This window comes from Peromyscus maniculatus, chromosome 8 (genome assembly GCF_049852395.1).
Source record: "Peromyscus maniculatus bairdii isolate BWxNUB_F1_BW_parent chromosome 8, HU_Pman_BW_mat_3.1, whole genome shotgun sequence".
Classification (NCBI taxonomy): domain Eukaryota; kingdom Metazoa; phylum Chordata; class Mammalia; order Rodentia; family Cricetidae; genus Peromyscus; species Peromyscus maniculatus.
Genome location: NC_134859.1, coordinates 39,380,296 through 39,521,636, shown reverse-complemented (window position 1 = coordinate 39,521,636; position 141,341 = coordinate 39,380,296). Strand labels below are relative to the sequence as shown.

At 49.3% G+C, this 141,341-nt stretch overlaps 1 protein-coding gene and 1 long non-coding RNA gene across 3 annotated transcripts; one reads left to right on the top strand and one right to left on the bottom strand.

Annotated features, from left to right (window-relative positions):
• Window positions 1–54,604: 54,604 nt before the first annotated feature.
• Fat2 (FAT atypical cadherin 2) lies at window positions 54,605–141,072 on the top strand. 2 transcript variants are annotated; one of them, XM_006984879.4, is made up of 24 exons: window positions 54,605–54,723; window positions 78,758–82,028; window positions 86,555–86,869; window positions 91,964–92,022; window positions 94,089–94,400; window positions 97,935–98,145; window positions 100,703–100,842; window positions 102,078–102,359; window positions 103,922–104,132; window positions 107,146–111,204; window positions 113,130–113,326; window positions 115,790–115,943; window positions 118,491–118,724; window positions 121,324–121,707; window positions 122,354–122,568; window positions 123,478–123,615; window positions 124,053–124,196; window positions 125,044–125,241; window positions 127,733–128,543; window positions 131,325–131,470; window positions 134,255–134,696; window positions 134,930–135,083; window positions 137,709–138,166; window positions 139,164–141,072. In XM_006984879.4, exons 2-24 carry the CDS (start codon window positions 78,770–78,772, stop codon window positions 139,694–139,696), a joined length of 13,056 nt encoding a protein of 4,351 aa, XP_006984941.1. In that variant the 5' UTR covers window positions 54,605–54,723; window positions 78,758–78,769; the 3' UTR covers window positions 139,697–141,072. The 2 variants fall into 2 exon arrangements, with proteins under 2 accessions (XP_006984941.1, XP_076398492.1); XM_076542377.1 differs by lacking the exon at window positions 54,605–54,723 and adding an exon at window positions 76,257–76,487.
• Window positions 62,536–63,658, bottom strand: LOC143274459 (uncharacterized). Its single transcript, XR_013053104.1, has 2 exons — window positions 63,451–63,658; window positions 62,536–62,701 (listed from the first exon to the last, which is right to left on the bottom strand). It is a non-coding gene; the product is annotated as an uncharacterized LOC143274459 (long non-coding RNA).
• Window positions 141,073–141,341: the final 269 nt, after the last annotated feature.

Genomic DNA, 141,341 nt, shown 5'->3' with positions numbered 1-141,341 from the left:
AGGGGCATCTCAGTCCTGCTAGGCTGTACCAGGCTACCCAGTGTCTGCTTTAGTTCTTGCTTTAGTTCTGCAGGACTCTGAGGGTCAAATATGTCCAAATTGAAACAGAAGAATAGGAGTACTCAAAGGAGACAGAAGGGCCCTGGACAGGACTGGAAATGGAACATCCATCCGGCTGTGGGTGGGGGCCTCTTTTCTTCTACAGAACGGTCAGTGGGCAGCTGGACAACTGAGTAATATCTTAAGGACTCTGTGATTGCTCTTTCTCTACTTAGATAGATGGCTTCAGGCACATCCAGACCCCGGCTGCCCTTACAACCTGATCTCCAGCGGTGCTCCCAGATCCAGCGGGACCCAGAATCCAGCCAGTCACCAAGCTAGGAGGCAGCAAGGGGAGTCCAGTGCCCCCTGGTGGTGCTAGAGAGAAAGGTTCCCAGGGATGCAGGATGTGATATTTAAAGTCATAGGGTGGTCCAGTCAGGCCCCTCATTTTCCTCATTCAGAATATGAATTTCAGAGAAGCTGAACCCCTTAAGTAGGATCACCAGATAAAACACAAGACTCATGGCTTGATTCAATTTTTGGGATATATATAATTTTTTTTTTTTTACAAGTTTAACTACATCTCATACGCTAGAATGTCCACTAAAAATAGCTTGTTGGGTCCTAAGGTTCACATTTACTGTGTGTTTCTATGGTAAGTCTAGCAACATTCCAAGTTTGGCCACTGAATTCATGTTGGAGCTGGGAGTGTAAACCAGACTTGACCGACCCTTTCTCCCCATCACTCTGGCCCACTGTCTTAGGACAGTGTCTCATACAACTCAGGCTGGCTGCAAACTCCCCCATGTAGCCTAGGATGACCTTGATCTCCCGATTCTCCAACTTCCACCTCCCAATGCTGGGATCACAGGTGCGCCATCACTGTGTCTCCTGCTTGTGGCTCTACCCAGTCCTCATCAGGGGCACAGAAAACGTTGGTGTCATTCTGGCAGAGAATGATTGGAGTCCCAGTTGTGCCAGCCACCAGGAGTGGTTCACGTGGGAGGGAGATGAGTCTTCTCTTGAACTCTTGTCACCATCGCGAAACCTTGCAAGGTCCCATAGCAGACCCGTGCCCAACATTCCTGCTCCAGGCTGGGAGTGAGAGCAGCATTTCTGAGGATGCCCCCCCCCCCCGGATGATTCTGAATGCATGCCAACAATGAGGACTCCCCCCCCCCCCCCGACCATTACCGCAGAAAAGAACAAGGGGCTTATGACAAGTTTAACAATCTGTCCTTGTCAGTCTTGCATGGTGGGATGGGTACAGTGTTCTTGATGAAACAGCACAAAGTGAAGTCCAAGCATCCTTTGACTACAAGGTTGCTGCAACCCAATGCATCTTCAGTGCAAAGTAAAAATTCACAGCAAACTAAGCCCCAGGGACTTGGTTAATATTCTTAAAAGAGAGTTGGATATAAAGTTTCCACCACTTGTTTGTAGAGAGATCATTTAGAGAATGGCCTTGGGTTTGCTAGTACCATCAAAATGAAACATCCCTGCCTGCCAGTAGAGGGCACCAGATCTAATTGTAGATGGTTGCAGACCACCATGTGGCTGCTGGGAATTGAACTCAGGACCTCTAGCAGAGTAGCAGTGCTCTTAACCTCTGAGCCATCTCTCTAGCCTGGTATATTACTCTTTGAGGGGCATAGCACTGCACACTGTAGTCTCAGCGCTCAGGAAGCTGAAGTAGGAGGATTGTGAGTTCAAAGCCAGCCAGGGCTACATAGGAGACCCATTGGTTAAGCTCAGTTGTCACCTTAATGAGGTCTAACATCACCTGGGAGACAGGTCTCTGGGCACATCTGTGGGACTCTCTTGATTAGATTAATGAGACAGGAAGACTAGTTTTATGTCAACTTGATACAAGCTAAGGGTTTTCTGAAAGGGGGGAGCCTCAGTTGAGAAAATGCCTCCATAAGATCCAATTGTAGGGCATTTTCCTATTTAGTGACTGATGGGAAAGGGCCCAACCCACTGTGGGTGGTGCCATCTCTGGTCTGGTGGTCCTGGGTTCTATAAAAAAGCAGGCTGAGCAAGCATGATGAGCAAACCAGTAAGCAGCACCCCTCCATGGCCTCTGCATCAGCTCCTGCCTCCAGGTTTCTGCTCTTCTGAGTTCCTGTCCTGACTTCCTTCATTGATGAACAGTGAGTGATGCGGAAGTGTAAGCTAAATAGATCCTTTCCTCCCCAAGCTGCTTTGGTCATGGTGTTTCATCACAGGGATAGTAACCCAAACTAAGATATTTACCCACTGTGGGTGGCACCATTCCCTGGGCTAGGACCCTGGACTGTATGAAAAGGAGAGTGTTGAGATGAACAGCAAGTATTCTTTCCTCTCTTCTTTCTGACTGGGGATGAAATGTGACCAGCCACTTCAGACCCCTGCAGCCTTGACTTCCCTGCCCCCGTGGACTGTCACTGTGAGCCAAGGCAAACCTTTCCTTAATTAAGTTGGTCTTATCAGTGTATTTTGTCACAGCAACAGGAGAAGAGACTGAGACATTCAGCCTGAAAAAGTAAGTGCTGGGTCTTGTGGCTATTTCCCCTGAACAGAAACATTCCCCTTGGGAAGCCAACGAAACTCGTAACACCCAGGAAACTCTGAAAACCACAGGACTCAGAGGCCCTCCCTCAGGGTTACACCAGCAGGGAACAGCTGCTAAAGGAGAGGAGACTCGTGGGAAAACTGCCCGCAAGTTAGGCACGAAGCCTAGGATGCAGCTGTTGTGAGCTGTCACTCACAGTGGCGTGAGCTCTCCAGTGATGCAGCTGTTTTTAAGTCACCCATGCTCCTGTAAGCGACCCCAATAAACTTGCTTGTTCACTAAGCTGGACTTGGGTGGAGCCCTTTCTTTTGTCTATTGTTGGCACCCCGTCTAGAGTCCATAGACATTTTTCTTCATGTCTTCCCAAGAAAAGTCATACAGCAGCTGGGCATATAGAAGTGCTCACCTCACAAGTGCAAGGACCTGGGTTCTATCTCTAGCATAGCAAAGAAAAAAACAAAACGATAACCCAAGCTATGCAGGAGGTGAGGCCCTCGTAGTGCTGCACTGACTAGCTCATTGAAGATCTTCCGGCTTTTCCAGCCTCTGCCATCGCAGAACATCACCATCGTGTCCCAAAGGGTCCCAGGGAAGGGAAACTTCCACTACTGGGAGTCTTTATGGCAAGATAACTGAGCACTACCACCATAGACCAGCAGGGGGCAGCCTGCCCTCAGGAATGGACTCTTCCCAGCCCCTCGGCTCAGGCAGTGAGTTAACAGCCTGAACTATGGGTTTTTAAGACTTTGGGGAATTATTCACTCTGGGGCACCACTCGGCACACTGTTACACAGGTGGAGAAACTGAGTCTCAGAAAGAAGATGCGTGACACAGCTCGGTACCTGCTCTTCATGGCACTGTCAGGATCCCCGGGACAGAACCCCAGAGGTCCCAGGACTCTGGGGAACAGTCCTCACCTCCAGCTCTCAGCCAAAGGATAGCTGAAGAGGGGCAGAGGTCTCAGAGCTGGAGCCTGGCTGCCGACCTCAGAAGAGACCGAAACTTGCTGAATGCAAGGGGAGAAGCTGGGATCTGCGTCTCTGACGCAAATGCGGGCATGAAGTAGAAGATCGCATGATGGCCGCCAAGCCACCTCCTACTTCCAGCCTCGGGTTTTCTTTCAGCATGGAAAATACTTCACAAAGTGAGAACTGCTGGACAGAGAACCCCACACTGTGCAGAAGGCTATGAAATGAGACAAACTAACATTCACTCTTCTTTGTATATATTTCAGGAAACGCCTAAATATTAGATGATAATAATAAAATAGCATAAGCAATCCACCCATTCATCTGACCTTATTTGCATTGTGCATTTGTGTTATACAGTAGAATGGGGCACCTTCAGGAAAGGGAACAAAGAGAAGCTGCTGTTGGGGAAAAGCTCTGGTGTGTAAATGTGTACTCAGGAGTGCCACAGAGTATGTCCAGGTCAGAGAGAAACCTGGGGGAGTCAGTTTTCTCCTCGTACCATATAGGTTCTGCAGATCAAATTCAGGATTTGGTGGCAAGTGCCTTAATCCAGTGACCCCCCCCCCCTCTTTTTGAGACAGAATTTGTAACCCAGGCTGGCCTTGGACTCTGTGTTGATGACCCTGAACTTCTGATCCTCCTGCCTCCACCTCCCAAGCGCTGGGATTAGTCATGTACCACCATGCTTGATTGATGTGGTTCTGGGGATCAAACTCCAAGCTCTGTTACATGCTGGACAAGCACTCTACCAATCGAGCCACACCCAAGCCTTTGTTTATTTATTTATTTTATTTTTTATTTATTTATTTATTTATTTATTTATTTATTTATTTATTTATTTTTTTTTGGTTTTTCGAGACAGGGTTTCTCTGCGTAGCTTTGCGCCTTTCCTGGAACTCACTTGGTAGCCCAGGCTGGCCTCGAACTCGCAGAGATCCGCCTGGCTCTGCCTCCCGAGTGCTGGGATTAAAGGCGTGCGCCACCACCGCCCGGCTATTTATTTATTTTTTGAGCAAAGTCTTATTCTATAGCCCAGGCTGGCTTCAAACTTGCTGACATCCTCCTGCTTCAGCCTCCTGAGTTCGGCGATCACAGCTGTGAAACATCACACCTGGGTCATGTGTTTGTTTTAAAATTTGAACTGTCAATCATAATCTCGTTGAAGTGGTGGCTTCTGGGTGTCCCCTTCCTTGTGGGGACCCTACTGTGAGACACAAATGCACCTGTGGCCACAAACGCCACGTGCTGTGGAGAGCAGGCTGCAGAGAGCAGCTGTGCGCACACCTCCACACACAGAGCAGGCTTTCTTCGGGATGGATCCCTGCAAACGGAGTTGCTGGTCAAAGAACATTCGCACACCCATTCTCGGCAGACAATGCCAAGTTGACTTCCAAATGCACCAATTTCTCCTTCTTCAAGTGTCTCAGATGCCATCTTCCTCCCGGTGGGAAGTAATCACCCAGGCACCTCTGCCACCTCATTTCTTTCTTCGTGTGTATCATGTGTGATAGGCACGCATGTTCACATGTGTGTGGGTACATGTGCATGTATGTGGTGCATGTGTGGAGGCCTGAGATTGACGCCAAGGATCTTTCTTGATCCCTCTTCCACCTTATTCTTCATGGCAGAGAGTCTTCAAGTCAAACCCACAGTAGGAGGCTATGGTGAGTCTCAGTAGCCAGCTTGCTCTGGGGATGCCCCATCTCGGACGTGTGGGCCTCCACGTCTGGCTGGCATTTGTGTGGATTCTGGGGATCTGAACTCTGGGGCTTTTGCTTGGGCAGCAGACATGCTAACCACTGATCGACCTTGTTTTTATCCATGGACACAGATACCAGGCCGGCTGGTGCCCAAGTGTCTTTGTAACCCTAACTCTGCATATTTGTGCTCGCCCTGGGAAGTGGGAGGGGCCTTCACACATACACATGGGCTTTCTTCTCCCCCTTCCCTTTACGGCCCTCTCATTCTGAAGGTTGGGAAGGCAGGAGGCTGCTGTAGAGCAGCCCTCCACCTGAACCTGCCTCAGTCCTGCCTCCAAGGCCCCCAGCCATCTTCCCACACGTTGAACAAGTCCTGGCCTCCCTCCCAGGGTGCCCATGTGGTGTCTGAGATAACATCTTATCAAGCCCTTTGCCAAAAAGCCTGCCTTTTTCTGCCCCTGGAAGGAATTATTTTCACTTGTTCCGAAGGAGTCTCTGCATGCTCTCTCTCCTTCTGCCAAGAAACCCGAGAGGCCCTGAATTCCTCTGCACCTGGATGCAGACTCTCTTGGTTTAATCTGCCCAGCGCTTTCCACGGGGCTTGGGAGGATGGGGCTACAAGCTGCTTAAAGGCTTAGAGAGGAGAATGAGGGAGCGTCTGCTGCACTTGGCGGGGCCTCTTGGATGAAAGACCCAGTGGAGAAGGGAGTGTTTACTGGGCTCAGCCTTTACTGGAGGGGCCAGAGATTCCCTGGGGCTGCTCAGGGGTGACCTGCCAGCCAGATCACCAAAACTGCTGAGCAAGACGGTTTCCACCCCAAGGTTCTCAGAGCTGGAAGGCACGCAGTGTTTGGGGGAGGAGATCAGAGTTACTGCACCTCCTACAAGTCCAGAGGACACTGAACTGAGTGGTGACTCAGTGTCGCCTCCTGGTGGCTATCGTGACAACAACACAGAGCCAGTGGGAGGAGTCTAAACACGCTTTCTGGGGGGAGATTTATTAATTTTGAATGTTTGCTTCATGTGTACGGGCGTTTTGCCTGCATGTTTGTCTGTGCACCACCTGAGTGCCTGGTGCCCACAGAGGCCAGAAGAAGGCACTGGATTGCTGGAGCTGGAGGTATGGACAGTTGTGAGTCAACCAATTTGGGTGCTGAGAACTGAACTCAGGTTCTCTGGAAGAGCGACAAGCACTCTTCACCATTGAGACATCTCTCTGGCCTCTTAAATGTCTTTTTGATATTTAATTAATCTCTCTCTGTGCATGTGTGTATGTACACATATGTGTGAGTGTGCACATCTCTGCTTGAGAAGGCAAGAAGGGAGTGTGTGGTCCCTAGGAGCTGCAATTACAGATGGTTTCGGGCCAAGAGGCAACCTCCAGAAGAAGAAATCCATAATAGACCAGTGAGGTACAAACCTGGCCATGTTCAAAATCTCTGCCCATGACTCTTAGGGTCTCAGAGGACCCCTAGTAAGACAAAGAACTTGATGGCGGCAAATGGCTGGCATCTCTGCTCTGGGGAGGTGGAGACAGACTAATCAGGAGTTCCAGATCCAGGCTGGGGATGTAGCTCAGTTGATAAAACACCTGCCTTGCATGCAGGACGCTCTGGGGTCACTCTCTCTCACTACCTAAACCAGGTGTGGTGGTGCACACTCGCAATCCCAGCACTCGGGAGGTGGAGGCAGGAGGATCAAAAGTTCTAAGTCATCCTTTGCTACCAAGTGAGTTCAAGGACAGTCTGGGATACATGAGCCTGCTGAAAACAAAGGCCAAAGAACACCCCTCATCCACCCCCCACCCCTTGGAGAGATTGTTTGTTTGTTTGTTTTGATTTTTCGAGACAGGGTCTCTCTGTGTAGCTTTGTGCCTTTCCTGGATCTCACTCTGTAGACCAGGCTGGCCTCGAACTCACAAAGATCCACCTGGCTCTGCCTCCCAAGTGCTGGGATTAAAGGCATGCGCCACCACCGCCCGGCGTCGAGATTGGTTTCTTATAGCGGTAGCTGAAGGGGTGGGAAATTCCTGGAGGGGATGGCTGGTGGGGTTGTAATCGGGATCTTGGGGGTCCCTGCCTGGTTGGTGGAGTGGGAGGGCGGCACAGCATTGCTGCCCCCCTCTTCTCAACCTCTGCCCATCTCAGTTTGCCTTGGGCTGATCTCCAACCTCAACTCCAAGACCTGTTTGCACACTAGCAAACAAATAAGATAGCAAACAAAGAGTTGTGTGTGAGGCTGTAACCAGTCCCGCAGGTGGCCAGGGTGTATCCGACAGCAGCGCTGGGCTTTGGTACAGACAGCATTTGGGGAGCAAGCAGAGAGGTGAGGGCTACTCTCCTGGCTGTCCAGGCCACCCTGCCCGCCACCCCTGCAGAGGTCACAGTGTGCATCCGAGGCAGGCTGGGGATGGGTCACACAGGCTGAGCACCTGTCCACTCCCCTTGTCTTCCTGAAGACCTGTGTGGTGACCCCAGGCTACCTAAAGTGTGTGGCCAGCTGGAACGGGCTGGAATGCACTGGTGAGAGCAGCTGGCCTCCGAGATTCAAATGCAAGCACGGAGCTGGTCACACCCTGCTCCCTGGAGTCAGGGCTGGAAACCACTTCAAGGAACTCAGTAGGTGACCAGCACTGCAGGAGCAGACACCCTGACTTGCTCAGCTCTTCCTCTGCAATCACAGGGAAGGAGAGGAGGCCAGGAGCCGCCTGCAGAGCCTAGCAGCTGGCCTCCTGCAGGGTACCTCCATAGTGCACAGTTTTTTCCCCTTCCTGCCTTCCTGTTTAGACCCTAGAAGCTTCTCAAAGCTCAAGACAGGTACTTTCTAGCTCTTACTGGTCCCCTTCCACTCCCAGCCATTTCTGCATCTGCTGCCTTGACATAGGCTACGTCACCACCGCCGTGGGGTGCCTGACAGCATTCACCAACTCCTCCTTACACTCCATGAGGGCCAAGATCACTGTTTCTCTCTCTCTCTCTCTCTCTCTCTCTCTCTCTCTCTCTCTCTCTCTCTCTCTCTCTCTCTCTCTCTCTCTCTCTCGTTCTCTCTCTCTCTCTCCTTCTCCCTCCCTCCCTCCCTCCCTCCCTCTCTTCTCCCCACCTCATCTCTCTATCTCCTTCTGTCTCTGTCTCTGTTCTCTCTTAAATTTTATTTATTTGTGTGTGTTCACGCATGTGTGTACCTGTGCCTTGGCATGCATATGATTAGAGGACAGCTCTGTGGAGGCTGTTCTCTCCTTCTGCCATCGTGTGGATCCCAGGTCTCAAACTCGGGTCTCCAGGCTTAGCCAGCGAGTGTCTTTACCTGCTGAGCCGTCTCACTGATCCAAGGTGCAGTTTTTATTTCTCTTCTAGTAGTTCTGCATGAGCCTTACTGGGTTCTTCCTTGTCTATCAGATAATTGAGTTTGAAAAGAGAGGGGTGACGTCTCCATATCCTTTCTCCCCACGCTCACTCCCATACAACAGCATCTTAGGTCTAGAGGCTCTCTCTCTCTCTCTCTCTCTCTCTCTCTCTCTCTCTCTCTCTCTCTCTCTCTCCTCCCCCTCCCTCCCCACCCCCCATACTCAATAACTTCTTTCACTCTCCTGCTTACCTGCTGTTTTTGGACATCACTCATTGGACTTGAGATAAGAACTCTGAACTGGTTCTGGTGTTGGGAGTTTTGCTGGGCTGATTGTCCAGCACCTTTGTACCAACGCCAAGTCCTTGTGAGTCCATTGGTCAGTCTCTTTCTACTTCTTCTTCTTTTTTTTTTTAAGATTTATTTATTTATTTTTTTTATGTATACAATGTTCTGTCTGCCTGTATGCCTGCAGGCCAGAAGAGGGCACCAGATCTCATTACGGATGGTTGTGAGCCACCATGTGGTTGCTGGGAATTGAACTCAGGACCTCTGGAAGAACAGTCAGTGCTCTTAACCTCTGAGCCATCTCTCCAGCCCCTCTTTCTACTTCTTGATCTACTGAAATGTGAGAAAGGGTCCACTACCATAGCCACGGGCAGCCGCCTCCACCACGCCTTCTCCACCCTAATGGATGGCATCCCTTAAACTATGGGCCAAACACAGCTCTCCTTCCTTAGGTGGAGCTAGTTGCTTACCTCATAGTGTCTAGGAGGCAATGAGAGGAAGAGGAGGGGCTTAGGTCCAGTACCCCCTTTGAGTGTAGCCTCCATGTTCCTGGGAGACTTTCAGTGAGGCCCCACCTCTTCTAGGTTCCCTGACCTCCCAAGAGGACTTGCAGGCTGGGGATCAATGCACACAGACCTTGAAGGGATATTTTATCCTGACTGTTGTGTCTGTAGAGTGCCTTGGGTTTAGAATATCTGACCTTGGAAAATATAGAATAATAAGTTTATGGGCCCCCATTTTCGGCTGTATGTGTGTGATGTACATAGGTGTTTATATGCATGTGTGTAAAAGCATGTATGTGTGTGTAAGACAGAGATTGACTTCCGGTGTCTTCCTAGTTCTCACCATGTATGCTGAAGCAGGGTCTTTCACTTGAACCCGTAGCTTGCTGGTTTGGCTAGCCAAGCTAGGTAGCTTGCTCTAGGTTGCCTGTCTCCACGCCATGTACACTTGGACTACAGATGGGCTACCACAGCCACCTGGCATTTGCATGGGTGCTGGGAATCCCTGGGTCATGGCACTGTTGTGAAGAGTAAATGAAATCGGGCATGCAGGATGCCCACATCTAGTCGCCGCCTCTTCAGTGGTTGCCATTATCACTGTAGAGAAGGATGAAGACCTGCTCAGGAGAGACTCAGGGGGTGTGTCCGTCAGCTTTCCACCACAAAAATAGTAGAGGAGGAAAAGTTTATTCGGGTTGAAGTTTTCATCCCTAGGTCACTTGGGTCCATCCACTGCATCTGTAACCAGGGGTGAGACAGAGCATTACTGTGGAATCATGTGATGGAAGGAGGTTGCCAGGAAGCGGGGTGAGTGAAGACAAGCCCCCAAGAGCATGGACCCACTCTACCAACCAGGCCCCTCTTCTAAGTTTCCAGCACTTTCCTACAGGCCATCAGAGGCTGAAGTAGCCTATAAGTGGGTGGGTCATGAGGACTTGTAGAGCTCAGTGCCTTCCAGATCCCCCAACCACCTCCCCAAAGCACAAGAGCTGGGGAGGTGGAGAGATTTCATTCTAAACCACAACAGGGGGTGCCTTTCCTTTACTTTGTTTTGGGTTTTTGCTTTTGAGACAGGGTCTCAAGTAGCCCAGACTGGCCCCAAACCTGGTGAGTAGCCAGACTTCCAATCCTCCTGCTTCTGCCTCGAGAATCCTGAGATTATAGCCTTTTGCACCACTACGCCTGGTCCAAAGAGTGACTTTCTCAGTGTTGGCCCTAGAGGGCAGATCAGGATCTGTGGTGAGAAGATGTGATTAGACACAAGGCAGCGCTCCTCTAGAGCCTTTAGAAGAGGAATGGGATTGGGGGGCATTCAGGGGGAGACTGGGGAGCCACCTGGAGAGATGTCATGGAAGGGACTATGTCTTCAGATGGATCTGAAAACATAGAGACGTTGTGTTGAGCCTGGGGTTTCACTCCTGGCGGGAGCCTTGGGGGTGGGGTGGTTCGAGCAGCTGCGGGTCCAGTAGCTCACAGGGAGCCATCAAGTCTTTAAGCGTTTGAGTTCTGACATGCCTGCCTAGCCTGGGATCTCTTCCAGGCACTCAGCCTCCAGCTCCACAGCCTAGCTGGCTGTCAGTCACTCAGCTGGAGCTGTGAGAGCAGAGGAATTGGTCTGGGGCCCAGGGTGGCTCTGTGGGGGAAGCCCTTGGAAGTGACTTCTCTGGGCCTGAAATCCCAGCATGCATCAGATAACAGCAGTTGACAGTCTTTGCATCTGCTGCCCGGCTGGGCACACACACACACACACACACACACACACACACACACACACACACACACGAGAGAGAGAGAGAGAGAGAGAGAGAGAGAGAGAGAGAGAGAGAGAGAGAGAGAGAGCGCCCTATGCTGTTACCTGCAGCGCATAATCTTTTAGAAAGCTTGACTCGGAGAACTAGATCCTAAGTGAAGCAGGGTTATAGGTGATTATAGTTTAGTGGGGATTTTTAAACACAAAGGTTAAGGGAAAGAGATGCTTAGAGAATAAAACACATCCAAGTGTGGATGTGGGGCCATGTCAATAAAGTGTCTTAATAATTCAAAAAGAGGAAATCTCAATTGAGAAAATGCTCCCATGAGAATGGCCTATAGGCAAGTCTATGGGGCATTTCTTTTTTTTTTATTTTATAATTAATTTAATTTTACATATCAGCTGGGGGGCATTTCTTGATAAATAATAGATGTGGGAGAGCCCAGTCCACTGTGGGTGGTGCTACTCCTGAGCAAGTAGTCCCAAGTGGTATAAGAAAGCAGGCTGAGCAAGCCGTGGAGAGTAAGCCAGCAAGCAGCATTCCTCCATGGCCTCTGTTTCCGTTCCTGCCTCCAGGTTTCTGCCCTGATTTCACTCAGCGATGGATTGTGATTGGGATCTGTAAGCCAAACAAACTCTTTCCTCCCCAAGTTGCCTCTGGTCACGGTGTTTTATCACAGCAATAGAAAGAAAATGAAGACCCCTACCTCAAGACCCAGCCATACCACTCTTGGGCATATACCCAAGGAATGCTCAGTCATACCACAAAGATACATGCTCAACTATGTTCATAGCAGCACTATTTGTAATAGCCAGAGCCTGGAAACAACCTAGACGCCCGTCAACTGAAGAATGGATGAAAAAAAATGTGGTGCATATACACAATGGAGTACTACTCAGTGGAGAAAAACAATGACAGCATGAAATTTGTAGGCAAATGGATGGAACTAGAAAAAAATCATCCTGAGTGAGGTAACCCAAACCCAGAAGGACAAACATGGTATGCACTTACTCATAAGTGGATTCTAGATATAAAGCAAAGAACAATCAGACTGCAACCCACAGAACCAGGGAGGCTACATAGCAGGGGGGACCCTAGGACGACTGTGACTTATAATAAGTTTTGGTTTTACTCAATTACTCGGCAAGCCTCAATGAAACATTTCACTATTAAGATAAGAATTTATACTGTATCAAGCTGAAAATAGAAAAATAAATTAATTTAAAAAAACTTCCAAAAAAAAAAAAAGAATAAAAACGAAGACCCCTTTGGTCCTGAGACTACCTTGCAGGGAGGTGACTAGACACAAGGGGTCTTTGTGAGGCCTGCTTAGCTCTGTTTTGAGACTCCCAAAGCTTACAGAATCACAGAATTACAGTGTGACCCACTGGCTGACTGCTTATAGGTAGGGTCCTTCTGTCCCGTCTCCTCAATTGAACCACCTGAGTAGCAGGTTTCCTTCCTGTGGTGGAGCTGAGATGGTCAGATGTAGATGTAACCAACCGTCTTATTAAATAAGAAACACAGAAACAATGTAAAAGAGAAAGCCAAGAGGTCAGAGCTCAGAGCTAAAATCTCACCCTTCCTCCTGCGGTGGTCCCAGCTTCCCGAAAGAGAGCTATTTCCCTGTGTGTAAGTCGTTTCATAGTCATTCTGTCTTCTCATTGGTTGTAAACCCAAACACGTGACTGCCTCGTCACTGTATGTATGTACAGCCCCCTAGGTCTTAAAGGCATATGTCTCCAATGCTGGCTGTATCCCTGAACACACAGAGATCTATGGGGTTAAAGGCGTGCACCACCACTGCCACGCTCTATCTATGGCTCTAATAGCTCTGACCCCCGAGCAACTTTATTTATTAACATACAATCAAAATCATATTTCAGTACAATTAGAATACCACCACAGTCACTCCAATGACTGCTTTTCTCCCAAGGAGAAAAAGCTCATCAGTAGGATTGTGGCTGCTGTTCGGTGGTGGTGCACACCTTAAACCCAGCACTCGGGAGGCAGAGGCAGGTGGATCTCTGTGAGTTCGAGGCCAGCCTGATCTATAGAGCGAGTTCCAGGACAGCCAGGGCCACACAGGGAAACCCTGTCTTGGGGAAAACAAAAAACAAAAAAAAGCTTGTGGCCACATCACTGTGGTAGCTGCATTAACTGCTTTTGTTGTCCCCAAATACCCGACAGGAAACAACTTAAGGAGGGAGGGGCTTATTTTAGTGCAGAACTTGAATGGTAATTCATCATGGTGGGATAATTCATCATGGTGGGAAAGCCATGGCAACATTAGTGTGAGGCAGCCAGGAGAGACAGAGATGAATGTTGGTCCTCAGTTTACCTTTTCCTTCTGATTCAGTGCAGGACCCCAGCCCATGGGCTGGTGCTGCTCACATTCAAGGAGCATTTTCCTTCCTCAGTTAAATCTTCCTAGACATACCGAAATACCCTCTCAGATGTGTCCGGAGACTGTTTCCATGGCAATTTTTTTTTTTTAAGATTTTGTTTATTATGCATATAGTGTTCTGCCTACATTTGTCCCTGCCCGCCAGAAGAGGAGGACACCAGATCTCATTACAGATGGTTGTGAGTCACCATGTGGTTGCTGGGAATTGAATTCAAGACCTCTGGAAGAGCAGCCAGTGCTCTTAACCTCTGAGCCATCTCTCCAGCCCTCCATGGCAACTCTTAATCCAGTGAAGTTGACAATCAAGATGAACTATCATAGCACCCAGAATTTAGAACAGTCTAGAAAAAGTTTATGAAGTATGGAAAATTGAGAAATGACAAACAGCAAAGGTACCCATAACCCAATTCTCCCTAACCATGGCATCATTTGACAGGTGCTGACTTCAGAATGGGAAGGAAGCTCTGCCATCTAAACAGCTGTAGAGACTGAGACCCACAGAGGCCGAGTGGCTTATTCAATATCAGTGGGTTGGATTTAAGGACTATGTATTTTGAGTTTCAGACCAATATTCGTTTGTGATATAGAATGCTGGTGTTTTCTAATGATGTAAGAAAACGTGGACAGGTGGGAAGCCATGTTTGGTGGTACTGCTTGCTGATTTTCATATTTCCTTCTGAGAGCAGAGGGAACGTTCCCCTCTGCTTCAGAGTACCCACCTGGCCCTTCCTTCTCTCCCACACCCTGGGCAGGGCAGGATGAGGCAGAACTCAGCTCTGTTCCTCAGGGAGGTCTGCTTGGCTTTGGGCTGCCAGTCAACAACACATGACCAATCCAGGCCCGAAGTCTTCCTTTCCGACTCCTCCTCAGCCTCCCATAGGAAACCGGGCTGGAGCTAGCCCAGGAACCAGATGCCACAGTGCCACCCACAGGGCCTGTCTTGTGCAGCCAGGAAAACAAACCACCTGTGTATTTTCCTATTTCGAATTCCAGGATCCCAGCCTGTTCCTTTAACCTAAGTGTTGGCCCGACTCCATGGCTTGTCGCATTCACCTCTAGAGAGACGAGTTAGTTCACCAGGAGCCTGGCATCCTGCTGCTGACGGGGTGCGCTTCTTTCCTGTCTTTCCTTACCCCCCACTTTTGGCTCACATGTCAAGTAGACAGCCAAGGTTGGCCCTTGGTCTAGAGCTGGGAATCAAATCCAGGGTCTGGCACATGCTAGGCAAGTGCTTTGCCCTGAACCACACCCCAAGGCCCTCACTACTATCTTGAGGGAGCTTGTCGTCACTGAAGATGTCTTACCCAGTGACGTGAGAAGAGTGATGAATCTAGCTTCATGAGCGGCCCGTGTGGGGCAGGCACTGGGTCAGGCATGAAACACATTTTACTTTTTACAGTTGTTACAAAAGCCTCGAGGCTCAGACATCTTTCTTTTTGCCTTGTTCATGAGGGGGAACCCTGCTGCTCAGGTTAGGTCGAACACAGTGGGGAGAGACGGGAATGGTGGGTTGGAGATTCCGAGAGCAGGAAGTCCCGTGGCTTTGAGGTGTGCATGTGGGCATCCTCTGGTCCCAGGCATTTCCCCAGTGCTGTCTGCCGCCTTCCTCCTCCACAGCTAGGTGAGCCTTGGAATGAGCCTCAGAGATGAACCCCACCTTTTGAGGCACTCGAGGACACAGCCTAAGGTTGGACAACCCTGGACATTGTTGTTTTATGGTATACCTCAGGATGGGAGCTTCTTGGAGGGATGTGATGTAAGGTCTGTGAGAAAGGCAGGGACTAGCCTGAGCCTCATGGTCTCTGGAAGAGCCTGGACTTGAACTCTGAGCTACTGAGTGTGCTTTGGAGCGCTGTAGGAGAGGGTTGCTGGGTGAGACACAGGCCTGGGCTGTGGTGTCCATCTTGATTTCTCCACATCCAGAAGCCTCCCCTGCCAGTGCACTCAGCCTCGGCCATCTGACCAGCCCCTGAGCAACTTTGGGAGAGCCCAGCAGCAAGTGGGGTGGCCTCCAACTAGGAAGAGCTCAGGCATATAGCATCCTAGCACAAGTTCAAGGTTTATCTGGGCTACAAAGTAAGCCTCCCCCCTCCAAAACAAAACAAAACAAAAAAGTAAAACAAAGGAATGATGGCCACCCTCCCAAATAAAACCAAATAAAAAACAAACAGATAAACAAAGAAATAAGGAGAAACCTGTGGGATTGCATATTCTGTTTCTAGCTTTTAGAAGATTCTCTTCTGGGGGAAATCAAAACTCCAGATTTCAACCTCGTACCTTCTCTCCAGGGATTCTCCTCTTGGCCGGATATGCTCTGGCTGTGTAACCTTGGACAAACAGCGACCCTTCTGGGACTCCAGTCCTTACTCATGGGGAGAAGTCATTTTTTTTCTGAGTTTAGTGTGGTGGGTCAGGCCTGTAATCCCAGCACTTGGGAGGCAGAGATGGGAGGACTGAAAATTCCAGGCCAGCCTGGGCTACATAGTGAAGTTGTACTTTTAATAAAATGGCTCCTGAGTATCCTCAACCATGTGACCTACTGTCAGTCTTGTGGCCTGCTGTAATCCGTACCATCACTTAGCTCCAAACAAATTATCTTGTCTATTTTGGGGGAAAAAAGCGCTGTAGAGATGCCTCGTTGGTTAAGAATACATACTGTTCTTACAGAGGACCCAGGTTCGGTTCCCGGCACCCACATCAGGAGGCTCACAACTACCTGTAACTCTAGCTCCAGGGGATCCGACATCCTTTTCTGGCTTCCATGGGAGCTGCACCCACTGCACACATACCCCACCTCCACACACTTAAAAAACAACTCCTTCACTAAAGGGAGTTAAGAGTATTAAATGAACTATGTGTATCACATGCATGTATAACGTGTATAAACATGCTTACAAAGTAATACAGTGGCGCTGGGCATGACGGTTCACGTCAGTGAGTCTGTCCCTTAGAGGTCGAAGCAGGAAGATCAGAACATGAAGGTCATCCTCGGCTTTAGACTGAGTTAGAGGTCAGCCTGGGCTATACGAGGCCCCACCCCCACCTCCAATATAACATGGTGGTTTAGTACTGGGGTTCTGGAATTACACAAACTCAGCTCTGCCGCTCACTAGCTGTCTGACTCAGAGAAAGCCACCTAAACTTTGGGGGCTCAGTTTCTCTGTCAACAAAATGGGTTTCATACTAGTTACACCTCAAAGGGGTGTGGAGGAGATTAAAGGTGCTGATGTGGGGGGGGGGCTCACTCCAGCTTGAGCACCCCACAAACCCTCGTGCTTCCTGCCTGCAACAGCTCTTTTCTCCTGGGCCCCATGTTCCCCTCTGCCATACGCGCTCCACTGTTCTCCTCTCTGGCCTTTTCTTCTAAGTGTCCGTGTCATCCACACAAAGGTCCAAAAACGTATATGAGATGTTGCCTCCTGTCCCTGTCCCCAGTCATCTCCAAGAAGGCTCTGTGTGGCAGATCGATTCTTCATGTTTAGAGGTGTGTGTGTGTGTGTGTGTGTGTGTGTGTGTGTGTGTGTGGTCTCCCCTCGTTAAAGAAACGGTAGCTTTCTTTTATTCCTTTTTTAAGCATGTAGTTATCGGTTTGTGTGTTTATTTGTGGGAGGTGTATGCGTGTCACAGCTCAGATATGGAGGAACGAGGACAAGCTGCAGGAGTGAATTCTCTCCTTCCACCACGTGGGTCCCAGGGTTAGAACTCAGGTCAGAGTCGGCAGCCAGTGCCTTTACCTAATGAGCCTCTTTCTTTCTTTCTCCCCCTTTCTACTCCCTCTTTCTCTTCCTCTCCCCTCCCCTCCTCTTTTTCTCCTCTCCCTCCCTCCCACTCTCTCCTTCCTTTCCTCCCTCCTTCCTCCTTTCTTCTCTTCTCTCCTTTCTTTCTTTCTTTCTCTTTTTGAGACAGGGCCTCACTTAGCTCAGGCTAGCCCCAAACACATCATCTAGCTGAGGCTGACCTTAAACTGACCCTTCCGCCTCCACCTCATGAGTGCTGGGATTGCAGACATGTACTACCATGCCCTGTCTTGGACCCGCTCTTTCTATAATCCCTGGGTTGCGCTCCTCCGTTAACCAGTTCTTTACCAGTGCGCTGTTAGGCTGTTTCCGCCGTCTCCAGTCAGTGTGGCAGTGAATGTGCCACCTTTCTGGACTCCTTTCTGTCCCTATCAGCCTGTGGCCACTTGCTGGGTCATACATGGAAGGGTCCTGGGTACAGTAAACACAGCTATAAATGTCCTAGAGCAACCTGGGCTTTGACTGGGAACTTGTATTTCTCACTCATAGCCAGGTGCTGCCCCACAATTGTATTCTAGACACTGTTCTTTTTTTAAAGAGATCTCTTTCTTTATTTTGTACACAGTGTTCTGTCTGCACGCCAGAAGAGGGCACCAGATCACATTACAGATGGTTGTGAGCCACCATGTGGTTGCTGGGAATTAAACTCAGGACCTCTGGAACAGCAGCCAGGGCTCTTAACCTCTGAGCCATCTCTCCAGCCCCTAAACACTAAAAGAGCCTTGGTGGTCCCTAGCCCCAGGATGCACCATGAGGCCTGAGTTCTGCCACTCTACCTCACTCATAGCACTAGACTGGACATTAACCCACCTCTGTGATTCTCACTCTATCTGACCATCGCTCTCTGCTGCCAGGAGTAGACAAAGCAAGGATGTCGGACAGAGAGGACAGAGGTTAGGGGTGTGCTGGAGCCCCGAGGACCCTTCAAGCCCCAAGTGTTGGAGTGGCTGGCGAGCAGGTGGGGGAAGGGAGCTGGGTCAGAGCCCCAGCGGGGATCACACAATGATGGATGCTTCCCTCAGCTTCATCCTGTGCCAGCTTGTTCCTGATGGATGGGGTTGCACAAGAGGACAGAGCGCAGGGCAATACCAAGTCCCATCCAGCCCTCACCCTGCGGCCATCAAAGAGACCTTCCATGCTCAGAGCCCTTGTAATTTGCTCTCATTTACCCTGCTTTGTTCTGGAATGGGGTGCCAGGGGGAACCCCCAGGCAGAGGCTGCAGGTCTGATCATGTCGCCTCATCTCCCTTCTTCCTGCCCCGGGAGGGCAGTCTCGGAAGGATGGCTGCCTTTCCACACCACTCTCTCTGCAGGGGTCTGCTCTGTGGAAGCGGTGAGTCTGTTAGTTCCAGAGGGGGCACTTTCAGCGCGGTGTGCCTGGCTTGGGAACAAGTCCCTAAATGCTGTGTGACTCTGAGCCAGGCCTTCACATATCGGAGCCAGCAGGTTCTCTTCTGTCAAGTGAGGTCTGCAGCTGGCACGGCCAGTCAGCGTCAGGTCTCAGAAGGAAGACGTCCTCAGAGTCTCTTTTGTTACCACTGAATTGTCTCTGCACGTAGGCCTCCTGACCCACCTGCTGCCTCAGCCTGCTGCTGTTTCCTCTCAGCTTCCGCTTACCTCTCCCAGTCTGCAGCTTCTTCGCAGGCCTTCAAGATGAAGACACGCTATGGTGAACATGCCTGAGCCACTGTGGGCCCAGGATGTGGAGGATTTCGTCAGGTCACACTGCAGGCCGCTTAAGCTCCCAGCCATTCATTCAGCTCCATTGTTGTCATTTTAAAAGCTAAGCAGAACCAGGGCTCTGGGTAGACAAGCACCCCTAACTCCTCAGATTGTGTTGATGTTAACGTTTGCTGTTTAGTCCTCCACCGCCCACTCTCCACATCTCCTCCTATACTTTCCCCCTTTTCTTCCCTTTTTCTCTTTTTCCTTTAACATTTATTTACTGAGCATATGTGTGGTGAGATTGTGCACGTGGAGGTCAGAGGACACCTGTCTGTCTGTCTTGGCAAAGCCTTCTGCATCCTAGGCTGGCTTTGGATTTGCCATGTAGCTAAAGGATGACATCGAACCCGATTCTCATACCTCTACCTCCCAGTGCAGAGATTACAAGTACTGTACCCCCATGCCTTTCTGTGGTGCCGGGGATCACACCCAGGGCTTTGGGCATGCCAGGCAGCAGAGCTGTGTGGCAGCCTTTGTTTGTTTTTGTTTTGTTTATTTGTTTTGAGATAAGGTCTCACTCTGTAGCCCAGCCTGCCTGACACTCTAAGTCCTCATCCTCAGACTCCCAAGTGCTGGGGTTCCAGCTCCAGCCCTGTCCTCTTCTTATATTAGCTTAATTAAAAAAAAAAAAGAAAGATTTACTTTATTTTGTGTTTATGAATGTTTTGCCTGCAAAAAAAAAAAAAAAGGGAGAAAAGTTTTATTTTTATTTTGGCTAAATTTCAGAGGAAGCAGTCCCAAATTCCTGGGGCCCTGTTGCTTGTGACCTGTGGTAAGACAGAGCCTCATGGTAGAAGCATGGTGGAAGGAAAGCATGAGAGAGAGAGAGAGAGAGAGAGAGAGAGAGAGAGAGAGAGAGAGAGGAACAAAACATCCCCTTCAAGCGATCATCCCCAATGACCTACTTCCTTCAAGTAGGCCCTGCCTCCTGAAGGTTTCTCCACCACCCAATAGCCCCGTAAGCTATGACTTAAGCTATGATATGGACTAGTAAATTCTTTTTTTTTTTTTTTTTTTGAGGGGGGACTAGTAAATTCTTGAGGTCAGAGCCCTTGTGATCCAACCACCTCCAGCCTCCCAAGGCCCCGCCTCTGAACACCGCTGCACTGGCGGCCAAGCCTTAAACATAAGCACTTTTGAAGACACTTAAGATCCACGCCTTAACAGGTTCTGAGATCAAGAAGGCTGGGAAAGTGCTATGCAAGCCCAAAGTGGTTCCAGTCCTGTACCACACTGGCTGTGCTCCAAGAGAGGCCTGTGTGAGGCGTGGCCCTGGCTCTAACGCTAGGTCACCGAGCCTGGCTTGTGCCTCACGGATGGGTCCGCAGGAGAAGCTCCGTCACAGACCGTGGCCTGTGACTCAGCACATCTGCACTTGAGATTGACACATGGGACTCAATCCTAAATCCTTCTCCAGGTTCTTTCTAAGTCTTCCTGCGAGTGAAGGCGTGTCTCCTTTGATCTGTTGATTCTGAGAGCACTTACAATGACTTCCTCACATTCTGAGACGCCACCTACCAAGGGCTGCCCTAGATATATGTTATTGCCTATACAGCCTCTGCGTGCGTGCGTGCGTGCGTGCGTGTGTGTTCAACTGTGCACGTGGAGGCCAGGGTTTGACATTGAGTATTTCCTTTTACAGAACAAGCTCAGGGCTGGGGTCCTGCCTAGCAGACATGAGGCCCCGGTTCCAGCTCTGGTGTTAGTATCCAATAGTATGGTGGTTCCTGCTTGTGGTCTTTGAGGGTGGAGGTAGAAGAACGAGATATTTAAGGTTATCTTCAGCTGCATAGGGACCAGCCTGGGCTATAGAAGAGGAGTCTCAAAAAATACAAGTTCACAAACATTCCTCCCAACTTGGTGACAATCCATCCGGTGACTTCCGTTTGCTGGGGTGACGATTAGAAGCTGAATAGTGAAGGCAGTGGGTGACCACAACAGGAGGAATCCTGTAAGCATGCATGACTTGGAGTCCAATGACCACTTCAGCAGATCTGGAGAAAACTTTATGAAATGTTTTGCAGAATGTTCTAGAAGTATAGGGGAATCTGGTCTTTTGACGGCATTCCCAATCTAATCTTTCGCATGAGCTTGTCAATTGCTCTCCTTGTTTTGGAGCCCTTTGGGAAAGAATCCCGGAGATGTGTACTTTAGAGGGATTTTATCCTAAACTATTAAGTTACAGCGTGACTCTGCCTTTCAATGTTTCTTGCTTGCTTGTTTGCCTGAGACAGGGTCTTATGTAGCCCAGGCTAGCCTTACACTTACTGTGTCGCTGAGTATGGTCTTGAACATCTGCTCCTCCTACTTCCATTTCTGAAGCACTGGGATGCACCCCACTGTACCTGGATGTTTTGTTTTGCTTTGCTTTGCTTTATTTTGAGGCAGGGTCTCGCTATGTAGCCCTGGCTGGCCTGAACTCACATAGATATGCCTGCCTCTGCTGGCTTTAAAGACTTGCACCATTATGCTCAGCCAGCTGTTTGGTTTTGAGGCAGGGTCTCACTATGTAGCCAAGCTGACCAGGAACTCACAAGCCCCTGACTCAGCCTCTCCTGCGCTGGGTTTACAGGTGTCTGCCATACGCCTGCCTCCTTTTAATGCTCTGATAAATGGTCCCCGCCGAGTCGGTTAAATGACTACCGCCCTCAGGGGCTGTGTTAATTCAATTTAAGGACTCATCAAGAGCATTCCAGATCCCACTTGGCAGCTTGACTGTACTTGGCTTGGCTTTGAACTATGTCACCCATCCAGAGACTCGCCTGAGAGCGGATCTTGTTCTCGAAGCTGGCAGAGGCGCAGTGTCAGGGGGATCAGGCCTCTCATCTGACCCGAAAGGAGACTGCAGGCTACGGACTTCTGCCCCCAATCAGGACATTCCTGCGTGATCCTGGCTGAACTGTGGGACATTCTAGAACTTTAGATCCTCATCTGACAAGCGGAAAAAGAAATCTAACTTCTTGCCCTTTCAGGACCTGCTCGGAGGGAGGATCAAATAAGGTAAAAGACTTCGTCGAAAAACAGAGAGCACTTGTCTCTCTCCTGAAGCCACTGATGTCCTCTCCTCCACGCGCTCTCCTGTAGCTTTGTAACCCTCACTAGTCCTAAAGCATGGGTAGCTCTCCTCTCCACAGTGGCCTACCCATCCTCCTTCCCCGCCCCTGAAAGCCTGCCTCAGGGACTTTACTCCTGATGTCCTTTGCTTGGCAAGCTGATCCCCAGGTATCCACATGGGCTCTGCAGCCTTCAGAGAGTCTCTGTTCCCCATCGCCTTGTCTGAAATGCCTCCTTTACTCTCTGGACCCTGGTCAGTGTCCCCAGTACTTACATGATTGCCGGTGCATTGAGGAGTTAGGGGTCTACCTGCTGACTTTTTAAAATGTCAGTCCCATGAGGGAACTGAGACTTACTTTTTCTACTACAATCCTGGTGCTTGGAACCTGGCATACATATACTTTTCTACCATTAAACAGCAAAACAAAACAAAACAAACAAACAAACAGTTTAAAAGACTGAGCTGGAGAGGAGTGGAGAAATCGTGAGACCTAGCAGAGAGTGATCTAAAAATATGGGACAGGATGGGCTGAGCAGAAGGCGCTCCAGTGGGGCCAACCCCACGGAGCAAAGGCCAGGAGACCCCATGCTTATTCTTGCCCCAACCTCACCTCCTGGCTTAGGTGTGTTAGCACAGGGCCTCAGAGTAATTACCAGGGGCCTTTGGATTGTTTACTCCTCATTAACCACCCTCTTTGCTCACTTAATTGGTCCAAAGCCCCGTGGCGTGGGGAACTAACTGTGCCGCAATTTGGCTCCCAGTCAGCAGCAGGGGCAGCTGTACCGCGCTGCTCTTGGGCTCTGGGTCCAGTTCATACTGGATGGTAGCGCTCAGGCAGGCCGCGGCTGCAGACTGAAGCACCTTTGATGTCCTGGCAGTGTGTTCTGTGAGACTTGCTCAACCTCAGGATCCTCCCCCTTGACTGGGCATGCATGCCCCGTGGGGCTCTCACAACCCTTGCTCTCTGAGAACCCCACACAAATGGACAGAATAAATCTCCGGTCCTGATTCAGAGCAATCAGATCCAGTGCATATGCTGGGCCACCCCACCGCAGACCCTCTCAGCTTCCAGTTGCTGGCTGGTCCCTCTTGCCTACTGCCTGCTGCCTTCCTGGAGAGAAGCTGCCTCAGACCCTTGGCAGAGGCTGTTCCACTGAGTCTCCCAATGTGTCTGCTTCTGTCATGCACAGAACAAATGACTTCCAGAAGTTTCTAATCCCTCTGTAGTTCTCTGTTTAGTTATAAATAAATGAACAAATTAATCCAAACTCCATCCCCCTCTCCCAGGGAACATGCCATCACCTGAGTATTCTGAAGAGTCATATGATGAAGCTTCAGAGGTTGCTAGAGACCTCTCTGAGTTCAGAGTTCCAAGGCTATGGAGAGAGTGGGAAAGGGGGCTTGGGGACGAGCGTGCACGAGGCTCTGGCTTCAATCCCCAGCACCCACACAAACCAGACATGATGGTTCCTGCCTGTAATCTCAGCACTGAGGCGGTAGAGGCAGGAGGATGAGAGATTCAAGGTCATCCTCTGCTCCTTAGTGAGGTCAAAGCCAGCAAGGGCTTTGAGATGGACAGGAAAAAAAACCGCACTGTGTAAGTTTCCACCACTGAGAAGTGCTACAAAGTTACACACTTAAGGGACTGTGACGAGGGGTGGGGGCTGTGGTGGGGTGGTCGAATGAATGCTGGCTCTGGAGTGAGGGAAGCTAAGAACAAGCTGTTCAACAGGGAGCTGCCGCTCAGAGGCGGAGAGAACAGAAGGCCGGTGTTGGACAGAGGGGTGAGACTCGGTGGGGGTGGGATGTTGGTGGAGAGCCTGTTGCTGGAGGCAGGGAGAGATGATGGAGGTGTCGGGGCAGAGCTCTGTAGAGAGTATGTAATTCTCATGCAGAGTCAGGAATAGAGGGGGAGCTTTAGGCAGCTCTCATCCTTCTGCAGTTTCTCAGGAGAGCAGACAGCAGGGAGGGACCATGGTCCCCCAGGCAGGGGCAGGCAGCTGCTCGCAGGAAGAGGGGCTGGAAGTGCAGTTTGGAGGAAAAGTCTGGAGAATCCAGATTGGTCGATCCCATGATCTCATATGGGGAGCCTATGGCACCTGTCTGATGGATAGCAGACTTGGCTTCATGATGTGACCCCTGACCCTTGCAGGAGGGAGGGCTCATTTGTCCGAGCTCAGCTCTGGAGTCTAGGCAGCTCCTGAAACAGAACAGGGCAGTCTCTGTTTCTCACCTGCTGTCTTCTCAGGGAAAGAAACAGGTGACTTTCTCCTTCTCCAGACTCCCTGGGCCAAGAACAACGTCAGACACAGAGTGGCCCTGTCTGACACAGAATGGCCCATCCCTGGAGCCCTAGTCTCCCTCAGGGACCTCGCAGGCTCAGGGCTGTGTCAAGGGGCATCTGTAAGTTCCTGTGCTCAAAAGGGCACTACCAGTTCTACAAGTAACCAACCCAGGAGGGAGACAGCCTTCCTGCCTCACCCACTGCTGTCCTCAGGTTTCCGGGCGATCGGCTCCGACAATACCTCTGCACCCTTCCCGGCTGCGGGAGCTCAGCCTCCCGACTACAGCGCTGTGTAGCTGCTTTTCCAGATCAGTGATGTGCGTGCTGTTGGTGATGTTTGAACCTCGCTAACAGTGTTCAGCAGGGGCTGGGTAGCGTGCCTGCCGTGAACACATGCGGGTTTGAGTTCCAGTTCCCCAACACTTACATCAAAAGCTTGGGATGGTGGCCAACACCTGTAATCCTAGAGATGGAGAGGTAGAGAGGCAGGAGGCTCCCTGGGGTGGTTGTCCAGCCAGTCCAACCCAATTGGTAAGCTAGATTTGGTGGGAGACCCTGTCTCAAAAAGTAACATGCAAAGCAATAAAGACACCTGGTATTGACCACACACACACACACACACACACACACACACACACACACACACACACACACACACACACACGGTGCTTTGGGAAATGCCAAAGGATGAGATACTTCAGGGCGGAGACTTAATTCCGTAATTCAGGCTACCCTTGGTTGGGGACCCCCTCCTTTTTTTTTTCCCCTGTGATTCAGATTGGCTCAGAAAAGAGATATTCCTGCCTCACTGGGTCCCCCAACACTCTCCAGAAGAGAAGTGCCACAGCAGAAACTTCTCAGGGAAGGGACTTAATTCCTGCACTCTTTGGCCCAGCCTGGCCCATGACACAAGCTGCTCCCAGTGCCATCGTTAATAAGAAAGTCAGCCCCCGGGGGGAACGGGGGCCTCGTAGTAAAGTTTTAGTGGCCATGGTGGGTTTGATCCCATACTTCTGAGAAAATGAGTCACTCCAGGTTCAAGTGAGGAATCCGTGGGCAAGCCTCAACAGCCTGCTTCTAATTTGGGGATGGAAAGGTGTTTACAACTCCCCAGAGGCAATAAAGACTAGAGGATGGAGAACTAGGCAAGGGGCCTGTCTCCCGCCATCCTAAAAATCTGTTCCACTGTGTGTCTGGCATCATATTAATCAAGGCTTCTTCAACAGAGCTAAAGATGTGACCCCTCCCATCTCGTGGCCTCAGCTTCCTAACCGGCCAATGCTGCAGTCGGGGCTCCTGCTTCTGATGCTCAGAGCCTGGATCTATGAAAGAGAAACAGAGTCTGCAGCTGATGCTGCTCCCTGGGGCTCCCATGTGAGAAGGCCGCTGCGGAATCGGGGCAGTTCAGGAGGGCTGTAATGGTTGGTGCAGCTGGGTCATCTTCTGCCCTTACAGCTTGGGGTTAGTGCAGAATGGGTTAAAGTCACGGAGGGAGGAAGGACCAGTCACCCAGTGCCCTCCCTCTGGAGCTGTTTCCTCCTTTTGTTCTCAGGGATCTGCTCAGTTTACTGGGGTTAGGCAAGCCTGGCACTGGGCTGGGAGCCATACCTCTCTGGCACAGAGATTCAGTACTGTAGTAACTTGCCCTCGCTCTGCCCCAGGCAGAAATCTGAAGCGAATGTGGTGGAGGAAGCCTGGACTCTGAGACCACAGGCTTGCTGGGGCTCGAGGTGACTCTGGAGAGCAGAGTCCAAGACACTCATTTGAAAGATGAGGAAACTGAGCCTCACCAGTGGAAACATTTCTCAGTTTCCCCCAGCAAGTCACAGACTCAAATGCAGATTTCACAATGCCAACAGGGTCTGTCTTTTCTCCTGGCCTGAGCTGCAGGCTTTGGGGGCAGTTCTTGGGTTGAAGTTGCCATGGACAGGTAATATTTGAGCAAGGAGCCATGGTGCCAGGTACCAGCAAAGCAGAAAAAGGGGGCTGGCCCCATGGGGCTGCCATCCTGGCCTTCGTCTGGTGAGTCCAGGCACGCTAGAAGAGTGGTCTGTAGGTCCATTCTCACTGAGAGACCAGGCCTGATAGAGATCCCCTTAGTTCAGGGCTCAGTCTTTGAAGCAGACTTGACTTCAAGTCTAGTTCTTCTCCACAGAAGCTGTGAGGCCCTGGACAAGTCCCTTAAGCTTTCTGAAGCTAAGCACAGTCTGCAACATGGTAGCGTGACGAGCCCTTTCCCCTATGGTGTGTTGTGGGAGGGTGGAGCACAGAGAAATCCTTCTGCCTGGCACTTCCTCAGCGGCCATCCATCAGTCTCTTTGTGGCTTCCTCCTCTTCCTTCTCAAGGCAGTAGCTGTTTCTGGGACCCCCTCCTTGTGGGATACTAAGCTCTCAAAGACAGCAGAGGCAAAGGTGCTTCCTTTATAAAACACATTGGGGAGCCATGATGCTTTGGACAATTTTGTGGTTTCTGGACTGTTTGTGGGTGGAGCAGCTGTCTGTGGGCTTTGGTGTAGGTAGTTTAGGGGAAACAAACAACATGATTCCAGAGTGGCAGGTGCCCATGAGCAGTACGGCTCTGGGGTCACCCTTCCCCTCTCTGTAATAGGTTATCTGTGGCACTGCAGGACCAGAATCCTCGCGTTCCCTACCTCACAGGTGTCTGCATGCAGCAAAGTTCTCAGAAATGCAGAGCGTCGTGCCGGGAGCGAGTTCAGCCCATAGCATAGAGCGCTTGCTGTACAAGTGTGAGGACCTGAATTCAGAACCCACATGAAAAGGAAGGCATAATTACGTCTGTAATCCTAATACTGGAGAGACAGAGACAGGGAGTCCCCAGAGCTTGATGAATCAGTGAGCTCCAGGTTCAGTGGGAGACCTTGTCTAAACTGACCAACTAGCTAACTAACTAAGGTAGAAAGAAATAGAGAAAGGCACTCAGCATTGCTCAGCATTGTCCACTAGCCTCTACATGCACACACATAGTTGTGTACACACATGCATGCACACACATAGGAAAATTCAAAGTTTTTTACTTGTCTCTGTTTCCAGCCCCTCTTGTCTACCCTAGCCTTCAAGGGAAATTAGTGGCTTGGGGGATGGTTGACCCCATCCCTGTCCCAGAGTTGGATTTGAGATCTGGGTTAGCCAACCAGAGCACTGGATTCTGTGGTGTCACTGAATTGGCTGGAAATGGCCTGGGATCCAATCACAGCCAATCAGTGTCTATCCTGGGACTTTTGTTCCCCGGAAGTTCTCCCAGAGTGGGAGAAACTAGCTACTCTCTTGGTACAGACAAAAGCTTGGAGGAAGGGGCACACAGAGCTGCCAGGGATCATCAGGAGAGGTAGTCTAGATGCACACAGAAGGGCAGAGAGTAGAGAGAGAAGTCTCCCGCGGGCACTGTCTGCCCATCTGGCCCCATACCAAGACCAAAGCCAAACTGCTTCTGGGCTTTTCAGGGATATTCATTTCTTTCTGTCTTTCTTTGGTTTGTTGGTTTGTTTGTTTTTTCTGTGTAGCCTTGGCTGTCCTGGAACTGACTCTGTAGACCAGGCTGGCCTCAAACTCACAGAGATCCTCCTGCCTCTGCCTCCCATTGTTTTTTTTTCTACCAGTTGTTGAATCCGTTTGTTTATTTAGGTACATGCCACTGTGATTTGGGTTTATGTCACTTGCAATCAAAATTTAATTAGAACAAAAGAGAGACAGAAGAAGGGATACGGGGCACAACTTTAATCCCAGCACTCATGAGACAGAGGCAGGTAGATTGCTGTGAGTTCAAGGCCATCCAGGTCTACATGGCAAATTCCAGGCTAGTCAGGGCCACTTAGCAAGACCCTGTTTTAAAACAAACAAACAAAAACAACTGACTTGAGATAAACAACTTTTTAGGGAATTCAGATTTGTTTTGGCTCCTGGTCTTAGAGATTCGTTAGCCCACTGCCTCTGAGCCTGTAGTGACATAGCATGGTGGGGACAGGTCGGGGATAAAGCAGAGACAGAGAGGGGGGTGGGTCCCAATATCCCCTTCAAGCGCTCGTGTCCAATGACCTAACCTCCTTCTACCAGACCCTGCCTCCAAAGCATGCCACTCCCTACCCTATAGTTCAGCTTGTGACTGAGCCTTTAGCACATGGGCGCCTGGGGGACCTCCAGTCCAAACTGCAACCCTGGATCATCAGTTGTAGCTTCTGGCCCATGCTGTGGGATGTTCTGTATGTCCTGTGGGAGCCCGTTCTCGGGTTCCTCATGGCTTTACCCAGCAGGTCCGCATAGAGGATGATCAGGACCATGTGCCTGAGTGCAGGTGTCTGAGATGCTCTGCACTTGGCTGTGCTGTGGGATGGTCTGTATGGCAAATGTGTTGCTCTGATTGGTCAATAAATAAAACACTGACTGACCAGTGGCTAGGCAGGAAGTATAGGCGGGACTAACAGAGAAGAGAAATAAAAGAACAGGAAGGCAGAAGGAGACTGCCAGCCGCCACCCTGACAAGCAGCATGAAAAGATGCCAGTAAGCCACGAGCCGTGTGGCAGGGTATAGATTTATGGAAATGGATTAATTTAAGCTATAAGAACAGTTAGCAAGAAGCCTGCCACAGCCATACAGTTTGTAAGTAATATAAGTCTCTGTGTTTTCTTGGTTGGGTCTGAGCGGCTGTGGGACTGGCGGGTGACAAAGATTTGCCCTGATTGTGGGCAAAGCAGGAAAACTCTAGCTACAGGCCCAGCTAACATAACTGAAGATGGAGATTGGGACCAGGAAAAGATAGGTAAGACCCAAGGGGCACATGATAATGGGCCAAGACAATCAACACATCTTTGTTGATTCCTTATAATTTTTAGGCATCTTGCATCTTGTGACGTGACTTGGCTCTACACCATGACACATAAGGGGAAATCAGCCAGGAACATACACACAGTCAACATCACCCTGCCTCCTGCTTCCTGCCTTGACAGTGAGGAGAGAAGTATCTGGAATTACAGTAGCCATATTGTGAGCATGAGGCAGAAGCCAAAGGAATTACAGGGACCAAGTCCTGACATTATGGAGCCACTGACAAAATTCCTATAGCTCTCTGCCTGTGTGCTTCCTGTAGTTGATAAAAGCAAATTCCTACTGCAGGTAATGGAGCTGGATGATCTGCAATTTACGATAAAAAAAAAAAACCAACAAAAAACAACTAGCCAGGCATGGTGGCATGTGTCTTTTATTCCAGTACTAGGGAGGCAGAGGCAGGTGGATCACTGAGTTCCTGGAGAGCCTGGACTATAGAGTGAGTTCCAGGACAGCCAGGGCGACATAGAGAAACCCTGTCTTAGATAGATAGATAGATAGATAGATAGATAGATAGATAGATAGATAGATAGATAGATAGATAGATAGATACATACATACATACATACATATATATATACATACATACATACATACATAGACCAGTCAACCAATAAATACTTAAATACATAAACCCCCAAAACTTCCTGGGGTGGGGGCTGGAGAGATGTCTCAGTGGTTGAATGCTCACTGCTCTTGTAGAGGAGTTCATTTGGCTTTTGTGGAGTGCAGTGATGTTACTGACCCAAGAAGCAGATGGGGACAATAGCAAAGAAGACACTAGATAATGTTTACTGCAGCAAGCCATGCCAGGGGTGTGCTTATTTACTATATGGTAACAGCAAGAAGTAGGGGCCAGAAAACTGAGCCACAGGCGGCAGCCTTTGTCAAGACCACACAGCTGATAATGCTGCAGACACAACTGTTTCCGAGTGGCCACCATGTGTCCCACTGTGTATTTTACTCATGGGAGGGCATCTTGCCAGAAGTGACCTGTTCATTTCATACACCACACAGGCTCAGTTATTCAACAGTCACTATCATAAAAGAGAGAGACAGAAGGGCCCCTGAAATAAAAGACACCTAACATCATCAACAAGGGAAGATAAAACACACAAAAAGAAAAGACACGGTTTTTCCATACAGCTTATCATAGGCCATCTTCTGTTGCTGTAACATAATACCCAAGGTCAGGCAATTTATACAGAACAAAAGGTTCCAGAGGCTAAGGAAGTCTGAGAGTGTGTTGCTGGTATCTGGTGAGGGTCTGCTGTGGAATGACAAGACAGAAAACATCAGGCTAGCCTAGAACTTGAGCAGCTGGGAGTGTCTGTATGTTCTTTCAGTCTAGTAACGAACTTGGGGTGACACCTTCAAACCACAGCAGGACCGAGGCCTCTGTTGTCCTAAAGCTGAGTCCAGTCATGGCAGTTTTATAATGGCCAGTATGGTCATTAAAGATGGACTCGTGAGACTGGGGATGCGGCTCTGTGGAGAGAGGGCCCACCAAGCCTGTAGAAGGCCCTAGGTGACACATCCTGAGTGTCACATAAACAGGGCATGGTGACACAGCAAGTCTCAGAGCTCAGGAAGTGGAGGCTGGGGAATCAGTTCAGTCTCAGCTACAGAGGGAGGTCGAGGCCAGCCTGGGCTACATGGGCCTCTGATTCAAAATAAGGCAAGAGACAAATACACGAATGGCCTTTCTCTGTCAGAGAAAACAGAAGGAGGAGACACAGGGAGCTTGAGAAAGTCGAGCCTGTCAGTCAGCATCTCCCACAGCCGAGACGAGCTCACAGAATGCTCCGGAAGTTCAAGGCAGCTGAGGACTGCATCATTTTTTCATTCTAGGACATTCTCTCTCTCTCTCTCTCTCTCTCTCTCTCTCTCTCTCTCTCTCTCTCTCTCTCTCTCTCTCTCTCTCTGTGTGTGTGTTTGCAGCCCCTGCAGAGGCCAGAAGCATCCTTAGCCACCCTGCCTGAATCATCCTTCTGTGCCCCCAGCTCCCCCCTCCTGGTTTCCTCAGGGCCCAGTGCCCTGAGTACCAATCCCTGACTCACTCGCCCTGTCTCAATCCAGAACTGTGGTTTGCGCAAGTCGGGGCACAGCCTGAGGTGGGGATGAGGGGTAGTGGTGGTGGGAAGAAGGAGGTCACTCTCAGGTAAGGACCAGGAAGTGATTCAGGTGTGGGCTGTGTGTCTGGACCGAAGTGCCAGGACTGTGTACTGATCAGGAGCCACTCCAGGCTGTCTGTAACCAGGACCCCCTGACACTGAGTTCTGTTTCTTCTCCATGATGTTGTCCCTGGGGGTGGAGAGTGTCTGGCATTCAAGCCAATTACCTTCATTTCTGGGTCACAGTCTGAACCCCCTACATCTCAGTTTCTCCTGCCACTGTCAGCTTCCTAGGCCCTTGCCTGGGGTCTTTCTTCCACAATGGCATACTCACCCGAGGGTGGCCTGCAGGGGCCAAGGTGATGCTTGTCCAGGAAGCCTAAAGGTATTGTAGGATGGAGTAGCAGGCCGTGCTCTGTGAGTCTTTAGGTATAGCTACTGTCCCTGGAGTGGGGAGGGGGGAGGAAGGGGAGAGGAAGCAGGGAGAAGAGAGGAGAGGAAAGGAAGGGAGGGGAGGGGAGGGGAGGGGAGGGGAGAAGAAGACCAGGCAGGTGGCTGGAGCCATAGGCACCAAATGCATTCTCTCTTTGTGCCCCACGGCATTTGGATGCAATTGCCCTTGTTCAAGAGTGTAGGAGTCTCCAGAAGGCCAGTATCAGGCCAGGTTATGACAGCGTCTAAAGCATGAGACTAGACCATGCATCAGAGAGCCTGGGTTCAGGCCAAGCCCTCCCCAGATAGGAATGCCAGCTCTGGGGTCAGCCACCTGTCTTCCAAAACTCAGGGACTTTCTAGCTGTGTCGATCACTCAATGAGCTTCAGCTCCTTCAGCTGACTCACGAGGCCATCCTCCATCCCTACCTACCCTGTGAACAGCCAAGGGCACACCAGCAAACTTCAGGCCAGAGTGAGTCTGGGAGAAGAGGGGCTCAAGACCCAGAATCCTCTGTGGCAGATGGGAGCAGATGCATCTGACATCTCCCCAGCACCAGCCTTAGTCGTGAGATGCACCCAGAGCCTTTACATCATCATCCATTAACGGCCCCTTGGACTACACAGTCAATCAAATTCCACTTCCTCAGGAGGCTCAACATCTGTTCCCCTACAACCATGCTGACATCTGGAAGGCTCTATCAATTTTCATGTCCTTCTGGCCCACTTCCATAACAGTCCCACACGCATTTCTCACAGTCAGAAATCCCAGTTCAATGTCCAGGAACAGGACAGATGGATTGCTGCCTTTTCTTAGAGGCAACAGATCATGACAAGTGTCCCTACTGTGTGTCCCCACCATGCCCATGCTGACTTGGTCCACAGCTGCACCCCTAACAGGTAGAGCACTGTGGGGCACCTTGGAATAAACTAACTGCTTATCCCCCCACTCTCCATTCTCTTCTGAAATCTCTCTCTGTCTCTTTCTGTGTGTGTCTCTGTCTTTGTATCTCTTTGTCTCTCTCTCTGTCTATATTTGTCTGTCTCTCTCTCTCTACACACACACACACAAGCACGCACGCACGCACGCACGCACGCACGCACGCACGCACACGCACTCCTGCTTTTACCCTTGGTGCCTGTGACTATGGTTGGCCAGAAGAATGGGTGAATGAGGAACTTCACTAGAGCTGGGGCTCTCAGGAACTAATGTCTTCAATGAACAAATGCGTGAGTGAATATATGAATGAATGTCTCTGGGGCACTATGGTCACAACTCCCAGAAATGTTGGGGTACAGAGATTACAAAAAGCTATACAAAAACTTTGATCTGGAGCTATTTTATTTGTCTACTTATTTTTAATTTATATTACATTTATTTATTTATTTATTTATTTACTTACTTACTTACTTACTTACTTACTTAGTTATGGGAGGATACTCAACCCACAGTGCACATGTGGAAATCAGAGGACAACTTGGGAGAGCTGGTTTTTTTCCCTTCACAGTTAGGATCAAACTCAGGTTGTCAGGTTGGTGACAGGTATCTTTACCCACTGAACCATTTGCTGGCCCTTGGTGCCATTTTACAGAAAGGAAAAGTCTTAATGTCACCAGCAAGGAAAACTTGACACACGGCTTCTCCTGTGTAGTTTGCAAGGACCTGGCCTTTGCTGAGCCTTCCCTTCCTAATCTACAAGGCCAGCGTTGAGGATGAGGCTACCCTTCCACCAATCCCCAAATGACATTCTACAGATGGAGGTAAAGTTTCACACTGGCTTCTTGTTTCCAGGACTTGCGACCAGATACCAGATCAACCCTGAAGTTTCAAGGCAAACGAGGGCTTTATCTGTGAGGCCCAAGCCTGATTTCCATGTTTCTGGCTTTGCTCCTTGCTTAGCGTGACTGGCTGTCACTGTGTTCGTGGAGTCACCTGTCCCACCAGCCTTCTGTCCACTGGGCTTCTGGCACACCCTGGAGCTGGGCCAGGGGGAAGCTGGTAGGGGGCCTGGCATGTCACTGTGGGTGCCCTGGAGGGCCTGGCTTCTCCTAAACCCACATACATTTACTGCAGCCAATAGATTTTGGAATGAGTCAGACCTGCCTTGGCATTCTGTCCTTGCCCAGCTTCACTGTGGGTATTTGGCCTACTTTTCTCATCACCCTGAACCAGAGTCTCTAGTCATCCCACTGGGATGGTAGTAACTATCCACTTATTTATTGGTTTAATTTGTTCAGCAATTCACCACTATTAGCTAGGAAACAAACATTCAGTACCACCCCATGCCCGCACATACCAAGGATTCAGCTGTCAACAAGCCAGCGTGGTCCCTGCCCTCATGGCACAGTGTAACAGAGTGTGGGCATGGCCCACACCATGGCCACTCTGTGCTCACAGCTGTCAAGCATTAGAAATGTAACAAGAGTAACTGAGGAACTAAAATTTAAAGTTCGCCTGATTCGAGTTAATTTAAATTTTATATTATTGTTGTTGTTTGTAAGATATATTTATTTATTTTATGTGCATTGGTGTTTTGCCTGCATGTATGTCTGTGGGAGGCTGTCTGGTTCCTTGGAGCTGGAGTTACAGACAGTTGTGAGCTGCCATGTGGGTGCTGGGACTTGAACCTGAGGCCTCTGGAAGAATAGCCATACTCTTAACCGATGAGCCATCTCTTCAGCTCCTGATGTTGTTTTTTTTTTTTTTTTTGGTTTATCGAGACAGGGTTTCTCTGTGTAGCTTTGCGCCTTTCCTGGGACTCACTTGGTAGTCCAGGCTGGCCTCGAACTCACAGAGATCCGCCTGCCTCTGCCTCCCGAGTGCTGGGATTAAAGGCGTGCGCCACCACCGCCCAGCTCCTGATGTTGTTTTAAAGACAGGGTCTCAAGTAGCCCAGGTTGGCCTCAACTTATTATGTAGCTCAGGATGACCTGAAACTTCTGATCCTCTTGTCCCCACCTCCCTAGTGCTGGAATTATTACCTGGTTTATTCAATGCTGAGGATGAAACTCAGGGCTTCCTGCATCCTAAGCAAGCACTCTACTGACTGAGCAATGTCTTCAGCCTTAATTTTAAGTTTTTGTTTTGATTTGGTTTGATTTTTCTAGACTGGGTTTCTCTGTGTAGTCCTGGCTGTCCTGGAACTCTCTCTGTAGACCAGGCTGGCCTTGAACTCAGAGATCCTCCTGCCTCTGCCTCCCAAGTGCTGGGATTAAAGGCGTGCACCACCATGCCCTTAATTTTAAATTTTCAAATAGATATTGACTCACTTTTAAGCCTGCTTGAAATGACCTGAGGTGAAGCTACTTTTTCAACTATGAATTTTAGAAAATCTATATATGGATCAAGTGTAGCTGACAGGAGTTTAGTATTAGAAATCAGATATAATTGAAGGGTATTGAAACACACTGGATTTTAAAAATAATAAGGAAAAGAAATGGAAAAATGTCTCACCAATAAATATTTAAATATCAATGATATTTTGAAATAATAAAAGTGGGTGTCTTAAGCAAAAATAATTTCACTTTTGCTTTTTTGTTGTCTACTTACTTATTTATAGACCAGCTCTCACGTGTAACCCTAGCTGGCCTAGAATAAAGCATTATGTAGCCCAGGCTGGCCTTGAACTTTAGGTTGTTTTCCTGTCTATGGCTCTGTAGTGTTGGGATTATAGGAACGTGCTACAAGGTTTGGCTCTTTTTATTGATTTTTTTCTTTAATTAATTATATATGTATAAATAAATAATATAATTAATTAATAGTTTTGAAATTTGGCTTAGAATGTCCAATATTAAGCAAGATCACACAGTCTCAGAAAGAAATAAACTGCATGTTCTCTCTCATACGTGGAATCTAGCCAATAATAGCTGTATGTATGTAAACAAATGCACAACTCCACCAAACGTAAACTCACTGTCTCAGGGTTTCTATTGCTGTCAAGAGACACCATGACCACAGGAACTCTTTTTTTTTTTTTTTCTTTTTTTAAAAGATTATTTATTATGTATATAGTGTTCTGCATGCATGTATGCCTGCAGGCCAGAAGAGGGCACCAGATCTCATTACAGATGGTTGTGAGCCACCACGTGGTTGCTGGGAACTGAACTCAGGACCTCTGGAAAGAACAGCCAATGCTCTTAACTAGTGAGTCATCTCTCCAGCTCCCTGGTCCTGGGTCTTTAAGAAATCAGGCTGAGCAAGCCATAAAGCACAAGCCAGTAAACAGCACTCCTCCATAGCCTCTACATCAGCTCCTGCCTCCGGATTTCTGCCGTTTGAGTTTCTGTTCTGTTCTGACTTCCCTGTGATGATGAACTGTGATGTGGAAGCGGAAGCAGAATAAACCCTTTCCTCCCTAACTTGCTTTGGTCATGGCGTTTCATCACAGCAGGACCACAGGAACTCTTATAAAGTAAAACATTTAGTTGGGATGGCTCATTTACAGTTTCAGAGGTTCAGTCCATTATCATCATGATGGGGAGCATGGCGGTGTGCAGGCAGACATGGTGCTGGAGTAGTAGCTGAGAGTCCTTCATCTTGCAGGCAACAGGAAGTCAACTGAGACGCTGGGTAGAATTCTGAGCATAGGAAACCTCAAAGCCCGCCCCCATAGTGAGACACTTCCTCCAATAAGGCCACACCCACTTCACCAAAGCCACACCTCCCAATAGTGCCACTCCCTATGAGATTATGGGGGCCATTATACTCACACTACCCCTCTCACCAAATGTAGGCACATTATAACATGAAGAAAATGGAATAAGAAAGGTTAAATGTAGGGGGACAAGAAAGGACTGAACGCAGATAATGAGCATGAGTTAGGAAAAGGAATAATTACTAATTGCTCTTCTGGTTCGAATTCTGTCATGGTTTTGGTAGTAGATAAATTCATAAAAATATATTGAACACTGAATGTGTACAATTCAAAGTGAAGCTCCACAGCATACATTCTGAATGCATACTCTGACTGTATAGGAGTTCATCAAGTTGTATAGACTGGTATACTCTGGTTATTTTTGGTATGTAATGTATTAGCAATTATCTGCAACATTTTTTATAATAAAACTTGTTTATAATGATAATTATTTCTTTTTTAACATTTATTTATTTATTTATTTATTTATTTATTTATTTATTTATTTATTTATTATGTATACAGTGTCCTGCCTGCATGTATTCCTGCAGGCCAGAAGAGGACACCAGATCTCATGACAGATGGTTGTGAGTCACCATGTGGTTATTGGGAATTGAACTCAGGACCTTTGGAAGAGGAGCCCAATGCTCTTAACTTCTGAGCCATCTCTCCATCCCCCGATAATTGTTTTTTAAAGTTTTGTGTTTAATTGTGTGTGTGTGTGTGTGTGTGTGTGTGTGTGTGTGTGTGTGTGGTTATGTGCACAGGTGCCTGTAGAGATCAGAGCTGTTGGAGGTCCAGGAGGAGCTGGGGCTACAGGTAGTTGTGAGGCATCTGAAACCAGCGCTGGGAACTGAAACTTGGTCCATTGGAAGAACAGTATGTGCTCTTAACTGCCGAGCCATCTCTCCAGTCCCAAATTATCATATCATCATCATCATCATCATCATCATCATCATCATCATTATTTTTGAGAAGAGGTCTCATGTAGCCCAGGCTGATCTCAAACTACTTATACAGCTGAGGCTGACCTTGATCTCCTTATCTTCCTTCTTCTCCCTCCCCAGTGTTGGGATCACAGGCATGCACTACCATGCCCAGATACCTTTTAATCTTTTAAATGTGGCTCCTGGTAGTGTCAAATCACATGTATGGCTCTCAGACAGTGTTGTGTTGGGCAATGAAACAGGCAATTATGGTGTTATCTCAAGGGACCGTGGGGAGCACTAAGTGAGATACTACAGGCCAAATGCTTTGTTCAGCTAATATTACTTTCAGCCATGCACTGGGGTCTCTTGGTCTTTTATACAAACAGAGCAAGCTGTTCATATAACCAACAAATTATACGATCCTGACCAACCTCCCCCACCCAGTTGTTTAGGTGTTCTGTGGTGGATCTACTATAGCTCAGATCCAAGGGCACCCCCTGGCACCTCATTCTAAGCAGTGCATGATGCTTCTTCCTGAAGTCTGGCCACTTTCCAGGGACTTCTAGAACACTTTCAGATTTTACAGATAGATGAAAATTCCCCGTGATTTTAGAGATTAGATGCCTGCCCCCACCCCACCCCCCACCCAAGAAATGCCATTAAGGGCAGAGGAGAAGGGAGGAGGAAGAGGAGAAAAAGAGGAGGAGGAGGAAGAGAGAAAAGTAACGAAGAGAGTGTCCTAGTCAGCTTTAACCACCAACTTTTTACAACCTAGAAATCACCTGAGAGCCTCCAGTGAGGAACTGTCTCGATCAGACGGGCCTGTGGACATGTCTGTGGGGAATTATCTTGGTTGTTAGTGGATGCAGGAGGGCCAGCCGGCAGCATCCTCTGTGGGCTCTGCTGCACTTCATTGACTGAGATGGAGTTCCCGGGTCAGAGGTCATGTGTGGCATAGCTAATGAGCTGCCTCTGGTCCTGCCTGAGCTCCTGCCCTCGGTGACAGACTGTGATCTGGGAGTGTCAGCCAGATACATCCTTTCCTCCCTGAATTGCTTTTGGTCAGAGTGTTTTATCACAGCAACAGAAAGCTAACTAGAACAGAGGGAGGGAGGGAAGAAGGGAGGGAGGGAGGGAGGGAGTCATCACCAACCTCTAACACCTTATTTTATTTTTATTTATATTTATTTATTTATTTTTTGAGACAGGTTTCTCTGTGTAGCTTTGTGCCTGTCCTGGAACTCACTCTGTAGCCCAGGCTGGCCTCAAACTCACAGAGATCTGCCTGCCTCTGCCTCCTGAGTGCTGGGATTAAAGGCATGCGCCGCCGCCGCCGCCGCCGCCGCCGCCGCCGCCGCCCGGCAACACCTTATTTTATAAGAACACTTGGAGAAGGCCCTCATGTGACAGAATTTGGCAAGCTAATTTTATAATTCACATGGAAATGTAAAGGGCAAGAAAGTTAAAACAATCTGTTTTTTCCTTTGTTTTGGTTTGTTTATATGTTTGTTTGAGATAGGATTTCACTAAGCAGTCTTGGCTGGACCGAAACTCTTTATTTAGACCAGGCTAGCCTACCTCTGCCTCCCAAGTTCTGGGATTAAAGGCATAAGGCACCATGCCTGGCTTCTTCTTGTGCTTTGTGTCTGTGTATGTGTGTGACAAAATTTCTTGTAACCTAGATCAGCCTCCAACTTGTTATATAGTCAAGGATGACCTTGAACTTCTGATCCTTCAACCTCCACTTCCCAAATTCTGGGGTCATAGGTACGAGCCACTAGATCCACTTTGGCTAAAAGTAATTTTGGAAAAAGAGCAAAGTGGAGGACATGTTGTTCCTGATTCCAAAGCTCACGACAGAGGTACCGTAACCTACACAGTGCAGTGCTGACATAAGAATAAGAATAGCAAACTGTCCATGGGACACACCCAGGAGCCCAGGAGTAAACATTTTATTTTTATTTTTTATTTTTTTTTGGTTTTTCGAGACAGACAGGGTTTCTCTGCGTAGCTTTGCGCCTTCCCTGGAGCTCACTTGGTAGCCCAGGCTGGTCTCGAACTCACAGAGATCCGCCTGGCTCTGCCTCCCAAGTGCTGGGATTAATTTAAATCTAAGGTCTGATTTTGACAAGGGAGTCAGGACAACTCAATGGGAGAGACTGGTCTTTTTCAACAAGTCCCTCTGGGACAACTGCATACACAAACGGAAAAGGATCATCAGGACCCTGTTAAGTTCAATAAGGAGCTGAGCACAGAAGAGCAGACTGGGCGCATCCATTTATATGCAATGTCCTGAACAGCAAAGCGGTAGAGAAAGTGGATTAGTGGTCACCTGGGGTTGGGATGAGGGATCGAGGTTGTGTAGTGACTACCAGTGGAGGTGGAGTTTCTCTCTAAGGAGATGAGCATGTTCTAAAATTAGTTGTTCTGTAATGATTGCATAGCTCAGAGTAACATAGAAGCCATTGAGTCACGTACTTTAATGGGCAGACTTTACAGTGTGTAAATTATACCCCAACAAAGCTGTTGAACATCCAGGGCCATCACACACAAGAGCAGGGCTCTGGTGTCCCAGGGCTTCAGTGAGCTCTGGCTCTCTAGCACTTAACTGTGGTGCCGTGGGCGAATTCATTGACCTTGAGACTGGGGAGATAGTTCACATGATACAGCACTTGCCTTGAAATCTTGAAGACCTGGGTTTCATGTTCAGAACCAACACACAAAGCCAGATGAGACGGTCCATAGGTAACGGCCGTTGCCAAGCCTGATAACCTGAGTTCACCGTCTTCTGACCACCACATCAGTGCCGTGGCACAACTGGTCCCTAGGGTCTCTCTGTGTAGCCTTGGATATTCTGGAACTTGATCTGTAGACTGGGCTGGCCTCAGACTCACAGAGATCCACCTGCCTCTGCCTCCTGAGTGCTGGGATTAAAGATATAAGCCACCACTGCCCAACGTATATTTTTTTTTTAATATTTTTGATTCTTCAAGACAGGGTTTCTTCATGTAGATGTCCTGGAACTACATAATAAATTAAAACAAAACAAAACAGCAACAATAAAATGCTAGGCGTGGGGCTAGAGAAATGGCTCAGAGGTTAAGAGCACTGGCTGCTCTTCCAGAGGTCCTGAGTTCAAGTCCCAGCAACCACATGGTGGCTCACAACCATCCCAGGAAGATGCCTGGGATGCAGCTGGTGGCAGCCTAGGAAGGACTCGCTTAGCTGTCAGGCTCCACCTCCGGCTCAGGCTCAGTCCTTTAAACTGAACCTAGTGAGACGACCTCTCCCCAGCTCGCCCTGTTTCTCATTTCCTACAAAAGAACAAACGTGGCTTAGCCGGCCAACGGCATGCTGGGGTGTCAGGATGCTGCCCACCCAGAGCGTGTGCTGCCTGGGGGGCGGGTGGGGGGAGCAGGTCTGGAGGAGGGTCACGTGGGTCGCCAGTCCAGCCACCAAACCTCTTAGTAGCAGATCCTTCATAAAATTAAAATCACAATTATGAGCCAGAGGTGATAGCTCATTTTTGATCCTAGCACTTGGAAGGCAGAGGCAGGTGGATCTCTGTGAGTCTGAGGCCAGTCTGGCCTGCAGAGTAAGACCGTTTCTCAAACAACAACAACAGCAACATTACAGTAATGGTAGGAACAGCTGAGCATGAGAGTGTTCCTTGAGTAACAGGGAACACCAAAGGTACTTAGCACCAGTCTCTCTCTCTCTCTCCTCTCTCCTCTCTCTCTCTCTCTCCTCTCTCTCTCTCTTTCCTCTCTCTCTCTCTCTCTCTCTCTCTCTCTCTCTCTCTCTCTCTCTCTCTCTCTCTCTCTCCCTCTTTCTCTCTCTCTTTCTCTCTCTCCAGGAAAAAGAGCTCATGTAGCCCAGGCTGGCCTCTCTAAATTGACATATAGCTGAGGATGACCTTGAACTCCTGATCCTCCTGCTTCTACCTCCCCAGGGCTAGGATGACGGGCATATACCACCACACCCGGTTTACCTGACACTGGAGATCAAACCCAGGGCCCCATTGCATGCTGGGTAAGCATGCTACCCACTGAGCTACATCCCCAGCATACACCTGTCCTCTTGAGGCCCACAGGGTGGTTAAAAGAGATGGTGTGGAGATCAAGCACTTGGTCCTCCACTCTAACGTTGGAAAGTCTGTAAGCACCCTCCTCTGTGAAGTGGCGAGTCCAGGAAGAAGAGCACACTAAGGCCCTCTGGAGTGCTTTGTTAGCTCCTGTGATCCCTACAATGTGGTAGGGCTCCGGCTTCATTGTCACTGACAGCACACCTCCTCCTTTCTTGTCAGAGGGCCAGATGGTGAGCTGTAAGTGAGGGCCTTGTAGCTAGAGACAGAGCCTGAGTCCTAGTTGCCCCACCTGCTTGCCTGGTGGCTCTGTCCCCAGAGCAACCCCAAGAGGCCCCTCTGCAAAATTCTAGGTCCCTGTGCAACAGCCTCGTTCCACCACCTCAGCTCATTCTCCATCGTTCATCGCACGGAGAGCTATGTGATGCTGCTCAGAGTCACAGTCACTCAGAGGCAGGCACAGGACGGGGACTCGGGTTGTTTCTGCCATGTTTGGGGTCCTGAGGTGTCCCTTCGGCCTCAGGGGATTGTGCGGCTGCCAGGACTCCCAGGTGGTGCTCCCGCCCTCCTCCCCTAGTCTCAGAGATAATCCCATAATGAATTAAATGGAGCAATTATGAGGGTTGGGGAGCCCGCACTGCTTTTGGGGAACCAGTTGGCATCTCACTTACGTTCAGTGGTGTACTTAAGCATAATCCTTTTTATGCTCTCCTCTCCAGTTCAAGTCTGCAGTCCCTGCCAGGTGCTGAGGCTGAAATGTGAGCCAGATTTACCTGCCTCTGTCTCCTCTCCGAGGACAGTGCTGCAAAGAATCTCTGTCTAGTTCAGGAGGGACACCAGGCCTCTGTCTACTGCCCCGGGAACACCGTCTCCTGTGGCGCATGTCACAAGCAAAATCGACTTTGTCGTTCTCTTTGTTGAGATCAAAGGGCAAAGTGCAGGGTCTTGGGAAAAACTCAGTCCCGGCTGCATCCTTCCAACTGGAGTGCCCCTCTCTGATCTGTCTGTCTGTCTGTCTGTCTCTTTATCCATTAAGGTCATCTGCTCAGAAAAGTCATCTGTGTAATATTCTGCAGTTTTGTTTTGTTTGTTTGTTTTTGAAAGCACATAACATCCAGGACTGGGGAGGGGTTTGTAAGGAGAGGAGTGTTGGAGGCTGTGAAATCCAAGATAATGACTGGGCTGGGATTTGGTGAAGGACCCTGTTATGATGCAGATCAGAGGCCCATCACAACAGGTCAGCATGTGTACATCCCCCCCCCCCCAGCAGCCTGAGGCAGGGGTCTGTCTCGCTGAGCTGGTCATGTGCTAATTCTTAGCACCCCTCTGTCTGTGACCTGAACCCTACATGTATTTGAAAACATGTTGTCCAGAGTACCTAAGCCTCAATTTCCCCATCTGGAGTGCTTTTTGGGTTCTAAGCCTGCCTCTCCAGCTGTGGAGTGCTCCTGGGTAAGGAATAGATGCCTTGAAGCATCAACTTCCAACCGCACTCCATATTGACATCACCTAGGGAGGCTTTGAACAATCAGCTGCCTAGGCCTTCGATGCAGCGCTGTTCATCCAGACTCTTTGGGACTGAGCGGACAGCAAACCCTTTTAAAGCTTGCGGCCTGGGCTGGGAGCAGTTGCTCAGAGGTTACAGGGTTACAGCTCTACTCTGTTTGCACACCCCCACAGCCTCAGGCCCGGGACACCCCTGTGTGGACAACACAGCGGCCTCCACCTGGGCAGCAGCCAGGTAGGTGGAGCAGCAAGAATCGTGTATCTCACCTCGGGTTCTAGAAGGATCCCTGCTGAAGCATGCTGGAAGCCGGGGGCTTAGCACAAAATCCTCAGGCAATTTGAGCGACTTGTATCTGGGAGCTGCTGAGGAATTGGCAAGCTTAGGGCATAGGGCCATGGAAGGGTCATTTGGACTATGTCTTTGCCTCTGGGCAGAAGGCATTGATAGCCTCTAAACAGGCAGTGGGAGAGTTGAGTCAGTTTCAACCCTGCCAGGCACCAATCACTTGAACGTGGATGAGGGGATGACTGTTGGGGAGTGAACGGGTATGCAATGAGCAGCGCTGGTGTACCAAACATCAAGCCAGCAGACCTCGGCCTGGATTCTGCCTGGATACAGCGAAGCACTCCCCTGATTGTTTCTGAGACAGGTCTCACTAAGTAGTCCTGGCTATCCCAGAACTCACTATGTAGACCAGGTTGGCCTCAAGCTCACAGAGATCTGTTGCTCCTGAGTGCTGGGATTAAAGTCAAGACCACCATCTGTGGAGATGACTCATGAATTATACTCTGAGGAAAGCTGCCCTAGCCCGACCTCTCATTGTACAAAACAGTAACCTGAAGGTCAGAGAGGGTAAGAAATTGCCTAGGATCACACAGCATGGCAGCATAAGAGACAGGCCTGTACCCCAGGCCTGTCTGGCTCTAAGATGGTGTCCTGTCTCCTGTGCTGAAGGGAGAAGGAAACTAACTAGGAAACAAGATGGAGGTTGGGTGGGCGGAGACAGAGTGTGAGGGGCTAGGGTACCACTGACTTCTCCAGTCCTGGAGACGAGTGCAGTGAGGTGAGAAAGGAGAGAGATGTGGGCGGTGACTCTGCCTTTAAGTTTCCTATGCTCTGTCCGGTTCTCCCTTTCCGGAATTTCCCACAGTGGCGTGGTTTGCCTCATGAGCCCCACTTGGGGGCGTCTGGGAGAGAATCCCGCAGCCTGTGGCTTAGTGACCTTGGGCCATTCCCACCCCTCTTCACCACAGCTTCCTCGATGGCACGCTGGGAGGATTCAGCACCTTCTGGACTTGGCTTTGAACCCTTTCAGAAGTTTGCTTAAAAATGCGGAGTCCAGGGGTTGGGGAGACGACTCAGTGGGTAAGGTGCTTGCCGTGGAAGTGAGGGGATCTGAGCCTTACAGCTGGATCTCATGGAGGCATTTCCATGAGGTTATTCTCAGAACCCATGCAGAAGTCAGGGAGAGACTCTGTCTCAAAAATAAAGTGCAGAGGAATAGAGGCCAGGATCAGCTATTAACTTCTAGTGTGCGCATTTGCACACACTGGTTCATGCATGTATATACTACATACCACACCACACATAAACACACACACTGCATCTATGACTGTGAATAATGGAATCTATGGACTGTGTAATAATGAAAACCTGAATTTAGTCCTCAGAACTAATCCTTCATCATAAAGCTGGGCATCCAGTCCCAACAGATACATCTGTTAATACAACACCCACACCCGAGGCTCAGGGACCATCTTGGAAGAGGGAGTTGTAAGAGCTAGAGGATCAGGAAGTTTGCTGTAATATTATGTCTCCTAGTAATGTCAGAAGCGACACCCATAAAGCCTCACCAACATTACCCCTAAATATGAGCCAAAGCAAGGGTGACATCAATAGAGGTGCCAGTGGGTGGGGCTTAGCAGGCCTCAGCCCTAGAACGAGAACTACAGGCAACTAAGGAATATCAAGATTGGAGGAAAAAAATCTTCCCCAGGGAGGAACACACCAACTGGTTATCCATTACCAAATGGTCAGCTCTGAAAACATGCATAGAAATAACATTACACAGACTGAGCAGGGTGTGTTTATGTATCCAGGAATATATACATGCATACATATGTACAAGTGTGTGTGTGTGTGTGTGTGTGTGTGTGTGTGTGTGTGTGTGTGTGTGTAACAACAATTAATTTAAAAAGAGGCCATGCATTTGAAAAAGCATTGTCTTAGTTAGGGTTTCTAATGTTTTGACAAAACACCATGACCATAAAGCAAGTTGGGGAGGAAAAAGTTTATTCAGCTTACACTTCCACGTTGCTGTTCATTATTGAAGGAAGTCAGGACAGGAAATCAAACAGGGCAGGATACTGGAGACAGGAGCTGATGCAGAGGCCATGGAGGGGTGCTGCTTACTGGCTTGCTTTCCCTGGCTTGCTCAGTCTGCTTTCTTATAGAACCCAGGACCACCAGCCCAGGGATAGCACCGCCCACAATGGACTGGGTCCTCCCCCAATGATCATTAATTGAGAAAATGCCTTACAGCTGGATCTCATGGAGGCATTTCCTGAACTGAGGCTCCTTTCTCTATAATAACTCTAGCTTGTGTCAAGTTCACACAAAACCAGCCAATATAAGCATGGATGAGTTTGGAGGGAGGAAATGGAAGGGGGAAATAATGTAATTATATTATAATCTCAAAAAACAAAAGAAACAATTTAAAAAGCTGGGCATCATGGCATGTGCTTATAATCCCATCTCTGGGAAGGCAGGGATGGACAGACCCCTGGGGCTCACTGGCCAGTGAGCCTAGCCAAATTGGCAAGTTTCGGGTATCAGTGAGAGACCCTCACAGCATCTGAGGGATGACAGTAGAAGTTGACTTTTGGCCTTCACATGCACATGCATGCACATGAACACTCACACACATGCACACTCATACATACACACAAATGGGTCCCTTCTTGGTGGGGATAGGAACTGGGAACGTGCATTTTAATACCCCCACCACCACCAAAATATATACACCATGGCTGAGTCCAACAAACTGTGGAGGTAGAAAGCCCTGGGCTACTGAATTTGCTCCCGCTAGCCCGGAGGCTAGCCTGCCCACAGGAGGCTTGCCTCTGAAGCTTCCGCCCCTGAGGGAAGGCTCTTCCTCACCAGACAGACTATGTGGATGTGACTCAAGGAAGACAGGGCAAGCAGGGTGGTGGTCCTGCTTCTAGGACTCGGGGAACAGAGGACAGACTTCTGACTCTCAGGGACTTTGCCCTGCTGAACCTGGTATGGCCAGCAGGACTAAAGCACCCCAGCCATCAAATGAGGGTCCTGGGGCTCTGAGGCCAGGGAATCTTCACATGCCTCAGTTTCCTAATCTGTAGGGCCGTGTCCTACAAGGTAAAGATCTGAAACCTGCAGCGCCATCTCAGACCTGCAAACCTCAACTGGTGCAGCGTGTTAGCACTCTGTAAAGAGCTGTGGAAGCCATAAATGGTTACCACGTCAGACACGGACGGATTCAGAAGAGGACCTTCTGCTTCATCTTGCTGTCCACCCCCCCCCCCAGGCTTGACGCTTAGAGTTTCACCTCCTTCATCTTCACGACAACTGTTATAAGATAAGGACTGTCATCATGCCTGCAGCTGACAGAAGAAGAAATGGCTTTCTAGAGAGAAAGCCTGGTCCCACACAGCGGCAAGATGGCACAGCCAGGTACGACCCTGGTCTGTCCAACTCTGGCAAGTCCAAGTTCCTCTCAGGTCAAGCTTTTTGGACAAGCACATCAAAGGGAGAGGCTTTCACAGCCAGATTCTCTCTGGGACCAGTTTATGCCACAGGTTGGCAAGAAATGCCCTAGCTGCTCCTGGGGAGGGGTGCTGAAGGTTGGGGGTGGTGCTGAGCAGGCAGCTTTGGGATGAAGCTGTTGAGGCTGGGGGGTGATGGCTCAGGGGGACACCCGGTGCAGACAATGGGTTGATGAAGGATGCTAGACTGAGCCTGGGAATAGTGGGTCATCCTGATCACAGAATGAGTCAGGCGGTGCATCCAGAGACACAGGGTTTTCCTGGACAGAGTCAAGGGTAGGGTTATCTTCAAACTGTAGGTGTGGGGCTGGAGAGATGGCTCAGGCAGTAAAGCTTGTCATGTAATCATCAGTGTTGTGGGGTATTTGTACATTGTGTGAAAAATATATTGCTGTGATTAGTGTAATAAAAAGCTGAACGGCCAATAGTTAGGCAGGAGGTATAGGTGGGACTTCAGGGCAGAGAGAGAACTCTGGAAAGAAGAAGGCAGAGTCACCATCTAGACGCAGAGGAAGCAGGACATGCAGGAAAGAAAGCCATGGGCCATGTGGCAGCATGTAGATAGATAGAAATAGGTTAATTTAAGTTATAAGAGCTAGTTAGAAGCCAGGCGGTAGTGGCACACGCCTTTAATCTCAGCACTCGGGAGGCAGAGGCAGGCAGATCTCTGCGAGTTCAAGGCCAGCCTGGGCCACAGAGTGAGTTCCAGGAAAGGCGCAAAGCTACATAGAGAAACCCTGTCTTGAAAAACCAAAAAAAGAAAGAAAGAAAGAAACAAGCCTAAGCTAAGGCCAAGCTTTCATAATTAATAAGTCTCTATGTCATTACTGGGGAGCTGAAGGTCCCAACGAAAAAGCCTAACTACACATCAGGACTTGAGTTTGGGTCCCAGTAACCACATACAAAGTAGGACAGTGTACATCTGTTGTCTCAGTGCTGTGACAGGTAGATCCAGAGCTCAGTGACCAGTCAGCCAACCTTATCAATAAGCCCTAGGTTCAGGGAGAGACTGTGAAGACGCCCGATAGTGACCTCTGGCCTTCATACACATGTGTACACACATACCTGCTTACCTGCATGCGCATGTTCATACACAGGAATGAACACATGCCCAGACACACAGAATATAGGTGTGGGGTCTAGGATGCAGTTCAGTAAGCAGATACATCTAGCATTTGTAAGGCCCTGAGTTCAATCTCCAGTACTGCAACATGTGATTTAATTAATAGATTAATTAATAGGCAGGTGAGTCCTGTATGTGATTTGGTTGGGGCATAATGTAAGGGTTTGGAACTAAAGGAACACAGATTAAGTTCTGACTGCGCTGTTCGAGGCCACAATGATCTTAAACAAGCTGCCTCCACTGGTCTGAATCTCAACTCCTGCAAAATGGGAATGGCAGGGCCAGCTTCTCCTCGGGGCCATAGGGTCAACGTGAGGATCACACACAGTGGCTTAGTCCTTTTTCTGTTTTAAATCTGTGTGTGTGTGTGTGTGTGTGTGTGTGTGTGTGTGTGTGTGTGTGTGTGTGTGTGTAGATCTGAGGACGACCTCAGTGTCCGCCCTCACCTTCTGCCCTGTTTGAGGCAGGGTCTCTTGTTTCTTGTGCCTGAGCACACCAGGCTAGTTGGCCCATGGGCTTCTCTGCATTCCCCTGTCTCCGCCTTCCATATCACCAGAGCAGGGCTGTTATTTCAATCAAGGGCTACCACACGTGCTTTTACGTATATTCTAGAGATCTGAACTCAGGTCCCCAAGCTTATGAGACAAAACCCTTCACCCACCGAGCCCTCCACCATAACCTGATGCTCAGCTCTTAATGAAGGCTAACAAGAACTAGATATTACCACTGCTGTTGATACTATGAGATGGGGGAGAAGCAGGAGATGATGTTGGGCATATTGTTCATAGTACCAGTATTTGCCAGTATCTCTAGTGCCTTATGTCAGGATCACCTCAGAGTCCTAAGAGAAAGGGAAGGCGGAGGCCGTGAGCAGATCGTAGGTCCTGTTTCAGGTCCTCGGAGTGGCTTGCTAACTCCCAGGCTTCTAGGAGGGTGACCCAAGCAGGGCTAGGACCAACAGCCCGACAGCCCGGCTCCAGCAGCTCTCCGCGTTGGGGGCCCCACCCACTACACCAGCCTGGGGCAGGAGGACCAAGGATGGGATTGGTGGAAGATGAGCTCATGCCCATAGGCCTGGCCTACCAGGCTGGCCGCTTCTCACAGCAGGAGCCTGTCAGCCTTGTTGGCTGGGGGTGAGGATGAGCTGGTGCCCAGATGCCCATGGCCAGCAGGTCTGCTGAGTGTTTGATTACATTCCCGGGCACCCCACGCAATGCCAAGGCTGGCTATTCCCACTCCTGCTGGGGCCCGTCTGTCTGAGGGAAAGCTGGACTCCTAGGCCCAGCCCCCATGGCCCACCTGCCTTCTCCCTTCTGTTTCTTCCTCCTGCCTACAGCCCTCCTATGGCCAGGTGGCCTCATCCCCTATGACTTCATTCTCCTTAAAGGCATCAGGTCCCTTTAACAGTCAGGCCCTGGACCCTGTCCTGTCCCCGGGCCCATAGGCTGATCAGGTCTTTGCACTGTACCTGTCTCCCAGTTCCTCTTTCTTCTCATTATACTGAGAGGGACCCCAGCCCTAGAAGGGACAGTTCACATTCATTGAACACATTGCCCAAGGTGACCAGTCTGTCAGACAACTGTCCTTAATAAAGCAGTCTTCAAAGGCAGCAATTGTATCACCTGGCATGTCCCAAGAGCCCTGGTTTCCTTGACTGTCCCTTTTACTGAAGGTGTCACATTTGGAGAAACCCCTTAGTCCAGAGACAGCCAGGATTTTGGACGGCCACTCAGCAAAGGCATCTAAATCAGTGGTTCTTAACCAGTGGGTCACGACCCACTTGGGGGTCACATATCAGATATTTACATTGCGATTCGTTAACAAAATTACAGTTATGATGTAGCAATGAAATCATCTTATGGTTGGGGGTCACCACAACGTGAGGAACTGTCTTAAGGGAAGCACTGGGAAGGCTGAGAACCACTGATCTGAACCACACTGCCTCTGGTTTGTGCCTCATTTGCCCTACATGAGCTTGAGCTAACTGTTCGCTTGCCCCAGAAGGAATGCTGTATATTCAACTTAAAAGAATACTTTCTATGCTTCCAGACTTTATCAGTACCCTGAAATTGCCACCATTACTCACATGGGGAATGTGACCATGTCCTGTAAAAGGGACAGCCAGGGAGGGAGGGAAAGAGGGAGAGAGGGAGGGAGAGAGGGAGGGAGGGAGGGAGGGAGAGAAAGCTCTCTGATCCATGGGAGAACATACAGTGACTCCTCCCTAAGTCTGTCTTGGGAAGTCCCTGCTAGGGCTCTTCTTCCTTTTAATATTACGTCACAGTGGCGTCATCTACATAGTTCACACTCAAGAACCACAGAATCAAGTTACATGGAATAGTTGCAAGAATCATCTCATAATATTTTAAGTAAGTGTTTCATTTTGTGTTGGGCCATATTTGTAACTATCCTGGGCTGCATGTTGAGGGTTATACACCCATGTGGACCAGATGTCAAAGATCTTCGTTCAGCCTTGGCCTCACTGGCTTGGAGACCTGGAGTTCCAGGGAGGGCGTGCAGAGACAGGCCCTGTACAGGGAAGCACAGGCACCTGGGCCCCATCCCCAGGACTGTGGTGATGCGCCGGTAAGGCGTTCTAGCTAGGAGTTCCCTGTGTAGTACCACTGTGTAGCCTGCATTCAAAAGCATTATCAGATACCCATCAATCCCCAAGGAGCTCAAGACAAGCAAATCAAGAGTCAAAGTCAAGAGAGGCTCATGCAGCACAAAGGACCACACAGGAGGGTCAGCAGAGGATCATGGGGCAGAGAAATACACCTCTGGCAGTGCAGGCCAGAGGTTAGGAGGACAAGGGCTCAGACAGACAAACCAGGGCTTGCACATCAACTTCATCTAAATCACTGACCTTGGGCAGGTAATTAAAGCTTTTCTGAGATTCGACTAAGCTCCTGTAGCCGTGACCAGAGAAACAAGATCATCTTGGGAGAGAGAGGGACAGCTATGGTTAGGAGCTTCAGAATGAAAAGGTTCAGTGCACTATGGGGCACATAGAGTCCTATTTCCTCAGTCCATAGGAACTGAAGCCAGAGACCCTCCAGAGAAGTCTGGGGGCAGCAGGGAGATGCACCAGACCAGGGAAGGCAAGGCAATGGGAGAGAATGAGTGGATGCCCGATGCCTATGACAGCACAGAGCTCTGTGGTCCACCCCTACCCTCACACCTCCTTCCCTGTCCCACTCAGACCAGAGCCCTGCCTGAGCCAGAGGGGGCCCCAAGGAAGACAGCTGACTGCCATTTTGCACATGACTGATCAAAGGGCTTGTAGGGGCACCCTGTCCTGAGCCTCTGGTTAATGTGTAATCATATCAGACTTGGAGACTGGGTGACAGACAGCCAAGAGAATTACTGTCCAGAGTGCCCTCCTACCAAGGCGACCACAGGGGCCTCACACTGGAAGCCCCCGGCCCCTCTGTCCATCAGCTATAGATATCCCGGAGAGGAGACTTCAGAGACTCTCTTGTGATACTCTGCACTAGTGATCTGTCCCTGAAGACACGACCCATCGTAGCTGCAGCGGATCATTGGATGAATTCTCACCTAGAGCCCAGAAATAACAGAAAGCCTCCTTATTCTCCCATTTTCATATGTGTGTGGTGGGCATATGTATGTGTGTATGCTTTGCGCGCGCGTGTGCATGCGTGCGTGCGTGCGTGCGTGCGTGCGTGCGTGCGTGCGTGTGTGTGTGTGTGTGTGTGTGTACATGTGTGCATGCACATGTAGGCTGGGGGTGATGTGGGGAACCATCCTTCATTACTCTTCCACCTTATTCATGGAGTTAGGTCTCTCAATCAAACCCAGAGCTCACTAACATGGCTAGTCTCGAGAGCTGGCTTGCTCTGGGGATCCTGTCTCCACTCTTGGAGGCCACCACACCCACCTGGTATTTATGTCAGTCCTGGGAATCTGGACTCTGGTCCTCACATTTGCACAGCAGGTGTTTGGGCCATGGAGCCCTCTCGCCAGCCCCAAACAACGGGCTTCATCATGACATTTCAGAGGTGAATCTTTGTACGTTGCTCACATGAACCCCACTGCCACTGCTTCTTCCCTATCCGCACAAACAGCTCCTTCCTGCTCCCATACCAGACACACATATTGATGCACGTCTACATCCCACACAGAAGAGAAAGCAGGCAGTATTTGTTGCTGCTCCATTACTCTCCCATTGGCCCTCTTCCTTCCCCTCTTCTCTCCATTCTGCACCTGAGAGGAAGCACATGATAGCTGCTTTTCTGGATCTGCCTTTCTTTGTTTAATGTGGTTGACTTGATTAGTTTTTATTGTCAACTTGACGCAGCCTAGAGTCACCTGGGAAGAGAGAATCTCAAACGAAGAGTTGCCGAGATCAGATTGTCCTGTTGGCATGTCTGTGGGGCATTGTCCATTATTAATTGAGGTAATAGGGCCCAGCCCACCGTGGGCAGCACCATCCCTAGGCTGGTTGACCTGGGCTATAAAAGGAAGCTCACTAACTGAGCGTGGGTCTATGAGTGAGTCAAAAAGCAGTGTTCCTCTGTGGTTTCTGTTTCAGGTCCTCCCCCGACTTCCCTCAGGGATGGACTGTGACCTGGAAGTGTAAGCTGAAATAAACTCTTTCCTCCCCCACGTCGTGTGGGTCAGAGTGTTTCATCCCAGAAACAGAAAGCAAATGTGGACAGTGGTGGTCTCCAGTTCCATCTGCTTTCCCGCAAATGACATGATTTCATTCTTCATGGCTCACTAAAGGGATTGTAATATTCTAGCCCAGAATTTTAGCCGACCAAGTCCTAGCCATGGGATCAGGCCTCAGCGCTTGTCATACCTGGCCTGGGTGCCCTCTTCACAGGTGGGACCCTATTTGACAAGCAAGACAGAGTGGCTGGGGGGTGTAGCTCAGTGGTAGAGCACCTGCCTAGCATAAGCCAGGCCTTAGGTTCAATATCAATATTGCAAAAATGGAACAAACAAGTGATCAGCAAGACGGCCGTGAGTAGAGATGCCTGCCTTCGAGCCTGACCACATGAGTGAGTTTGATCCCAGGTCTCACATGGCAGAAGGAGAGAACAGAATAAATTATTTTAACCTCCAATCTTGTACCATGGTACATGAACACACACACAATAATAAATAAATAAATAAATAAATAAGAAATACTTTTTTAAAAAAAGAGAGGGAGAGAGACAGTGCTGTATGTGATGACTCAGACTCATAATCCTAACACTCAAGAAGTTGAGACAGGAGCACCAAGAGTTCAAGCCCACCAGAGTGGGCTACGTGAGACCTTGTCTCAAACACAAGACAAAATAAGAAAAAAAACCCAACAAGAGAGACACTAAGCAGATTTAAGCCGTTTGCTCTGGATCATGTGAGCTAACTGATGGTGGGAACAAGGAGGGTCTGAAGAGCTCTTGTTTATCAGCCAGGTTCAAGGTCACCGGTCAGCTGAACATCAGTTAAGACGGCTGCGTCTGAGCAGGTTGCTGGGGAGGTAACTTTCTCTGTGACCTGAGGTATTTTCCAGGGATGCTGGAGAGGGGGCCTCATGACTCACTGTGTAGGGAGAAGGATGGGGGTGCCAAATGCGGATAGGATGATTGCACAGACGTTTCCAGCTGTGTGAGGAGGGCCTCTCTTCCTCTAGTTTTGAAGGGCCAGTGGTTTATCTCAAAAAGCAGAAGCACGGGACTTCTTCGGTGAAGGTTGGCAGCGGCCAGGGATGGGACAGGGGAGAAGGGTAACTCCTGTGGGTCTCTTCTTTGCTTTCCCTCAAATATGGGTTCCCCACGTAGGCTGTGTGCTGGAATCATCCAAGTAGCCAGAGCAGAGGGGCACCCTGTAAAGATGCATCAAAGACAAGCTGTCTTGTGTCTAGGCAGGTTGTCAGGCAACTAGGTCAGGAATCATACAACTTTCCCGACCAGGATTCCCATGACCCCCGATTTACAGATGGGGATCCCAGGTTTGGAGGGATTAGCTCATGCAGCCCCGTAACAGTAAGAATTATCTTTTCTCAACCTCTACCTTTTTTGTTTTAGGAGGGGTTGAGGCAGGCTCTCCTTCTGTAGCTCGGGCTGGCCTGGAACTCACAGCAATCCCCCTGTCAGCCTAAAAAGTGCTGAGATTTTCAGGAGTGAACCACACTGCCTCACTACTTTTTTTTTTTTTAATCATATTTATTCCTCAAAGCCCACCCAGAGAGGTAGGAGCTATGGAGGAAAAAAAAAGGGGGGGGGAACTGAGGCTCTAGTTAGCAGTTCCAAGGCTACATAGTAACAAGTTGGCAGTGTGTGTGTGTGTGTGTGTGTGTGTGTGTGTGTGTCTGTGTCTGTGTCTGTGTGTGTGTGCACGTGCGCCCGTGTGTGTGTGTTCTGACTTTGGGGGGCACAGACAGAACACTGACCTGCATCCAAACCACCTTTCCCACCCTAGTAGTCTGGGGTGACTTTGGGTAACACTACCTGCCCAGGGACTCAGTTTCCTGAGCTGCGAAACCTAGAAGAGAGGTGGCCAGGGGCCGTCATCTTCCCTGACTCCATCCCCACCCCGTTGTGAGTTCTGGGCGGCAAACCAGTTGGCTTCCTTGCTTTCTCTCCTGCAGTGAGCCAGAGAGCTGGCAGGAGGGGAATGATCCGCCTCCCTTCTCCCACCTCTCTCTCCTCCTCCATGGGCCTGGACACACCTACTCCAACTTTCTCGGCAGCCTCTGGGCTGGGCTGAGAGCCTTCCAGCGCGGCTCCTCCGCACCTCCCTCTGGAGCCTTCAGCTAGGCCCTGGGGACAGGGACCCCCAGCCCAGCACCCCCTCCTTACAGGCACCCCTCCCTACCTGAGGAGCACAGGTAAGAACTAGGAAGGGACTGGGAGGTCGGGGCTGGGATTATAAAGTGAATTTGTTTTTATGTCTGATCTCAGAGCAGGCTGGCACAAGCTCCTGGGAGGTGGGGAAGGAACCAGGAGCCGGCAAGACAGACAGACATAGAAAGGTGGACAGGGACTCCCGTCCCTGTCTCCCTAGGTGTACTGGTGACAGTGACGTGGCAGGCTTGCCCCTGGCATTGGTCAACAGGACCCTCAACAGGATTGTCAAAAGATTCTGAACTTGAGGAGGAAGAGGAAGGTCATATTTGCACGTGGGGATGGCTGGACTTGTGTCCCTTGCCTGGGCTTTGAGGATGAGGCTTTATGTTATATGGACATATCCCACGTAGTTTTAGAAAGTGAACTGAGGCAAGGGACTAGCTTCTTATGTGTCTGAGGGGCACAGAGGCCCCACGGCAGATGAAGCTACCTGGTAAAGTGGAAGGAAGGCTTGAGAGAGGGACAGACAACAGGGCCACCCGTGCCTCGCTCTGTATTCCTTAGGGGTGCCTTCCTAGACCCTTGGCTCTCCTGGCTGTGCCGTAGGGGCGTATGTTGTGACTAAACACTGGTGGTGGTCTGAGAGACTCTGGAGGTAGAGCTGACTCAGAAGTCTGCAGAGATCAACTCTGTGCTCTTGTCTTTGGGGAGCAGGACCCAGGGGCAGAGAGCCCAAGTGGAAGGCTGAAAAAGCCACGGGGTCTCATTTCAGCCCTCCATGAGAGAAAGATGGTATGTTCGCCCGGCGTAGGGAGCGGCAAGGCTGTGCTGAGGCTTGCCAGGAGCTCCCAAGGCCACCTCTGCCCCAGTTGGGATCCAGAGCCCATGTTTGGGTTCAAGGAAGAAGAGGGGGGTGGAGAGAGAGACTCAGGACTACGAGCTTTCTAGCCTTCAGCCTCACTAGTCAGGTAGGGGGCAGGGGACCGGAGGTAGAGCTGATTTACGTGCCCGTAGCCTGTGATGGCAATGATGGTCATCACAGCCGGCATGTGCTGTGCTCGTCCTGTGTGCTGGGGTCTGTGCTGAGCATGTTTGCGTGGTCCTCTGAGCTTTCCTAGCAGATGGTATGGTGATATGAAAAGAGAATTTGTTCGTCACGCTCCCGTGATTTTCATGCTGTGTGGCTTGGGACAGGGTTGTGCCTCTCTGGGCCTACACCTCCACAAATGCATTCAAGGTATTAAAGGGCCGTGAAGATTTCATTTGTTTTACTTAAAGATTGATTTACATTGGGGTGTGAGGGGGGAGATTTGCATGTCACAGGTCAGAGGACAACTTTCAGGAGCTGAATCACTTTCAACCATGTGGATCCCAGGGATAGAACTCAGGTCATCAGGCTTGGCAGCAGGCACATTTATCTACTGATTCTCTTGCCCATCCTGTTGATTCCATTCTCCATTGGTGCTAGGAATGTAGCTCAGTGGATAGTGTTTACCTATCATGAACGAGGTCTTGGGTTCTGTCCCCAGCACTGTATAAACTGGCCACGGTGACACAGGCTTTTCACCCCAGCTTTAGGGAGGTAGAGACAGGAAGATCGCAAGTTCAAGGTCATATTTGGTGACACAGTGGGCTCAAGGCCAGCTTTGGCCCCGTGAGACCATCTATCAAAGACAAATAAAGATTGTTTATTTTGGGGTCAAATTAGCCCCACAACCCCATTGGACAGACCAGACAGCAAGAGGAGTCTGCTGGCTGTGTGTCCCATGTTCCTGTAAGAGACAGTTGTGATGCTTCCCAGAAAGCTCTGCCTGGAGCACCTGTCAGAGTTCTCTCAGGAAGATACTGAATCTCCAGTGCTAGCTAGTCCAGTAGATGGAATCAAGCAATGAGCCTCCTCTCCCTGTGCCTGGGTTTCTCAGCTGTGATCTGAGGAAGGCTGAAGAACCAGAATAAACCTGGTCTATTGTCTGCGAGCCCTGTGATTCCATGATTCTCAGCATCTAGTCCTTAGGGACCTGGGGAGCCATATGCAGGGCACCTGTATTGTCCAGCTGTTACCCAGCAGCCATGTCTGATGTCTGTGGGCTGGACCTCCTGGCTCCCCCACACCTGTCCTTGGGAGTGGGGTTTCTGTGTCTCATGCCCAGCATCTTCTGCCCTGGGGACTTATCTCCCTTCAGCCTGGTGGGGGACAGAGGACTTCTATGGTGGACTGAGACATAGTAACTACTCCTGGTCAGACAGGGCTCCAAGGAAGAGGCCAGCAGCAGGTGCTGAGCCTGGGGAAAAATCATTGTGTGCTCAGGGTGTGGGTCACGGAGACCTTCTGGTACCCCTTGGGTGGGCATGCCCTCTGTAAGCTTCATGGTCTTGGGTCACCAATACCAACCAAGCTAGGACAAACCACAGAACTCCACTGCTCCGTTCATAGTGCTAAGAATTCCATTTACAGGGGCAGATTGAAGGCAGCTTTAGAGAGAAAGGAGCACATCTAAATCCTGAGTGCTATTGGTTGTGTGATTGGCCTCAAACTTCTCTCAAAACCTCAGTGTCTCTATTTGAAAAACAGGGCCAGTCATGGCTCTTTTCTGTGCGTTCCTGTGTGTTTATGGAGTGTGTATACACAGGGATGCACATGCATGAACAGGCCAGAGAACATCCTTGGATGTTGTCCATCTTGTTTTCTGAGTCAGGGTCTCCCACTAACCCAACACTTTTCAATTAAGCTAGGCTGCCTGGCGGGTGAGCCCTCCTGATCTGCTGGTCTCCGCCCACTCAGTGCTGGGATTACCAGCATGCACCAAGCCCAGTTTTTTATAGGGGTTCTGAGGATCGAACTCAGGTCCTCACATTTGCAAGGCAAGCACTTTCCTGGCTGAGCCATCCACCCAGTCCAATATATCCCTTTTCTCCAAGACTTGGTGTGAGGAGCCCATGACGTCACGGCACAAGGCCCTCTGATGGCTCTTCTCTCCTCCACCTGGGTCGGGTCCTCTCAGGACACCTTGAATCCATCCTACAACTGAGCACTGTTAAGGCTGCGGTGTTGGAGGTCGTCTCCTAGAGTGACGCCTGTGGGACTGTGCTGCTGGAGGCAGAGCCTGGTGCATTCTGTATGGGATGTGTGAGCAATGAACTCAGGAGAGCAGAGACTGTGGTCTTTGCTCGGCTCGCAGATAAGAGGGGCTGTGAGCTAGCACCATCACAGACAGCTTAAGGATTCTCGGAGACCATGAGTGAGACAGACACAGCACGAGAGGCTGGTGACTGCACCAGGGTCACACAGTCAAGGGGGGAAGGCCTAAGCTGGACCACATCTTTGCTTCCTTCTGACTCACTCTGCCTCAACCAGTCTGGGGGTGTTTCTAGTCAGGCCATGCATTGGGAATGGTGGATTGACCCCAAGTACCCTACAGAGAATGGGCAATGAAATTTATCACTAGATTATAAGCTGCTCTCCGAGGGATAGACACTCATCAGTTGGACTCCTTCCCACATCACACACACACACACACACACACACACACACACACACACACACACACGGGGGGGGGGGGGAGGAACCACAGAGAGGAGAAAACCACACACACACACACACACACACACACACATACTCACACACACACACTCACACACAGTCCTCTCCTGTTCCATAGCTCTTTCCATTCAACCAGCAGATATCTGTAACTGTTCAATTGGAAGGAAGGGTCCTCAAGCATTCCTAGAATTGTCTGTTGAAGACTTATGGGTCCTGTTTTACACACGACACCATAGATTTTCAGCATTTACCTAAATTCACACGGCCAGTTTGGAATGAAGTCCTGGGTCAGATTTTACCCAACAGCAAGCCATTTGTAGTCATGGGATGTGAATGAGGAGGAGAGGATGCTGGCTCACTAAAGCCTCGGTGCATGTCTCCAGGCTAGACCATCAGATGCAGTCCTCAGCACAGTCACTCTCACTGCCCTCTCCTGCCTCTCTCTCTGTCACCTTTGTTTTCACTGTGGGGACAGACCTTCGGACAGGTCAGCTCCTTCCTGTACACCACACAGTTTCTGTAGTCTAAGCATCACTTCATAAGGCTGAGGAGGCCAGCCTGGGCTACATGAAACCTTGTCTCAAATAAAACAAAATGACAATAACTGGTGGAGACAGGCCACACGCAGATGGTTTAACATCTGGAGGCAGGCAGTAAAACAGGTAAACTCAGGCTGGCATGGAGAGCAATGCACCAGTGTGCCTACGCTGTTACAATGTAGCTACAGATTTGATGGCGGCTTCCCGCAGTTGACAAGGAAAGGCAGAGGAGAACACATCTCACAGAGAGAAAGCAGCAAGTGCAGAGACACAGCAGGAAACCTTCAACTGCGAGACCCTTCATGCTGGTGGGGAGCGCTGGGCAGCTGTCCTGGGAAGTAGAGTGGGCTGGACCGTGAAGGGACTGCAGCTTGGTTTGCTCGCTTGCTTTTATATGTTGAGACAGGGTCTCTCACTATAACTCAGGCCATCCTGGAACTCACTATGTAGCCCAGGCTGGCCTCAAACTTGCAGCAATCCCCCCCCCCCCCCACCTCAGTCTTCCAAGTGCTGAGATTATAAGCATGTGACATCATTATTGTTTTTGAGACAGAGTCTTGCTATGTAGCTCAAGCAGGCCTCGAACTCCTGACCCTTCCACTTCAGCCTCCCAAGTGCTGGCATGACAGGGATGGGCCACCATTTTAAATACAGATAGTGAGAAAATTTTCATATATACAAAGGTTAGCAGTGTTAAGGCCCCTCATCCTCAGCCTTTAACAACCGTGCCTTGCCCATGCTTCTGTCCCAGGTTATTTCGATGCAAATCCATTTGGCTGAGTCCACCTGGATCTTTTCATTACATATTTATTTATGTATTTATTTATTGTGTGTGTGGTCAAGGGAGTACCATGGTGCACGTGGAAGTAAAAGGACAACTTTCAGGAGTCAGTTCTCTCTCTCTGCCATGTGGGCTTTAGGGATTGAACTCAGGTCATCAGGCTTGTGGTGGGTGACTTTACCCACTGAGTCATCTTCCTGGGTCCCGTCCCCACAGGTCTAAGAGAAGGAGGATGTTATACTGCAGGGCTGTGTGTGGCTTACACTCTATAAACACCGAGAGACGATGAGGGAGCTCAGGTCCCACTGTCTTGCTAGGCACACCTCTCTAAGACTGAAAGACTTACTTGAGGCAGCGGTCAGAGTCAAAGGATCGGGTGTCTTGTTTCTCCTTTGGCTAGTCCAGGGCCTGACATGCCATGGTCACCCGTGGCTTAACTCAAAACTTGTCTCTACATCGGTTTCCTTCCACAGTCCGGAAGAATTCAGTGTGAGCAGTTAGTAGCTTTGAGTTTGCCAAGGAAAGCAGCTCCTTCCTGCCCCACTCCCAATTTTCTTCCTAGTTCTGAGACCACAGCGGCCTGTGCAAGGCGACCAGTGTGGCCAGAGCACAGCAGTGCTCTCCCCAGGCAGGCTTGGTGGGGGCTGGTGCTGCAGCAGGAGGAGCTCCACCAGCTCCCCGGGGTTCCATGCCCACGGCCAGGCTGAGCAGGATGGTACACGCCGGGGTGGGATAACGTCAGCCGGCGAGAGCGTGTTGGCTTGCCTGTATTCACGTGCCTGGAGTCAGAGCTGCTGTCTGTCCCCTCCCCTGGTTTCTCCCAACACATTTGGGACTCAAGGGTCCTAAACTGCATCACTCTGGACCCTCGGAAGGTCAGCTGGAGAAGCAGAGAGGTGGCGTTGGGGACAATCTGCGTGTGTGAGCTCTGCAGCCACTCCTGGCCTGATCATCACTGTCCAACTGTAGTCCAGGACACCCACTTTCACCTCAATGGTGGGGCACACACCGCCGTTACATTCACATGTTGCGGGTAACAGAGTCACCAGCTCATGCTAATGGAACACCATGTGCCAACATCTATAGGCACGGAGGAGATCCCAAAGTCTTGGGAATTGATTCACCTCCCAGCATCTCAAATTCTTGGATTCAGACCAGTAGCCCAGCCCTGCTGGACCCTTGTATGGAGTCCTGGCTCAGGGCCTAGCCAGTGTCTATTATAACTTTTTAAGTTCTCTGCGTAAACTTTCAGAAAGGGCACACGAAGCCCATGCTGTAGCTGCTGAGTTTTTATAAAGTAAAAGCTCCCAGAGGCCAGGCAGAGCCCAAAGCAGATGCCAGCCCCCAGGAGCTCTCCTGAGGTCCCTTGCCATGCTAGCTGCCTCTTTGTATTGCATGACCCATATCCAGCTGGCCACCTCAGGATGGCAGCACCCACCCCTTTCAGGCTATGCGCTCTGTCTCAGTGCTAACGACGGGAGAGACCCAATGAGTGTACTGGAAGTTGCTAAACTAAACTTGACCTTTGGATTGCTTTGCTGTGACCCTTGTTCTGTGGCCCCTCGATGAGAGTCGAGCTCTCCAGATATTTAGAAAGGCTGCCAGTTCTAAGTGTATAGGAGTGAAAACATGGCCCGGGCTAAGGAAGTAGTTTTTCATGGGCTGCGAGGCTCTAGACACGGCACTGTGGAGTGTGGGTTTCCACAGCCCTGCCTTGCCTGCCTGGCACTGTTCCCATACAGCTTGACTTTGAGAACCACCTCCTTCCTCGTTCCTAGGGGGTAGGAAGAGTCCAAGATCCCCAAGTTAGAAAACGCCACTTGGTCCAGAGCCAGTCAGACTGCTGTCATCATTTCCATGGCTTCTTCCCGATCAAAGTCACCTCTGAAACCCTTACTAGGGTTTAAAAACCTTTCTAATGAAATGCGATATTCACACAGAAAAGAGCATGAATCATAAGCACTCAGTTCAGTGAAAACTAACCAACTCCAAGATAAACAGAACATGGCTTCCACCCAGAAACCCCGCTTTCTGTGTCTTTCAATCACCAACTGCCCCCACACCTCTGAACATAACTTTATCCTAATCTAACCCATACCTTCAATTTGCCTATGGTAAACTTCATGTACTAGTTGTACCACAGTGTATACACACACACACACACACACACACACACACACACACACACAGGTCCACATCATGAACAAGATCCACCTATACTGTTGCCAAGAGCAGCAGTTCTCCTTCTTTGCTGCATATTACTCCATTAAACAACCACACCTCAATTGATTTAAGCATTTGGCTCTGGTTCTTTGGGCTGTTGGATGGAGATAATGATGATGAGTCGTGCTGATCCTATGAGGAAGCTCGGGTGAAGGCTTCTTCGTGTTTTTTTGTTGGGCCGTGAGCTGTGCATTCCTGTGCAGAGGGCTTCCGTTTTCAGGCTCAGTTCTACTTATGGCAAGCAGAGCATGCATAGTTCATGGGCTGGGACTGTCTGAAGGTGAACAGACTCTGCCTCAGGGAGGTAAACAATTGCCCCTGGGGCCTGAATATGGATGGATGTAACAGGTACAGGCTCAGAACCCGGGGGGGGGGGGGGGGGGGGACTTCAGATGCATGAGACAGGCTGCCTTCTCCCACCTGGCCACTCTTCTGAGCCATCCATGTGTCTGCTCCACCAAGGTCCTATACCCCCCAAGAACACCCAGAAGATCACTCACGGAGAAGATGTGTCCGCACTTGAGCAACTCTAGCCTATGCCCCAGCCAATCATGTTTCTCAAAGCCAAGGCCAAGGTCTCCAACACACCAATACTCAAATCTCTTGTTTAGCCTCAAAAATCAAAGTCTTTCCCCTCCTCACATGGCCCCACCTCACCAAGGCCCTACGGGGGATCTAGACTCTCAAATGAGGCATGGCACAATGGAAGACCCTAATGAAAAAGCCATGTGTCTTGTTGAGTGGATCTACAACACCAGCCACACCAAAATCATCCAGGAAACTTGTTAGACTCCTGTTCCTGAGCCCCGCCCCTAAGGATCTTGAGTCAATAGATCTGGGGTGCGGCCGGAATATTCATGTTTTAACCCCTGGTTGATACAGCAGCCTGCTTCTCAGAGCCCAGGCTTGCCCGGCAGATCTGTTGAGTCTTGTGTCTGCAGAGGACCAAAAAGAACATACACTTAGGGTGGACAAGGGAAATTAGGGTGTAGAGTCTTGGGATGGAGGGGGTGTAGTCAGGGGTCCAGCACCTTTGGGTCAACGGAGAATGCTCCGAAGTCACTCCTCACTCACCTGGAGCCTCTGGCCCTGCCTGTAGTCTTTCCTCATTGCTAAAAGACCGCTCTCTACTTGCTGTGACCTGCCTGCCTGCCTGGCTCTGTCCTAAGCTGCCCTGCTCAGGGGAGGGACAGGACAGATGGACCAAAGGCTGGGCAGGGCCAGCCTGGAGAAAAAGGAGCTCAAGAGAGGATTGGACATAGAGCCTTGGCTGAGAATCGGCTGGTGTGAGCAGTCCCATGGTTTTAGGATCCCTGGTGTGGGGGAGGGACCACAGAACCTCTCCCTTCCTGGTGGCTCTTTCCAACCCATGGGCATGAACAGACAGGCCGGGCAACTGTTAGACACATAGGCAATGTGAGTTTTACGCCTAGCTTGGCTGTGGGATAGGAAAGGTGGGTCGCCTATGTGAGTCCCATCAATGTCTTTTGCGTGTCTGTGTTTGTACGTGTGCAGAAATAGTTTCTCTCCTTGCACTGTGTGGATTCTTGAGATCATGCTCAGGTTGTCGGGACTGGCAGCAAGCACCTTTGCCTGCCAGACATCTTTTTGGCCCTCATCAATGTCTTTTCCGAAGCAAAGCTAAGCTCAGGGTTGCTGGAGATGAAGTGGGTCACCTGCTCACCACAGTTCTAGCTCAAAGTAAACGTTCAGTCGATGCCATCTTCCTCTGAGAACTGCATATCTCCACCCTTCACCGGTCCTCAGTGCATCACTAATGATGGCTTAGGGGACAGTTGACCCAGAGAGTAGGAGAACAGGGGCTCATCCTATAGGTGTTGGGGTGTACAGAATGAGGGACTCTGCTCAAGGATCATTCAATCCCTCTGACGACAGCCATGTCACTGGGGTCAAAACAATGACCTCACAAATGTCCCAGACATGGCATTGTGATGTCCACATTCCATCCTGCTTTGGTCTTCTAACAGCCAGATGCTTATTTCCTGGTTGATGTGTAAAAAGACTGAGGTTCAGTCAGGTCCCCTCATTGACTGAAGGCCACCCACCAGCCATGGGCCAAGGCAGGACTTGAGTCTGTACATGACCACCACAGTATACTTCTCAGGCCCTACCTGGTACTTTTTCCTATGCCAGAGTTGGAATGAGAACCTGGCAAGGAGTGGCCACACCACCAAGGGGCTTGTGGGCAAGGAGCAAAGACAAGACACAGCAATCAATGCACTCCCTGTGTCTGGGTGGGGGTGGGGGAGTTGGTGGCCCCAGAGCAGGCAGCACATCCTGTTCTGGATGCAGAGTGGGATTGTACTGTGTCAGCTCATTTACAGATGATGGAAATGGACCAGAGAGGGCACCCTGCACATCCACAGAGAACACACAGAGTCAGGAGGGTCATCACCGGAAGCCATCTACGTTGCCAGAATAACATCTCCTCTCCTCCCCTGTCCTCCCTTCCTCTCTCTTCCCATTTTCTTCCCCTCCTCCTTTCCCCTCCCTCCTTCTCTCCTCCCCTCTCCCTCCCTCTTTCCCTCCCTCCCATTCCGCCCCTCTCCTTCCTTTCCTGTCCTCTTCTTTCCTCCCCCCTCTTTCCTTTTTTCTTTCTGAGAATGGAATTCAGGGCTGTGCGCATGCTCATCGAGGAGATGAGACCCCAGTCCGGGTCTAGCACCTCCTCTTTTCATGCCCTTGATTTTCTGCTCCCTCTGAAACCCCAGAAGAGTTCCTATCTCTCAGGCTGCATCTTCACCTTTGAAACAATTCACGGCAAAAAGAGGAGTGTCACAGGCCTGCAGGGGTGTGTGCGTGTGCGTGCACGCATGTGTGCGAATGTGTCTAGGACTGCTCCCACAAAGGGCTCCTGGGCACATTGATGGCCACTGATGTGCAGAGAATTCTGAATTCCACAGATTTTTGAGCTTGTACTGTGATAGTACTGACTTTACCCTGTCAGCTACTTCAGCAGCCTGGCATCTTGCCAAATGCTTCTCATGCTAAACCCGTCAGGTCCCCAACCCCCAGGGACGTAAGTGGGAAAACTGAGGCTTGGGGTGGCAGAGCCTGGCAATCAGAGATGCTGAAGAAGGCAAAGAGGTCTGCTCTCCCTCCGATCTCTTTAGCATAGTCTTCCCAGCAGTTTACAACTAAAACAGACAGTATCCAGACAGCGATTTAAGTGTCACTCATGCAGAACGTTCAATGTGAGTCGTTTGTGAATGTGTGCATTCAGCACTTCCATGCATGTGAATACACATGCCCATCTGTGTGTGTGTGCACATGGAAGCCAGAAGTAGATGCTGTCGCTCCCACCTTATATATTGAGACAGAGTCTCTCACTTGAACCCAGAGTTTGCTAATCCAGGGAGGTTAACTAGCCACTGGATTACGGGGGGGGGGGGGGGGCGGGCGCGGCCGGGGGGGCCTGTCACATCTGCCTGACATTTATGTGGGTGTTGGGGATCCAAACTCAGCTCCTCACATTTGCAAGGCAAGCATCTTACCTGCCGAACCATCTCTCCAGCTTGTATCTATTTTCTAACACACACACACACACACACACACACACACACACACACACACACACACAGTGTTTTCTATTTAAAACAAAATAATTCTGTGGCTGTGGGATCAAATACGGGACTTTGCACATGCCAGGCAAGCACTCTGGCACCAAAAAAACTTCCCAAATCCTATTTTTAAAAAATCAATAAAACTAAATGAAGCTATTTAACATATGACATGTTTTTGTAGTGAAATGTAGTGAACATGTGAAATCTATTCCTAGTAATTTTCACACATACAATGTGTGTGTGTTGGGGCACTCTACCACTGAGCTACACTTCAGCTCACTTTTTACTTTTTATTTTGAGACATCCTCGCTAAGTTGCCCAGGCTGGCCTTGAACTCTCTGTACTCCAGGCAGCCCTGGAACTTGTGATCCTCCTGCCTCAGCCTCCTTAGTAGTTGGGACTACAGGTGTGCATCTCCCCCAACAGCTCTAGTTTATTAGTTAAGAGTCACCCATTGCGCAATGGCTCTGCGGAACTCACTCCTAGCTGGTGTCTTTTGACCAACATTTCTTGCCTCCCACACTCAGGGCTTTCGGGAACAGCCATTCATTCCACTCTGGGAGTCTGTTAGTTCGACCTTTCTAGAGTTTCCCAGTGAGAGAGATGGTGTACCATTGGCCTTCCATGTCTACTTTATTTCACCTAACCCCGTGACATTCAGCTTTGTCTGCCTCGTTAGGAGGGATGGGGCTTCCTTCTTTCTTAAAAAGAAAATTGTTTGTTTTTCAAGTCAAGGTTTCTCTGTGTGCTCTTGGCTGTCCTGGAACTCATTCTATAGATCAGGCTGGCTTCAAACTCACAGAGATCTGCCTGCCTCTGCCTCCTGAGTACTGGGATTAAAGGCATGCGCCAACACCCGGCAAAATTTTATTTTTTTTTTAATTTTATTTTTTGAGAATTCCGTGTGAGTACTTTATCGATATCATTTCCACCCTCCCTCTCCTTCTCCAAATGCTTCTGTGCCCCCTCTAACTCCCTCTCAGATTCATGATCTCTTTTTTAATTACACACACACACACACACACACACACACACACACACACACACATACACACACCCTACCGAGTCCATTTAGTGTTGCCTGTATGTACATGCGTTTAAGGTTGACCACTGGGGTTGGATAACCTGTTGTCAGAAGAGATAACCTGGAGAAAACTAATTTTTCCTCACTCATCATTACCGGTAGCTCTTCGTCTATGGGTGGGGCCTTGTGAAATTTCCTGTATCCATGTTGGTACCTCAAATGGTGTTGTTATTATGCAGGTCACACTTGCATGGGGACAGAATCTTCTAGACATCACAGGGAGGCTACACCCATGAAATCTCAACAATACAGTTCCATAAAATTTTATCTTATCTATTTATTTTTTAATGTTAATTTCATATTTATTTATTTATTTTGTATATCCGTGCATGCTGCAGGAAGCATGCGGCAGTCAGGGGACAACTTTGTGGAATCAGTTCTCTCCTTCCACCACATGGGTCTTGGGGATAGAACACAAATCTTCAAGCTTGGTTGTCAATCACCTTTATCTGGTGAGCCAGCTTGCCAGCCCCTCCCCCCGCCACCCCACCCCCCACCCCACCCCCCACCCCGCCCTGCCCACTTTTTAAAGTCTGAGTAGTATTCCATCGTGTATACAGACTACATTGTCTTTATCCACTCATCAGATGATGGACATGTGGGTTGTTTCCATTGGGCATCACGAACGTGCTGCGGTGAACGTGGGTGGGCAGACTGATTTCATTTCCTTTGGATGCCCGCCCAGAGGTGGGATTGCTGGGCCATATGGTAGTTCTATTTGTAGTTTTTTTTTTTTTTTTTTTTTTTGAGGAACCTCCCTGCTGTTTTCCATCACGGCTGTTTACATCACCGGCAACATGCACTGGGCTTCTCTTCCTCCACGCCCTCACCAACACGTGCTGTCTTTAGTCTTTTTGATGACAGCTATCCTAACAGAGGAAGAAAGACAGGCCTACCGATTAAGTTATCCAAGGCCACCCAGGTCGGAAGCTGGGTCTGTGTGTCTGGAGACTCAACACTTTTGCCGAGGGTTCTGCTGAATCAAAGAGGCGAGAAGCAGAGGATACATGGCGGCCTGTTGGGGAGTGGGGCTGGCTGGCCTCTGCGTTTTACTCTGTTCTCTCACTTTTTTTTTCCTCTCCCTCCCTCCTTCCCTCCCTTTTTTTCCTTCCTTTCCTCTCTGTTTTGTTTTGAGACAGGGTCTGATGTAGCTCAGGTTCGCTTTGAGTTCCATGTAGCCAAGGCTGACTTTAAACTCCTGACACCCCTGCCTTTACCTCCCAAGGGCCCGGGTGCCGCTGTGCTGTGCACTGGATCCCCTGAACTTAGTCCTCCTAGCCGAACTTCGTGTGTGCCATCACACCTGGCCTCTGTGCTCTTTCTAACAAAGCTCTCCGAGGCAAGCAGATCTCTGGGAGTTCGAGGCCAGCCTGGTCTGTGTAGTGAGTTCCAGGCCAGATGTGGTTCCATAATGAGACCCCCCCCCACACACACACACAAAGCTCTCCCGCTCCTACAGAGCTGGTCTAGCTCGTCATTTTGGGGGAATTATGAAACAGACCTCGGCGTGTCCTGGGCCCTCCTGTCGTTTCTTGGTCAGATGCTGCACAGTTGAAGTTGCAGATGTGTCTTTGAGTCCAAACTCAGACCCCAGAGGAGGGGCTCTGTTCATAGGGCCTTGGTTAGCACATCCTAGGCAGGCCTCTGCAAGGCATGACCTCAAAAATAACTCTCAGTGGAGTTCCACAGGGACCTGAAGGGGCAGGGATGGCCAGAGGAACCTGGAAGGGCGTGGGAGTTGGTGGCCAGTGAGTGGGGTGGGTGGCTCTCCAGGGTCCTTTCCCCTCTGCAGACCAGCTAGTCCAGGCTGCTCCCTGGCTCAGAGAGGTTTAGCTCAGACACAGATGCTCTTCGCCAAGAGGCAGTAATCTCAGTTGGGCTCCTGGGCTGGAGGGTGTGTGTCTAGCTGCTGCAGGAAAGCAGGTGGCCCTCCTGGGCTTGGCTGTCTCCCATTCCGGTCTGGCCCTGCTTAACTTCCATTATCAGATGAGATTGGGCATATTCAAGTGGTGCGGCTGTAGCCGGGCTCCTCCCTCTGCTCAGGTTGAAGGGAACACAATTTGCTTCTCTTCCACATGCAAACTGGCTTTCAGGAGGGGCGTCTGTAAGTGCCCCCCAGAAGCATCCACCACTTAGTTTTAGCCAACTGGAGCCACCAAGAGCTCAAGGCCCCGTCTTCCGGTTTTGGAAAGAGCAGCTGGAGTCAAAGTTTGGGGGAAAGTTTCCTAGACTTGTGTGAATAACTCACCATAAAACAACAAAATGGTGGATTATAAAAACCACAAAACAACAGGATGATCTGTCACAGGCCAAAAATGGGACTGGATCCCACCAGTTGGCTTCATGGGGTACCTTTGAAGGTTGATTATTTTAATCAGTGTGTGTGTGTGTGTGTGTGTGTGTGTGTGTGTGTGTGTGTGTGTGTGTGTGTGTGTCCTGCATGTTTGCACGCATGTTCACGTGGAAATCAGAGGACGATCTCAGGTGTCATGCCTCAGGACACCTTCTACCTCATTAGAGACAGGGTCTCTCATTGGCCCGGAGCTCACTGAGTAGACCAGGCTGGCCCGCCTGTGAGTCTCAGAGATTCATCCCCCTGCCTCTGCCTCCCAGGGCTGGGATTCCTGGTGTGCTCCCCCATGCCCAGCTTTTGAGTTCGGGACTGAGCTCAAGTCCTCGTGATGGCAAAGCAAGCTCTTTGCCATCTCCCCAGTCCGCGCACGGTGCCAAGGCGCTGGCCCACCGCCCCATCCCTGCTTTCTCCTCCCTGCGTGACTACTACTGTGCACTGGATCCCCTGAACTTAGTCCTCCTAGCCGAACTTCATGTGTGCCATCACACCTGGCCTCTGTGCTCTTTCTAACAAAGCTCTCAGAGGCAAGCAGATCTCTGGGAGTTCGAGGCCAGCCTGGTCTGTGTAGTGAGTTCCAGGCCAGATGTGGTTCCATAATGAGACACCCCCCCCACACACACACACACAAAGCTCTCCCACTCCTACAGAGCTGGTCTAGCTCGTCATTTTGGGGGAATTATGAAACAGACCCCACAGTGCCATCCTCCTCTCTCAAAGGCTTGGGGCCACCTCTCTACTTACATAGACATCCTCATTCCTTGCTCCCTCCAGTGCCCCACATGCCCCCTTACTCCTGCCTCGGGGCCTGTGCGTGACCTGTGTCTTTCTCCAGGAACTCTCTTCCTTAAGATAGCCACCTGGCTATCTTCCTCACTCTGACAGCATCCCGTACCCAGGTCGTTTGTCCTTCCAAGTTCCCTTACCAGGAGAAGACTCCTTCCCCCACCCCACATGGTTTCTCTGTGTCTCACTTTCACAGAACGACACAGTGAAAATCATCTCCCTGTACCCTTTCTACAAGAATGCATTTGCCCCCACAAGGATGTAGTCCCCCATGGCAGAAGATCAGTTTCTCTCATCCTTTGTTCTAGAGCTCCAGGAAGAAGGTTCTTTATGAGCACTGAATGAACCAGTCAAGGAATCTGGCAAAGCAAACCCCATACAAAAGCCCACATTTGCACCACCTCCCATTTATCCTTTTTCTTCTCCCAAACTCACATGCCTGGGAGCACTTAGCATCCTTTATATGTCCCCTTTGCATTCCGACTCTGGAGGACCCCAGGTATAAAGCCTCTGGGGGCCTTTTCTGTGAAAAACATTTAAAATAAATATACAATTATAAACTAACGGTCATATTTTAGCATAACATTGGTATAAGGATGGGTATTTTATTGCCTATGAAAACACTGTTTTGGGGGCTGGGAATGTGGCTCAGACGGCAGAGTGCTTGCCTAGGGTTTCTGAAGCCCTAGGTTCAATCTCCATCATCATATAACCAGGTGTGTGTGTGTGTGTGTGTGTGTGTGTGTGTGTGTGTGTGTGTGTGTGTGTGTGTACTCCCAGCACTCAGGAGGGAAAGCAGGAGGATCAGAAGCTGAAGGTTGTTATACTCAGCTATATAGTAAATTTAAATCCAGCCTGGAATCCTTGAGACCCTGTCTCTAAATAAATAAACCCCCCAAACAAAACAAAAACCTGCTGTCTTCAACCTCAAAGTTGATTTTTTTCTTCTTCTTCTTCAAACTCTGAAGAAGCTCATTTGTGGTTCTGGGGATGGAACCTAGGGCTCCTTACAAGCTGGGCAAGCATACTACCCACTGGTAGCTTCCTTTCGGGTGGTTCTTCCTTCCATTCTCAGGGGTGGGTGGATCTTATCCTGAGACAGCCTCTGGGCAGGCTGCAATCTCCATACATTGCTGGTCCAGGAGGGTGCCACCTGCCCCTTCCCTCTGCACGCCATCTTGTCATTTTATCTGTCCTCCCGCAGCCCTGGGAAGTGGGTCAGAATAGCTCTTATCACCAGCTCACATGTAAACTAAGGCCCACGACAGGTCCGGTGGCTTTCTCCAGGTCATGTGACCCACCTGTGTGGTTCCAGCCACTGTCTGTCTGCAGCACACGTGCACCAAAGGCCTTTGAGTTCTATGGGAACACTCAGGAGTGGTTGCCTGCAAACTGACAGATGGATGGGATGTTCCTCTGGGGTTTGTGGAGGAGAATTCCCTTTGGCTCAGGTGACAAAGCAGGAGCTCCTGCCCCACATGCAGAGGAAGGAGAGTCTTGGTCTGATGGTAGGCTGGTTTTCCCAAAACGTAGTCCTGCTTCTTCTCAAAAACATTTGATGGCTCTCTACTACCAAGGAAAGGGAGGGAGGGAGGGAGGAAGGAAGGAAGGAAGGAAGGGAGGGAGGGAGGGAGGGAGGGAGGGAGGGAGGGAGGAAGGCAGGAAGGAAAGGAGGGAGGGAAGAAGGGAGGGAAGGAGGATGAAAGAAGTTAGCCTTCCTAGCCAACAACTCTGCAGAACTTAGAGTTTCTAGTCTGTTTTGAAGGCACACTCCCAGCTCATCGTCCCCACGCCCGCTATAGCAAACAGAATACATTCAGGGTTCCCTCTTGAGTGCCGCAAGGACCATCCCCAGCACGGAATGTCCAAAGCAAAAGAGACAGGAGGAGGACTGAGAATGTGGCAGCCCCGAGTTCGCTGCCGTGGCACCGGGTTTGAGGAGAGGGAAGATAGTCTCCAAGGAGCTGAGGAGTGAAGCGGAGGGGGGGGGGAGGGCATCCTTTCTTGAAAGGCCCTTCAAGTTCAAACAGCACCTGAGCTATCAGCCAGCACTCCTGCAGCTTGGGTACATGGATACACCAGGTTCCAGAAGTGGGGAGTCTGTTCAGGGGTCAGCCCCGCTTGCAGCTGGGGAAGCCATGCTAGCTTCCAGCCTGAGAGCTGGAATAAAAGGCAAGTGTCTTCCTATTTCCCTTCTCTCCCTCCTTCAGTTCTTAACATTTATTCTTTGTGTGTGTGTGTGTGTGTGTGTGTGTGTGTGTGTGTGTGTGTGTGTGTGTGTGTGTGTGTGCGCTCATGCTCACCACAGCAGGTGTGTGGAAGTCAGAGGTCAATTTATGGTAGTTATTTTTCTCCTTTTATGGTGTGGGTCCCAAGGATCGAACTTAGGTTGTCAGGCTTGGTGACGAATGGCTTCACCCAGTGAACTGTGTTTCCTTAGGAGCTTTGGGACACGTGTGCTGAGAAAAGGGAGCTGTTGGCCATTGGAGGGCTACTTAAGAAGTCTCTGCTTTTGTCTAGGTCACAACACATTTTCCCCTCCATAATGGTTTCAGAGTTTCGGGTCTTAGGCTAAGGTCTTTGATCTATTTGGAGACAATTTTCACGCAGAGAGATGGCGAGGAACGTGGTATCACCCTTCTGCATGTGGATATCCAGTTTTCTTTTTCACATGACCTTTTTACCCCTCCTGGGATTTACCCAGAGGACTGAGTCAACATGTCACAGACACTTTCACACCACGATCACTGCAGCAATATTCACAAGGGCTGAGATGAACCAACCCAGGCATCCATCAACAGAACCCAGACAAGGAAAATGTGTGCACGCAATGTATGATTTTCAGCCTTAAACAAGAACAAAGTTAGGTCATTTGTAGGGAAACAGATGAAACTGGGAATAACCGTGTTAGAAATTAGGGTTTTCTCTCATTTGTGGCTCTTAGATTTTAATGTAGTCATATACAACCATGTATGTTTGAATAAAATAAAAGTAGGAGTGAAATTGTCGAGAACTCAAAGGAAGCAAATGAGGAGGGTATGAAAAGGGGAGGTGGGAGATATGGAGGTGAGGGTCACGTGCTCAACAGAGACTGTATACAAGTATGAAAACTTAAAGATTAAAGTTTAAAAAAGGGAGGTGTTGGCCGGAGGACAGATGTCCCTCTGCTCCATGCTGGGGTGTTTCTGGGAAAGACAGGAGCATTTCCTGGTATTCCTTCAGTTGAGGTTTGGTCTGGCTTTGATTCATCAATCTCCCCATAGAAAAGACATTAGTCAGAGCCGCACACTCCTGAGGTTTAAAGTGGCACACCACACACGGGCCTGCTGCATACACTGTGACAGGCGTGAAGATCACAGCACACCTGACCAGATGTCCCCAGACCTCTTCTGACAGGACCCAGGATGTTGTGCGAGCAGAGCCAGCTTGCTGGAGTGGAAAGGACTCTTAGGGGTCCTCCAGCATGCTGCTCAGCCCTGAGTTCCCTATCGGGTGATGAGCAAGGCTGGGGGGCAGGGCACAGGCACCAGGCCCGTTTCTAACAAGGCAGTCATCTTCAGTCTGTTTGCACATCACAAGTCCAGCCCTATTCTATTAGTTTGGCCTTCAAAGTAAGAGACAGCTCTGGAACCACTGAGCCACGCCCACCTCACTGCCCCTAATAGACACACCCCTGACAGAGGAGTCTGTGGGGTGGAGCTTATGTATGTGACTGAGACCACACAGTGAATGGGTGACCTCAGATTCCAAGCTGCTGGGGACCCTCTCAGGGCTCTGACCTAAGTATTGTGCAGTGTTGGTGGGTGTACAGATGGGTCCATGGCCGGGGACATCTCTCAAGACTCTGGGAGACGCTTTTAACACTGGATGGAGCTGCGTCTGTGTGTGTAGTTCAAAGAGCCATGCCTGAATGAGCCAGGCAATTCTATACAATTCTATAGCTCCCTGGTCTAGGACGTCCTCCACAAGTGTGGCTCAGACTGCTTGCTTTCCCCAGGGGCAGGGATCACTCCATTTTCTGGGACACTCTGCATCAGTGGTGACAAGTTTAGTGCCACTAAGTTTTTGAATACCAGAAGCAGTGTTCTGAGGACCTGGGAGCTGAATCATAGGATGACCAGAATCACGACTTCTTAAAATCCTATCCCAGCAGGGCTGAGGGTGTGGCTCAGTTGGTAGAGTGTTGGCCTAGCATGCATAAGCCCTAGGTTCCATTCCCAACACTGCCTAAACCAGGTGTGATGGCGCAGTCCCATGATCCCAGAATTTGGGAGGTAGAGGCGGGAGGATCAAAAGTTCAAAGCCACCCTGGGCTACAAAGTAAGTTTGAGGCTAGCCTGAGCTACACAGGACCCTGATAAAAACAAGCCAGGGCGGGTGAGATAGCTCAGCACGTAAAGACTCTTGCTGCCATCCTTGATAACCTGACTTTGTTCCCCAGGAACTAGAAAGGCTCCTGAAAGTTGGCTTCTAATGTCTACATATGTGCTGTAGCCTCCTCTATTTCCTTCCCTTCCTCCCCTCCTCTAGTCTCTCAATCATCAATCAATAAATGTATTAGAGAGACTGAAAATTTGAAAAATAAAACAAGCAAGCAAACAAATAACCCTGTGGCATTATGCTGCAGACGCAGATTCAGGATCAGTTAGGGCAGGGCAGGACACAGTACCTGAAAGTCTTCCTTATCCACAGACCCATCGTTAGCAGGATGAGCCTGTCACTGAGACGTGCTGGCACTGAAAGCCAGGTCTCATATCTGTGCTGTCTCTGACTTCATTCTCATACATTGGGAAAACTGAGACTCAGCGAAGGCAAGCCGTTACCTGAGGCCACACAGCTGGTCCTCTCTTGCGAAGCGGGGCTGGGATTCATACATAGATCCTCACAGGGTTTTATTCATGAACAGGTGTGTATGACTTGATGTTCCCCATGCGATAGTCCACAGTGGGCCCCTCAGCCTGTGTTCCCTTCCTGTCTGTCTGGGCCTGGGCAGCTGGGGAGCGTCAGGCCCCACCCCGGACAAGTACCTGCTAGCAGTCTTCCAGAAGAGCATGGAGTGGGGCCAGCAAGCTGAGTGTCGAGCGCAGACCTGCTTCCTGTTCCAATGGGGCACAGGCTGGACTCTCTCCAGAGATGCCAGTGGGCCCCAACCTCACCCTAGCCCAGCTTTGTTTCATTGAGAACTAAGCACTCATCAGGTTGTACGCAGGTGCCAGGCACTGTGGTCAGCACGCTCATGTTCACATTTTTTTTTTTTCATTTTCATAAAGCCCAATGGGTAAGAAGCTCTTACCAGCCCATCTTCCAGACAAGGAGAACAAGGTTCCCCGAGGTTAGGTAAAAGACCCAAAGCAACACAGTTGGCTGAGGGATGGTGCTGGGACTGGAGCCCTAAGAAAACACAGCATCACTTTCTGATGGCCCAGATGGAGGAAAGTCCCTGGCTTTCACCCGCACTTTGGGACTTTGGAACTTTATTTTCCTCCTCCCCCCTCCAAAAATGCCATCTTATTTTTAGTTATGTGTATGTATGTGTGTCTGTATGTGGGTTTGTTCTCATGAGTTTGGGTGCCAGGGGAGGCCAGAGAAGGGTGTTGGATCACCTATAGCCAGAGTTACAAGTGGTTGTGAGCCACCAGCTATGAGAGCTAGGAGCCAAACCCTGGTACTCTGGAATTTTGGCAAGTGCTTTTAACCTCTGAGCCTTCCCTCCAGCCCCAAGCTTTCCCCGCTTATGAAAGGAGGGGGCCATCTCCAAAGATTAGTTCCGTTTTCTTCTCTCCTGACTTTTCCTAGGTCCAGAACCTTCCGTTTTCAGCTGATATGGATTGAGCTGGGCGTGCACCCAGTACCGATCCCTGCACGCAGCGGGGATCCCATCCTGCATAAGGAGCACAAAGCCCTTGGCTTTGCGGAACCCAGTGTCCGGTGGGTGAGGATAGTCATTGGACAAACAGGGTGACGAGAAAGACCCTGACGTGACACAGGTGGTATTGGGTGGGTGTTTCAAATGGCGGTCACTTTGCGAGAGGCTTAAGTAGAGGAAGCCACAAAACCAAGGGTCTTGGGGCAGCTCCCGATTCAAGATGTTGGCAGAGGGAAAAGGCATCTCCAGGACAGTAGCAGGTCAGAGAATGATGTGACGGCATCACCAGGTGGTTCCAGGACATTTTACGCCATCCTAAGGTGATTAGATCACAATCTAAGATTTATGGGAAACTGTTAGAAAAAATTTAACTGGTAAATGATAGAAAAAATTTAACTGGTAAATGATATGAAGATATGAATTGCTGTGTATTTTTTACAAGAAGTCTCATGTAGTGCTTCTGGGTGTGGGAGGCTCGGAGGGTGAGACAGGGAGGCCAGGGTGCCTCTACGCCCTGCGAGCATGCTCACCTGTTGGGACCAGGTCCCAGGAAACAGCCCTGTAGGCACAGAGTCCTCCCCCGACAGGCTGCCTGCCCACTGTGGCTCTGTGGGTCCTAGACTTTGCATGTGGGCACACGCATCAAGCTACCACCCCACCGTGTGCATCTCTCTGCCTCTCATCCCCCAGGGAGACCCCGTGGCCACCTCATCCCTACAGAGCATCTTAACGGGTCGGGTTGGCGCCTATGCCGGCTGAGCCAGCTCTTGTTGGGACCTGCCCATTGCTGGTGCTGACCCAGGGGAACAGGAAGCGCCCTGCACAGCGGGGCAAGCAGAGCAGCCAGGGCGGGCTGCAAGCACCTGGCTCGCTGAGCTGAGGATAGGATGCTGGGGTAAAGGGCGCTTTCCTTCTGGTATTTCAACTTCAGGGATCACGCCATCCTGTGAGAGCTGGGGCCTGAGTGATTTGGGGGTCGACTCCTGCTTGCGGGGCTGGAGGGCTAGTCCTGTATGGCTTCTTTCTGCCTGGGGCTGCAGGACAGAATAAGGTAAGAACTGGGGTGGGCGGCGTGGAGGGTGAAGAACACTGGTTTGGGGACCTCCAAGCGTGGGTGTCTGCCCTTGTCCGGTATCCTTTTGCTGAGGTGTTTGGACTCTAGGCACCCCAACAAGGTCTTAAGTGACAGACTGGGGTGGTGAAGCTCGAAGGGTGGCCTAGAATCTGCCCCTCTTCTGCCCCAGGCTTCCAGAACCCCGCGCAGGTGGGCTTTTCCGTTCCCGCCTCCCATCTCAAAACATTTCCTGCAGGCTGTCAGAGAACTCTGTGCCCTGTTCACGGGTACTCTGAGAAGAGGTGGCGCCCTGCTCCTTTCTCCCTTGCCCTGGAAGTTTAACTATTCGGTGCCTTTGAAGAGCGAGATAACCAGAAAAACGAGTCTGTCTCGTCTCACCCAGGAATGCTCCACACATGGCCCCCAGCCAGGGTGTTCCTGGGAATGGGGTTCCCAGGGGCAGAGCTGGCTTCAACCCTCTCAGTGGACTCCCAAATCGGCTTCTACCCCTGGTTCTTTAGCGCAGGCTCAGCTCTAAGGGACACAGCAAGCCAGCGGAGAGGGCAGAGGAGCCAGGAGGTTAGTTCAAGGAGAACCAGTTTCTTGGACTAGTGCAGACCTGGCCACCCACCATGTGAGCTGGGGCAAGCAGCATCCCCAGAATTGGGACTCTTTGCCATGTGAGCTGGGGGCAAGCAGCATCCCCAGAATTGGGACTCTTTGCCATGTGAGCTGGGGGCAAGCCATATCCTCAGAATAGGACTCTTTGCCCATTTGCACATGAAGACAGAGCCCCTTTGAGATTCATTTTGGCTGTGACATTCCCAGAGTCTAGGAGTTGCCTATCTGGAGTTAAGCTCTGTCCACAGTGGGTAGAGGTGGGCTAGGTGTCCTTAGGCCTGGGACAGGGGAAACAACCCCGCCTGGGACCACAGAAGCTCCTTTCTAGTTTACCACTTTGCTTCCTGATGGGTGCAAGGCCCTGGACTCACACTTCCCATTAATAATGGCTCACCTTTTTAAAACTTACCACCATGCGGGAATCCCTGCTAGATCGCTCACCTTCATTTTCCCCTTCAATTTACACAAGATTGCTGTGAGATAGAACCACCCCCACACACTGTTTTTTAAAGATAGGGTTGTGCAGCCTGGCCTCGAACTCTCTAGGTAAACAAGGATGACCTTGAACTGATCCTCCCGCTTCTACCTCTTCAGTGCTGGGATGCCAGGCATGCACCACCCCGTACCTGAGTGTTAGTAACAAATCCAGGGTTTCATGCATGTTTGGTAAACACTTTACCTGCCTTAGCCATATCTTCAACCCTAAACAATACACTAGCATATACATTAAATGTTTTGTTTTTAATTATGTGTGTATGGATGCATGTGTCTGTGTGTGGGTTTGTGCAAGTGAGTGAGGGTGTCTGCAGAGGCCAGAAGAAGGTGTCAGATTCCCTGGAGCTGGAGTTAGATGCAATCGTGAACTGCCTAATGTGCATGCTGGGAGCCAAACTCTGGTCTTCCAGAAGAGCAGTACATACTCTTAACCACTGAGCCATCTTCTCCAGCCCCATCTAGATACTATTTTTATCCCTGTGTTATGGAATAAAGAATCGAGGTTCACAGAGGTCAGAGACTTGCTGGAGGCCTAGCCACTTAGCAAATGGGGAGCTGGGGTTGAGATCCAGGTAGCCTGGTGCCAGGTTTGAGATACTGACGGCAATGCTTTCCTGTAGTCCCTGTGTGCATAGATGCAGTACAGTTTGGCTCTGGCTCAGCACCAGTGGAGGGGGTCTCACCAAGAGAAACTGCTAACCTTGGATCCTTGGCTAAGAGTTGGAACAATTTTACCTTCACAAGGTATCCACAGAGGTGTCTGGGGAAAAAAAATAATAAAGGAGCCAGTGAGTGACCAGAACTAGGATTTGTCCACAGGAGACCCAGAGAGGATATTTCCAGCTGTCTGTGTTCTGACACAGGATAACTCAGACGGCAGCTCTGTCCACAGCAATGGGTGGGGAGCAGATATAACTCTGCTTTGCATCCTGTATCCTCCTTTGCACTATTGAGGAAGGGGATCTGGAGGAATGAGAGGAGGAATAAAAGAGGGAAACATGATCACATACATTATATTTATGTATGCAAATGTCATAATCAAACCAGTTATTAAATACAACTAATATATGCTTTTAAAAAAGAAAGAACCACAGTGATAGGAGCTGGTTCCTCCCTGACTCAAGCCCTTTTCCCCCCTTTTTTTTAATCAGGAGCTTTTCATCATGACTCTTGTCCTGCTGGGTCTAACCATTCTGTTGCTCCACCATGTGGCCTGTGAGAAGCCCCTAGAAGAAACAATTCCTCCCTTGGCTTGGCGCTTCACACATTCCCTGTACAATGCCACCATCTACGAAAACTCTGCTCCCAAGACCTATGTGGAGAGTCCAGTGAAGATGGGCATGTACCTGGCGGATCCCCAGTGGGTGGTGAAGTACCGGATCATCTCTGGAGATGCAGCGGGAGTGTTCAAGACTGAGGAGTACGTGGTGGGCAATTTCTGCTTTCTCAGAATAAGGACCAAGAGCAGCAACACAGCGCTTCTCAACAGGGAGGTGCGAGACAGCTACACGCTCATAGTGCAAGCCTCGGACAAGAGCCTGGAGTTCGAAGCAATGACCCACGTGGTGGTCCGCATCCTGGACCAGAATGACCTGAAGCCCCTCTTCTCCCCACCTTCCTACAGAGTCACCATCTCCGAGGACATGCCCCTCAAGAGCCCCATCTGCAAAGTGACTGCCACGGATGCTGATCTGGGCCAGAACTCTGAGTTCTATTATGCCTTTAATGCCAGGTCGGAGGTGTTTGCCATCCATCCCACCAGTGGGGTGGTCACTGTAGCCGGGAAGCTGAATGTCACATGGTGGAAGAAATACGAGCTCCAGGTGCTGGCTGTGGACCGCATGAGAAAAATCTCAGAGGGCAATGGGTTTGGCAATTTGGCTACATTGGTCATTCACGTGGAGCCTGTGCACAGGAAGCCCCCAGCTATCACCTCTGTGGTCATGACTCCACCAGATGGTGATGAAGGCGCCATCTATGCCACTGTCACAGTGGATACAAATGGCTCCGGAGCTGAAGTAGAGTCCCTGGAGGTGGTTGGTGGTGATCCTGGAAAGTACTTCAAAGCTCTCAAGTCCTATGCCCAAGACAACAAGTTCAACCTGGTGGCAGTCAGGGACATTAACTGGGCAGAACACCTTAATGGCTTCAACCTCAGCTTCCAGGCCCACAGTAGGAGCAGACCTCCTGCCCACTCCCCCATTAGGGCTTTCCATTTCCCACCCTCTAGGCTGACCAGCCTCAGATTCGAGAAGGCTGTTTACAGAGTGAAGCTCAGTGAATTCTCCCCTCCTGGAAGTCGTGTGGCATTGGTAAAGGTCACCACTGCCCTCCCCGCTTTGAGATATGCTCTGAAGTCATCCTCTGGGAACACAGTATTCAAGCTCAATGCTCGCACAGGCCTGATCACCACCATGAAGCTTGTGGACTTCCACGACCGAAGCCAGTACCAGCTCCATGTGAAAACCTCCCTGGGTCCGGCCACCACCACTGTGATCATTGACATTGTGGACTGTAACAACCATGCCCCAGTCTTCAACAGGTCTTCCTATGAAGGTACAATGGATGAAAACATCCCTCCTGGTACCAGTGTTTTGACTGTGACAGCCGTAGACCAGGACCATGGGGACAATGGACGTGTCACCTATTCCATTGTTGGCCCCAAAGCTGTCCCATTCTCTATTGACCCTTACCTGGGGGTCATCTCCACCACCAAACCCATGGACTATGAACTCATGAAAAGAATATATACCTTCCGGGTCCGGGCATCAGACTGGGGGTCCCCTTTTCACCAGGAGAAGGAGGTGTCTGTTTCTCTGAGGCTCAAGAATCTGAATGACAACCAGCCTATGTTTGAGGAAGTCAACTGTACTGTGTCCCTTCGTCAAGATGCGCCAGTCGGGAAGTCGATAATGGCTGTGTCCGCCATAGACATGGATGAACTTCAGAACCTAAGATATGAAATTGTGTCTGGCAACGAACAAGACTACTTCCATCTCAACCATTTCTCGGGGGTGATATCTCTCAAACGCTCTTTCATGAATCTCACTGCTGTTCGACCGACCGTCTATTCTCTGAAGATGACAGCCTCTGACGGCAAGAACTACGCCTCCCCCACAACTCTGAAAGTCACTGTGGTGAAGGACCCTCACTCTGAGGTCCCCGTACAGTGCGATAAAACAGGAGTGCTGACCCATATCACAAAGACCATCCTCCAGTCTGCTGGGCTTCAGGGCCAAGAGGCGGGTGAAGAGGAATTCACCTCCCTCAGCAACTATCAGATCAACCACCACACTCCCCAGTTCGAGGACCACTTCCCCCAGTCCATTGACATTCTGGAGCAGGTGCCCATCAACACCCCCTTGGCCCGCCTGGCAGCCACTGACCCGGATGCTGGCTTTCATGGTCGTCTGGTCTATGTGATTGCAGATGGCAATGAGGAAGGTTGCTTTGACATTGAGCTGGAGACAGGGCTGCTCACGGTGGCAGCAGCCTTGGACTATGAGACCACCAGCTTCTACGTCCTCAATGTGACTGTGTACGACCTGGGCACCCCCCAGAAGTCCTCCTGGAAGCTGTTGACAGTGACTGTGAAGGACTGGAATGATAACCCACCCAGGTTTCCTCCGGGTGGGTACCAGCTCACCATTTCTGAGGACACAGAAGTTGGAACCACGATTGCAGAGCTGAAGACGAAAGACGCCGACTCCGAGGACAACGGGAGGGTCCGCTACACCCTGCTAACCCCCACGGAGAAGTTCTCTCTCCACCCACTCACTGGGGAGCTGGTTGTCACAGGACACCTTGACCGGGAATCCGAGCCTCGGTACATACTCAAGGTGGAGGCCAGGGACCAGCCCGTGAAGGGCCACCAGCTCTTCTCTGTCACCGACTTGATAGTCACATTAGAGGATATCAATGACAACCCTCCCCAGTGCATCACAGAGCACAGAAGCCTGAAGGTGCCGGAGGACATGCCCCTTGGGACAATTTTGACATTCCTAGATGCCTCTGACCCTGACCTGGGCCCTGCAGGTGAAGTGAGATATATCCTGGTGGATGATATCCATGGAACCTTCCGGGTAGAGCCGATGACTGGAGCTCTGAGTCTGGAAAGAGAGTTGGACTTTGAGAGGCGGGCTGGTTACAACCTGAGCCTTTGGGCCAGTGACAGCGGGAGGCCTCTATCCCGCAGGACCCTCTGCCATGTGGAAGTGTTAGTCCTGGATGTAAATGAGAATCTCCATGCTCCTCGATTTTCATCCTTTGTATACCAGGGCCAGGTGCAGGAGAACAGCCCTGCAGGGACCCAGGTGATGATAGTCACAGCCCAGGATGACGATGGTGGTTTGGATGGAGAGCTCCAGTACTTCCTAAGGGCTGGCACTGGCCTGGAAGCCTTCAGCATCGACCAAGACACAGGTACTGGGGTGAGGTACATGGGGTGCTGGGGCCTGGAAAACAGTGGGCTGAGGGGAGACACAGGAACAACAAGTACTTTAAATTTGTCTTTATGAGGATTTTCACTGCAGATTTTTTTATATAGGTTCACACGAATATGCACGTGTATGTGTAAAATGCATATTATATGCATATAATAAACATACATATCCCATTTATGAAAGTAATACATGATAGTTATATATTTTTTCTTTTTTTAAAATTTTTGAGACTATAATTTAATTATATTTCTCCCTTGCATTTCCTTCCTCCAAACTTTCCCATATACCCTTCTTTGCTTTTCTTCAAACTCGTGACTTTTTTTTCTAATTGATATTGCATGCATATATGTATGTGTACATGCCTGTATATTTCTAAATATAACCTATTCACTCCATATAATGCTACCTATATGTATGTGTGTATGTTTTCAGGGCTAACCATTTGGCACTGGAAAACCAATTGGTCTGCTCTTCCCTAGGGAAGGCCACCTCTCCCATTCCCAGGCTTCCTGTAGTTCTGTGTGTAGAGACCTCATGGCCTTCTCTCCATACAGTTTGGCACGTATGTTCATTGGTGTCCTTGTTCAGCTCACATTTGGGTGGTCACATTGGTGAGATTCTGGGTGTAGCTTCTGATCCTTCTAGGAAACTCAGTCTCACAGCAAACTCCATGACTCTTGTCATCTTTGCACCCAATCTCCTACGAAGTTCCCTGAGCTCTCGGTACAGGAGTGTTTTGTAGATGTATCCAGTGGGATTGGGCTCCACAACTCTGCATTTTGATTGGGTGTGGTTTTCGGTTGCAGAGAGAGGCTCCCTTGATGAAGGAAGAAGGCTATACATTTCTGGGGATGAAAGGACAAGTGCATAGCTTGTTGTCGGGGATTATGTTGGATTAGTAAATTAGTGGTTGTCGATTCTCCTCCAGTGTCCACGGCTTCACTAGCAATGAGTAGTCAGCTTGGTTTCCAGTACCAAGCATGGCCTCCCTCTTGTTGAGCAGGTCTTAAGCCCAATTAGAGAGATACTGGCTACCACCAAGGTATGCTTGCCACTACTAGGTTTATGGTGCCATGATGTTTGCTGATGTGGTTCATAGGCATTGTAGCTGGTTAGGACTTGGTTACCTCCCTCCTTTGGAAGCTTGCATGGTGTCTTCTGGTACCATGAAAACTAGTCCTCAGGGAGCAGGCTTTCAGGTCAGTTTCAGCTCAGAGGTCTCTGGGCCCTGCTTCGGAAGTGCTTGGTGTCTTCTGTAATAGGGACTCATCTTCCACCTCCAGGAAGTAACCAAGGGCAGCAGCAATAGAGTGTGTGTTTTGAGAGTCTCTTAGACAGCCCCGGCCAGCAACTTAAAAGAGGGCTTCTCATGTCTGGTGTTGGGGTTTTGTTTAGATGATCTTTGGCTCTTAGAGGGAGCACCATCAGCCCAGATGACAAAGGTTCATTAAAACTCTACATGAATATCTATACACAGAATTACATGTATTAGGTGCTTGGGTATTTCGTTTGTTTGTTTTTTGGTAAATAGTTAAGAGTGTGATTCCTTGTGGCTTTTTCAGACATCCTTATTTATTTTACCCACTTCCCTCTTCCTTCTGAACTAATCTCCCTCCTCCCTTGCTAAAAGCCCTTCTTTTCCATTTCCCCAGATCACTTGTACCCTGCTAGTCCCCTTTGCCCGTCTCCCACCTTCTTCTATATTTACACCCCTCTACCCCCAAGAAGCCTCCCTTTCCCATTTCCTGGATCAGCCCATGTGTACACCACTATTCCCCACTCTATTGCTCCCCAAGCCCTGTATCCTGGCAATGACCTGGTTTCGCTTTCCCAGTTTCTGTGGTTACTGCAGGCTGTGCAATCACATCTGAAGATTTGGAGCCAGGAGCCTCCAATAAGAGAGAATGTGTGACATTTGCCTTCCTGGGTCTCTGTTACGTCACTCAATATGGTCTTTTCTAGTTCCATCCATTTACTTGCTAAGTTCATCATCGCGTATACAGCACCACATTTTCATTACCCACTCCTCTGTAGGACGTTTAGGTTGTTCCTATTTCCTAGCTATTGTGAATAGAGCAGCAGTAAGCACGGCTGAGCAGGCCTCTGTGGGATGGGATGTGGTGTCCTTTGGGAAGATGCCAGGAGTCAGATATCTGAGCCAGAGAGTAGATGTATTTTAGCCTTTTGAGAATTCCCCGTACCGATTTCCGCAGTGGCTGCTCCAGTTTGCAGTCCCACTAGCGTGAATGAGGGTTCCCTTTCCCCACATGCTCCAACGTTTGTCATCAATTGTCCCACTGAGCTTTGCCATTCTGGCTGGTGTAAGGTGAAAACTCAAAGTTGTTTTGATTTGCATCCTTCAATTACTAGGGATGATGACTATTTTCTGAGACATTTCTTAGTCGTGGTCTTCTCCTCCTTCTTTTCTTCTTCTCTATTCAGACCCCAGGCCCATCTTTTGAATGGGTCATTTGGGGTTTTTACTTTGTTGTGTTTTTTTTTTTTGAGTTGTTTATGTATTGTGGATACTAATCCTCTGTCGGATGTATAGCTGCAAAGATTCTCTCCCCTCCTGTGGGCCTCCTCTTCACCCGGTTGATTGTTCCTTTAGCTCTGCAGAAGCTTCGGAGTTTCTTGAAGCCCCACTTGTCAGTTCTTGGCCTTAGTTCTTGGGAAATGGAGTCCTACTTGGGAAGTCCTTCCTACACTTGTATCCTGTAGGTACTGCCTATGTTTTCTTCTAGCAGTTTCAGTGTTTCGGCTTTCAAATTTAGGCCTTTGGAGTTAGTTTTTATGCAAGGTAATAGATACGGGTGTAATTTCACTCTTCTGTGTGTGGACCCCCTAGTTTTCCCAGTACCATTTGCTGAAGATGATTTCTTTTCTCTAGCATATGTTTTTGGCATTTTTGTCCAATATTGAGTAGCTGACGTTACATGCATTCATGTTTGAGTCTTTGATGTTGTTTCTTTGGTCTACATGTCAGTTTTTGTGCCAATACAATATTGTTTTACTACTATGGTTCTGTAATATATCTAAGGTCTGGAACTGTAGTTTGTTTCCAGAGTGAAAGGCAGGGTAGTGTGGTGTGAAGAGTATCCCATTTAGTAGACTCTAGACCCAGCTCTCTCAATCTCTCTTTCCTCCTCTTCCTCCTTCTCCTCCTCCCCTCAACCTTCTCCTCCTTCTCTCTCCAGGGCTTTTCTGTGTAGCCCTGGCTGGCCTGGCACTCTCTATGTAGACTAGGCTGGCCTCAGTCTCACAAAGATTTATCTACTTCTGCTTCCCAAGTATTGAGATATTAAAGGTGTACGTCATGCTCAGCCCCAGCTCTCCCTCTTACTTACCATATAATCTTGACCAAATTTATGCTCCCTATCTGGGCCTCAGTTTCCTCACTTGTTACCTCCCACCTGCTCTGCTCTGATTGTGAGTCTAGACTCTGCCCCCTTGTGTAGACCCTGACAGCTGAGAGTGATCTGTGAGAACTTAAGGTACAGGCTTCTTGTGCCCACTGTTAGAGCCTCGTGTTCTAGAACAGAGCTGGCCCTTACAGGCAGTTTGTAGAGCGAATAAACTAAGCATCTAAAACCACGAAGTGATGAAGTAGAGAGCAGAAATGTATTCCTCAAACCTCTAATCTTTAATGTGAGGATCCACCAGGACTGAAGGACTGTCGGGATCAGGTTAAGGCCAACTGTAGGATAATCCCACTCACAGACTGTGAGGTGACGAGCTGGAACTTGGGTTGAAGGTGTTGGGGACAGCTGATAAACTTCCACTGTCTTCTGGAAGCCTTGTATATGTCTGCATGCCAGAAGCAAGGGCCTGTTCTAGCAGAGAAAGGCCGAGAGGTTCTACTATATGGACATCAGTTGCCCCCGTGTTTAATTCAGCATCTCCCACCTCATACTGACAGCCCTAGCCTCTTTCCCTGGGTTGTCTGTCAACATCCTTTTCACAGTACCAATCAGTGGATGCTGGGTAGGGTGATTTTTTTCTTTTGATTCTGTGTGTGTGTGTGTGTGTCTGTCTGTCTGTCTGTCTGTCTGTCTGTCTGTGTCTGTGTGTCTGTATATCTGAATACATGTCATGTTCATGTATATGTGCATTGTACATACATGTGTGAATGTGCCCATAGACGTGTGAGCAGGCACATAGAGGCCAGAGGTTGATGTGAGATTTCATGCCCTGTTGATCTCCACTTAATTGTTTGAGACATTCTGATACAGAACCTGAAAGCTCACTGATTCAGCTAGATTGGCAGACAACAAGTTACCCCACAGACTCCTCTGTCTCTCCCATCCCTCCTCCCCAGCGCTGGGGTGATGGGCACACACTACTATACCCAGCTTTTATGTGGGTGCTGGAGATTTGAACTCGGGTCCTCCTCATATTTGTACAGCAGGCACTCACTGGGCCCTCTCCCCAGCCCCGGGTTGGATGGTTTCTAAAGCCTCTCTCTGAGATCTGAGTATATTGGGTTTGGTCACTTGCTGTCCCCAGGAATACTCGAGACACTGGCACCTCTGGATCGAGAATTCACGCCCTACTACTGGTTGACGGTACAGGCTGTGGACAGAGGCTCTGTTCCCCTCTCCGCTATCACTGAAGTCTACATTGAGGTTACGGACATCAATGACAACATACCCTGCATGCCTCGACCGGTGTTCTACCCCTCTGTCCAGGAAGATGCCCCCTTGGGTACCTCCGTGCTTCAGCTGGAGGCCTGGGACCCAGACTCCAGCTCTCAAGGGAAGCTGACCTTTAACCTCACCAGCGGGAATCACATGGGGTACTTCGTCATTCATCCATTCACAGGTGAGGCCTGGCAAGCTGGAGGGACAGGGATATATAAATCTACAAAGTGGTTCTTGGAGTGTCCCTGGGGCATCATCCGCATCACCTGCAGACAGGTCGGAAGTTCCAATTCTCAGACCCCTCCCTAGACCTGCTAGATCGATATTCTGAGGGCAGACTCTGGAAATGTATGTTTTAACAGAGCAAGCATAGCTTTCTTACAAGTGTTAAAGTTGATACACTTTTCAACCGTTCCTATCTCCACAAGAAAATGAGAACTTGTTCGAATCTTTCTTGCCTTGGGGTCCAGCAGGTGACCCAGAGGTCAAGCTGAGATTAGTTCAGGTCTTTGAATGCTCTCAAACTGACTCTTCTTCCCCCAAGTCACAGTCACGGCCAGAGCCATCATTAGCTGTTCTACTTTCTTTCTGTTGCTGTGGTAAAAAGCATTTGGATCAGAAGCAACTTGGGGGAGGAAAGGGCTTATTCAAGAAATGTATTTTATTGGCTTATACTTCCGGGTCATAGTCTATCACAAAGGGAAGTCAGGGTAGGCACTCAAGGCAGGAACCATGGAGGAATGCTGCCTGCTGGCTGCCTCTCTGGCTTGCTCACAGGCTTCTGCTTAGCTAGCTTTCTTTCTTTCTTTTTTTTAGTCTGATTGTTCTTTATTTTATATCTAGAATCCACTTATGAGTGAGTACATACCATGTTTGTCTTTCTGGGTTTGGGTTACCTCACTCAGGATGATTTTTTCTAGTTCCATTCATTTTAGCTAGCTTTCTTATGCAGACCAGGATCATCTGCCTAGGGAATGGTGCCACCAGCAGTGAGCTGGACCTTCCTGCACCAATTAACTGTCAAGCCAACCCTCCACAAGCATGCACACAGACCAATCTGATTTAGGCAACTCCTCCATTGAGGCTTTTCTTTCCAATGACTCTCAGGCTGTGTCAAGTCAACAGCTAACAAAACTGACTAGGACAGCCCTTATTGCAGACTGGTCTCAGATGTGCCCATGAAGCAGTCACAATTGTGATGCCACCCATACCCCATCACCCTTCTCACAGGCCACGGATAATAAATGGTTCGGAGGAATCCAGGGGTCACCCTGTGGCAGCAGTGAGCCACGGAGAGCTCTCCAAAGATGTTTGGTTTGACTCACACAAACTTTAAGCATAAGTTGTAGTCCACATTGGCAAATTCCACAGAACATTCCAGGTCTCTGGATGCTCGTCAAAAAGAGCATGCTCTGACCATATTCTCCCCACATTCCCAGAGGGCCACGGTGTACCAGAGGCTGACAGCAGATCACACATTCTTTGGTGCCCACAGCCCCCCCCCCCCCCCCCCGTTGTCTTGGTCCCAGCCCGCTTCCTCCAGCTATGTGGACTACCACTCCTGTTCCACAGGATTTGAGAGATGCTACAGGCCTACTGTAGGGAAGACTGGCATTTCCATGTGACCCCATCTTTCTGACCCCACAATGTCCCAGAAGGACAGACTGTAGAGGGGCAAGGGGGGTTGCTTATAGGTTTTCCCAGGATCCCTGAGGCAAACAGCAAGCAAGGAATGCCAAGACTGGAGAGAACACTTTGGGTTAACTTTTGACAGCTCAGACTGTAGCTACATCCTCTTCTCTCTGAGCTGAGGGAGCTTTTCTTTGAGAAAACAGGTCTAAGCAAGTTCACCTCTCAGGCTCACCCCATGTCCCCAGTGTCCTGCCCCTACACCGCTACCCCTCACTCCTCTTTTCAGAAGAGCAAGGAGATCCCTCACCTAAGGCATTAGCTGCACAGCTTCTCCCAATCCCTCTTCTGTTTACTGTCAACAGTCCTCTGGGGCAGGCCTGCCTGGCAAGATGCCTTTGCCAGCAGAGGCACTCCCAGCCTTCCTGCAGCCAGGCAGAAGAAATCGGGACTAGTGTGAAGTCTCACGTTTCACATAATTGTATCCGCCATCAGCCCCCAGCCCACCTTCTTCACGTGAGCCATCATGTCATCCATGTCTCCACCACAGAAGCCTGGAAGGCTTCTCTGAGTCCTTGAGATGAAGTCAGGGTCCCCTGTGTCCCACAAGCTGGTGCCTAAACTGCCGCCACTGACCTCTCTAGCTTCACCTTACCCTCTCGCGGTACCCTCTTTTGGCTCCAGCCACATGGCTATCAACATAAAAAGCACAGCTCTCGTCCTAAAAGGAATAAGAGATGGTTTCTTCTGGAGCCATTCTGAGTGACCATGGCTGGAGAACACAGATTTAGGTTACACCAATCAAATTTCACATTCCAATGTGGATGCAGTTTCACGGGGTTTTTTACAGTTTTAAGGAACAAAGAAAGCCATAAATCTAGGCAACTATAAAATATATTGGGTACACCAGCGAGGCAGATATATTGAGATGGGAAAACTTTTTTATAGACCCAAGATGCTGTCTGACGACATTCTTAGCTCCTGGATTGGTGGGAGCTAGTGTTCTGCTAAGTTAATAGCTTCTAAGAGGGTTTTCTTTATTATCACAAGGTGTTAGAGTTCAGATACAGAGTGAGGCAAGGAAGGCTAAGACCTGTCCAAGATAAAGTAATTTATCTCTGAACCTACCTACAAAATTCCAGTCGCTCCACAGGACTGAAATTCCAATTGGTCCACCAGTCTCTGCAGACACAGACTCCTTCCAGGAGATTTTGTTGTTGCTGTTCACACCCAGACACGGCTTCTTCAGGAATTTTTGTTCATAGCTGCTTCGGACTATAGAGGCTCTTAACATGGAGTTTGGCACATGCTACTGTCCCAGTCAGGAGTCACTACCCCCCTCTCTCAGTCACTGTATAGCTCTGGTTGGCCTGGAGCTTGCTATGTAGACCAGGCTGGCCTTGAATTTGCAGAGACCTGCCTGCTGTGCCCCTCGAGTGCTGGGATTAAAAGCTTGGCTACATATCAGTCTTCTCCTTTCTTTTTTTAAACTGTGTGGCCTCTAGTCTCCCACAGAGCCCAGCCAGCTATATTTCCTAATATCATAACACACTTGCTGGCACTGCTAATGTACCACATGGCCCACTGTACTCATTCAAATGTTTGTTCCCCTAACTCTCCATGTCCACTGGACTTCCACAGGTCCCTAGAAAAGGAAAGCTGACTGCTTTTCCCTGCCTTAGTGTCTTCAGTACCTGGCAGTACCATAGAGTACAGTAGCAGCTCAATAAGTAATTGTTAAATGGATGGATGAGTTCTTGTTTGTGATCCATGCACTTACCCAACAAATGCTTAAAGAGGTTGCCCCCATGAGGCCTTAAAGCAATGTGCTTGTAGAGAGATGGGAAGAGAAATATGATCTTGTTCTAGACCTTGGGAAGTCAGCCCATCGGGAACATGAATATTTATGGATTAATACTGTAGGAAGAGCACAAAAGAGTGAAGTATAAACAGGTACATAGGTCCTGGGGGCTACTCATGGGAGGGAAAAAGCTGCTGGGTATAGCCAAGCTTTAGAGGCCTAGTGAAGGTGTGTGTGTGGGGAGTGATAAGTAGCAGTCTAAGAGGGCACAGGACAGGGAGGTTGGCCTGAGAACCTCCAGGTGGGAGGAAGATAAGGATCTCATTGTGGATAGAGGTCATGGTCTGGAGAGAGCCCATTTCCACTGTACCTGGTGAGGTCTTGGCAAAGTTTCTGGCCTGCTGTCTCAGACCAGTGCACGTTGCTCTAACTGAGTGCCACAGGCTGGGTAATTGATAAGGAGCATAGCTTTATTTAGCTTGTGGTTCTGGAGGCTGAGAAGTCCAAGAGTATGGTGCTGGCATCTTCTGGGGGCATCTTGCTGCTTGACATCCTAGTGGAGGGCATCATCTGGCAAACAGAGTGGGTTAGGTCAAGTCTCTCCTCTTTCTAGAAAGCTACTAATACCTTTAGGGGGACCCCACTCTCATGACTTCATCTAACCCTAATTACCTCCTGAAAGTCCCTCTACAAATCCCACTCAGCTATGGATAGGGACTGGGTATGATGTCACATGCCTATAATCTCAGGATTCAGGAGGCTGAGGCAGGAAGAATACAAGGGCAGCCTTGGCTACAGACAGTCTGGGTTATACAGAAAAGTCCTGCCTCAAAAAAGTCAAAACAAATAGACGGTGATTTGGGGATAGTGGTTTGAACACAAGCACTTTTAAAGGTAACATCTGCACCAAGCAGTGGCCTGTGCCTAAGTCTCCACCAGTAAAGTACAAATGTCCAAGCTTTATGGTTACGGGCCCCTGATGAATTAGTATGTAGCCCTGTAGAAAGAACTTAGAAGAAAGTCTGGCATGTAAGGGGTCAGCAACGTTGGCTCTGTGATGCTAAAGAAGGGAGAAGTAGGGACATTTGAATGAACACCTCTTTGGGGAGAGACCTAGGCGGTGGTGGATCAGGGAGTGAAGGAGCAAGAATCCTCAGAGGAGACTCAACATCTGTGGATAAACTATCTGGGGGCAGATGGAGAGGGAAAAGGGTGGCCTGAGATGGAGTGATGGGGAAACTTTGGAGGAGGAAAGGAATAATAGTTAATTCAACAGAGTGTCACCTTAAGCTGGGAGAGGTAGGGGCTTCCACTACACAAGCTCCGTGGGTGCTTCCCATCCCTGTGCAGGGCCTCGGCCGTATCTCACCTTCATGGGCATTCCCTGGGAATCCAGACACAGATGTGAAAGAGACTCAAGGGTAGACAAGCCAGCAACTCTAGATGTTACAGGGCAGCGCTTTTAGGAACACAAGCCCTTAAAGATTCAAGGAGGAGGTGGGAAAGAAAGCCCAAAGCCAGAGACCAAACAAGGCTGAGCATAGTGGTTGTATACCTGTAATCCCAACACTCAAGAGGCTGAAGCCCGCATCTGGATGGGCAAGCTGATGATACTGCGTGGGTTGCTGAGTTTTGGGCCCATCACTCCTGCCTCAAGGTGAAAGTGGACTTCGGCGGGAACTTGAGTTAGCAAATTCTCTATTCATGTCTCCCACCTCCTCACCGTCCCTTCCATTTCTCCAGAGCTCCAAAAGTTTCCAAACCCCCAGGGCTCTCATCTGAGAGTTGTGTGTGATACTGAGGCTTCCCCTTTGTTCATATCTCTGTCCATCCACCCCTTTCCAGGTCTCCTGTCCACCGCCAGACAGCTGGACCGAGAGAGCAAAGATGAATATGTCCTGGAGGTAAGTGGTGGAGAGGCAGTGCCTTCGGAAGCCCTGGAAGGATGCTGGGCTGTAGGCAGCCAGCTGTGTGGCTCCAGCGCTGTGGCTGGGATTGGGGTGTAGGGCTGAGGCAGGACAAGATGACCTATCTCAGTTGAGTCTTGTGACTGATGGTAAAGATCCTTAGGTCTTCACTAGCTCTTTAGTACTGAGGAGGAAAGGGTTCTGAAGCCATAACCCAGCAGGGCAGGAAGTCTGGGTTAACTAGTAATGCCTGGAGGAACTGCTGGGAGTGAGAGTATGTGCTTGTCAGGTCTAGTTTTCTAGCCCATCCCTCCTGGTTTGGGGAGAGCAAACCACTTAAGGGTCTTTTGCTAGGTTCGATGCAGGGCCAGGATAAATGTTTCTGATCTGTGTTCTTTCTAGGGTGTCTTTAAGAGTGCCTGAGCACCCCAGGTATTCTACTCCCTACTACAAGGTACCCACAGTATTCTAGAGGGGAATAAATTAGCAGAAGTTACAAATCTAGTTTACTTCCCCTCATGAGCAGTCCATGACCCACCCACAGGCATCTCTTCTGGGCTTAAGGGCACTGGGAGGGCAGGATGCATATTCCTTAGCAGGTTGGAGATTATATTTGCTTTTATTTGCTACAGGCCTTGAAATTCTCTTTCCCTGTGATTCCAGCTGTTAGGGGGAGAATCTCAAGTTCAAAGCCATTCTGGGTGACAGAGGAATTCAGGGCAGTCTGTGCAACTTAGTGAGAGACCTTGTCTCAAGATTAAAAAAAAAAAAAAAACAGAGAAAAAATGAGGGTGCAGCTCACTAGGTGAGCATGTACACAGCGTGCATGAGGCCCTGGGTTGACATCCTTGAACAACAACAGCATCATCAAAAATAAAAGAAAGAGCCGGGCGGTGGTGGCGCATGCCTTTAATCCCAGCACTCGGGAGGCAGAGCCAGGTGGATCTCTGTGAGTTCGAGGCCAGCCTGGGCTACCAAGTGAGCTCCAGGAAAGGCACAAAGCTACGCAGAGAAACCCTGTCTCGAAAAACCAAAAAAATAAATAAATAAAAGAAAGAAAGGAAGAAAGAAAGAAAGAAAGAAAGAAAGAAAGAAAGAAAGAAAGAAAGAAAGAAAGAAAGAAAGAAGGAAGGAAGGAAGAAAGGAAGTCAAAGGGAAAACATTCGTCACTAAGTGGCCTTGAGTTCCCAGTTCAGTTATCTTTAAAGTCTAGAACAGCAGTTCTCAACCTGTGGGTCACAACCCCCCTGGGGTCAAATGACCCTCTGTCACCTAAGACCATTGGAAAACAGAGATATGTACATTGAGATTCATAACAGTAGGAAAATTACGGTTAGGAAGTAGCAACAAAAATATTTCATGGTTGGGGTCACCATAACATGAGGAGCTGTATTAAAGGGTCACAGCATCAGGGAGGTTAAGAACCATTGCTCTAGAAGTACTTCTAAAGTGCTTCTTTCACATGCAGAGTGGGGATCAAACCCAGGACCTCATACATGCTAGAGTAGTGTTCTACCACTGAGCCACTTCCCAGCCTCTGAACTACTCTGAGTGGAAACACCTTGTCTCATACCATTTCCTGAGGACTATGGATGTGTCAGAAGGTTAGGTCCCTACATCAGTAGAGCACGGTTCTGAAGTTAGATTTTATATCATGTATCGGGTGGTATGTCTGACCCAGGTTTCACCCGTTCCTGCAAAATGCCTTCTAACCCAAGCAGAGAACAAAGCTTCTGTCAGTCACAAGCCAAATAAAATGATGATGATGATGATGATGATATGATGATGATAGCGATAATGATAATGGTAATGATAATGATAGAAGAGGCCCAGGGGTCTTCTACATGAAGGCCAGGCTTTCACAGGAGTTTCTAACAATGACTTCTTCTGGTTCTCTGGTTCCTTTCTGTTCTTGCTGTTCCAAGGTCAGATTAGTGCCATAACAGCAATCAGCTCTAACAGTGGCCACTGGAGGGCTGGTGGAAGCCGTGGTAAGACTGTGGTAATACTAGGCACCTCTTCCCAGTGGCATCACGGGAGTTCACACACCATTCTGTCTACAGGTGACTGTGCTGGATAACGGGGAGCCCCCCCTAAAGTCTACCTCCAGAGTGGTGGTGTGCATCTTGGATGTCAATGACAACCCACCCATGTTCTCCCACAAGCTCTTCAATGTCCGCCTTCCTGAGAGACTGAGCCCCTTGTCCTCGGGGCCTGTGTACAGGCTGGTGGCTTCAGATCCAGATGAAGGTCTCAACGGCAGCATCACCTACAGCATTGAGGAGAGTGACGAGGAGGGCTTCAGAATTGACCCTGTCATGGGGATTGTGTCTTCCAGCAGCACTTTCGCAGCAGGAGAGTACAATATCCTAACGGTGAGTGGCCGAGGTTTGCAGAGTCAGAGGGGTGGCTGGTGACTCCCTTCCTTTCTTTCTTCCTTCCTTTCTTCCTTCCTTCCTTCCTCTCTCCCTCCCTTCATTCCTTCTCTTTCTCTCTCCCTCTCTTTCTTTCTTCCTCTTCCTCCTCCTCCTCTTCTTCTTTTCTATTTTTGCCTGCTTTAGCTTATAAAGAGGCAGAAGAAGAGCCAGGCTCACTCCTGAGAGACACAGGCTGCTCTGCTGAACCAGCATTAATACATTCCTGAGTGTTGCACCCCCAAAGACCATCACTAAACTTCACTTTGTGCATTCGTGTGTGTGCATGTGCGTGCGTGTGTGTGTGTGTGTGTGTGTGTGTGTGTGTGTGTGTGTGTGTACGTACTTGTGGAGTTAGCACTCATTTATGTGACTATACATCCATTATCTCTCTTCAGGTACTGTCTTGTTTCTTTTCTTTTCTCCTTATTTATTTATTTACTTATTTTTTGAGAGAGCATCGCTCACTGACCTGGAACTCACCAAGTAGGCTAGGGTGGCTGGTCATCGAGCCTGTGATTCGCCGGGATTACAAACAGGCATCACCATACCCAGATTTTTTAAATTGGGTTCTAGAAATAGAATTTGATTCACGTGCTTGCAAGGCAGGCACTTTACTGACTGAGCCATCTCCCCAGCCCCTAGACTCTACCTCTTAATAAAATTTTATTTATTAATTTAGTTTATGTATATGGGTATCTTGCCTACATGTATGTGTGTGCACCATGTGCATGCCTGGTGTCTGCAGAGACCATAAAGGGCATTGGATCCCCTGGACCTGGAGTTACAGATCATTGTGAGCCTCCATGTGGGTGCTGGGAGTTGAACCCCAGTCATCTGGAAGAGTAGCCAGTGCTCTTAACTTCTGACCCATCCTTCCAACCCCTTAGACTCCACCTCTTGAGAAAGACTCCCAAACCTCAGCACTGCTTCATTAGGGACAGAGCTTGCAGTGCACAAAGCTTTGAGGGACATCTCTAGACCCAAGCAGGGGTGAAGCAGGCAAGGAAGAGCCTGGAGGGTAGCTGTAGGATTTTTGTGAGGGTGCAGGAGATGGGGGGCACTAGTAACATGAGGGGAGTGTCTCCTTCCTTGCCTTCCCTTAGGGATTCAGGGAGTCCCCATGCTCACCCTGGGGACAGAATTGAAGACTGGATTTTTCTCTTTGAGGGCATTAAAGTCCCTTGACATCCTTTGCTCTGACAGGTAACAGTCTAGCAAAATTAACCGTGGTCTCAGAATCAATGTATACCCGTTGGTTGTTTTTGTTTTGTCCTCTTAAGATTATTTTGTTTTTAATTATAAAAATTGTTTTTAGACGGGTCTTACTATGTAGCCTTGACTTGCCTAGAATTCACTAAGTAGACTGGGCTGGCCTGGAATTCACAGAGTTCCACCAGTCTCTGCCTCCTAAGTGCTGGGATTAAAGGCAGGATCCACTTTCTCTGGTCTAAATTTATTATCCAAAGGTATGTGTCCATGTGTGGGGCTGTGTGCACCTGAATGCAGGTACCTGTGGAGGCTAGAGGCAACTGATGTCTCTAGAGCTGGCCTTACAGGTGCCTGTGAACTACCTGTCATAGGCTCTGAGGACTGACCTCAGGTCCTCTGCAAGAACAGCAGATCTTGCAGCAGAACAGATGGATCCTGACTGCTGATCCATCTCTCGATCCCCCAGTGCCTGGGTTTTCACCCAACCACAGCCATATGGCATCTGCTAGGCAAGCGTTCTACCACTGAGTCACATGCCCAACTCCTAAAACTCTTAAAATCCTGAACCATTTCGAGTGAAAATGGCCTCTCTGATAGCACACACCCTCGGGTTGGCCCTCCACGGAGTAAGTTCTCATTCAGAACCTGTCTTGGTGCATTTTCCTCACCCTGGATTCTATTCACGTCTAACCTAGAAGGTTCCAGCCGTTCCTGCACAAGCACCCTCTAACCTTGAGAAGCTTGAGGAGAGCTGAGGTGAATGCTTCTGAGGATCAGAAGCAAAAATAAATCAATTGTCTCTGAGAACTAGACCGTGGGCCTTCCTGGGTGAAGCACAGCAGCTTCTCCCTGGAGACTCTGACCTTGACTTCTTCTCCTTCTTCAGACAAGTCATTTCCAATCTCTATAAATTGAGGCTAAGATACCAGTGTGTCAAAAGGCAGGTCATGAGTTCTCACACCACACCACGAAACTGAACCTAGCCTTGTTGCTGGCGGGTCACATGACTCAGGGTATGAATGTATTACATGGAGTCCCCCTTTCTGCCTACAAAGGGAGACAAATTATTGTAGTATGTCTCCCAGGGCTACAGTGAGGGTTAAATGCTTCACCCAGAGTTCTTAGAGCAAGGACTGATCGTCACAGAGCTTAGCGAGTCTGGCTCATTATGTTTGTGTGTTGGCAGTGATATGAGGTCTTTGAATATAAAATTCAACTTAGGTATTAGTATGCAGTAAGATACAGTGAAAGTCTTGTTTAGTCCTTCTCACCACCATGATCAAATCCCTGACAGGAGCAGCTTACAGGAGGAAAGATTTATTTGGGTTCACAGGTTAGAGGATCTTGTCCGTGATTTCTTCACCATGCCCATTTGAGCAAACATCCTGGCAGTGGGATTATGTGGCAAAGGAGAAGTATTCACTTCCATGGCTGATCAGGGAGCTGAGAAAAGGAGATTCAGGTGGGGACCAAGGCAAGATATAGTCCCCAAAGATGTGACCCCCAACTCAGTCCACCCCTACCTCTCACCAGCTCCCATCAATCCATGCTACATACCACGAACCCAACAAGGGACTGGCCTATTGATTAGGTCAGCTCCCTTACAATCTAATCCTTTCTGGAACTGCTATCAAAGATACGCCCAAGGGCATGCCTTACTAATCTCCTAAGCATTTATCAATCTAATCATATTAGTTACTTCTGTTGCTGTGGAAAAAAAAAACACAACCAAAAGCAACTTTCAGAAGGGTTTGTTTTAGCATATGGTTCCAGAGGGATACAGTCCATAATGGCAGGGGAGGCGGGGCAGCAGGAACAGGAAGCAGAGAAATCACATGTCATCTACACACAGGAAGCAGAGAAAGAGAACAGGAAGTGGGGAAAATGATAAACTCTCAAAGCCCACCCCCAGTGACATACTTTCTCCAGCAAGGCTGTACCTCCAAAAGGCCCCACAACCTCCTCAATCAGTGCTATCTACTGGAGATCAGTGTTCAAATAACCTGAGCCAAAGGCAGACACTTCTCATTCAAACGGCCACATCAATCAAGTTGGCAATCAATAGTAACTGTCCCAGTCATTTTTTGTTTGTTTGTTTTTTGTTTTTGTTTTTTGTTATTTTCCCCCCACTAACCAAGAGATTCTAGAACATAGGCTAGGTGCTTTGGCTAGTAACTAACAGAGCTCTTGTCTGTCATTGTTGTTCAAGTGTGTGCCCTGTGGATGAGTGAGTGAGGGAAGACCACTTCCAAGGTGATGAGTTGGCTTTCGGTGTCTTCTTAGATCAAGGCAACAGACGGTGGGCAGCCAGCCCTCTCCACCAGTGTCCGGCTACACATCGAATGGATTCCCCAGCCTCGGCCATCCTCCATCCCCCTGACCTTCGATGAGCCCCTCTACAGCTTTACGGTCATGGAGACAGACCCTGTGAACCACATGGTGGGCGTCATCAGTGTAGAGGGACGGCCTGGTCTTTTCTGGTTCCAAATCTCAGGTGAGGACCAAGGAGGGCAAGTCCCTCCATTTTTATTCCCCCTCCTGTCCCCCCCCCCCCCCCCCGCCCGGTGCAATATTCTGTCCCTCTCAAGGTCATGCTCCCTGACATCTCCTCCTTTTGTTGTGAGTGGTAATCACCTCTTCCCTGGTTGTCTGGGACATTGTGTAGAAGGAACAGCACATCTGCCAGGTCTCTTCTGTTACAGTCAAGACCTCAGCTGGACCGTCTGGGATCTTACCAGTGACCCTAGTTATTCCAAAGGCCCAGGAGATCTCAATTGAGTAGTCCAGCATGACTCAGAAGAGAAAGCACTGAGTCAGTACAGAGCTAACTGTGTTGACTGAGCCTGAGGTTAGCGTGGGGCCTATTCTCCCTCTGCTTGTCCCACGCGCCGTTCTTACTGGTGTGTCTGCATGAGTTTGAGCCCAAAACCTTGTTCTCTGGTGACCCACATCTAACTGTATCCACTCTCACAGTCATTCTAACTGGCTCTTGGATCCAGGCTCTTATGGGTGGCTCTGCTCTAGCATTCCTTTCTGTTAAGGGTCTGGGGTGTGGTGTGGTGTGTGTGTGTGTGTGTGTGTGTGTGTGTGTGTGTGTGTGTGTGTGTTTAAGGAAAAAACCATCTGAGGGTCACAGAACCCTTCGGGAAACTGTGGAATGCTTAGGTCTCACTTCCAGTAACTTGCAAACACCTGTGCACACTCACAAATCTGTGTATAAATGTAGAGGGTTTTTAGACTCTCTGACGTCTGTCCAGAGATTTAAATTCTAACATCTCTGCTTCAGCACTTGCATGGACTATAGAGTCCTGTTGCAGTGCGGTCCAGCTTGGGTCAGAGGCAGAGGAGGACACTCACTTGGCCCAAGACCTTTGACATCTTCTTAGTCTTGCTTCCAGTTCTTATTCTTGACTCTTTTCATTGTTTGGCGGGGGCGTGGTGGGGTGGGGGTGGGGTGTTCCCCTTAAATATGTAATTAATGCATGAATCAAAGTAACATTTTCAAACAGCAATGCATGCAGAGAAGAAAACAAACACCACTGAAAGCTCTACCAGTCCAAATATGATCCACCATTAGCATTTTGATACATTTTTAATGAACACACACATGTGCACATAGGGCTATATTAAAATATTACTTTATATTGACATGTAATACATTGCGAATATATTTTTACATAACTAAACAGAATTCTGTTTAAGAGACATTTAAAGAGCTTTAAGCTGTTCTATGGTTTATTTATTCATTTTATCAATTTATTCATTTTATAAATTTTAATATTTTAAAATTCATGCTTTGTAATTTCACATCCTTTTTAAAAATATTTTGTGTATTTATGGCATTTTCTCTAACTTAAAAATCTTTAACTGTTAATTATGCGGATGTGTGTACATATTTGTGGGTATGCCATGTGAGTGCTGGTGCCTGCAGAAGCCATTTGGCTTCTGAACCCTGAGGCTGGAGTTATGGACAGTTCTAAGGCATTCAGCACTGGGAACTGAACTCGGGTCCTCTGGGAGAGCAGCAAGCCTTACTGCTGAGCCATCTCTCCAGCCCTCCTGGCATTTCCGTACATGTTCAGTTTTGTCTAACCCTTTGGTACACCCCATCTTTCTGTCCATCCCTCAAACCTTTCCATCTGGATTTTTAAAGAAAACAATTTCTTCTTGTTAAGCAGACTTGTTTTCACTTACGTCTGTCACAGGCAGTTTGCACAGTCTAGTATGAAGCTATGAAGTCTGGCTTCATTGTCCCTGAGTCTTTTCTTTTTTCCCATGGATGTCAAGTCCTCTGGAACTGGAATTACAGACAATTGTGAGCTGCCATGTGGGTGCTGGGAATTGAACCCAGGTCCCCTGGAAGAGCAGTTAATGCTCTTATCCACTGAGCCATCTCTCCAGCCCCATCCCTGTGTCTTACTCCCTGCATTAGTCCCTTTCCTGTTGTGATGAAATCTCAAGAGGAAGGAGCTATTTTGGGCTCATGGTTTCAGACTCTTCAGCTCAGGATGGCTTGGGCCCATGGGCTCAGGCAGACCATCATGGCAGCAGGAATGTGTGGTTCAGGGCTGCTGTTCACTTATGGCAGGACAGGAAGCAGAGGGCGAGACAATAAGTACCCAGGGATTCCCCTAAGTACCCATCTCCTGAGTTTTCACACCCTCCCAAAAGAGTGCTACCATCTGAGGACCAGACATTCAAATCGTGAGCCACGGAGCACACTACATGTTCAAGCCATAACAACCCCAGAAACAGAATCAATTCTACAGCAGCTTATGTTTTTCCTACAGGACTCTTCAGCCCCCACAGACCTGCTTTTCTCTAGATCGTTTGATAATTGGACAGATAATGGAACAGCTTTTTGGTCACCTAAGGAAATAAGCTCCAGGCTGTCACCAGCTAGTTCAGCCTTTTCCTTGGACACCACAATCTTGCCAGCTAAAGTCAGCTAACGTTGCATTTACCATGTGCTCTAGGTCTGTGGCCAAATCCAGGGTAGGCTTACAGCTTCCTAAGTCTTTGATGTCATATCTGCTCCTTCCCTCCTCCAGGTGGGGATAAGGACATGGACTTTGACATTGAGAAGACCACGGGCAGCATTGTCATAGCCAGGCCTCTTGATACAAGGAGAAAGTCAAGCTATAACTTGACTGTGGAGGTGACGGATGGGTTCCACACCATTGCCACCCAGGTGAGAAGCCTTAGTCAAGAGCTCCTGGTTTGGGAGGAGATGAGAGGTGAACTTGGAGTAAGGCTATCGATGGATGTGAGATACTTCAAAGAAGTTGGAGTCTGAGTTCTGGGTACCAGTCTTACTTGATACACACTCCACTTGGGTGGTTGTGGGAGAATTCTTCCCCATTCTACATCTCCATATATTGAGAGAATTTATGCAAACAAACACTTTTAATTAAAGATAGTCTGCCACAAGGGCTACAGTGGGTATGAGGAATGACAGGTCATGGGGATTTCAGCTTCTACTATGACTATTGTAAAGTCATTTTGCTTGAAGAAATGACTCAATGAAATTGTTCTGTTTTGTTTGTTTATGATAAGATATGGCTGTGATAAGATACTCTGACAAAGGCAACTTAAGAAAGATGGGGTTGATTTGGCTCCCAGTTCCAGGTCTTCAGTGAAGGGAACTCAGGCTGCAGGAACTTTGAAGCAGCTAGTCATGTTCTATCCAAGTCAAGAACAGAAAGTGATGAATTAACACATGCACGCTAGTGTTTGCTTGCTTTCTCTGCTATTACATAGTCCAGGATCCCTTGCCTAGGGCATGGGGCAATATTGGGTTGGCCTTCCTACCTCAACTGATATGATCAGAATAATCCCTCCCAGACAGGTCTACAAGACAACCAGTCTGGACAACACCCCCTTTAGACTCCCTTCCCAGGTGATTCTAGTTTGTGTCAAGTTGACAATTAACACTAACCATCACAGAGACTTACTCTGTAGCCCAGGTTAGCCTGGAACTCACCATGTAGCCCAAGAAGGTTTCAAACTCAGGGTAATTCTGCTTCAGACTCTCATCTATTGGAATTACACGTGAGCACCACCAAGTCCGGTTTAAATAATAATCCCAACATTCAGGAGGCAGAGACAAGGGGATTTCTGAGTTTGAAGCTAGCCTGGTCTACAGAGAAAATTCCAGGACAGCCAGAACTGTTACACAGAGAAATCCTGTCTTGAAAAACCAGCCAATCAACCAAACAAACAAATAAACAAGATCTACTAGGCAATTTGGTATTGAAAAGCCTGTTATTCTGAAATGCTACCATGCCTTCGATAGCTATGTGCTGACTGGAATGGCTGCTTTCTAGACACTGCCCACATGGATGGGACAGTCAAGTCCCAGCAGGTACCATCCCTGGGCCCGTGCAGTTCACAATTGGCCTCTTTGTGTCTCATCCCCCTGCCCAGGTCCACATCTTTATGATTGCCAATATCAACCACCACCGGCCTCAGTTCCTGCAGGATAACTATGAAGTCAGGGTCCCCCAGGACACACTACCTGGGGTTGAACTCCTCCGAGTCCAGGCCACAGATCAAGACAATGGCAAAGGCCTCATCTATACCATCCACAACAGCCAGGACCCTGGAAGTGCCAACCTCTTCCAGCTGGACCCAAGCAGTGGCGTGTTGGTGACAGTGGGGAGATTGGACCTGCACTCTGGACCTTCTCAGCACATTCTGATGGTTATGGTGAGTGAACACAGGAACAGATGAGGACTGGAATCTTAGTTCGTTTCTCGTTGCTGTAATGAAATACAGCTGACAAAAGCAGCTTAAGAGAGAAAGTTCCAGAAGGTTCAGTCCTTCATGGCAGAGAAGACATGGCAGCAGGCAGGGAAAGGAGGCAGCAGAAGCAGGAGGCTGGCTGGTCACACTGCATCTACACTCAGGAAGCAGAGAGTGAACAGGAAGTGAGGCCAGGCTATAAAGCCCCAAGACTCACCCCCAATGACCCACTTCCTCCAACATGCCGTTACCACCTAAAGCTTCCACAACCTCCCGATCTAGGCACCACGTATTCAAACACATTTCACATTCAAAGCACAATGAGCTTGCATGCACGTAGACAGAGTGGTAACATGCTGGCCACCCACTGATGGGCCAGGTATGTAGACATTCATAACATAACCACTGAGACAGAGGTGCACTGTTTCACAGCTGGCCAGAGGCACTTTCTCTGAGGGATGCCTGGAGTGAAGATACAGGTAGAGAAGTGTGCTGGGAGGAATCTCCTGTCAGCCTCAGCTTTCTCTGGACTCATCCCAAATAGCTACAGCAGATCTTTGCCCACTCTGTCATTTTATGGCTGCCCTGTAGATTCATGTATTGTCAGACCTGGGAGAGACTCAGAGACACTCCAGCCCAAGGCAGAGACAAGACTCAAGCAAGTCTGTAGGGTGTAACATTTAAGGAAGATTCACTGTCTGGGTCATATGCCTATCCATCTGTGACTCTGAGAGTGAGAACCTCCTTGAATTTTACACCCTACACTCCCCATTTATCCAAGTTCTGACCCTGCCCATTCCTCTTACCTATACCTGCGGCCCACAGGGGAAGAAAAATTTGCTAACTACTACTATAGTTATTTTTGAGAAAGCTGGAGTCAGGATTCACCTCCTGTCTCGGGGCCAGGATTCTTGCACGCTAATTTCTCACTCTCTGGGAATATTAATGTACATTGAAGGATTTGCGAAGTCCTACCACCAAGAAAGCCCTTTGGCTTCACTTAGCCAGCGCTCCCCAAATCTATACGACCACAGAACGTGTTAATGTGTTAGCATCTTTTTTTTTTTTTTTTTTTTTTTTTTTTGTTTTTTTGTTTTTTTGAGACAGGGTTTCTCTGTGTAGCTTTGCGCCTTTCCTGGAGCTCACTTGGTAGCCCAGGCTGGCCTTGAACTCACAGAGATCCGCCTGGCTCTGCCTCCCGAGTGCTGGGATTAAAGGCGTGCGCCACCACCGCCCGGCTTTTTTTTTTTTTTGGTTTATGTGTTAGCATCTTAAAGAGCTCCTAGTCTGAGACCTGCTGTGTTTCTGCCTGTTGTGCCTTTCTCCTAAAGTGGAAGTATCCATAGAAACAGCAAAGACCAACAATCAATAACTGAGACATCTCCAAAAGCATAGACGGGAGAACGATGTCAAGGAATCCACAGAAATTAGGCAGTCTGTTCATTGGCATTCTGCCTCTTTGACCTGACTCTGACCTTACCTCCTTCCATTCTGTTTGTGGCTCACTCTGCTAAACCCTGTGTTAGGTCCGAGACCAAGAGATGCCCATCAAGAGGAACTTTGTGTGGGTAACCATTCATGTGGAAGATGGAAATCTCCACCCACCTCACTTCACTCAGCACCATTACGAGGCAAATGTTCCTGACACCACTGCCCCTGGTACAGAGCTACTGCAGGTCCGAGCCGTGGATGCTGACCGCGGAGCCAATGCTGAAGTCCATTATTCCTTCCTAAAAGGTGAGAGCCAGGCTGTGAGCTTAAGGGATGGGAGAAAGGTCTGGGATAAGGGTCAGCAGTAGAGGCACAACTCTACAGATTACTCAAGTGCCAGCTCTCTAAGCAGTGACAGATGACCATTTTAGAACATTCTGTGTGTCAGTGTTTTTCCAAAAATGGTTAAAAAGAGCAAAGGTTCTCTCCAGTTATGGGGAAAATCATGAATAATATGACACAAGCCACCAGTGACCATATAGAATGTGCTTATGGAGACTGTAAATGTGTTAGAATGTAATGACTTCATGCACATGTGTGAGAAGGGATATGAACGTGCTTCATCAGGCTCAGGACTCGTTTTAGGAGTGACCCTTATCTTCTGCTCAAACCACACATTGACTTGGCATCTGTTATATGATTTTCTTTCTCTAAAAACTGGGAATATCACCTTTGTTATAAAGGAAAACATATATGTGTCATAAATTATGAAATGTCTAAATGCCAGGGGTTTCACTGTCATTAAGTACCAATTATTTGTTAATGTGGGGCGTACTGTTCTCTCAGAGGATTCAAGTTTGGTTCTACCCACATTGACTTCTCACCTATAACTCCAGCTGGAGAGAGGGTATCTGAAACCCTCTTCTGGCTGCAGCATGCACAAGCACACACACGCACACACATACACACAAAAAAAAATTTAAAAAATCCATGTGATGTGACAAAGTGATAATATCCAGTATCCCACAAATTGCTAGTGATCATTCATAAGATAAAATGCATAATTAGTGACACTTTAATCATTATTTTTCATGATGATATTTCACAGAAGTAAACACTATGGAAGGAGAAAGATAATCAAGACTTACCCACTACCCTCTCAGAGCATAATGTTGGCTAAGTGGATCTTCAAATATCAGAGATTTTTTATACTCCCTTTTTGGGAGAAATTATTACCCATATGACAGAAGACCATTATAAAGAAGAATATAAATTATGATACATTCATTGTTTATTTTCTGAAATAAACATTATTTGTGGAATATAATCACATAGTTTATCTCAATTCATCTCATAGGCACCCCTCATGATGGAGATAATAGTTTCATTTTACAGATAAATAGTAGTTTTAAGGGGCTGGTGAGAAGGCTCAGCGGGTAAGGATACTTGTCTATAAACAAGATGTCCTGAGTTCACTCCCTGGGACCCACATGGTGGAAGCACAGAATTGATTGCTACAAGTCATCCTCTGACCTCCATGGCATGTGATGACCTTCAAGGGTCGTGCACATGCAAAATGAATAAATGTAATACAAATTTATAATACTAGCTTCAAATAGTCTTTGGATTATAGGAACCACTCATGTTCATTTTTGAAAACACAGGAGATACAGGAATGTATAAAGAACATAAGGTGCATCCCTAAATGCCAACATCCAGAGGTAACTGCAAATGTACTTCTTTTCCAAGCATCTTTGAGAGTGCTGAGGTTATAATGAGTCTATAATTTTGTGCCTTGACTTTTTTATCTCAATAGTATAATATGAGAAATAGCTAGAATTATATTTAAATATATATAGATAGATAGATCTAAGATATATCTTAGGTACTTTTTGTTTTGTTTCATTTTTTGAGACAGGGTCCCATTTAGCCCTGACTGCTCTTAAACTCACTATTGTAGCCAAGGATGATCTTGAATTCCTCATCCTCCTGCTTTCATCTCTCAAGTACTGGGATTACAGGCACGCACCACCATGCCTGGCGAACTTAGCTACATTTGATGGGGCTACCTAAGCCTGCTGTTGACTCATGCACCCCATAGACACTTACCATCCTGGGAGGAGGATCTGAAGAGTGAAAGAGTCAGCTAGGAGGTTTTATGATGAAGCTCAGCTATTTGGCCATATAAAGCATGTATGATATAAAGAAAGGGAGCCACCTCCCTGCCTCCATGTGGGACCTGTGCTTCTGGTGGTGACCAAGCCAAGCCCCCATCACTCTTGCAGAGAGGAATCACATGTTTCTGGTTCCCACTCATACTTCCTGATTAAATTCTGCTGCAAGCCTCGGTTGGGTTTGAGAATCCCCAGCACTTATCTGATACTTGTTTGTTTGTTTGTTTTTAAACCAAAGACAGAAGATAGGTCTCAGGCCATATACTTTATAGTAAGGAATATCTTTTTTATAGAGTTTAGTATGACTTTTTCATTGACTAGCTTTTATGATAACCCTCTGAGTTACAGCAAAAATGGTTTTCTTTTTAAAAAAGATCTGTATGAAGTTGCCTTCTAAAAACATGTCATATCTGGGGTGAATATATCTAAAGGAAAGTTTTCATGAAACACTATTATAAAAATAATTGACCAATGGCTAAATATTGAAAAGAAATTGTCAAGATGATGTGAGACTGGCAAAGATTAGGAGACCTGGGTGTGGTGGGAGGCACTGACGCAGAAGTCTCTTGGTCTGGCTACTGGGCATTTCCTCCCCACTCACCTCCTGATTCATTCTTCAAGCATGGTGAGAGACTCTCCAATGGGAGGCCATAAAGGGGAGAGTTGCTTTTAAAGTCCCTGTCAGTGTTGGCTGCCCAACTCCATGTTCCACCTTTTAAGTGTGTAAGCAGAGCTATTAAAAGCCATTCAAGGGATGCCTTTGAATGCTCTACCATACAACTGAAGCTCTTCCTACAAAAGATGTCAGGGAAATTCAGGGTGAAGCATGTTTTCCTTGCAAAGTGTAAGTCCCCTTTCTTGGCTGCAAAGACGTATTGATGACAGCTTTGGTTTGCAGTTCAAGTTGTATCCCAGAGACTTTCTATCCTTGACACTTCTATTTAGAAAGCAACTATGGTGGATGGCATTCAGAACTGGGTAGCGTGCATTTACTCTATATATGATATACCAAGTCCAGGGAAACTGAGATGCAGATTATATCTTGTCCCTGTTTGGTCCCATGGCCTCTTGACTGGACCTAAGATGCTTGGCTGGTGTCTCTTGAGAGTGTGCCAAACTTCAATTTGTCTTGTTCTCTTTTTCAGGGAACAGTGAAGGTTTCTTCAATATTGACTCCCTCCTAGGCACCATCACAGTAGCCCAGAGACTTGATCATGTCCATCACACTAGGCATACATTAACTGTGAAGGCAGAAGACCAAGGCTCCCCACAGAGGCATGACCTGGCTATGGTGGTCATTCATGTCCACCCCGCAGACAGCAGCGCTCCCATCTTTTCAAAAGAGGAGTATTTCATAGAGATCCCAGAATCAGTCCCTGTTGGCTCCCCGATCCTCCTCATCTCTGCTACAAGCTCCTCTGAAGTCACCTATGAGTTAAGAGAGGGGAACAAGGGTGGTGTGTTCTCCATGAACTCCTATTCTGGCCTCATCTCCATCCAGAAGCGTTTAGACCATGAGAAAATCTCATCCTACCAACTGAAAATCCGAGGCAGAAACACGGCTGGTGCGTTCAGGGATGTGGTGGCACTTGTCTACATCATCGATGAGAACGACAATGCTCCTGCATTCCTAAAGCCAACTTTCGTGGGGCACATCAGCGAGGCAGCTCCTCTGCACAGCATGATCCTGGATGAAGACAACAGCCCTTTAGTGATCCGTGCTTCTGACAGTGACCAGGAAGCCAATTCCTTGTTGGTCTATAAAATCTTGGAACCAGAGGCCTTAAAGTTTTTCAAAATTGACCCCAGCATGGGAACCCTAACTATCACATCAGAGCTGGATTATGAGAACACACCCTTGTTCCAATTCAACATCTATGTTCACGACCAAGGGACACCCATCTTATTTGCACCCAGACCTGCCAAGGTCATCATCCATGTCAGAGACGTGAACGACTCTCCCCCCAGGTTCTCAGAGCAAATATATGAAGAGACAGTTGTGGGACCCATCCACCCTGGCATGGAGCTCCTCATGGTGCAAGCCAAGGATGAGGACTCAGAAGTCACCTACAGCATCAAAACTGGCAACACTGATGAAGCTGTTGCCATTCATCCCATCACAGGCCAAATATCTGTGGTTAATCCTGCTATTCTGGGGTTTTCTCGGAAGCTCACCATTAGGGCTTCTGACGGTCTGTATCAAGATACTGCACTGGTAAAAATATCTGTGACCGAAGTCCTTGACAAAAGCTTACAGTTTGATCAGGATATCTACAGGGCGAGAGTGAAGGAGAATACGCCACATAGAAAGGCACTGGTGCTTCTTGGTGTTCATGGAAACCTTTTGAACGACACCCTTTCCTACTTCCTCTTGAATGGCACAGACTTATTTCACATGGTCGGGTCAGCAGGTGTGCTGCAAACCAGAGGAGTGACGTTTGATCGGGAGCAGCAGGACACTCATGAAGTGGCAGTGGAAGTGAGGGACAACCGGGTCCCTCAACGGGTGGCTCAGGCTCTGGTCAGGGTCTCTGTTGAAGATGTCAATGACAACGTCCCTGAGTTTCAGCATCTACCTTATTACACAGTCATCCAAGATGGCACCGAGCCGGGGGATGTCCTCTTTCAAGTATCTGCCACTGATAAGGATTTGGGAGCCAATGGCACAGTCACATACGGGTTTGCAGAAGATTATGCCTATTTCCGGATTGACCCCTATGTTGGGGACATATCACTTAAGAAGCCCTTTGATTATCAAGCTTTGAATAAGTATCACCTCAAAGTCATTGCTCGGGATGCAGGTAGCCCACCCCTCCAAACCGAGGTTGAGGTACATGTCACTGTCAGAAATAAATCCAACCCTCTATTTCAGAGTCCTTACTACAAAGTGAAAGTCCCTGAAAATATCACACTCTATACCCCGATTCTCCACACACAGGCCCGGAGTCCAGAGGGACTGAGACTCATCTATAACATTGTGGAGGAAGAGCCTTTGATGCTGTTTACTACAGACTTTAAAACTGGTGTCCTTATGGTGACAGGACCTCTGGACTACGAGTCTAAGAATAAGCATGTGTTCACAGTAAGAGCCACAGACACGGCTCTGGGGTCCTTTTCTGAAGCCACAGTAGAAGTCTTAGTTGAGGACATCAATGATAACCCTCCTACTTTTTCCAAGTTGGTATATACCACTTCAGTTTCTGAGGGCTTACCCGCTCAGACCCCCGTGATCCAACTGTTGGCTTCTGACCAAGACTCAGGACAGAATCAAGATGTCTCCTATCAGATTGTAGAGGATGGTTCAGATGTTTCTAAGTTCTTCCAGATCAATGGGAGCACGGGGGAGATGTTCACCATCCAAGAGCTGGACTATGAAACACAACAATACTTTCACGTGAAAGTCAGGGCCATGGATAGAGGTGATCCCCCACTCACTGGTGAAACTCTTGTGGTCGTCAATGTGTCCGACATCAACGACAACCCCCCAGAGTTCAGGGAACCTCAGTATGAAGCCAATGTCAGTGAGTTAGCAACCTGTGGCCATCTGGTTCTCAAAGTTCAAGCCCTTGACCCTGACATTGGGGACACCTCCCGCCTAGAGTACCTGATTCTTTCTGGCAACCAGGATCGACATTTCTCCATCAATAGCTCATCAGGAATCATCTCTATGTTCAACCTTTGCAAAAAGCAGCTGGACTCCTCTTACAACTTGAGGGTAGGTGCTTCTGATGGGGTCTTCCAAGCAACTGTGCCAGTTTATATCAACACCACAAATGCCAACAAGTATAGCCCCGAGTTCCAACAACATGTCTATGAAGCTGAATTAGCTGAGAATGCAAGAGTGGGGACAAAGGTGATTGAGCTGCTAGCCATAGACAAAGACAGTGGTCCCTATGGGACGGTGGATTACACCATCATCAATAAGCTAGCAGGGGAAAGGTTCTTCATAAACCCCAGGGGTCAGATCACCACGCTGCAGAAACTGGACCGGGAAAATTCCACGGAAAGGGTCATTGCTATTAAGGTTATGGCAAGGGATGGAGGGGGGAAAGTGGCCTTCTGCACGGTGAAAATCATCCTCACTGATGAAAACGACAATGCCCCCCAGTTCAAAGCATCTGGGTACACTGTGTCCATCCCATCGAATGTCAGCAGAGATTCCCCTGTCATCCAGGTACTGGCTTATGATGCAGATGAAGGTCGGAATGCAGATGTCACCTATTCAGTAGACTCGACAGAGGACCTTGCTGAAGAGATCATTGAAGTCAACCCAACCACCGGTGTGGTCAAGGTGAAGGAGAGCCTGGTGGGGCTGGAGAATAGGGCCGTTGACTTTAACATCAAAGCCCAGGATGGTGGTCCTCCTCACTGGGACTCTCTGGTACCAGTACGACTGCAAGTGGTTCCTAATGAAGTACCTTTGCCCAAGTTTTCTGAGCCGCTGTATACTTTCTCTGCGTCTGAAGACCTTCCGGAAGGTTCTGAAATTGGGTCTGTGAAAGCAGTGGCAGCTCAAGATCCAGTCATCTACAGTCTGGTTCAGGGTACCACTCCAGAGAGCAACAGAGATGGGGTCTTCTCCTTGGATCAAGACACAGGAGTCCTGAAGGTGAGGAAGGCCATGGACCACGAGTCCACTAAATGGTACCAGATTGACCTGATGGCACATTGCCCTCATGAAGATACTGACTTGGTATCACTGGTCTCTGTCAATATTCAAGTGGAAGATGTCAATGACAATAGGCCTGTATTCGAGGCTGATCCATATAAGGCTTTCCTCACTGAGAATATGCCGGGAGGGACCACAGTCATTCAGGTGACGGCCAACGACCAGGACACTGGGAGTGATGGACAGGTGAGCTACAGACTGTCAGTGGAACCTGGTAGCAACATCCATGAACTCTTTGCTGTTGATAGTGAGAGTGGCTGGATCACCACACTCCAAGAACTTGACTGTGAGACCCAACAGACTTATCGTTTCTATGTGGTGGCCTTTGACCACGGACAGACCATCCAGCTGTCTTCTCAGGCCTTGGTTGAGGTATCCATCACAGATGAGAATGACAACCCCCCTCGGTTTGCTTCTGAAGACTATAGAGGCTCTGTGGTAGAGAACAGTGAGCCTGGTGAACTTGTGGCCACTCTGAAGACTTTGGATGCTGACATCTCTGAGAAGAACAGGCAGGTTACCTGCTACATCACAGGTAAGGATGCCTATTATGGGTTGGAGGCATTGCGATACATGAAAAAGCTCAACAGGAGGCACTCTGAGAGGAAGGTGACACTTTCTAGTCACTTGTTCCCCTAGGATCTCAGTGGTCCCATTCGGAGACTTGGCATGTCTGTTCTCACTCACCTTGCAGGGATACTGTAAAAACCCAACTGGGGGAAACTCCTAAAGTCACCTTTAAGTTAGAAAGTACTTCACAAAGAGGTGGTCATCATTCCTTTAGGTGAGGAGATGGAATCAAAGGATCATGCTATACCTACCTGTCTTAGTCATTATTCTATTCCTGTGAAGAGACACCATGACCAAGCCAATTTCTATAAAAGAACACATTTAATTGGGGGCTGGCTTGCAGTTTTAGAGAGCTAAATCCATGATCGTCATGGAGGGAAGCAGACAAGCATGGCACTGAAGCAGTAACTGAGAGCTTTCCATCCTATTCTGCAGGTATCAGGCAAAGGGAGACTGGGCCTGGTGTGGGCTATTGAAAACTCAAAGCCCACCCCCAGTGACATACCACTTGCAACAAAGCCACACCTCCTAATCCTTTCCAAACATTCCTACTCCCTGACTAAGCATGCAAGTAGATGAGCCTGTGGGGCCATTCTCGTTGAAACCACCACATTACTGTTGGGTGTCTTCTGAGGGTGCTGAACAGTTGTGACTCATAAAAATTCTGGCAACTGCCTTTCTTCGTGGAATTGTGTCATGCCAAGGACAAGTTTGAGAGAGGGTTCTTACCAAGAGTGTATTAGTCACATCCCTCATTGCTATGACAAAAATATGAGATCAAAGCAATGGGAGTAAAGAAAGGCTTATTTGGCTCGTGGCTTAAAAGGATGTAATCCACGGCAGTGGCAGGAGGACGTGACAGCAGGCATGTGAGGCAGCTGGTCACACTGCATCCAGAGATACAGATGCTGACACTTCACTTGCATTCATTTTTTTTTACTCAATCCAGGCCCCCAGGCCATGGGCTGGTGCTGCACACATCTAAGGGTGGGTTTTCCCTCTCCAGTTAGACCTCTCTGGAAATGCTCTCACAAATACTCACAGAGGGGCATTCACTGGGTGACTCTAAATCCAGCCAATATGAAAATGGAGATGAACTGTCACACAGAATATCCTTTTCTTCTCATTCCCAGCATCATGTCCCTCTGTTTCATAAACACAGTTCATTCTGCCAGTACAGCTGTTCAGGGGAGCATTGATGAGTCTGACATTCCAACCAAGAATCCCAGACTCCCTGAGACAGAGTCAGAACCACTTGAAACAGTCAGGCCAGAAAAAAATAAAGTTACAATCTTGTGACATCAGACACGTGACAATACCAACGTCTTAAAACCCCAGAGTAAGGAGAATAATAGAGGATGACAGTCAGCTCTTATAAGAGCAGAATCATGGGGAAATCTTAGAATCTAAGGGAGTCTCCATCTTTCCGCACCCTTGTTGGGAGACGATTGTATGCCCTCCACTTAGTGTGTGCCTTTAGCTGTATAGTAAACCTTAGAGTTAGCATCACTGAACTCTTCCCTCCATCAGCTGCAGCATCGCAGCAGAGTCCAGACATTTCTTGTACAGATTGAAATTTGCCTCCCTCTGACTTCCCTCAGAGATTTCCTGATCACAAGAAATAGATGCCTCGTTCCCCCTACCAGCCACATTTGTACTGGTGCTTCTTGTAGAAATCATCTCACTTCACAGGAGATCTTTAAAGTTGGGAGAGACTTTCTAACTTTGCAAAACAGACCCAGTATAGAATTGTGGGTCCCTAGTTCAGAGACAAAAATTCTGCCTTCCCCAGCAATCCTAAAAGAAGAGTTAGGGGTGCAGCCATCTTAGGACACAGAGCCAAGTTCATTCCTGTTCTTGGTTCCTGATAGCTGCACCCCTCCTTTTTAGAGGGAGACCCCCTGGGTCAGTTTGGCATCAGTCAAGTTGGGGATGAATGGAGGATCTCCTCAGAGAAGACTCTGGACCGAGAGCACATAGCCAAGTATCTACTCAGAATCACAGCATCAGATGGCAAGTTCCAGACTTCGGTCCCTGTGGAGGTCTTCGTCCTGGACATCAATGATAACAGCCCGCAGTGCTCACAGGTGAGTTCTAGGAGTGTTGTTATGGGAGGTGGAGGCAAGGAAGGTCGGGAGAAGGTAGGAGGATAGAGACAGAGCCTTGCCGGCAATGCAGTGCAACACCTTTAATCCAGCACTTGGGAGGCAGAAGCAGGTGGATCTCTGTGAGTTCAATGCCAGCCTGGTCTACAGAGTGAGTTCCAAGACAGCCAGGACTATGCAGTGAAGTCCTGCCTTGAAAAACCACACACACACACACACACACACACACACACACACACACACGACAAGCCTGCATTGGCCATCCCTGTCATCCCTGTCCATGCCTGCCTTGGCATCTTCTGAGCAGACCTTAGACTGGTGTCCATGGACAGGAACCATTTGGGGCAACTCCTTGCTCCTAACCTTACCAATACAGCAAACTCTTCAGGAATCGTGGTGCATATCGGTCTCTTTATACATCACACAAAAGCAACTTCTCTGCAACACAAACCCAAAGGTAGAGCGACAATACATCTTCCTGATGCCAAGCATGGCAACCTGAGTTTGATCCCCAAGACCTATGTGGTGCAAGGAAAGAACCAATTCTCGAATTCTGACCTCTGCACAGAAGCTATGGCACACACAAGAATACACACATGTATGCACATGTAAATAGATGTAATACAATAGCCAGAGGGTTTTCCCTTTAAATCTATTTTTTTAAACAATAACTAATTTTTAACATTCAAGGGAATTTCCAAAACAGTAAACATTTTAACTTTATAACATCTCAACTTAGAATGATTCGTGTTTACTGAAAATCTAGCCAGTCATGGTAGACACATGAGTGCATACTTATACATACAGATATACTTCTGCACAGTGGGCCAGCTACAACCCCACCACACACAGGCAAATACCTGTACAAACGTACTCATGGACACATAAGCACACAGCTACATAGCTGCCATATTCGCTCACCATGTCCGCAAAGGTGCACATTCATATTTCATGCAACTGTACTCATGTATGAACTTGCCTATGTGCACACTTCAACTTACTTACACATGCAAATGCACATTGAGTGCTGTGCAGCAGACATGGGCACTTGGAGGGTGGACATTGGAGACATTGGAGAGGAAGGTCCAGGCAGCCCATGACATCATCAAAGTCAGGGAAGAAAGGGCTGAAAACTGGTCCCACACAATCCAGTTGGGCATGATGTGTCCACTCAGAGAATGACCCGAGTCCATGCTTGCCTGCACCCCATGTGGTACAAACTAGAACGTCAAAGGGACACCAAGGTCTCAGGGCCCCAGCTGTTTTCCAGGACCCAGCCACTGTCTGCCTGGCAGGGGAGGGAGAGAAGGGTGAGGGAGTGGTCTGTCCTGGGAATATGAGCAGGGAGGTGAGCTTGGCAGCCTGGACTGACAACAGAGGCAGGGATGGAGGTTGGCAGGGCTTCACTTGGGACTCTGCATTATCTGCTGCCAGACCTTCCTCAGCCATCCCTCCTCTCCAATGGCCCCTCCAAGTGGGCTGTGGTAGGTCCTTCTAGCCCTGGGCATTGACTTCCCAATGGCCGCTTGTAGGCCATATTCCGACGTATTCTCTGTCACTCCTCTTCTGACTTGGTGTGTGTGTGTGTGTGTGTGTGTGTGTGTGTGTGTGTGTGTGTGTGTGTGTGTGCCAGAGATCAACAATGGCGGGTGCCTTTCCTCAGAGACAGGGTCTCTCGGTGAACCTGAAGTTCATTGGTTCAGCTAAGCTGGGTGATCTGCGACCCCCAGGGATCCACCTACCTCCAACACCCCTCCCCAGTGCTCAGGTTGCTGCAGGAGCGCCACTTCCCACTCTTTATGTGGGTTCTCAGGATCCAACTCAGATCCGTATGTTTTTGTGACGGGCGCTTTACCGCTGAGCGGTCCCCTCAGCTCTCTCTTCCAGCTTTAAAAATAATTATTTTATTCATTATTATTGTGTTTGTGTGTACGATGCAGGGGAGGAGGGTGTTGGGAGGATATTCACGTGGAGGCCAGAAGACAACTCTGTGGGCTCAGTTTTCTCCCTTCACCTTCCTATGGGATCCAGGGACAAAACTTGGGTTTCAGGATTGTATAGCAAGAGATCCTCACCGAGCCGTCTCGTCAGGCCTCTGGCTTTTAATCTCCATTTTCTTTAAATGTCTCTTGAAAACAAACAAACAAAGCAGGGAGTCATATAGCTCAGGCTGGCCTTAAATCCACTATGAAGCCAAAAATGAACTTGAACTCTTGATCCTCCGACCTCTACTTCCTCAGTACTGGGATTACACGATGATCCACCCTGCCTGATGTCTCTGTCTCACCCCATCTCGCTTCCCCTCTTTGCTCCCTTCTCTGCCTCCCTGTCTTTGTCTGTTTTCACTTGAGTCAGCTCCCTGCCCACCCACTTCTCTCACTCCCCCACTTCCGGATCTAAGCACCATTTGCCTCCGACTGCTCATGCTCACCTCTCTGTCTTCAGCTTCTCTACACCGGCAGGGTCCGTGAGGACGTCACTCCTGGACACTTCATCTTGAAAATTTCTGCCATAGATGTGGACATGGACACCAATGCTCAGATCACATACTCTCTGCATGGACCCGGGGCCCAGGAATTCAAGCTGGACCCTCACACAGGTAAGTCTCTGAGATGTGGAATGAAGCCAAGGCCTCGTGCCCGTGCCATGGTGGGCTCTTCCCCGAAGCAGGAATCCGCTCACCCACCTGTCCACCCACGGGCAGACACCAGCGGCTGGGAACATAAGAAAAGGATGAGTGAGTTCAGACCCAGCTCTTTACAACCCAGAGGGAAAGATGATTACCGAGTCAGCGGCTTGCAGTGTGCCGAGTTAGGAGCGATGCCAGTCGGGTATGATGGTTCTCACCTGTAACCTCAGTGAGGCGTAGTGAAACTTTAAGCCTAGCCTGGGTTACACAGTGAGTTCAAGACGAGCCTGGGCTATGGTATGAGACCTGTCCCCAGACATACATATCAGAAAAGAGGAGGAGTCTGATGGAGGGGAGACAGCAATGTTGGCAGAAACTGACTTAGGCTGAGGAGCCAGGTTAAGGAAAACCATTTTGAGGAAATGCCATTTTATGTGAGCTTGACCATGCACAGGAGTTAGTCAAGCTTATGAGGAAGGCAGAGATGGAGGATGTCATCGGGGACTTATTTGAGGACGAGGACACATGTCTGACTGTGCACAGAGACCAGAGAGAGACAGACGATGCCCCGAAGACAGATGGGTGGCTGTCCTTAGGAACCAACGGAGGATTTAGACTAGTAACTGCCAAAGTCGAGGGAGCAACAAACTGGGATCCCAGCTCCCAGGACTTCAGTAAACACTATAGGCAGCAGAGCTCCTGAAAGCCTGGCCGGGCTAAGGAAGAACTCCGTGAAAGGGGACGTGTTGTCATACGACCAGCTAGGGACAAAGCAGAGAAAGTGGAGGCGTTGCAGGGTGAATGGGTAGGGAAGAACAATACCCCCAGGTAAGACCCGGTCCTGCTGCTGTGGGAAACAGGTGGCCGGTGGCAGCCAGGCACAGGGCCCAGCTGCCGACCCTTGGCTTGAATCCATAGCTCCAAAGATGAGTCAGACATTCCGGAGCAGGGAGGGGTAGGTGGTGGTGGTGGCAGACAGAGCCGTGTCCCAGGAAGCCGTCTGGGTGGGTCAGAGACCACATTGTCCTTCCTGACCCCGGTCCAACATGTAAAGTGATTTGGGAAGATTGTCTTCTGCTGCTGTTTGCTCAGCTGCCAGACTGCCCAGGAGGACTTAAAAGAAAAACCAATTGGGTGGGTTTTTTTTTTCAGAATATGAAAATAATGCATGCTCAGTTACAAATTAAAAGCCACTGCAGGTATCCTGCGGGATCCTGCAGGAGCCAGAAAACCGACACAATAAGCCCTCACCAAAGACCACTCAGTGTGTATCCAACTAGCCTGCCTTCCCATTCACCTCCCAAATCTCTCTGGAATCATCCCTCTGATGTGTAATTTCTCTTCTCCCCTTAGTGATAGCTTGCAGGTGTTTGCAAGGAAGAATATCAAGTTGTCTCCAATTGTACAATACATCTGTTTCATTTCTGTTGCTGTGATAAAATACCCCAACACCTGCTTTTCCTACTTTCTTACAAAGTTCAGGACCCCTTGCCTAAGGAATGGTGCCTCCCATAGTAGGCTATGTCTTCCCACAGCAGTTAAGACAATTCTCAGGTGATTCCAAGTTGTGCCAAACTGACAATTAAAACTAACCATCACATATTACTTTACCATATGACTAAACCATAACATAGTAATCAATTTCTACTTGAAAAGCATAGAGGGTGATTTAAATATGCCACTATTATAAACAATACCTCAGAGAACATCTTTTTTTTTTTTTTTTTGGTTTTTCGAGACAGGGTTTCTCTGTGCAGTTTTGCGCCTTTCCTGGAACTCACTTGGTAGCCCAGACTGGCCTCGAACTCACAGAGATCCGCCTGCCTCTGCCTCCCGAGTGCTGGGATTAAAGGCGTGCGCCACCACTGCCCGGCAAGAGAACATCTTTATACAGGTATTCATAACTGTCCTGGAATTCACTATGTAGACCAGGCTGGCCTCTGACTCACAGAGATCTGCCTGCCTCTGGGATTAAAGGCATGTGCCACCATATCCACATATACATCATGTATTTTTATCATTGGATTAATTATACTGATATATATATATATATATATATAATGAATATATATGCATATATATATATTCATTCCTACAAGTGAAATTTTGTTTTTGTTTTTGTTTCTCAAGACAGGGTTTCTCTATGTAGCCCTGGCTGTCCTGCCTCTTGAATGCTGGGACTAAAAGCATGCACTACCACACCTAGCACAAATGAAATTTTGGGCCAAATTTTACATAGTAGAACATTTTCTATTATAAAAGTTACCTAAGTGGCCTCTAAAAATCTGTCTATTTGTATCTTATTAACGGTGACCTCAGGTTAGTGATGATGGTCATGGAGTGTTGTGGGAGAATTAGAAAGGTAAATGGGTACTAGGGTTCCTTCCCTGACAGCATGTCCAGAGACCAGCCTCTCTCTGCTCTAATAGAACCTGTGGCTAGGACTGTCACTGTAACTCTCCAGAGAGCATGTGTGTCCTCTAGAGGAACCTCAACATCTGTCATTTCTCCTGGCAGGGGAGCTGACCACACTCACAGCCCTGGACCGGGAAAGGAGGGACATATACAACCTTGTTGCTAAGGCAACAGATGGAGGGGGCCAATCATGCCAGGCAGATGTGATAATCCACATTGAGGATGTGAATGACAACGCCCCAAGGTTCTTCCCCAGCCACTGCACTGTGGCTGTCTTCGACAACACCACAGTTAAGACCCCCGTGGCTGTGGTCTTTGCCCGGGACCCTGACCAGGGTGAGTATGTGATGGACTGGTGACCACCTGCACTATTGAGCCATGAGGTCCATCTGGGGTGACGCATTGTTTCTGTGTCTTCTGGAATGGGCATAGACTAAGACTCCTTGATGAGTCTGTGGATACTCCAGGATGGCAAAGGTCTCTAGACAGCTACACACCTGAAGCTGTGACAAGTAGCTTTAGTGGCATCTGAGACAGGCACAAAGAATTACAGATAGTTTCCCCTTTGCCCCTTAGACCCTCAGAACCTACATGTTGCCACTGATGCCCACTCTTTTCTCAAGGTCATTCTGAATACAGTTCATCAGAAATCTACAAGTCAATTACTCAATTCATTAATTTATATAAGAAAGAAACTTCTGGCCCCTAAGTCCATTATGCTTATTAAAATCCTCTCATCAAATTTTTGACGGTTAATTTGAACCATTTACACTATTTTTCTTGATGTTAGGTACTGGGGTTTGAGCCTGGCAGGCTAAGCAAACTGCCTACCACTGTATCAGTTCCTTTTCTGCTGCTATGACAAAAGTTCCTGACAAAAGCAGCTGAAGGAAGCGAGAGCTGATTTTGGCTCATGGTTTGAGAAGGAATAGGTCCACTCTGTCAGTAGGACATGAGGTGGCTTGCCACATGGTGTCCACATTCAGGAAGCAGAGAGTAGACAAGAAATAGGGCCAATCTAGCCTCTAAAGCCTCAAGGCCCACCTCCAATGACCTACTTCCTCTAGTGAACTCTACCTCCTAAAGGTTCTTCCATCTTTCAAAACAGCTCCACACGGGGTTCCAAGGGTTCAGACACATAAACGTATGGGAGCACATTTCACATTCAAACCACAGCCACTGAGAAATTCCTCAGCCCCAATAGTCTACATTTTTATTTCAATAACATTGTTTCTTTGTCATGTGATATTTGCAAAGTCCTGTAGTCTGGTTTCAGTTGATGTGATTAACTACCATGAACTAGGTGACTGGTAAGGAACTGATAAGGTTCAAGGCTGGGGAGATGCTTGTAATCCCAGTGCTGGGAAGAGGGAGACAGGAGGATCTTTGGGGTTTGCTGGGCAGCTGGCCTAGCTGAATTGGCGAGCTCCATACCAGTGGGAGACTCTGTCTCAGAAAAACGATATGGATGCTTCCTGAGAATTTACACATTAGATTGACTTCTAGCCTCAATATGCACACGCATGCATGCACACTTGCACACAGAGAAATATGCACACACCAAAAAGAAAATAGAAGTTTACCTGGCTTACAGTTGCAGAGTTTGGGAAGTCCAAGAATGTGGTACCAGCATCTGGGAAGGGCTTCCGGTAGTATGACAGTACAATGGAAGGCATTGCAGGGAGACCAGGGACAACTATGGTGTCTTGGCCCTGTCTTCTGCTTCTTATGAAGCCACTAATGCCATCCTGGTAGCTCCACCTTCATGACCTCATCTAGTCTCAGTGACCTCCCAACATCATCCACACATGAATTAGGGGTTGGGTTTTCAATACATGAACCGTGAAGGTTACATTCAAACCAAGGCACACAGTGACTTAGATCCATCATGATGTGTTTGTCCCATATTGTGCCAATTATAGCATCTGCCATCCTGAAACATCCTAATTTGGTCCATTTTCCTAAGTCAAATTCTTTCATTGATAATCTAGGTAGGCTAAAACATGTCCTAAGGGTCAAAGCAGCCAGATTAAGATGATGATGATGATGGTGATTGTGATGATGATGATAATGATGATGGTAATGATGGTGGTGATGATGATGATGATAGTGATGGTGATTATGGTGGTGGTGATGATGATGATGATGATAGTGATGATGGTGATGGTAATGATGATGATAGTGATGGTGGTGGTGGTGATGATGATGGTGATGATAATAAAAATGGAATCATACTCCACCAGCAATGTAAACTGAACATCTCCTAGATATCAGCTTGGCATTGCAGGAGGCAATATTTTTGAAGAAATACAGTGAAATACAGTTCAAGGGAGGGTGAACTATCAATCCAAAGACAGAGAAGCTGGAGCTGGGAAACCTTCACACATGTTCATGATGTGGGTGCATATATATGTGTGGGTACATGTGCACATGTGTGCATGTATGTGTGGAGGCCAGAAGTCAACATCAGGCATCATTCCTTCGGTGCCATCCACTTTGCTTTTTGAGACAGGATCCTTTCTTGGTATGGAGTTAGACATTTAGACTAGGGTGGCTCTCCCACAAGTCCCAGAGATCTGTCAGTCTCTTCCTCCCTGGTGCTAGGATTAAAAGCATGCACTGCCAGGCCTTGCGTTTTGCATGCATTCTGGGGATCAAACTCAGGTCCTCATGCTAGGGTGAGAAGCACTTTGTCAAACAAGTCATCTATCCAGCTTTGTTTCCTTAACTTTTTATTAACTACAAGCTCATAGGAAGTTGCCAACTAGTTTGTGAATAAGCCCGTCATCCTCCCAAGAATTTTTTTGTGAGGGCTTGGAGTGACTGACAGAGATTCTCACTCTTGACATGCCCTGGGCACATCAGCTTTTATGAGGCTCTCCCAAGCCCTGCTCTTGGGTGTCCTCAGTGTGACTCTCACCCCTGGTCTCCACAGGTGCCAATGCCCAGGTGGTGTACTCACTGACAGACTCTGCTGATGGCCAGTTCTCCATTGATGCCACCTCAGGGGTGATTCGTCTGGAGAAACCTTTGCAGGCCAGATCAAACTCAGCTCTGGAGCTTACGGTCCGTGCCTCAGACCTAGGCATCCCAATACCACTGTCTGCCTTGGGCACTGTCACAGTCTCCGTAGTGGGCCTGGAGGACTACCTTCCCATCTTCCTGAATGCGGAGCACAACACACAGGTGCCCGAGGATGCTCCGATAGACACGGAGGTACTACAGCTGGCCATCCTCACACGCCCAGGCTCAGAGAAGACTGGTTACCGCATCACGGGTGGGAATGAGCAGGGGAAGTTCCGGCTGGATGTTCACACAGGTGAGATGGGCAGGAACCAGCTCAGCCCTTTATTTGTGGGGTATATTAGTTTTTCATGTACAGGGAGCATCCGTCCACACATTCTCCCCAATCCCCGAAGCTGGCATCCTTTGATTATTTGTACACTGTCAACATTTCTTCATAGACCCATAATCTGGGCCCTTTTCCCATGTGGGCCTAGCTTACCTGAGAGGATCATCATTCCCCCATATCTTCACCTAGAACTCTGTCCAGGCTCCTCAGTGATCCACTCAATCCCAGCTGGTGGCTTCCTGGTCTCAGCACAGCCCAAGAGGCTTGATATGCCTCCCTCCTTCCCTGAATCAAACACTTGCTGAAATCCAGTGTTCAAGTAGTGTGGGACTCACTGCCTATCTTAAAACCACGCTGTATGTGCAGCCAAATTCCTGACACCCCTGAGTTTTCCATTATGATCAGGAGGAAAGACAGAATACGGAAACCATCTCTCTTTTCTCCTCCTAGCTGTGGAGCCTGAGTCAAACCCACGGGGACCCATGGAAGGAGCTCACTGCATGCCGTGCAGACTCCTCCCAGGCACCTCAATGCACAGGAGCTAACCCCCAATCCCTCCAAACTCTGCCTCATGGTCCCAGCTGCCTTACCTCCATCACTTTCCTCTCCTCAGGAATCCTGTATGTCAATGGCAGCCTGGACTTTGAGACGAGTCCCAAGTACTTCCTGTCCGTCGAATGTAGCCGGAAGAGCTCTTCTTCCCTCAGCGATGTGACCACCATCGTGGTGAACGTCACCGATATTAATGAACACCACCCCAGATTCACCCATGACCTGTACACTGTGAGGGTCTTAGAGAACGCTGTTGTGGGCGACACCATCTTGACAGTAAGGAACCCCAGCTTAACCCTTTGTGGGGTGTGGGCTCCGGGGTGGCTCTTGCCTCACTCCCCAAGAGGTCTCCATTCACTGTAAACAGACTGGCTTATCAAGCCGATGCTCTATACCACATGACTTGTGACTCCTCAGTAAAATGGTGCCACATGCAAGTGTCAGAGTGATGTGGTGAGGACACAGGATTGGCACTATTCAATACAGGAGCAAAAAGAGGTTGACCTTAGAGGTCTGGCCAATGCCTATGGCAGGGAGTGACATGGAGAGCCAGTGGGTGGGAGATAGGGACAGAGGGCGTACCAATTATACTTTTTTGCATTTAAATACACATGTGCACCTTCCTTCCATGAAACGTGCTCATATTTAGTTCTTCAGGACTCCTCTCCATCTTCCTTCTGGTCTCTGCTTCTGCCTCCATACACATCCTGTGCCCCAAAGGCACATCAAGATTTGCCTTCCTGAACACACCTTCACATCTTACTTGCCTGTACCATTTCCTCTGCCTGGAGTGTTCTTTCTATGACCAGACCTTCCTGATCCTTCAAAGCTCCCTGAATCCTCTTATAACCTTCCTGGATGTGACTCCAATCTGTACTCCCATGAGAACCACCATGATTAGACTCACCCATAACATCAGACACAACGCTTTCTAAGGGTGAATCATTTTACATGGTCCTCACATCCTGGCCTCCTGGGACCAACCCTGGTGTACCCTGTCACTGTGAGAGAATGGGTAAATAAGTGAATCCATGGCGTGCTGAGATCACAAGAGATTCTCTTGGAGCGGGCACTACCAACTCAGTGAGTGGTAGCTGTTGGGATATGAACATAGCCTTCACTCTCAGGGCTGAGATTCCTTTCTGGTCACTCATGCCTACATTCACAATCTCCTCTTTGCTGCAGGTATCAGCATCTGATGATGACGGACCTGTAAACAGCGTCATTACCTACAGCCTGGTAGGAGGGAACCAGCTTGGATACTTCACCATCGACCCCAAGATGGGGAAGCTTCAGGTGGCCAAGGCGCTGGACTGGGAACAGGTGAGCCATGTCCAGGCTGAGCAGAAGCATGGTCCTACAGTAGGTCCAGAGGGTAAAGGCAAACACACCCCATCCCGATATCCAGGACAATTCCTCTGTGAACTCTGAGGCAAGAGGCAGGCTGACAAGGGATCGATCCAGTGACAGCTACTGTGGACTGAGATCCATTACCGGCCTCGGGCCCTTTGCAGGATGCCTTAGGTGCATCCTCACCACCTGATGCCCACAGCCATCCTAGGAAGTATGCTCTGACTTTGCCCTCTCCCCCAGCTCAGTCCCCTCCCCAAGGTCTCATCGTGAGGAGCAAACCACTCTCTTTCTGTCTGATTCTGACACCTGAATGCCAGTGCTTTGGGTGGGCCATGGGAGTAGGCAATACATCAAGAGGCAGACACCGGGCCTTTATCTCTAACTCCTCACTGTGCCTCTTGCCACAGACACCCAGCTACTCCCTGAGGCTCCGAGCCACAGACAGTGGGCAGCCCCCATTGCATGAGGATGCCGAGGTGGCTGTTGAGGTGGTTGATGTCAATGACAATCCTCCCAGATTCTTCCAACTCAACTATAGCACCGCTGTCCAGGTAAGGACACCCTGAGCCCACCCTCCTCATGTGTCCCTCTCCATGGGAGGAGCTTCTCGGGGTATCAGCCCACCCAACCAGCTGTGATTTTTTTCCACTGCTGTCCCTAAAGGCAACACAGGGAACCAAAGGGGGGCTGTGTGTTATGGGATTGAAAAGAAAGAGGCCCCTTGTTAGGTTTTTACAGGACCGTTATCCTGTCCTATGGGTTCACCACGGCCACTGAAGTAGGCAGTGTCTACCTCAGAGATTTCAGACATGAAGGTGCATGGGGGGAGAAAGGTGACATACTGCATGTTAACTTATATATGTGAATCTAGCTTTAAATATGTACACATATATAGATGTGTATACATATGTATTTATACACATATAGTGAAAACAAAAAGAAGGCTATTTGGGGAGGAGGGAGACCAGTGAGACGGGGAAGGAAGGACTAGAAGGGTAGTGAGGAGGTGTGTAAAAACAAGGTAAAATTATGTGTGCATGTGCCTACACACATGTATATATTTGTATTCTAACTATAAAATTAGTGATTAAAAGATGGAAGTGCCACCACCATGTACCCACAGACTCTAAGAACTATTAATCTGTCAGCTGTGGGGTCAGGCAATGGCCTCCGTCCTCTGTAGGATACAGGTTTGACACTCAGTGTCTACGACCCCTTCTAAGACCTGGTGCTGTCCTCACGGACACTGAGAGAGGACTACCAGGCCAGCTTCCAGCCTGGGCCCAGTCCATGGGCCAAGGGGTGAGGACTGGTCCCTGGAAAATGGGACCACAAAGGAGGGATCTGAGGGACTGTGGCTCACACCGCTCTCTGGCTTCCTGTCATTCTCGGTCACAGGAGAACTCCCCCATTGGCATCAAAGTCCTGCAGCTGATCCTGGACGATCCTGACTCCCCACAGAATGGGCCCCCCTACTCCTTCCGCATCACTGAGGGGAACACTGGGTCTGTGTTCCGGGTGACTCCGGATGGCTGGCTGGTGACCGCTGCGGGCCTGAGCAGGAGGGTCCAGGAGTGGTATCAGCTTCACATCGAGGTGAGTGCTGTGTTGAATCCGAACTGGTATGTGCGGTGTGTGGGTGTGTAACAGCTTTGGAGACAGGGTGCCCTCTGGTAGACACACTGGTGGTGCTTCTGCTGTGAGGAAAAAGTGTGTGGAGTGTGTATGAACCTGGCAGTGGGCTAGAGACTTCACACTGAGCTCTGCATGAATCCTCATCTCATCTTTGTGTTTGCGAGCGCGTGCATGTATGCATGAGTGCATGAATGCACATGAGCGTGTGTGCATGCATGTGTGTGTGTATCTGAATCTGTGTGCATTTGTGTCTGTATGTGCATGTGTAGATATGTCTGTATGCATGTGTGTGTGTGTGTGTGTGTGTGTGTGTGTGTGTGTGTGTGTGTACATGTGCTTAACTATCCACATGTGTACATGCATTTGGAGGCCTGAGGACAACCTTAGCATGGGATGTGAAGGGGATGGCTCCTTTTCTTGTGGGCTTTCTGTTTTGAGTATGAAGATAAACAATGACATGATAAAGAGAGGAGTCACACCTTATGACTGAAGATAAGTAAATAAGGTAATGAGAGACTCAAGGCAGGGCACACACGTATCTGTCACACAGGTGACATCTGAGTGGAGACCTGGGAGGAGGGCCTGAAGGACAGTGGGAAGAGTAAGATGGGCAAGGAGTTGAGTTGGATAAGAATTCGAAGTGACCTGTGATCAAAAAACAGGAAGTGAAATGTCAGGAAGGAAACTGGGGCATAGGTGAGGCTGGCCAGTCATGGTGAGGCAGGAGGATTGCTCATTTTGTGGGTGACTGACAGCTGAGGTCCAAACTGTGAGAGTTTGAGTGGCAGAAATGCTACCTAGTTCAATTGGTGACTATAACAGAATGCTATGGACTGGACAGCCAGGTCAGACCTTTCATCGTCCTGGGGGCTGAAGGCCAAGATCAGGGTGAAGCTGTGGGCAGACCCTGGTGAGGGACCTCTTCCTAACCTGGCAGAAAGACAATAGGCAGGTACCAACTGCTTCTAAGGGCACTGATGTCCCTTCAGCCACAGTAGTGCCAAATCCCATTATCCCCAGTACTGGGCTGACTGAGGCAGGAGGATTATAAGTGTGAGACCAATCTGGGCTACAAATTGAGTTCCAGAGTAGTCTGGGCTACATGTCTAGACCATGTTTTAAAACAAAGCAAAGGAGTTGTAAACACCTGTAATTCCAAGACTTGGAAGGCTGAGGCAGGAGGATTGTTAAGTTCTGAGGCCAACCTGAGCTATATATAGCCATATCTTGTCTTGTGAAATAAAAAAGTTTTTTTAAGACACTAATCATCTTCACAAAGGGCCCATGGCTATATGCTCTTATGTCCCAAAGGCTCCACTTACAAACAATGGGGATTGTATTTTACCATTTGAATTTTGAATGGACAGAAGCACTAAGCGTTGGTGACCAATTGATCCACATTAGAGAACACTCTAAGCTAGCTTTGGCAAGCCAGGTTGAACAGTCACCCTAATTTTTTTTTGACATTTATTTATATATTGGTTTAGATCCCCTGGAACTGGAGTTGCAAGAGGTTATAAGGCTCCCGTTGTGGGTGCTGAGAACAAAGCTTAGGTTCTCCACAGGAGCAGCGAGCACTCTTATGCCCTGAGTTGTCTCTCCAGCCCCCTGGGTCTCCTATTTAAGGTCATTCCACCCTTGTTGAGAGCCTGCAGGAGCTTTTCACAAATGGGACGGGAGAGCCAGCCTGGTGCTCCTCAGTCCATTGTGGAGCCAACATTCCCGCCATTTGCTACAGCGCCTTCCTGTGTAATTGGGCGTGCGGCTTCTTCCCCACCCCAGAAGCCCTGCCATCCGCCTCTCCCTTCAGAGACGCTTGTCCAAGCCGATGGCCCCTTGCACGTTTGACAACTCACTCTACCTGTGCCCTGACTACAGCAGGGGGCAGGCCCCAGAAAGTTCTCATCTGGCCCACAGAACGAGTTCTCAACTCCCACTCTGATCGCATAGGAAAGGGAGCCCCGGGTGGGGGGGCTCTTCTTCAGCCGGGTATCAACCTTGGAGGGGTGTGAAGACTGCTCAGAGGTGTCTGCCGACTCACCAGAGTCCAGGGCGGAGGGTGCGGGTAGAGGGCTCAGAAGGGAAGAGGCACACAAAGATGGGCCTGTGCTGGAGAGCTGACTCAGTCAGCATATGTATGTACACACACGTGAGCATCTACATGTGCGTGCAGACACGTGGAGGTTTGGTTGGAGGGATTTAGGAAGAGGCTCGGGGCCCATGAGGCTTGGGGAAGTTGAGCTGTTTTTCAGTTTCCCTATTTTCTACAAAACCTTAAGAAACCCTCCAGCACATCCTCGCTTGGAGTTGTTCTTTTTCCAGGGGTGACAGCATGCGACATCTCTGTCTGTGGGGGTGGGGAAGGGAGACTAGGCTGGTAGGGTGACAGCCTCAGCTGGGCATAGGGACGCTGCAGGCTGTTAGGGGCTAACACTGTTTGTCTTACCCACAGGCGTCAGACAGCGGCCTTCCGTCCTTGTCGTCCTCCACATTGGTCAGAGTGCACGTGACAGAGCAGAGCCGCTACCCACCCTCCACTCTTCCACTGGAGATCTTCATCACAGTGGGGGAGGAGGAATTCCAGGGTGGCATGGTCGGTAAAATCCACGCCACAGACCGAGACCCACAGGACACCCTGACCTACAGCCTGGAGCGGGAGGAAAGCCTGGGCAGGTACTTTTCAGTGGGTGCGTCGGATGGCAAGATTATTGCCTCCCAAGGACTGCCTCGTGGCCGATACTCGCTCAACGTCACAGTCAGTGATGGGACCTTCACCACCACCACTGGGGTCCACGTCCACGTGTGGCACGTGGGCCAGGAGGCTCCCCAGCAAGCCGTGTGGCTCGGCTTTCACCAGCTCACCCCTGAGGAGCTGGTGAGTGACCACTGGCGCAACCTGCAGAGATTCCTCAGCAATACCTTGGACATCAAACGGGCCAACATCCACCTGGCCAGCCTGCAGCCTGCCGAGGCCACAGCTGGGGTGGATGTGCTCCTGGTCTTTGAGGGGCATGCCGGAACCTCCTATGACCTCCAGGAGCTGGCATCTGCCATAGCTCGTGCAGCCAAAGAGATGGAACACTCGGTGGGAATTCGGATGAGGTCAGCCCTGCCCGTGGTACCATGCCAAGGGCCAAGCTGCCAGGATCAAACCTGCCAAGAGACAGTGTCCCTGGAGCCCAGGGTTGGGCCCACTTACAGCACAGCCAGGCTCAGCATCCTGACGCCACGGCACCACCTGGGAAGGAACTGCTCCTGCAATGGTAAGGCCTAGGGATGTATTGCTGGGCCCTGGCTGCCTTGCCCCCATGGGAACTCCCACAGAGGTTCACAGGCATGGCGATAACCAAACTAAATGCCACAGACCAGCATACCACCGGGAGTGACTTCCCAACGTTTAGTCATGGGGTACTAACCGAGCTCTCTCTACTTCCTGGAATTTTGAAAGCAACAGTCAGTTACAAAAGACACAGTAGCTAAAAGCATGGGCTGGGGCATTAGGCTGCTGGAGTTCATATCTTTACTCTGCCGCTTTCCAGCCGGAAGGCTGAAGGGAATTTGTTCCTTTCTCTACTACTGTGGGCTTTGCTGTTGTAAGGACTGAGTTATTGTAAGGATACATCAGTGTATCCCACTCAGAGCCTAAACTCTGCACTAAGCAATCCCAGGAACTCAGCTTTCTGAAAAGACTCACCCAGTACCCCTGGCATGAAGACCCACGCCCTGGGTCAGCTCAGCTTTGTCAAAAGAAACTGAGATAAGCCGGGGAAATGGGTCCGTTGGTAAATTGCTCACTGTTCAAGTATGAAGAGCTGAGTCTAGATGCTTATCTTCAAGTACAGTAGCATGGATCTGTAATCCCAGTGCTGAGGAGGTGGAGACAGGAAGATCTCCAGGGCTCACTAGCCAGCCAGCCTAGCTAGATCAGCCAGCTCTAGGTTCAGCAAGAGACACCAGATTAAAAAATAAAGTGGAGAGCAATTGAGGGTGAGAGCTAATATGGACCTCTGGCCATCATATGCAGAGGCACCAACACACATACACATACACACACACACACAAACATACACACACAAAAAAAACACATATACAAACACAGACAGACACACACAAAACACACACACACACACAGACAGACACACACAGACACACACATGCACACACTCATTCACTCACGAAGTGACATGGTCTGGCCTACCTTTGAAGTACCCCACCCAGCTTGCATTACAGAGACTGTGGCTCAGATTTAGAGACCGACAGGGAGCAGTGGGCCTAGGCTTGGGGGTAAGGCCTGTCTGCATTGTGCCCCAAGGCCAGCTGCAGGGAAAGCTGGGATAGTGAAGGCTCTCTTTGGACCACCTGGCAGCAGACAGCAGAGGTTCTAAAGGCCAGTCCTACACAGTCCTGGAGGGTGTGCTCAAAGAGCCTGCCCTGGGCATGTTCCTAGACCTTTTTTTTGCAAAGCCTTGGGTGAGCCCTTCCTTTAGCATTCACCAGGAAGCACGTGGCCCCAGGGCTACACTTTGAGAAACCCTGGCTGGGCTTGCTGGTTGTCAGAACCACTGGCCGGGGTGGGAAGTTGCTCTGTTAACATTTTAGAAAAATAGAACACCCAGGAAATTGATTCATGCGTCATATGCAAGCACCTCAATGTGCTTCCCCAAACCTAATAATATATCAGTGTAGCCTGAACCTCAGTCAAGGCTTAGAATGTGCCCAGCGTCTTGAAGCCTCCCTTAGGCCCCCTTCCTCAACACCCACCATGGGAAATTTTTAAAAATTCTAGCTGGCCTTCAGCTGGCCCAGTAGCCAAGCATGACCCTGGACTCCTGATCCTCCTGGCCCCACCTCCTGAGAGCTGGGACTATAGGCATGTGCCGCCAAGCCAGTTTTGCTGGAGATGGAACTCTGTGGGCACTCTACCAACCCAGCCGCATCCCCAAGCCCACCTAGAGCATTTGAATCAGATTGTGCAACAGGGGTGTCTGGGATGCTGTTTTAAGTGAGTCTCCAGCCAATCCTGATACCGAACCACGTTTGGAAATTCTTGGTCTGAATCAATTTCTGTCTCCCTTCCATTAGGGTCCACCACAATGGAAAGACCAGGTTGAGGAGTTATAGACTTCCAGCGTGATAGAATCTTTGTGTCTTGGGATTCCTTGTACCTCAAGCTGCAGCCCATCCCCTTGCTTTATTTCCCTCTTCCCTGGGTACCGGGAGCCTATACCATTCATTCTTTGTCCCGAGGATGGACAGCTTCTTCACGATGGGGAATTAAGGGCATCACAGCTGAGTCCACGTTGAGGGAAGGTGCTACTTACTCTGACGTCATATTTCCCAAAGCACACTACTTCCAAAGATCACATGGTGGTCAGACAAGCCAAACTGGAGGCCCCCACCCCGCTCCCCTGCTCAGGTGGAACCTCAGTCTCTTGCCTCTGCAACTCTGCATTAGAAATCAGTAACAGGGCTGGGGGATGCTGGACTCGTCAGAGGTTTGGACCCATCCGTCCATCCATCCATCACGAGGCCCCCAGTGGCCCTTGACCCTCCAGAGTATCTTGCTTGGGAAGTTCCCTGCTTACCCAAGGAAAATGCAGACCCCTGTGGTCCTGAATGAATCTCACACAGCTGCAGAATCTTCTTCGCTTCTACCTTCCCTCTTCCAGTGGCAGCCAAAGAAATATGAATGGTGAGGGATTTAAAAGCTCGACTTCACACATCTGATTAGTTTCCCCTCCCCCCACCCCTCCCCCCCACCCCTCCCCCCACTGACATTTGTTTCTTCGAGGCTGAAGCTCACTGCTTCTGACCCTCAGGTTGAGAATGATCCTGTGGAACCTGTACCCAGAGGGAGGCATGCAGGCTGACAGCTCAGCTCCCTTGGGTGGCCCTGGAAACATAATCCACTCCACCCAGTCTGGGCTCTTCATGTATCAGATGGCAGAAGTGGCCTGTTGGCCACCCAATGGTTGAATGAGACAAAGTCAGGCTAAGGGGTCTGTGACATTTCAAGGATGGTGACACCTCGGGTTCATTTGCAGGTACCACCTTGAGGTTCAGTGGTCAGAGCTACGTGCGGTACAGGCCCTTAGAGGTTCGGAACTGGCAGGTCCACTTCTACCTGAAAACGCTCCAGCCATGGGCCATTCTAATGTTCACCAATGAAACAATTTCCATTTCCCTGAAGGTAAGGTGACTCCCACCCAAGTGGCTGCCATGGGCACCCCTTCCTGGGAAGATGAGGGGTGCTGTGAGGATGTCTACTGAGCCAATTCCTGGCAAAGAATCCCCTGGTGTTTTTCAAGGATGCTGGGTGTGACTATCAATCAGAACACACAGGACACAGGACTGTCTACCCCACAGCCACTCTACCTGGAGACACACGCCGGGCCCTCCAGGGTGGGGCTGCTTGCCCAATGGGATAAGAGATCTTTGGGAGACAGTGAGAGGGATGTGAGCCCACACAATGCTGCCCCTGTGAGAATGTCTTTAGTGTGTGTGTAGAAACAGCCAGTGTGTCTCACAGTGTGTGTGTGTGGGAGGGCGAGGGTGGCTTCCACTGGGAGTACTCAGATGACAAGCCCAAGGTAAAGCCTCGTGGAATCACCAGGAAAACATACTAATTTAGGCTCAGTCCCTCGGTGCTTCCTATTACATCCCATGCAAGTCTCGTTCCCTGCCTGGGCGAATACTTCCATCCTAACCACCAGGGGACTATTCCCACAATTTCAGTTTGGTCAACATGTGGAGCATTGGGCTCTGTTCTATGCACTTGGGACTCATTGTTGTTTGGGACTGAAATCCCTCCTAGAGTTTTCAGTAGGCACAAGGGGAGGCTGATGGTAAAACCCAGAGATTTCAGAGTTAGTCTGAATATGAGAAATCCTGAGGGCCCAGAGGGCGGGAGAGGGCGGAGCTAAGAGGTGGTCAGGGAGGTGGCCACTGAGCAGTGATTTGAAGAGCGTGAAGAAATGTATTAGATACATTTCCTATTGCTGTGACAAAATGCCTAACAGAAGCCACTTCAAGAATAAAGTGTTTATTTTGTACTTTAAAAAGGCGGGAAAGGCATGGTGGCAGGAGTGTGAGGCAGCTGGTCACGATGCAGCCATCGTCAGGAAGCAGGGAGAGACGGAGGCTGGCGCTCAGCTCTCTTCCTCCCTTTTCCAGCCCAGGCCCCCAGGCCCACATTCAGGGTGGGTCTTCTCTCCTCTGTTAAGCCTTTCTAGAAAGGCCTTCATAGACACACCCAGATGTGTGTTTCCATGGTGATTCTAAATCTCATCAAGTTGACAATGGGGGACAAAACATCACAAGGAGGTAGCTTCCTGGACGTGTCGGGAGTAATGGCCAGTTAGATGAACAGCAGGAGACTGTTGGCATTCTTAAACAACAGCCCAGAGTCCCACGCGGCTCCAGTGACATGAACAAGGTGGACAGACCTCATGGTTGGGGTCTAAAGCATAAGGGAATGGGGGTGAGCATATCGTTAAAGGTCTCGGCGGCCCTTGGAAGGGCTTTGCTTTCATCTGGGCAAACACAATAATCTGACTTATTGTCATCATGGCACCCAGGTTAAGAACAGAGTTTAGAGGATCAGAGACAGAAACAGAGAGACCCCGACCAGAGGCTGAGGCAATAACCCAGGTGTTGTGAGGGTGGTTGTGGGGACCAGGCTGATGACAATTCCGGAGGGAATTGGAAGCCAACAGCCTTTCTCAGTGCAGGGAACAGAGCAGAGAGAGCAGGGGGGTACAGCTTGGCCTGAGCCACTGGAAGGATGGGGCAGCTGCCAACAGACCTGGGGAAGAGTGTGGGTGGAGGAGGTCAGGGATATTGGGAAGCTCAGGTCAGGCAAGTAGCCTCGAAATGCCCACGAGGCTTCCAGAAGCTAGCAAAACCAGTTTAGAGTTGTGAGAGAGGTCTGGGCTGGGGCCGGAGAGACATAGGGTCAACAGCACATCCGTTACTGAAAGCCATGAGCCTGTTGAGAGTAAAGCTAACTAGAATCTTCTAGGCCAAAGGCTCTCCATCATTTTAACTTCAGGGATTTATGCGTGTGCATGCACATGTGCAGAGGCACTGGGCAACCTTGTGTGTTGCTCCTCAGGCACCATCCACCTTGGTTGTTTTAGTTTCTTACAAGTCTGGAGTTCAACACCTAGGCACAAACGCTCAAATAACCAGAAACAGAGGGTCCCATCAGTAAGGTTTCTTTGGACCTCAGTTTCTTCATCCGTCAAATGGGATCTTGATCATTACATGGAATATGGTGAGGACTGGATGGGGTTTTGGAGGGCGTTTGAATCCTTCAGAGGCAATGTCAGAAGCATTTGAAAATGGGGACATGGCTCTTGATTACTGTAATTAATGAGGCAATTCCATGTAATTTAACTGGTCATCAAGAGACGTTTATTTCTGGAATAACTTACAGCCAATGGGGGTTGGTTACACGATCCGGGAGGGATGTGGTATCCATCCAGTAGAGGACTCTGGCTTGGTGTCCTATCCAGCTTCCAGGACCACGAGGTATCCAGAAGCACCAAACACCTCAAGTCTTAAGGGACTCCCTCTCAGCCACACCCCAGGGGCAGGTCAGCCCCAGGGGCGGGTCATAGGCAGGTGTGGCAGTTACCTGCTGTCACTCTAGGGGCAGTGTTTCAAGGTCAAACCTGGAACAGCTACCCACTACAGCTCTCAATTGGTAGAGCACTTGTCCAGCACGCACAAATTAGATTCAGTCCCCAGCACCATGTAAATGAGATATGGAGGTGAACAACTATGATTCTAGCAAATTAGAGGCACGAGGATCAGGAGTTCAAGGCTATCCTTGGCTACTTAGCAAAGGGTGTGTGTGTGTGTGTGTGTGTGTGTGTGTAGAAAACGCCAATAGCATTCTTGAAATTGGAAGCCTGTCAGCAGAATTACAGAAATCTTTGTTTTGCTGATGGCTGTCTGTGCTCTCTTGCAGCTGGCCAATGGCTTCCTCCAGCTAGACTACAGCTGTCCAGGTGGTTTCTATGGAAACCTTTCTTCCCGGCATCCTGTGAATGATGGGCAGTGGCACTCCATGCTGTTGGAGGAGAAGGACACTTCTGTTCATCTGTTGGTTGACACCACAGACAACACCTCCCTTATCATCCCAGAGGAGTGTCGGGGTCTGAGGACAGACAGACACCTACTGCTGGGTGGCCTTGTCCCCTCAAATCCTCCCTCAAATGTTTCCCTGGGTTTTGAAGGCTGCCTAGATGCTGTTACGGTCAATGGTGAGCGGTTAGAGCTGCTTGGCCATGGAAAGAAGATGCTGGGCTGGCTGGAGAGACAGGCCCTTACCCAGTGCTGCTGGCCTGGCACTGCCTGCAGCCAGAATCCATGCCTCAATGGTGGGAGTTGCTCACCTGCCCTTGGATCAGGTAAAGACTGAGATGGTGATAACCCCAAGGTTATCCAAAAGACCCCTGGATGTCCTTGTGTCTCGCTGTGGAGTTGACAGGGTAGGGCCCCTCACCACAGCCCAGGGCGATCTTGGGCAAGCCGCTACCATCTAGTAGACAAATGATTCTTGAACTACAGCATGAAGACTCAGGTTTTACTGGGGCCCCACCCACTGGCTGGTTGCTCACGCATCTTCCTCTCTCTTTCCCAGGCTACCTGTGCAGATGCCCCGCTCCATTCTCTGGCAGGAACTGCGAACTTGGAAGGGAGAACTGCACGTCTGTGCCCTGCCAGGAAGGTGGCACTTGTGTCTCCTCCCCTGAAGTCACTTCCTGTAACTGCCCTCACCCTTACACAGGTGACAGGTAAGCCCAGAGAGGCTGCATGCTCTGACCTCTTGCCCTGGAGCCTTAGGGAGTGGTCTTGGCTTTCTGACCTCTAGAGAGGTCACTGGGAGTCCCGAAGCCAGGCCTCTGGGCCTTTTCCTCCTATGACTTCCCTGCACCAGGACACTGTGGAAAGGAATGCTTGTGAAAAAGGTCATTTCCCAAGCCCAGTTCCCATCCTTCTGAACCAGACTCGCACATAAGGGACCAGGAAGCCATACATCTCATCAGCTTTTTTTTTAGCGTGTGTCAACCCTGGCTGAAATCGCAAAGAAATGGCTGCGCCCACTTTGTACTATGTGTCCCAGGCACACTGGGGGGCTGGGGGGGGAACCAACTGATTCTCCTGGGCCCAGGAACAGCTATGTCTCAGATCCTCCTGCCAAACTCTGCCCCCTGCCCCGGACTAGCCTAGGCCATGAGGGTTGCTGGGGAAGGGGCGACACATTCTAGAAAGCTAGAAACAAAGCATTGGAACATGTATCTAGTGCTGGAACACCCAAGCTTACGAGCCTGGGCTACCCTGTCTTGAAAAAACACAAAGGTCAATGGCATAGTCCTAGCACCGTTTTGTAGATGGGGAAACTGAGACCCAGAGAGGGAAAAGACTTATCCAAGATCATCCAATGTGTCCATGACTCAAGTCCTTCTCAACAGCCATCATTCTTGCCCTGATTCCTGCCTGCTTTGATGTAAGAACATTGTTCCTCAGGGTCATGGGAGGGTGTGTGGCAGCAAGCCAGGAAAGCAGCGTTTGCATTTTAAAAGAGGAACTTGGGGGAATGCAGCATTTCACATTGCAGAACAAGATGCTTGCGGTGAGATTCTTAGCACTAAGATGTATTTGGGACTCAATTGGGATGGGGGGAACTTTTCTCCCAGATCCCTCGTAAGTGGAAAGCTAGTAATAGACATTCTCTAAGGGCCTTACACCAGGCGATGCCGAGTGGGAGATGGCCGGGGAGGTCCCATAGTGACTTAGTTTCTTTTTCTGTTACTGTGACAAAAAAAACCTCCGACAAAAGGAACTTAAGGGATAAAGGGTTTATTCTGGCTCACAGTTCACAGGTACAGTCTATCACGGCAAGGAAGCCAAGGGGGCAGGAGCTTGAAGCAGGTGGTCACATAATTTCCACGTTCAGGAAGCAGAGAGAGAAGAATAAGTGTTGCTGCTCCGTTCCCTTTCTCCATTGGTACAGCCCAACATCCTAGCTAAGGAATGGTGCCACCCACAGTGGGCATCTCTTCCCACCTCAGTTAATGCAATCATAGTAATTCCACACAGGCATGCCCGCCCAGCCATCCATCTCCTGGATGATTCAAGATTCTGTCAGGTTGAGAATGAATACTTTCTCCAAGGAACTGTAGCATATAACATGTAAAGCCAAGCAGTATGGGACTATGCTGGCTTCTTAGAGCTCACTGAGGAACAGTAGGTGGCATTCCTGGGGCAGAGCTGACATACATTCTTCCTAGGGAACAGCTAGGTAGACCAGATGCCTCCACAGCAGTAGCATCTGACCTCGCTGGTGGAGAGAATATCCCAGGCCTGGATGTCATTGGTGGAAATGGACATTGCCAGGTTCCATGATCACAAATGAGGTTGTTTCTGAATCCTTTGGGAAGATGGCTCCATAGGTAACATACTTGCCATGCAAGCCTGAGGCTTTGAGTACTATCCCCAGCACCCATGTAAAAAAGTCAGGTGTGGTGGTGCACACTTGTGATCCCAGCTCTGAAGAGGCAGAGATGATCGAGTTCCTGGAACTTCCTGGCCAGGCGGCCTCACCTGGTTGGTGAGAGACCCTGTTTCAAAAACAAGGTGAATGGTGCTTGAGGAATGACATTCAAGGTTGACCTCTGTCCTCCACACACATGTGCACACATGTGCACATCTACCCCGACACACATGCATATACTTGCACACACATTTGTGTATGTGGGGGTACATGCACCCAATACCATGAAGTGTCCACAAGAGGATGCCTAGTGTTCTACTCTATGACTCTCTGCCCTATTCTCAGGAGATGGTCCCACTGGACTGGGGGAGGGGGACAGCCAAGAAGCCTCAGTGATCCGCTTGTCTCTGCCCCCCACAGTTTGGGGCTACCAGCCCCAGCTTTTTATGTGGATGCTGGTGATTCAAACTCAGTTCCTCATGCTTGAACAATGAGTGCCCTCACCCACTGAGCTGTGTACCCAGCCCCGGACTGCACGCAGACACACTAGTGGGGTGGTTCTGATATCGATGTGTTGGTGTGTTTGACAATTCCCTTTGACTTTTGGTCGGAAGTCAGAGGATTTGGGGTGCGGGCCTATCCCATAGGACTTCGGAAGAGGGACCTTTAGGGGGCTGGGAAAAATAGCTCAGTGGCTAAGAGCACTTATGGCTCCTCCAGAGGACCTGGGTTTGATTCCCAGCACCCACATGATGAATTACAAACAGTCTGTAGGATCTTATTCCCTCTTCAGGCCTCGGAGGGCATCAGGCACACCTGTGTTACACAGACATACATGCAGAGAGAATATTCATGCATTAAATAAATAATATTTTTAAAAAGAGGGGCCTTCAAAAGTGCACTAAGTACTTCTCAATCTCTGCAGGTGTGAGATGGAGGCCAGGGGTTGCTCTGGAGGACACTGCCTCATCACTCCTGAGATTACGAGAGGGGACTGGGGACAGCAGGAGTTTCTGATCATCATAGTAGCCTTACCTCTCATCATCATTGCCACCGTGGGGCTCCTCCTCTACTGTCGTCGATGCAAGTCTCACAAGCCAGTGGCCATGGAGGACCCCGACCTCCTAGCCAGGAGCATCGGCGTCGACACCCAGGCGTCGCCTGCCATTGAGCTTGACCCCCTGAGTACCAGATCCTGCACCGACTTGAGCCAACAAGAGCCCAGCAAGACCTCAGTTCCAAGTGAACTTGTCACCTTCGGACCTAGCTCGAAACAGCGGCCGATGGTGTGCAGTGTGCCTCCCAGGCTCCCACCAGCCGCGGTCTCCTCACATCCTGGCCACGAGCCCATCATCAAGAGAACCTGGTCAGGCGAGGAGCTAGGTCAGTATAACCAGAAGTCCTGTGGCTCAGGCATGGATGGAAAGGGGTGGGAGCCCAAAACATTCTGTTGGTTTACACATTGGTATACAACGGACCAGCCACTGGTCCTAATCTCTGGGTACGGGACATGAAGGGATGCATTCCAGGTCACAGTGCGCAGATGACTGGAGAAGATGCCACATCTTTTGACCCAGAGTTTGTGGCTCATCATGCTTGTTCCATGACCTCTAAATTCCAAGTCACACCATGAGACTGATGTTAATGTCACGAAATGTAGACGTGCATGGTCTTGGGTAGACTTGGGAATGAAGTGTGTGTGTGTGGGGTGTCTGTACCTTTGTGTTGTTCTGGAAATGGAAAAGGTTCTGGCCATTCAATCTGGAAGTGAGACTTGGCTGGCCAGGAAGGAGGTGGATTTGTGAAGCACTTTCTATTTATCTGGCGAGCACCCCAGTAGCTACAACAGGTGCTGTCATGGTATGTCACTGAGGTCACAAAGATGAAATGAGGAGCTCTAACTCTCTCAACTTCTCAGTGGCAGAGATGGGGACTCCTTCCAAACGTCCCCCTCATTCCACCACCCCCTGTGACAGACACCATGCCATCACCAAGCCCACACTGTGCATCTGTTTCCTTCAGTTCAGAAATGAAACTCTCCAGCCGGTCTTGGGAAGAGATGCAGCAGTCCAAGAGCAGTGTGGATGGCATAGACCCCTGGCCCCTCTGCCCAGTCCTTTTTTCTCACTGACGCAGGTTGGCAGTAGATAGAGATTTGCAAGACGGGCTGGCTTTGAGTTTAACCTCGGGGCTTCAACTTGCCCTCCCTGCACTGTAGATCCATCCAAGCTTCCAGAGGCAACATGCACAGATGGTCACAAGCCCACCAGCTCCCAGGGCAATCCCTACTAAATGCCCAGTCATCAATAGCCCCTGTACAGCTTGCTGTAATGACCACCATGGAAACACAGACTCACCAAGCCTTACTGTTCTCTTTCAGTATACCCAGGCGGAGCTGCGGTCTGGCCCCCAACTTACTCCCGGAAGGAGCATTGGGAATACCCGCACCCCGAGGCAATGCAGGGTCCTCTGCCGCCCTCTCCTCATCGCCATGTCAGCCCTGCCGTGATGCCAGATCCCACTGGCCTCTATGGGGGCTTCCCCTTCCCCCTGGAACTGGAAAACAAGCGGGCACCGCTCCCACCCCGTTATAGCAACCAGAACCTGGAGGACCTGATGCCTCCACGGCCCCCCAGCCCCCGGGAACACCTGCTCGCCCCCTGTCTCAACGAGTACACGGCCATCAGCTACTACCACTCCCAGTTCCGCCAGGGAGGGGGTGGGCCCTGTCTGGCAGAGGGGGGCTATAAGGGAGTGAGCATGCGCCTCAGCAGAGCCGGACCCTCTTACGCTGACTGTGAGGTGAACGGTGGGCCCGCCGCAGGCCGGAGCCAACCTCGAGCACCCCCCAATTATGAGGGTTCAGACGCGGTAGAGAGTGACTATGGGAGTTGTGAGGAAGTCATGTTCTAGCTTCCAGCTCTCAGAGGAAGGCACGGGGAGTCCCAGGCCCTGCACTGTCTTCTAGTCTCGTGGGGAGTAAGTTGGGTGTGGCTGGGAGAAAGAGGGAAGCCCCCGCATCCCCAGTCCAGATGGCCATCTCTTCAAATGTGCTCTTCGGGTCCTCAGCTTGTCCTTAAGGGGTAGAAGGGAAGCTGGGGGTAGAGCTGTAAAAACAGCAGTAGGGCCCCAGGAAAGAGGGGATGCCCAGACAGGTGCATGCTGGGATGAGATCTAGGAAGGCAGTCCCTCAGGCTGATGGCCTCCCAGCCCCAGCAGGAAAGAGCTCCAAACGCTGGCTCAGCATGTTTGGGCCACATTAGAGCTGCTCTCAAGCCCATTGTAGGGCAGGCAGGTTTGTGCCCAACAGGTAACCATGCCTGCATCTGCTTTGGAGGGAAGACCCAGGGTCTTCTGAGATCCATGCAGACCTCCAAAGGGGCTGAAGGGGGAGCAGCCTTCCAGCCGGTACTCCAGTCACCCGAGTATCTGCTTTGAGCGTACATTTGGGATGTCTATGCCAAGCGCCTCTTGTCAGCACCATTCTGGGCACTAGGAGCGAGAGCATTCTTGGGAGATGAGTCACTTGGCCCTCCATCTCCCAGAAGTCTTGTTGCTGAAGCCTCAGAAGGACTTGTTCCACCTCTGCCAGTGGGAATCTTGCCCGGAACCTTCTGTGTTGAAGAATTTAGATCTTGTGTGATGCCGAGTTCACCGTCCCAAGTTTCCCAGGCACTTTTGGCCAAAAGCAAGAAGGAAGTAGTTCATTTGAAAAATTCTTAGGCACTTTTCATCCTTGCTGTCTGGATGTATTTTCCCCAAAGGGTTTCTTCTTGTCTAGACTCAAGGAGCTCAATTCTCATTCAGGGCCAGGTGGAGGTGGAGAGCCAGCCAGCAGATCCAGGCCAGACACCCTGCCCTCTCCCTCCCCTTCATTACAGATGCCTGCCAATCAAGTGTTACCCACACTGACTCAGCCCTATGCATGGAGGGTCAGTGTGGGCACATGTCTACACATGTGCGTAGCCATGGACAGTGTGTATGCGCACTTGTGTAGAAAGTTATGTAGCTCGGAGTAGCAGAGACTGGAAGTTGGGGAGGCCTGTCGTGGCCTGAGCACTCCGTCCTCTGCCAGTCCCTCTCTGGTCCACTGTCTTTTCATGTGTGTGGTTTTACAGTCAGAAGTCAAAAGGGAGAGCCGCGGAGTCTCTCGCCCACAGAGCTGCTCGCGAAGACAGCTGTGTGGGAGGATGCATCAGTGTGCCGGGCGTGACTGTGGGTGTGAGTTATTGCACAAAGTGGCTTTGGTGGCCATTTGATTTTTTTTTTAACAATAAATATCTTTTTTACTGTTACTTTCCGAGTCACTTAGAATGCTTCAGGCCGGGTCAGGGTCGGGTCAAGAGAGTGTCCAGGTCCAGGTTCATAGAGAATGTAGGAGTTGGAAGGGTTCATCACCTGGTATCTGCTAAGCTAGACTCTGAGCTTAACCAGACATGAAGTCAGAGGTCTGAGTGGAGCCCAGGACACTATTTTGGAGAGATGCCTCTGATTCCAACACTTGTTCTTGAGTTCTTCAGTTAAAAAAAGGTCTTCATTATTATTATTATTTATAATC

Coding starts and splice junctions, on each gene's coding strand:
- Fat2 (XM_006984879.4), top strand. CDS start 78,770: ATGACTCTTGTCCTGCTGGGTCTAACCATTCTGTTGCTCCACCATGTG. Junction 98,146..100,702: donor TTTCTGGTTCCAAATCTCAG/GTGAGGACCAAG, acceptor TCCCTCCTCCAG/GTGGGGATAAGGACATGGAC. Junction 123,616..124,052: donor AGGCGCTGGACTGGGAACAG/GTGAGCCATGTC, acceptor CTCTTGCCACAG/ACACCCAGCTACTCCCTGAG.